The sequence below is a fragment of the Camellia sinensis genome, chromosome 15 (genome assembly GCF_055761805.1).
Source record: "Camellia sinensis isolate YWXY chromosome 15, ASM5576180v1, whole genome shotgun sequence".
NCBI classification, from domain to species: domain Eukaryota; kingdom Viridiplantae; phylum Streptophyta; class Magnoliopsida; order Ericales; family Theaceae; genus Camellia; species Camellia sinensis.
In genome coordinates this window covers 75,931,596-76,075,774 of record NC_138975.1, presented here as the reverse complement: position 1 = coordinate 76,075,774, position 144,179 = coordinate 75,931,596, and the positions used below count along the sequence as shown (strand labels likewise).

General features: G+C 36.0%; 5 protein-coding genes across 13 annotated transcripts; 4 read left to right on the top strand and 1 right to left on the bottom strand.

Annotated features, from left to right (window-relative positions):
- Window positions 1-25,065: 25,065 nt before the first annotated feature.
- On the top strand, window positions 25,066-25,966 carry LOC114308742 (protein FAR1-RELATED SEQUENCE 7-like). The gene is made up of 3 exons (XM_082908334.1): window positions 25,066-25,300; window positions 25,489-25,598; window positions 25,796-25,966. The coding sequence occupies exons 1-3, from the start codon at window positions 25,066-25,068 to the stop codon at window positions 25,964-25,966; spliced, it is 516 nt and encodes a 171-aa protein (XP_082764460.1).
- A 13,854-nt stretch (window positions 25,967-39,820) lies between these two features.
- On the top strand, window positions 39,821-56,921 carry LOC114260281 (GDSL-like Lipase/Acylhydrolase superfamily protein). Its single transcript, XM_028200359.2, has 2 exons — window positions 39,821-40,581; window positions 56,094-56,921. The coding sequence occupies exons 1-2, from the start codon at window positions 39,877-39,879 to the stop codon at window positions 56,613-56,615; spliced, it is 1,227 nt and encodes a 408-aa protein (XP_028056160.2). The 5' UTR covers window positions 39,821-39,876; the 3' UTR covers window positions 56,616-56,921.
- A 4,758-nt stretch (window positions 56,922-61,679) lies between these two features.
- On the bottom strand, window positions 61,680-71,560 carry LOC114260280 (ribonuclease TUDOR 1-like). Of its 9 annotated transcripts, none has more exons than XR_014356109.1 (7): window positions 70,726-71,560; window positions 70,464-70,570; window positions 70,292-70,366; window positions 70,088-70,188; window positions 69,890-69,994; window positions 62,299-62,446; window positions 61,680-62,188 (listed from the first exon to the last, which is right to left on the bottom strand). XR_014356109.1 is itself a non-coding variant. In XM_028200356.2 (4 exons), coding segments are annotated over exons 1-4 (252 nt in total). In that variant the 5' UTR covers window positions 70,727-71,549; the 3' UTR covers window positions 61,680-62,413. The 9 variants fall into 9 exon arrangements, 2 of the variants coding, with proteins under 2 accessions (XP_028056157.1, XP_028056158.1); XR_014356106.1 differs by having other exon boundaries at window positions 69,890-70,000; window positions 70,726-71,553; XR_014356108.1 differs by having other exon boundaries at window positions 61,680-62,446; window positions 69,890-70,000; window positions 70,726-71,227; window positions 71,317-71,553.
- Window positions 71,561-113,950: 42,390 nt separating this feature from the next.
- LOC114260277 (uncharacterized) lies at window positions 113,951-115,949 on the top strand. The gene is made up of 3 exons (XM_028200354.2): window positions 113,951-114,665; window positions 114,858-115,689; window positions 115,775-115,949. The coding sequence occupies exons 1-3, from the start codon at window positions 113,951-113,953 to the stop codon at window positions 115,947-115,949; spliced, it is 1,722 nt and encodes a 573-aa protein (XP_028056155.2).
- Window positions 115,950-130,741: 14,792 nt separating this feature from the next.
- On the top strand, window positions 130,742-131,134 carry LOC114260282 (mitogen-activated protein kinase kinase kinase 20-like). The gene has a single exon (XM_028200360.2). It carries the CDS (start codon window positions 130,742-130,744, stop codon window positions 131,132-131,134), a length of 393 nt encoding a protein of 130 aa, XP_028056161.2.
- Window positions 131,135-144,179: the final 13,045 nt, after the last annotated feature.

The window sequence follows — 144,179 nt, the reverse complement described above, 5'->3', positions numbered from 1 at the left end:
CCTAGCTCCGAAAATACCCTACCCACAACAACTTTAAACACTGAAAATCACTCTAAAGCTTAGAGAACTCATACACAATCATAGTATCATGTAGTTTATTCATTTTGTCTACTTTTTCTCCTTATTTCGCATGTTTCTTTCTATGTTATTAGAACAACATGTAACACCCTCAAAATAATACGTAAAATCCATCACTTTAGACATGCATTGACATAAAAGAAACCAACCATCTTTCCATTAATCAGAGTAGTTCTTACAAAAGTATTACATGTTAACAACAAAAGCAAGTGCCCTACGGGCTTACAGCTTTCCAAGTTAACACTTGGTTACAAAAAGAAGAGTGCTAACTCAATACATATTAAGCCCTTTGGCTTGAATTTACATGTAATACATCAAAAGAAAGCAAACAACAAAAGTAGTCTGTTTGCCTCTAGCCTCCCAAGCTATGTCCTTGGAGGTGGCATGCTGCCTGTACCTAAAAATGATGTCTCATACAGGGTGAACCACAACCCAGCAGAAATACACTAAACCAGCTATGAACAATGACTAAAAGATTAGCAGTTGATAGATGATCAACACCGATACACTCACTTATATCACATTTCAGTTTCATGACATTTAAGTCCATGTTACACTTCATTTCTCATTTCTTTTTCAACCTTGAGTTTGAAAACAAGGCTCAACACTTAGTCAAATAACTTAATGAGAATAAGACTCATCTTAAAAACACTTTCGAAATTCATGATGGATACACATTTTGATGCTGTATCAATAACACATAAACCACTCCCATACTATACGAACGATACACATTTTGGTGTTGTATCAACATAACATAGAAACACTTCTATACTTCACAATTGATAACGATATACATTTTAGTGCTATATCAAATCAATTTAAACACTTCCATAATCAACACTTGATACACATTGTAGTGCTGTATCAAGGTCACACGAAATCCGGTTTAGATGTCCATCCCCTATCTTCCCCTAAACCGTGAAGTACATTCCCTATCTCCTTCCACACACACACAATGCATATAAACATAGATCATATACATAAACGACTAATACATAAAGTCGATGTATTATTCCAACTGCTATATTCGATAGCATAATCAATCGATTAGTTTTAGTTTGCCTAATCATCATGCATTGTCTACAACAATCAAGACTATCCTCCACCGATAGCCCAAAACAGTTATTTCTAAGCAAAAAATAAATGCACCAAATGGATATATTATCAACATTCAACTTGGGTGAGCGATTAAATGAATCCAACTACACCCGTTAATCCCATAATCTTTTCAATTTGAATACTCTCAATTCAATTCCTCATTTCTCAAAATTAATTATACGAATTAATTTATCCAACTAATTAGGGTATTTTCCCATAATTAACATAACAACCCCAAGGTTCCACTTTCATCTATAGTTCATCATCTATATCATTTCTCTATGCCAAACATGCATATAGGTTTAATTATAAATAAAACCCATCTTTTGTAAAATTACACAAAGACCCAAATTTTCTCAAAATTACCCAACAACCCCCAACATAACAAAATGCTAAAATTCAAAGACAAAGCTCATAAGGAGGAGTAGGATATCCCTACCTCGAAGCTAGAGCTCGAACGGAGAAGGAGAAGAAAATGAAAATGCTCCAAACACCAAGATTCTCGGATCAAAATGAAGCCCTCGACGATCAACACACTCTTTACAAAGGCCGAAGGATAGGGACTCACTCTAACTAGATCAAACCCTAGAGAGAAGGGAGATCCTAGAGAGAGAAGCTCTCAAAAAGTGTTTTTAGAAAGTAAAAGAGAGAGAGAGAGAATGTAAGAAGTGATTATAAAACGAACAGCTGCCAACTGATATACGACATACCCGCTCGAGCGGATAACAGGACGCTCGAGCATCAAGAACAGAAAATTGGGTCCACTCGAGCGTAATAATTTCCGCTTGAGCTCCAAGACACAAAGACAAAGCACACCCGATCGAGGGCGAAAGACCAGTCCGCTCGAGCGTAGATTTTCATCTCCCAGAACTTTCACCAACGAGGTACTACCTGCTCGAGCGCCAACAAGCCCGCTCGAGCGCAAGAAACTCGCTCGAGCGTAGAAAACACACCTGCAGAAGTTTTGCAGGGACTCGAAATGCTGGAAGGGTGTAAACCCTGTTCGAGCGCAAAATGACCCGTTCGAGCGGACCACTCAAAAACTGTGCAATAACAATGGGAGCTAAAGCTCTACCAACTTGTAACAACCAAGCCCAACACATCCTAAAACTCAAACAAATGGATTTAAAGGACGACAACAAGATAGATACAACTACCAATTCCACGAAACTGAGTCCGGAATACAACTGAACAGTAAAGGGACAACCGGGATCGCTATAACCTCCCCCCCTTAAAGAATTTCGTTCCCGAAATTAAATACAAGTTTTCCTCAATTTCCAACAATGTTATAACACAACATTAAACAACCCGACTCATTACCGGTCGATCTCATCTCCTTTTCAAGAGGCAAAACACATTATACATATATCAACCTGTATTATCAACATGCATTCCCTTGAAATTTACTAATTTCAACACATTTTCCACAATTCAACCACATCTGCAACATTAATGTCATGTTTGCATTTCCACAATATATTTAACACACACGATGTTAAAACAAACTTCCATTTTTAAGGCAAGCTCTACAACATTTCCATAAACCAAAACATCACTATGTTTCACAACTTAAGACATATACAATGCTCTTAAGGCTCAATAATATTACAAAATCTCAATACATAATTATACATCAACAAACAAGTCCGGATAATTCTCACGGACATCCGCCTCACGTTCCCAAGTGGCTTCCTCCACTCCGTGATGTTTCCACAAAACCTTTACCAAGGAGATGGTCTTGCCTCGCAAGCCTTGATCCCTCCTATCCAAGACCCGAACCGGTCTCTCCTCATACGAGGCATCCTCATCAACCTCTAAGTCGGTCCAATCCAATACATGGGATGGATCTGGCTCGTACTTCCGAAGCATACTCACATGAAACACGTTATGAACTCCGAACAACTACGGCGGCAAAGCTAAACGATAGGCAACCTCGCCAATCCTTTCAAGGATCTCAAAAGGGCCAATAAACCGAGAGGACAACTTCCCACTCTTCCCATACCTCATCAATCCTCGCCTAGGTGATATCTTCAGAAAGACACGATCACCCACCTCAAATACCCATGGTCGCCTCCTACAGTCGGCATAAGATTTCTGGCGACTCTGGGCTATAACAAGCCTCCTACGGATAAACTCAACTTTCTCCGTCGTTTCCCTCACCAACTCCGGACCCAACAAAGGTGCATCACCCACCTCGGCCCAACAAACTGGAGACCTACACGGTCGGCCATACAAGGCCTCAAATGGTGCCATACCGATACTCAACTGAAAGCGGTTGTTGTAGGCAAACTCCACCAAGGACAAGTGCCTCTCCCACGTCCCACTAAAGTCAAGGACACAACCTCGGAGCATATCCTCAAGGATCTGAATAGTACGTTCGGACTGCCCGTCAGTTTGAGGATGATAAGCCGTACTAAAGGTCAACCTAGTACCCAAGGCACTCTGCAAACTCTGCCACAACCTAGCAGTAAAACGAGGATCTGTATCTGAGACGATCGTCACTGGGACCCCGTGCAACCTCACTATGTCCCGAATATACAAGTCGGCAAGATGATCTATCGAATCTCTCGCGCGCATAGGAATGAAGTGCGCTAACTTAGTCAATCGGTCTACAATCACCCAAATGGCATCACTACCCCGCTGAGTCCTCGGAAGACCTACAACGAAGTCCATAGTGACATGCTCCCACTTCCACTTGGCAATAGGCAAGGGTTGTAACAAACCTGCTGGCCTCTGATGTTCGGCCTTCACTTGTTGACAAGTAAGTCACTTAGATACGAAAACTGCCACATCTGTCTTCATACCCCGCCACCAAAACTGGCGACCCAAATCCCGATACATCTTAGTGCCTCCCGGATGCACCGCAAGGCTTAAATGGTGGAACTCTCAGAGTACCTCCTCTCGGCAAGACTCCGGTACAAACAAATGGTCTCGGTATCTCACACTCAGGTCGGGATACACCGTCAAACCCTTCTGAACATTCCCACTGGAGATCTTCTCTTGGAGGGACTCTACCTCAAGGTCACATCTCTGTGCCTCTAACACTCGTGTCACAAGTGTAGGCTGCGCAACAATAGAAAACAAGGCCGCAGCCTCAACGAATTTGCCCAGAAGCAAATCAAACTCGCCAATTGCACCCAACATCTCCCATTCCCGGATGGCTAAACAAGCTACATCACCAATGGATTTTCTGCTAAGGGCGTCGGCCACAACATTGGCCTTCCCCGGATTATAATGCAACTCGAAGTTATAATCCTCAATGAACTCCATCCACCTCCTCTACCTCAAGTTCAAGTCTTTCTGTGTAAACAGATATTTCAGACTCTTATGATCCGAGAACACCTCGAATCTCTCACCATAAAGGTAGTGCCTCCAGATTTTCAAGGCAAAGATTACTGCTGCTAGCTCTAGATCATATGTAGGGTAATTCTTCTCGTGTATTTTCAACTGACGTGAGCCATAGGCAACTACTTTCCCCTCTTGCATCAACACATAGCCCAAACCCTCTCGTGAGGCATCACAATAAACCGCATAACCCAACCCTCTCTCTGGAATAATCAAAACCGGAGCGGTGATCAATCTAACTTTCAATTCCTGGAACAACTTTTCACAAGTCTCACCCCATACGAACTTGACTCCCTTCCGAGTCAGTCTAGTCAACGGCGAAGCTAGCCTGGAGAAATCCTTCACAAACCAGCGGTAATACCCAGCTAATCCCAGAAAACTGCGAATCTCAAAAACGCTCTTAGGCTGTGCCCAATCCTGCACTGCCTCAATCTTGGATGTATCAATAGACACCCCTTCCCTAGATACCACATGCCCTAAGGACTTGACTTCCCCTAGCCAAAACTCACATTTCCCAAACTTGGCATACAGCCTATGGGCTCTAAGCAATTCAAGCACCACTCTCAAATGTTCCTCGTGCTCCTCCTCTAAAGGCGAATAAATCAGAATGTCGTCCACGAAAATGACTACAAAACGGTTTAAGAATTCCCGGAAGATCCGGTTCATCAAATCTATAAAGACTGCCGATGCATTGGTGAGCCCAAACGGCATCACTAGAAACTCATAGTGGCCATACTGCGTACGGAATGCCGTCTTCGGAATATCCTCCTCCCTGACCCCTCAACTGGTGGTAACCCGATCTCAAGTCTATCTTAGAGAAACAACGGGAACCCTTCAACTGGTCAAACAGATCATCTATACGGGGCATAGGGTACTTATTCTTGACCGTGGCCCGATTCAACTTCCGGTAATCGATACACAATCTCAAGGCACCATCTTTCTTTTTAGCAAAGAGGGCCGGTGCCCCCCACGGCGAAACACTAGGGTGAATAAAGCCCTTATCCAGCAACTCTTGGAGCTGAACCTTCAACTCAACTAACTCGGCTGGGGCAAAACGATAAGGTGCCATAGAAATCGGCATCGTGCCGGGCACTAAATCAATAGAGAACTCTATCTCTCGGTGAGGTGGCAAATGTAGACATCCCCGAACGCACCGGGAGGATGGGTCCCGTTCTGTTCATTTGGGGCTCACTACAGTTCAGACTCAAATTGTCACGGTTCTTAATCTGATCATGCAAAGTGCAATGCAAGACTGATAAATCACCAAAGAGTCCAAATCTGGCAAATCATTTTTGGAAAACAGATTTTTTAGAAAGAAGTGCCAAACATGGACTGCTTTGCCAGATACAGAGTCGCCACCTAAATATTTATTTGGGGGGAATTTAGGAAACCCTGATTCGTTGCCTAAGGCCACGTGTCCGTCATCACCAAAGTTGCCTCGGCTCGGTAACTTGGGTACGATTGGGGAAGGTCAGCTATGAGCACCCCCGCTCGCCTGATCAAAGATCGGCCTCTACTAACCATGATATCGATTTTTGAAAACATTATGTGCTCTTATTCCAGTTTATTAGCCTAGAATTACTACGTGATGCGCACAGCAAACAAGTATAGACCAAATCACCTAAATTGGAACAAAACATTACATGTTTGTTTTGAAAATGGTTTGTTACTCGCAAGTAGGCTAAAATGCAGGTTTTGCCACCCTCAAGTGGGCTTTAGAAAAAATGGTTTTGCCACTATCTAGTGGGCTTAAAACTCACAGTTTTAATGCATTATTCCAATTTAGGTAATTCAACCTCCATCCACAGGCATCCAAGCAGTTATATCACATAAGCAAATAGCCTCATGGTAAGCATGCTGTCATGGCAACACTCACACGTATGCAAGGATGCTAAAGCATAAGAACTTACCGAGTACTCCGAGCCAAAACAGAAACTAGTTAGTAATCATATGCATGATCCTAGTTCATGTTAAGGTGGCTAATGCAACACATGCAAAATGTGACTAAAATAGGCTCGACCAATCTATAATGACATGTGAGATGTTACAACTAACACGTATTCAATTTGGAATTGAAGTACAAATGGAGTTAGAATGATGCGCCGAGCCCGGTGCATGCAAAACGAATGAATGGATGCAAACATGCTATCATACTATATGCTAATTGAAACATGCCCTAGACTAACCATCGAAAGCTAGTAAATAAAAGGGAAGAAAGACGTGGGGTTGGAAGACAAGCACACACTCACGCACACTTATTACACAATTGCCCTCGCTCGGAGGGTCCGAAAGAATATACAAATTTACTAACCTACAAGCTAATTAAATATTGCAAACCCTTAACTAATTAACAAACTAATTAAGCTATTTAAAGCAATAAAATGGCCTCGGGAAGAGGGATGCATGCAAGCTTGGATTGGCTTCGCCCGGAAATCCATTGCCATGCACAAGCTGCCTCTGTTTACCATGCTCTGCTCCTCTGGAGACTGTACAAGTCCCAAGGTATGCTCTCTGCACACTGTGGAGTGCCACCGGCCAAGGTAAATGATCACCAGCTAAGGGGATATGGTCATCAACCACTGGTGTGGCTCTCGGCCAGCAATACATGGTCGGTCGGCACTGTATGTAGTCGACCGGCCAATTCTTCCTGCAGAACCTGTTTTGACAGCAGCAGAGGGCAAAACAAGGCATGGCAATGCATTTCAAGCAAATGTGTGCACCACCACACCCCTTATCATGTTTATGACTCAAAGGGGTATGGTACTCGATTCTAGGACCACCAATCGCGCATTTCAATGCGTGATGGCCCAAGAAACCAAGTTGTGCATTTTAATGTCAAATATAATGCACACAAACACACAATGAACTCAACCTCTATCGTACTCAATTCAAGAGGCAAAGCATGCATGCCAATGTAATGCAACCTAGGTATGTGAGCTAAGTGTGCAACATGATCATGCAAACAACAAAACCATGTGCAATAGGCACATGAACTAAACAAGTAAGCATGCAAGGCATATAACATCAATGTTAATGACACACATGCAACAACATGAAAGGCATAACACATGTAAATATGCAAAGCGACTTAACACAAGAAGCATGCCAAATGCAATGACACTTAAACATGCAACATGTTAATAGGCTAAGTGCCTAAAAAAAAACAAACATGTATAGCATGCAACAACATGCCAAAGGGATGGTCTTAAACTAATTTGGACAGCCCTCTACTAGGTCCAAAATAGTGGCCAACATGCTCAAGAATGGAAGCCAAAACACATACAAATAGGCATGCATGCAAGGTCCAACACTTAGGCACATAGAGACAACTTTTAAGCACACTTAAAAGAAGAACAACATGGGCGTATGGCATGCAATGTAAGCTCTGAAAATCATGTTAATGATGGTGCCAAAACAAGCAAACAAGACAAGCATAGCATACAACAAATGATCTAAAGCCTAAGGCTCACCAAAGAAGCATTGAACTACACTTAGTGCAACCACACATGGCATGAATTAAGTGACTGAAAATAGAGACGTGACGTGCTAAAATGAGCCTCAAAACCAACCTAAATGGCATCTACATGGCTTAAGTATGGAAGCATGCACAAGGGCCCAAACAAGGAGCATAAGACAACAACCTTTTAACACATTAAAGGGATATCAAATGCAAGCATATAGGCATGCCACAAGGACTGAAATAACATGACAAGTGGTTCCAAACCACTGAAATGATGCAAGGATGGCATGCTAGTGGGGTCAATGCTCAAGGCATACAAGAGAGTTTGCATGGTAGCTATACAAAGCAAAGCATGGATGACTCAAATGACCAAAAATAGTACCTTAGCATACTAAAACAAGCATAAAAGTTTCACAAAGCTAGGCCAAAACACATGAGCATGGTAGTCTAAATGCTAGGCACATGTTAAGGCAAATCATGGCATTACAAGACATGTATACAAGCTAAGCATGGTGTGTCTAAACCAAGCAAAAACAGTGCCATATCATGGCAAAATAAGCACAAATAGCACTTAAGACATGGCCAACATGAACTTAAAAATGGTGCTCACAAATGAGGCTAAAATGGCACATTTTGAAGACAACAAGGAGAGGGGATGGCCCTCTCCTTCTTAGGACCTTAAGACACCATCCTCGCCACTGAAATACCTCAAGATTTCAGTGGTGAGGAGGCCCAAACAAGGTGGTCCCGAAGCTCACCAAAAACAGCACAAGATGGGGCCAAACAAAGCCTAAGAGGGGGTAAACGACCCCAAATACAAAAGTGACTTTAATGAAGTAACTTAAAGACAAAAAAAATAGAACTTCTTTATGTTATACACAAATCTCAAATCAAAAGGAAAGATAGGCTAAAAGTGTGTGCAAAAACGGGGAATAAAGAGGGAAAATGAGTTACCTTTGTAGCCAAAAAGGGACAGGAGCCTGTTGGTCCAAAAAAAATAGTCCCTTAGCCTCTGAAAATGGCCTCCAAGCTCCTTAGGTTGATGATGGTGGTGTTGTGCTAGGAGGTGTAGTTCAAATGGCCAAGAGCTAGACCCTTTTGAACCCTCTAACACACCCAAATGTAGAGAGAGAGGGAGATATAGAGAGAGAGTGATATATATATCTTATATATCAGATTTTCTAACCCTTTAAATGAGAGGAGAGGCCCTCTATTTATAGAGCAAGGCAAAAGGCCTAAGCTTCTTGGAGAAGCTAAGGCAAAAGGGTCAAAGGGGGCAAGCTTCTAAGGGAAGCTAAGTCAAAAAGTGCAAGCTTCTCTTGGAAGCTTAGAAGGGTTGAAGCTTCTTGGAGAAGCTATAACAAAGGTTGAAGCTTCTTGGAGAAGCTAGACAAGGGTTCAAGCTTCTTGGAGAAGCTAGAGGAAAAGGTGCAAAAGGTGCAAGCTTCTCTTGGAAGCTTAGAAGGGTTCAAGCTTCTTGGAGATGCTAAAACAAAGGTTCAAGCTTCTTGGAGAAGATAAAACAAAGGTTCAAGCTTCCTCAAGAAGCTAAAACCAAGGGTTCAAAAGGTTCAAGCTTCTTGGAGAAGCTAGAACAAGGATTCAAAAGGTTCAAGCTTCCTCAAAAAGCTAGAACCAAGGGTTCAAAAGGTTCAAGCCCCTTCAAGAAAAGGTCTCGGCCAGAAAAAGTGGCTAATCGGCCAACAAAGTTGGCCGATCGACCACAAAAGGTGTTGACCAACCAAACATTTGGCCGATGACAGCAAAACACAGTAGGTCGCCTCAGGACATGGCCGGTTATGTGTGGGGATGGCCATCAAGCCACTCCTTGCCACTCAAAGCCAAAACACAAGTGTTTGGTGCAAAACCAAACATAAAATAGTCGAGTCAAGAGATCCTGAGGCAAGGCGCGTAGTCGAGACCTCCGGGAACTCAAGACAAACACAAACAAGGATGATCACCGAGTGTTCAAACGGTGACGCCCAAGTCTTGAGGGCGGTCAAAAATGGGGTGTCTACAGCAAACTAACGAGATCCTCGGGAAAGACGTTCGAGTACTCACAAACCACTCTCGGCAACACAGTTTGGGTCTCACCGCACTCACTACTCAAAAAGCTAACAAGTAGACCACTAAGCTCACACTTCCCTCGCGGATCATACACCGGTGGCAACACACTACCAACCCGTTCCCCCAAGAAATGGAAACACTCCCCGCTCAAGGTACAAACTATGACCCTCTGCCGGTAGCAATCAATAACAGCCCGGTATGACAATAGCCAGTCCATACCCAAAATAACATCAAAACCCTTCATGGACATGACAACAAAAGGAAAAGGGAGCCTATGGTCGGCGACCTCTATATCACAACCTCTAACACCTTGTTTCAAGATCAACTCACCACCAACAGGCGATACTACACATATATGAGAGGCTAACTGTGCCAACTCCAATTCCAAAACAGATGCAAATGCAGCAGATACAAAAGAATGAGATGCACCCGTATCAATCAATACACTAGCAACCGAGTTGCAAAACAAGAAGGTACCTCTCACAACTGACGGAGCAGGTACAAGATCCTGTGCGGTAACAGCATACACGCGCCCTGTAGGTCTCTGATCCAACTGCTCACCCCTCGGAGCAAACGACTGCTGCACTGGCTGGGATGACGAAGCTCCCGGATTGGCACTCGAGGCCTGCACAGACTGAGCTAGCTGATAACTCTGCGTCTACCTAGAACCAGACGCTCCTGAAGCGGCACTCAACTGAGGGCAATACCTCTTCAGGTGGCCAGGCTGACCACACTGATAGCAAGACAAAGGCTGGCCCCTGCCCTGACTCTGGCCCTGACTCTGGCCCTGAGGTCTAACTGAAGATGAAGCAGCTCTCTAACCTCCTCCCCTCTGTAGGCAAACTGAAGCCTTGTGGCCTAACTGACCACACTTGTAACAGGTGAAATCTCCCTGATTACCTCTCCCCGAGCCTGTACTCGGCACTGGAAAGGTCGATCTAGCAACACCCCCCTGAGACTGCTGAGGGTTAGCACTCCTCTGTCTCTTGCCATCACCCTGACCATCCTGGCTCCTCTTGGAGCCTCTCTATCCCTCGTCTTCCTGCATCATGATCCCCATATGGGCCGCAGCGTCAACCAAGCCCCCATAGTCTCGGATCATCGAACCTCCAACCCTTATCTTGAGGCCGCGTCTTAACCTCTTCTCGAACTCGATACAGCGGCGTTCCTCGGACGCCACAAGTTCAGGCGCGAACCTAGACAAGCTAGTAAAAGCAGCCTCATAGTCGGCTACTGAAGAACTCAACTGCAAAAGCTGACAGAACTGGTCTCTCAGCTTCTCCCTGACTACTGGAGATAAATACTTCTCCTGAAAAGCCTCCACAAAAGCCTCCCACATGCTAGTAATACGGCCCCTCATGTATTTCCACCACTGACCCGTACCCCCTTTAAGCTGGAAGGATACCAAGGTCACTTTCAACTCTCCGTCCTTGATGCCAAGCATATCGAATGTCTTACTTATTTGCTCTAACCACTCGTCAGCCTTCAGTGGCCCCTTTAGATCCCCAATAAACTCGTCCGGGTTAGACCGGAAGAACTCCCTTTTCAAGAAGGAAGGCCCTGCCTCAACAACCTGGGCCTGAACTGGAGCCTGAACTGGATTCTCAGCTCTGAGAATTCCTATAGACTCCCTCAAAGCATCGGCTATTCCTCGGGCTAAAGCGCCCATAGCCTCCTGACCTGCTGGCTCGGCCACATTGGCCTGGCCAACCCCCTCCTGCTGTGCCGGAATATCATCCGGTAAAGGCATCTCCTGCCTACCACGTCTGCCACGTCTACCACGTCTGCCACGTCTACCACGTCCTCGTCCTGACATCATAATAAAGGTAACCAAGACTATTAGCACATTCACATATGTGCCGAAACTATAACACTCACATCCTAATGCATGGACAACTGTAATTCACTCCATGTAAACACATAATCACATAAGCAATTACGAATTTCATTCCTGGATAATGATAGTCCCGAGGCATTAATAGAGTTCCGGTTAGAAACAGCATTGATCAAGCGCTTTTCCAACAAGACTCCTAGAAACCAAAGGATCCAATCAACATCCTAGAAACTACATTCCATACCCACATAGTCACATAAACATATTATCATATAAGAACATAACACTACATCTAAGTCTCTATCAAGCGAGACAAACCCATTGTGATCCTAATCACTTCCCGCGTACCCAAAGTATTCGAACCCGGTACGCTTTGATACCAAGTTGTAACGCCCTCAAAATAATATGTAAAACCCATCACTTTAGACATGCATTGACATAAAAGAAACCAACCATCTTTCCATTAATCAGAATAGTTCTTACAAAAGTATTCCATGTTAACAACAAAAGCAAGTGCCCTACAGGCTTATAGCTTTCCAAGTTAACACTTGGTTACAAAAAGAAGAGTGCTAACTCAATACATATTAAGCCCTTGGCTTGAATTTACATGTAATACATCAAAAGAAAGCAAACAACAAAAGTAGTCTGTTTGCCTCTAGCCTCCCAAGCTATGTCCTTGGAGGTGGCATGCTACCTGTACCTGAAAATGATGTCCCATAAAGGGTGAGCCACAGCCCAGCAGAAATACACTAAACCAGCTATGAACAATGACTAAAAGATTAGCAGTTGATAGATGGTCAACACCGATACACTCACTCATATCATATTTCAGTTTCATGACATTTAAGTCCATGTTACACTTCATTTCTCATTTCTTTTTCAACCTTGAGTTTGAAAACAAGGCTCAACACTTAGTCAAATAACTTAATGAGAATAAGACTCATCTTAAAAACACTTTTGAAACTCATGATGGATACACATTTTGATGCTGTATCAATAACACAAAACCACTCCCATACTATACGAAGATACACATTTTGGTGTTGTATCAACATAACATAGAAACACTTCTATACTTCACAATTGATAACGATATACATTTTAGTGCTATATCAAATCAATTTAAACACTTCCATAATCAACACTTGATACACATTGTAGCGTTGTATCAAGGTCACACGAAATCCGGTTTAGAGGTCCATTCCCTATCTTCCCCTAAACCGTGGAGTACATCCCCTATCTCCTCCCACACACACATAATGTATATAAACATAGATCATATACATAAACAACCAATACATAAAGTCAATGTATTATTCCAACCGCTATATTCGATAGTATACTCAATCGATTAGTTTTAGTTTGCCTAATCATCATGCATTGTCTACAACAATCAAGACTATCCTTCACCGATAGTCCAAAACAGTTATTTCTAAACAGAAAATAAATGCACCAAATGGATATATTATCAACATTCAACTTGGGTGAGCGATTAAATGAATCCAACTACACCCGTTAATCCCATAATCTTTTCAATTTGAATACTCTCAAATCAATTTCTCATTTCTCAAAATTAATTATACAAATTAATTTATCCAACGAATTAGGGTATTTTTCCATAATTAACATAACAACCCCAAGGTTCCACTTTCATTTATAGTTCATCATCTATATCATTTCTCTATGCCAAACATGCATATAGGTTTAGTTATAAATAAAACCCATCTTTTGTAAAATTATACAAAGACCCAAACTTTCTCAAAATTACCCAACGACCCCCAACATATCAAAATGCTAAAATTCAAAGACAAAGCTCATAAGGAGGAGTAGGATATCCCTACCTCGAAGTTAGAGCTCGAACGGAGAAGGAGAAGAAAACGAAAATGCTCCAAACACCAAGATTCTCGGATCAAAACGAAGCCCTCGACGATCAACACACTCTTTACAATGGCCGAAGGATAGGGAGACACTCTAACTAGATCAAACCCTAGAGAGAAGGGAGATCCTAGAGAGAGAAGCTCTCAAAAAGTGTTTTTAGAAAGTAAGAGAGAGATAGAGAGAATGTAAGAAGTGATTTTAAAACGCCCAGCTGCCAACTGATATACGACATACCCGCTCGAGCGGATAATAGGACACTCGAGCGTCAAGAACAGAAAACTGGGTCCGCTCGAGCGTAATAATTTCCGCTCGAGCTCCAAGACACAAAGACAAAGCACACCCGCTCGAGCGCGAAAGACCAGTCCGCTCGAGCGTAGATTTTCATCTCCCAGAACTTTCACCAACGAGGTACTACCCGCTCGAGCGCAACCCGCTCGAGCGCAAGAAACCCGCTCGAGCATAGAAAACACACCTGCAGAAGTTTTGCAGGGACTCGAAATGCTGGAAGGGTGGAAACCCTGCTCGAGCGCAAAATGACCCACTCGAGGGGACCACTCAAAAACTGGGCAACAACAATGGGGGCCAAAGCTCTGCCAACTTGTAACAACCAAGCCCAACACATCCTAAAACTCAAACAAATGGATTTAAAGGACGACAACAAGATAGATACAACTACCAATTCCACGGAACCGAGTCCGGAATACAACTGAATAGTAAAGGGACAACCGAGATCGCTATAACCTCCCCCCCTTAAAGAATTTCGTCCCCAAAATTAAATACAAGTTTTCAAAAACAAGTTTTCCTCAATTTCCAACAATGTTATAACACAACATTAAACAACCCGACTCATTACCGGTCGATCTCATCTCCTTTTCAAGAGGCAAAACACATTATACATATATCAACCTGCATTATGAACATGCATTCCCTTGAAATTTACTAATTTCAACACATTTTCCACAATTCTACCACATATGCAACATTAATGTCATGTTTGCATTTCCACAATATATTTAACACATACGATGTTAAAACAAACTTCCATTTTTAAGGCAAGTTCTACAACATTTCCATAAACCAAAACATCACTATGTTTCACAACTTAAGACATATACAATGCTCTTAAGGCTCAATAATATTACAAAATCTCAATACATAATTATACATCAACAAACAAGTCCGAATAATTCTCACGGACATCCGCCTCACGTTCCCAAGTGGCTTCCTCCACTCCGTGATGTTTCCACAAAACCTTTACCAAGGAGATGGTCTTGCCTCGCAAGACTTGATCCCTCCTAGCCAAGACCCGAACCGGTCTCTCCTCATACGAGGCATCCTCATCAACCTCTAAGTCGGTCCAATCCAATACATGGGATGGATCTGGCTCGTACTTCCGAAGCATACTCACATGAAACACGTCATGAACTCCGGACAACTGCAGCGGCAAAGCTAAACGATAGGCAATCTCGCCAATCCTCTCAAGGATCTCAAAACGGCCAATAAACCGAGGGGACAACTTCCCACTCTTCCCAAACCTCATCAATCCCCGCCTAGGTGATATCTTTAGAAAGACATGATCACCCACCTCAAATACCAAAGGTCGCCTCCTACGGTCGGCATAAGATTTCTGACGACTCTGGGCTGTAACAAGCCTCCTACGGATAAGCTCAACTTTCTCCGTCGTTTCCCTCACCAACTCCGGACCCAACAAAGGTGCATCACCCACCTCGGCCCAACAAATTGGAGACCTACACGGTCGGCCATACAAGGCCTCAAATGGTGCCATACCGATACTCGACTGAAAGCTGTTGTTGTAGGAAACTCCACCAAGGACAAATGCCTCTCCCACGTCCCACTAAAGTCAAGGACACAACCTCAGAGCATATCCTCAAGGATCTAAATAGTACGCTCGGACTGCCCGTCAGTCTGAGGATGATAAGCCGTACTAAAGGTCAACCTAGTACCCAAGGCACTCTGCAAACTCTGCCACAACCTAGCAGTAAAACGAGGATCTCTATCTGAGACGATTATCACTGGGACCCCGTGCAACCTCACTATGTCCCGAATATACAAATCGGCAAGATGATCTACCGAATCTCTCGCGCACATAGGAATGAAGTGCGCCGACTTAGTCAACCGGTCTACAATCACCCAAATGGCATAACTACCCTGCTGAGTCCTCGGAAGACCTACAACGAAGTCCATAGTGACATGCTCCCACTTCCACTCGGCAATAGGCAAGGGTTGTAACAAACCCGCTGGCCTCTGATGTTCGGCCTTCACTTGTTGACAAGTAAGGCACTTAGATACGAAAACTGCCACATCTCTCTTCATACCCCGTCACCAAAACTGGCGACCCAAATCCCGATACATCTTAGTGCCTCCCGGATGCACCGCAAGGCGTGAATGGTGGAACTCTCGGAGTACCTCCTCCCGGCAAGACTCCGGTACAAACAAATGGTCTCAGTATCTCACACTCAGGTCGAGATACACCGTCAAACCCTTCTCAACTTTTCCACTAGAGATCTTCTCTCGGAGGGACTCTACCTCAAGGTCACCTCTATGTGCCTCTAACACTCGTGTCACAAGTGTAGGCTGCGCAATAACAAAAAACAAGGCCGCAGCCTCAACGGATTCGCCCAGAAGCAAATCAAACTCACCAAGTGCACCCAACATCTCCCATTCCCGAATGGCTAAACAAGCTACATCACCAATGGATTTTCTGCTAAGGGCGTCGGCTACAACATTGGCCTTCCCCGAATGATAATTCAACTCGAAGTCATAATCCTCAATGAAATCCATCCACCTCCTCTGCCTCAAGTTCAAGTCTTTCTATGTAAACAGATATTTCAGACTCTTATGATCCGAGAACACCTCGAATCTCTCACCATAAAGGTAGTGCCTCCAGATTTTCAAGGCAAAGATCACTGCTGCTAGCTCTAGATCATGTGTAGGGTAATTCTTCTCTTGTATTTTCAACTGACGTGAGCCATAGGCAACTACTTTCCCCTCTTGCATCAACACATAGCCCAAACCCTCTCGTGAGGCATCACAATAAACCGCATAACCCAACCCTCTCTCTGGAATAATCAAAACCGGAGTGGTGGTCAATCTAACTTTCAATTCCTGGAACGACTTTTCACAAGTCTCACCCCATACAAACTTGACTCCCTTCTGAGTCAGTCTAGTCAACGGCGAAGCTAGCCTGGAGAAATCCTTCACAAACCGGCGGTAATACCCAGCTAATCCCAGAAAACTGCAGATCTCAAAAACACTCTTAGGCTGTGCCCAATCCTGCACTGCCTCAATCTTGGATGTATCAACGAACACCCCTTCCCTGGATACCACATGGCCTAAGAACTTGACTTTCCCTAGCCAGAACTCACATTTTCCAAACTTGGCATACAGCCTATGGGCTCTAAGCAATTCAAGCACCACTCTCAAGTGTTCCTCGTGCTCCTCCTCTGAAGGCGAACAAATCAGAATGTCATCCACGAAAACGACTACAAAATGGTCTAAGAATTCCCGGAAGATCCGGTTCATCAAATCCATAAAGACTGCCGGTGCATTGGTGAGCCCAAACGGCATCACCAGAAACTCATAGTGGCCATACCGCGTATGGAATGCCGTCTTCGGAATATCCTCCTCCCTGACCCTCAACTGGTGGTAACCCGATCTCAAGTCTATCTTAGAGAAACAGCGGGAACCCTGCAACTGGTCAAAAAGATCACCTATACGGGGCATAGGGTACTTATTCTTGACCGTGGCCTAATTCAACTTCCGGTAATCGATACACAATCTCAAGGCACGATCTTTCTTTTTAGCAAAGAGGGCCGGTGCTCCCCACGGTGAAACACTGGGGCGAATAAAGCCCTTATCCAGCAACTCTTGGAGCTGAACCTTCAATTCAACTAACTCGGCTGGGGCAAAATGATAAGGTGCCATAGAAATCGGCGTCGTGCCGGGCACTAAATCAATAGAGAACTCTATCTCTCGGTGAGGTGGCAAACTAACGAGATCCTCGGGAAAAACGTCTGAGTACTCAAAAACCACTCTCGGCAACACAGTATGGGTCTCACCGCACTCACTACTCAAAAAGCTAGCAAGTAGACCACTAAGCTCACTCCACCCTTGTGGATCATACACTGGTGGCACCACACTACCAACCAGATCCCCCATGAAATGGAAACACTCCCCGCTCAAGGTACAAACTGTGAACCTCTGGCGGTAGCAATCAATAACAGCCCGGTATGACGATAGCCAGTCCATACCCAAAATAACATCAAAACCCTTCATGGACATGACAACAAAAGGAAAAGGGAGCCAATGGTCGGCGACCTCTATATCACAACCTCTAACACCTTGTTTCAAGATCAACTCACCACCAACAGGCGATAATACACATATAGGAGAGGCTAACTGTGCCAACTCCAATTCCAAAACAGATGCAAATGCAGCAGATACAAAAGAATGAGATGCACCCGTATCAATCAATACACTAGCAACCGAGTTGCAAAACAAGAAGGTACCTCTCACAACTGACGGAGCAGGTACAAGATCCTGTGCGGTAACAGCATACACACGCCCTGTAGGCCCCTGATCCAACTGCTCACCCCTCGGAGCAAACGACTGCTGCACTGACTGGGATGACGAAGCTCCCAGATTGGTCCTCGAGGCCTGCACAGACTGAGCTGGCTGATAACTCTGCGTCTGCCTAGAACCAGACGCTCCTGAAATGGCACTCAACTGAGGGCAATACCTCTTCAGGTGGCCAGGCTGACCACACTGATAGCAAGACAAAGGCTGGCCCCTGCCCTGACTCTGGCCCTGAGGTCTAGCTGAAGATGAAACAGCTCTCTGACCTCCTCCCCTCTGTGGGCAAACTAAAGCCTTGTGGCCCAACTGACCACACTTGTAACAAGTGAAATCTCCCTGATTACCTCTCCCCAAGCATGCACTCGGCAGCGGAAAGGTCGATCTAGCAACACCCCCCTGAGACTGCTGAGGGTTAGCACTCCTCTGTCTCCTGCCATCACCCTGACCATCCGGGCTCCTCTTGGAGCCTCTCTATCCCTCCTCTTCCTGCATCATGATCTCCATATGGGCTGCAGCGTCAACCAAGCGCCCATAGTCTCGGATCATTGAACCTCCAACCCTCATCTTGAGGCCGCGCCTCAACCTCTTCTCGAACTCGATACAGCGGCGTTCCTCGGACGCCACAAGTTCAGGCGCGAACCTGGACAAGCTAGTAAAAGCAGCCTCATACTCGGCTACTGAAGAACTCAACTGCAAAAGCTGACAGAACTGGTCTCTCAACTTCTCCCTAACTGCTGGAGATAAATACTTCTCCTGAAAAGCCTCCACAAAAGCCTCCCACGTGCCAGTAATACGGCCCCTCATGTATTTCCACCACTGACCCGCACCCCCTTTAAGCTGGAAGGATGCCAAGGTCACTTTCAACGCTCCGTCCTCGATGCCAAGCATCTCGAACGTCTTACTCATTTGCTCTAACCATTCGTCAGCCTTCAGTGGCTCCTTCGGATCCCCAATAAAATCGTCCGGGTTAGACCGGAAGTACTCCCTTTTCAAGAAGGAAGCCCTACCTCAACAACCTACGCCTGAACTGGAGCCTGAACTGGATTCTCAGCTCTGAGAATTCCCATAGACTCCCTCAAAGCATCGGCTATTCCCCGGGCTAAAGCACCCATAGCCTCCTGACCTGCTGGCTCGGCCACATTGGCCTGGCCAACCCCCTCCTGCTGTGCCGGAATATCATCCGGTAAAGGCATCTCCTGCCTACCACGTCTACCACGTTTACCACGTCCCCGTCCTGACATCATAATAAAGGTAACCAAGACTATTAGCACATTCACATATGTGTCGAAGCTATAACACTCACGTCCTAATGCATGGACAATTGTAATTCACTCCATGTAAACACATAATCACATAAGCAATTACGAATTTCATTCCTGGATAATGATAGTCCCGAGGCATTAATAAAGTTCCGGTTAGAAACAGCATTGATCAAGTGCTTTTCCAACAAGACTCCCAGAAACCCAAGGATCCAATCAACATCCGAGAAACTACATTCCATACCCACATAGTCACATAAACATGTTATCATATAAGCACATAACACTACATCTAAGTCTCTATCAAGCGAGACAAACCCATTGTGATCCTAATCACTTCCCACGTACCCAAAGTATTCGAACCCGGTACGCTTTGATACCAAGTTGTAACGCCCTCAAAATAATATATAAAGCCCATCACTTTAGACATGCATTGACATAAAAGAAACAAACCATTTTTCCATTAATCAGAGTAGTTCTTACAAAAGTATTACATGTTAACAACAAAAGCAAGTGCCCTATGGGCTTACAGCTTTCCAAGTTAACACTTGGTTACAAAAAGAAGAGTGCTAACTCAATACATATTAAGCCCTTGGCTTGAATTTACATGTAATATATCAAAAGAAAGCAAACAACAAAAGCAGTCTGTCTGCCTCTAGCCTCCCAAGCTATGTCCTTAGAGGTGGCATGCTACCTGTACCTGAAAATGATGTCTCATAAAGGGTGAGCCACAGCCCAGCAGAAATACACTAAACTAGCTATGAACAATGACTAAAAGATTAGCAGTTGATAGATGGTCAACAATGATACACTCACTCATACCACATTTCAGTTTCATGACATTTAAGTCCATGTTACACTTCATTTCTCATTTCTTTTTCAACCTTGAGTTTGAAAACAAGGCTCAACACTTAGTCAAATAACTTAATGAGAATAAGATTCATCTTAAAAACACTTTTGAAATTCATGATGGATACACATTTTGATGCTGTATCAATAACACATAAACCACTCCCATACTATACGAACGATACACATTTTGGTGCTGTATCAACATAACATAGAAACACTTCTATACTTCACAATTGATAACGATATACATTTTGGTGCTATATCAAATCAATTTAAACACTTCCATAATCAACACTTGATACACATTGTAGTGCTGTATCAAGGTCACACGAAATCCGGTTTAGAGGTCCATCCCCTATCTTCCCCTAAACCGTGGAGTACATCCCCTATCTCCTCCCACACACACATAATGTATATAAACATAGATCATATACATAAACAACCAATACATAAAGTCGATGTATTATTCCAACCGCTATATTTGATAGCATACTCAATCGATTAATTTTAGTTTGCCTGATCATCATGCATTGTCTACAACAATCAAGACTATCCTCTACCGATAGCCCAAAATAATTATTTCTAAACAGAAAATAAATGCACCAAATGGATATATTATCAGCATTCAACTTGGGTGAGCGATTAAATGAATCCAACTACACCCGTTAATCCCATAATCTTTTCAATTTGAATACTCTCAATTCAATTCCTCATTTCTCAAAATTAATTATACGAATTAATTTATCCAACAAATTAGGGTATTTTCCCATAATTAACATAACAACCCCAAGGTTCCACTTTCATTTATAGTTCATCATCTATATCATTTCTCTATGCCAAACATGCATATAGGTTTAATTATAAATAAAACCCATCTTTTGTAAAATTACACAAAGACCCAAACTTTCTCAAAATTACCCAACGACCCCCAACATATCAAAATGCTAAAATTCAAAGACAAAGCTCATAAGGAGGAGTAGGATATCCCTACCTCGAAGTTAGAGCTCGAACGGAGAAGGAGAAGAAAACGAAAATGCTCCAAACACCAAGATTCTCGGATCAAAACGAAGCCCTCGACGATCAACACACTCTTTACAAAGGCCGAAGGATAGGGAGACACTCTAACTAGATCAAACCCTAGAGAGAAGGGAGATCCTAGAGAGAGAAGCTCTCAAAAAGTGTTTATAGAAAGTAAGAGAGAGAGAGAGAGAGAGAGAGAGAGAGAAAGAGAGAGAATGTAAGAAGTGATTTTAAAACGCCCAGCTGCGAACTGATATACGACATACCCGCTCGAGCGGATAACAGGACGCTCGAGCGTAATAATTTCTGCTCGAGATCCAAGACACAAAGACAAAGCACACCCGCTCGAGCGTAGATTTTCACCTCTCAGAACTTTCACCAACGAGGTACTACTCGCTCGAGCGCCAACAAGCCCGCTCGAGCGCAAGAAACCCGCTTTAGCGTAGAAAACACACCTGCAGAAGTTTTGCAGGGACTCGAAATGCTGGAAGGATGTAAACCCCGCTCGAGTGCAAAATGACCCGCTCGAGCGGACCACTCAAAAACTGGGAAACAACAATGGGAGCCAAAGCACTACCAACCTGTAACAACCAAGCCCAACACATCCTAAAACTCAAACAAATAGATTTAAAGGACGACAACAAGATAGATACAACTACCAATTCCACGGAACCGAGTCCGGAATACAACTGAACAGTAAAGGGACAATCGGGATCGCTATACAACATGTTTTAGCCTCATTTTAGTCATTTAGTAAGCATGCATGACCCGATTTGATCATCATATAAATAGTTAGTATTTTCACTTTTTGTTTGTTATAAATAGTTAGTATTTAGAAATGCAACTAACACATGCAAGGCATAAATAGTTAGTATTTTCATACCTTGCATGTGTTAGCTGCATTTAGGTCATATTTACTTTGCGCATGCTATGTAGGACACGAAAGTGGGCATCTGGGTAAGTTTTTGTCCTTCTCAACATCTGTGTGTTATTTGTATTGCCCTTTAAATAATATATGTTTCTATGCTCTTTATATGCAAAATTGTGTTTTGTATATTTTCATGGATATTGTGCAATTTAGTTTATGTTTAAAGTCATGGATTGTCAAAAATTCATTTTTAATGGAAAATCATTTTTTTATAAAAATACATATATATATATATATATAGCTTTATTTATTCAATTTTAAAATATATGATACTCAATTTTACTCCTATCACATAGTTTAAGGTTAGTTAAGGGATTTATGTCTAAAATGAATTTTTGTGAACAATTAACCATCAAAATCATAAAATAGAGAGTGAGTAAAGGTCAATCTTTAGATTGGACAAAAGGGAGTGCTTCCATGTAAATAGTTTTCCCCTTTTATTCCTAAACTCCCAAACGTTGAATGTTCTTAGTTATAATAGACTAGCACTACAAAAAAATTAAAGTTTTAGAGACTAAATTTTTTTTTTTTTTTGGACCAAATATTTTTATTACGAATAGTGTCATTATTATATTCTTAGCAATGAAAATTGGATATTAGTGATTAATTATTATCTTTTCCGGACCAAATTTTTTGTCTTAAAAAATAAACCTTTTTTAGACCAAATTATTTTGTCCCTGAAAGTGTATTTGTTAGTGACACTTTCAAAATTTTGTCGTGAAAAGCCTTTTTTTGACTTTTCGAGACGATTTTTTAGTGATTATCTTCACGACGATAGAAATTGATTCCTAAATGCCTTTTGCAATAAAATTTTCACTTTTAGGGACCAAAAAAATTAGTCTCTAACACCCTTTTATGTTGTAGTGTAGGCCTTAACTTAGTTTTCATTGTTAAAAGTTTCTTAATTCCCCTTTAAAAAATAAGTGTCAACTTTAATTCAATAAAATAAGTCGGTGCGGGATGCATGCCTTAGACTCGAAAAATGCACTGTGCCCACAAAAACACATTCAATTGTTAAAAAAAAGAAAAAAAAAAAAACTAGTCCATGAATTGAAAAACTTATCAGATTGAGGCGAAAACCTTAACTCCGAACTAAGATGACAATGAAGATGAACTGAGATCAATGATGAAAATGCGTCAAAAAAATTATGAAGCTAGATGAAGATTTTCTCTATCAATCATGGAGAATGGCAGGATTTAATCGGGATTAAGGAAAGATGGTTGGGAGAAGATGAACTCAATCGTGGAGAATGGAAGAGAAGACCAATCATCAGAGAAAATGACAATCATTTTTCTCTATCAATCGTGAAGAGAGAAGATGACGCTAGAGTATTTTAGTCTAATAAAATTAATATAAAGTCCACATTTTTATAAAGGACCTCAACTATTATGCAAAATTTTAAATATCATTTATCTTCTAAAATTTTAATATTAGAAATCTTGAAAAAAAATTCCAAATCTTACGCATACATAAATAGTTAATAAAATAATTCATAATATAATAAACCTGCCTATTTTAAGGACGCAGGGTCCCTGCTGTGTTTACTCCTTGTCGTGCTTGCTGTGTGGCTCGAAATGGCACCGTTTTATCATTTTTTTTTTTTTTTTTGAAATTTATATGTAAGGGTTTCATTGACTCTTTAGTACCCTTACCAATTACCGCCGTTTCTAACAATCCAAGCAAAAGTCTCTGTTGTGTTGGAGTAGAAAAGTTAGTTTTATTTATTTATTTATTTATTTTTATACATTTTTGTCTTCTCTTAAACATATTAGATAGTGTTCTCTGTCTTTGCTCTACCATCCTTGTATTAGATTTACAGATCATTATTGTTCAACAAACTGGTATGTGTATCTATATATATGTATATATATGTTTTGTATTTTACTTTGTATAGTGTGTTAGTGGATTCAACAAGTATAATGGTTTGTTTGTTTTCTGTGAATAGATTGAGAAACACAATTGTATATTATAAGAAAATTTCTTTATTATGTAATTTGTTTTGTACATGTTATGTATTTTTGTATAAATATTATATAATTTTTTTAAGGAGTTACGATAATTTGTAATTCATAATTTTTAATTTTTAATTTTTTATTTTATACAATGTTATGTATTTTTGTGAAAATATTACACATTTTTATAACAATGTTATGTATTTTTGTAATAATATTATGCATTTTATGGTCTAAAAAAAGTTTCAATAAAAAAAATCTATAACCTTACTACAAAATGCAAATTTAATTTTTTAATCATAAATTGTCATAGCTCAATAAAAAAAATGACAACATTTGTGAGAAAAATACGAAACATATATCAAAAATTTATATAATAAGAGGGCATATGATTCACATCTTTAAGCGTGTCAGCCAAAAGATTCCCTATATTATATAATATACTAATTATAATATAATTTTGCAATTGTATATTATAATCTACTTAGGCACAATAAATTTCCAATATTACTGTACAAATTACACATCTTTTTTTTCCTCTCCCCTATCCTTTTAATTAATTTACATCATTAATTGATTTATTAGATTTCATTGAATTGTTTAATTACTCAGCATTTAAAATTAATTAATAACTTTTTTGCTCAGATTCTTGTTTTGTTTAATTTTTTTTTTCTTCATATTTGTTAGTGTTGAAATGGAGGATGGTATAATGGAGGATGGTGGACATGAGGGATACATCGAAGAAATGGGAGAGTTGGCCAAGGATAAATCACCATATCTTGGTATGGAGTTTCCTTCAGAAAAAGTTGCATATGAGTTTTATAATGAATACGGAAGAATTGTGGGGTTTAGTATTAGAAGAGATTATTGTAACAAAAGCAAGAAAGATGGTGTTCTGACTAGTAGAAAGTTTGTTTGTTGTAAGGAAGGTGAGAGGAAAAAGATAAACGGTACACGATGATAAAAAATCCTCGAAGTGAGACAAGAACAAATTGTAATGCACTCATGCATATATCTTTTAAGCGGGACTTGTCGAAGTGGATTGTGTCAAAGTTTGATAACAACCACAACCACCCTTTGTATCTTCCTCAATGTACTCATTTGATGCCATCTCAAGGAAAGGTATGTGATACTCAGGGTATAAATATTGATATAGCTGATAAGATTGGAATATCTCTTAAGGCTTCGCATGATCTTATTAGTGCTATAGCAAGAGGGAAGGAATTTGTAGGGTTCACGCGGGAGGATTAGAAAACCTATGTATGTGCAAAAAGACAACGAAACTTGCAATATGGTGAAACAGGGAGCTTATTAAGATATTTCCACCAGCAAGTGGCAGAAAATCCATATTTTTACTATGCCTTTCAGTTGGATAACAATTATCAGATGAGATGATTACTAATATTTTTTGTGCTGATCATCAGATGATAACAGATTATGGGCTTTTCGGTGATGCGGTGTCATTCGACACAACTTTTAGAACAAATAACGAGTACCGTCCACTTGCTTTATTTTCTGGCTTTAACCACTTTAGAATGACAGTGATTTTTGGTGCAACATTATTGTATGATGAAACTGCAGAGTCATTTGAATAGTTTTTTGAAACTTTTTTGGATGCAATGTCGGGAAAAAATCCTATTAGTTTTTTCACAGACCAAGATCAAGCAATGGCTAAGACAATTTCACAAATCATGCCTGAGGTTTTTCATGTGTTGTGCACTTTTCACCTAATGCAAAATGTTTTAAGGCATTTAGGTTACTTATTCAAGAGTGGTTAAAAATTTAGTGGCGATTTAAAAGCTTGCATTTATGACTACAAGAATGAGCATGAATTAATTGAAGCTTGGAATTCTTTGATTGATAAATACAACTTGCAAGAGAATGAGTGGATGAAAAGAACTTGGAGAAAAATAGAGCAATGGGCGCATGTGTATATGAAGTGGGTATTTACTGGAGGAATGCGAAGCACACAACTTAGTGAAAGTCTAAATGAAGCATTAAAGAGATATTTGAAAGGTGATCATAACATTGTTCAATTCTTTACTCACTTCAATCGAATTGTTGTAGATAAGCTGTATGAGGAAATTTCAGCAATATATGATTCTAGACAAAAGTTGCCAAGTATGAAACTAAAAAAGTCTCCCATTTTAATCCAGGTTATGAGTTTGTGCACCCCTCCTATCTTTGATTTATTTCATTATGAGTTGAATACGTCCCTTTGTTATCAAGCGAAGCAATTTCATGAGTTAGAAGGAGAAGTTAAGTGCGTGATTGGCTTGTATGGTAATAATGAAGAGTATATTGTGGAGGGTAGGGTGGAAGTTACTAGACTAAGAGGAGAAAAAAGCTGTCGAGAAATACATTGTACTTGTAAGAAATTTGAGAACTTTGGAATTTTATGTAGTCATGTAATCAAAGCACCTGATAGAATGAATGTTATGGAAATTCCTGAAAGGTATTATATTAGGCCGATGAAGATTGGATGCAAAAGATTGTGAAATTGAAGATAAAATGTTATAGTAGATGAGGATGATCCGAAGTTGTTGATATTAGCACGTTATAAAGATCTTTGTCCAAAAATGGTGAAACTAGCAACTCAAGCATCTATGCACAAACCTGCCTATCAATTGGTTGATTAAGGGATTAAGGAATTGTGTGTAAAAGTAAATAATATGATAAAGGGAGTTGGAAATTTTGGTACCAAAGAATTAGATGCGGATGACCCCAAGTTAAGGGCATAAAGAAGAAAGATGTTGGACACAAAGGGAGGGGTAGATTCAAACCTTGGCATGAGATGATGAATAAGAAGGCAAAAGTTATTTCACAACCAACCCGCCTTAGTAAAGTATTACTTACGTACTTTTGAAATTTCAAATGACATGCATTTATTTTTATAAATTGTGTAAAGTATTGAAAACTTTTTAAACTTCTTTAGACTATTGGTCAATCAAGCAACACTACAAATGTTCAAAATTCATCTTCAAGCCAACTACAGTTTAGCTATTGTTTTATGTTATTTATTTATTATTATTATTATTATTTTTATAAATTGTGTAATGTATTGATAAATTTTACAACTTATTTAGACTATTGGTCAATCAAGCAATATCACAAATATTCAAAATTCATCTTTAAGCCAACCACTAGGGGTGAAATCGATGCGGTTCGGCCAATTTTTTCGTAGTTTTTGCACCAAACCGAATTAATCGGTTTTATTTTTTTGGAAACCGAACAGACTGCAATACATCTATAAACCGAACCAAACCCTTTTATGCGGTTTCGGTACGGTGCAGTGCGGTGTTACGGTTTTGGGCCTCACGTTTTGGGCCTACTTTTATCCATTAACAAAAGCAAGATCAATTATCCCCAACCAAGCAAGCAACAGAGAAAAAAAAGATTTATTTCAAGTCCAGAGAATATATATACAGAGTGAAAAAGAGGAAAAAGAAAGAAAAATAAAATTTGAAAAATAGAGGGGAAGAATATCATAAGCAAAAGACCATGCGATCAAGTTGTTTGGCAAAACGATTCCATTGCTTCTCAACGAGCAAGTCTCAGTTTTTACAACACCACTAAAAACAACAAAAACCCATGTTGATTCTGATGAAGATCAAGATGATAATCATCAACGACACCACTCTACTTCCCATCAAAATCTTCTTTTTTCAACCTCTTGTTCGACCCAAAATCAAAACAGAGTTGGAGATGTGCAAGAAAACAACCAGGTACTGATTTGACTTTGTGTATTTCGATAATTTTTCATAACTAAAAAACAAAAAGGATTTGTTCAAAAAGTAAAACAATAAAAAATAGGGTTTTCAACATAAAAAATTAGGGATGAAATTTACCTGGTACCAAGATTTTGCTTCAAGATTCTGAGTAATGGATGATGGTGGTGGTGAATCTAAGAGTGCCTTAGTAAAAACCCTAATTTGTTTCTCACCCTTGGTAAAAAAACCCTAATTTGTTTGAACTTTGAAGTGAAGACAAAGAGTAAGAAAGAGACAGAGAAAGAATCTGTGAAAGAGAAGCCCAAAAGTTCCCAACTTTTTCACCGTGGTCAACTTGGAAGGAAAAGTGCTGCCTTATGTTATATATATATATATATATATATATATTATTCAATGGACTGTTGGGATTAAAACACATGGATGGCTAAGATGGAGTCTTATTTGGTGCGGTTCAGTTCGGTTTGGTGCAGTGTAAAACTCACATACCAAACTAAAAACCGAAAAAATGGAAAAATTCTACCGACGGACTGAAATACAAAAAAAAAAAAAAAAAAAAAAAAAAAAAAAAAAAAACAGACCGTTAACCGGTAGTTCAATTCGGTACGGTCGGTCGGTTCGGTTTCAATGATTATTCTTTCACCCCTACCAACCACAGGTTAGCTCTTGTTTTATGTTATTTGTTTATTTTTTTAGACTACGTTGTATAGTGTATTTACTTTCATGGTGTTTTATGGAGTAGGATGTTGGGAGTCTCTATTGGCCACAATTGATAAATTATGAGTATAATCTTTTCACATGTGATACTAATTCATACTCACCACGGTATCCACAATGACCGCCTCTGTCTTTCTAAGCATCACATAGTCCACAAAGTTCTCAAGTAATATATATATATATATATATATGTTTGTAATGTAATTTAGTCCATAAAATTTATTCTGATGAATTTTCTTTTTCTTTTTTTTTTATAGAGAATATCACTGAATCTAGCGGGGCACAATCCAATGGAGACCGAATTTAGAAATGAGAGTTCTTTTGATTTTTCTATTTATTCCAAACCACCCCCACAAAATTGACATGGAGATCCACTTTGTAGTTTTTGTTTTTGAGAATTGAAATTGGAGGTTTTTAGAATTTTGTTTGAATGATTTAAAATGGTTGAGAAAGATTTTAGGATATTTGACAGGAGATTTTGAAGTTTGAATTGTAAGATTATAGGATCTATATACTAGAAATCAAAACACTATGAATATAATTAATTACTAAAATATAAACTTAAATACATACCGTTTAATTCCATGATTGTCTTGAGTTTTACTTCTTTGAAAGAAGATGGTATTCACAATCGGAAAACCTTAGCACCAGCTCTTCCCCTCCTTCTCCTAATCTTTATGTTGTCTTTCAATGGGGCTGACAACCTTTTGATCTACATATATATAGATATATGTAAACCCTAATAAGGATAGGAGAGGGGACTGGGCCTAAATAAAACAATTACTGGGCCCTCCCATTAAGGAACCCAAAAAACTTAAAACAGGCCTTACACCTCCATATCACATATCCACATATAAAATAATATATACACTAAGATGACCATGGCCCAAACTTTATGGATCGCAATAATAATTTTGGGCTCATACCAGTCAATCTATCTGAATCACGTTCAACCCGTTTTTCACAAACCAAACAAAATATAGCCAATGACAGCCTAATTAAGAATAAATTCTTACATTCTCCCACTTAGGCAACATTGACTACTTCTTTAAAAAAAATATTTTATTTAAGAAAAAATGACTCTCGGGTTAAACAACTTTAGTGGCCACATAAACATGATTCAGAATAGAAATATCTCAGCACAGAATCCCGTTGAATGAGAAATATTATTATCGAACTGTAGCGGTAATTATGCTATTGACCAACATAACACCTTCCACAATTACAAACACTAATATCTCACCAACATGGATTCCTATATGTGATAAAGTGTAGTGTGAAATTTCAGCATAATTGATCCAAAAATTATATAACATGCTAATTCCACATTCAGTCCTCTGTATGGTCTTGACAAGACCCTGCAAGGAATTTTATTCCGTTTTACACTTCCAAAAGAATCCTTTATTCCTCTAAACCGAGGTCTTTCATGCTTTAAACCAAGCATCATTCTTTATAGATCCATATACACTTCTAAACCAAAGTGTTAATCTTTACATCTCAAAATAAAAATATAACTATAAGAGCTCATATAAGAGGTATACATATATGACAATTACCATTTATGTGTACACACACATAACTATAAACAAAATGTGAATAAACACATTAAACTTTATTAACTAAAATATACCATAGATAATATTCATGGGTAAAAAATTTCTTTAACCAAGCACATAAAAAACTGTAAAGTACCCATATGCTCAATATATTTAGCAAACTAAAATTTGGCCTAAGCCCTATATTTAGAAGATCAACTAGTATGTATTCTATAACATGTGCTCATAAAGAATATCATCTTCAACAACTCTCTAATTCAGAAGTATTTTAAATTTATGTATTTAACACCAGCAGAGTTTTTGTTGTTCTTCATAGAGAAAATTAAAATAATATATCATAATACATCTTTGTAGGTTTGGAGATGAAATTAACAATTCCAAGCTCTAAAATAAAATTCTTTAATCGTATAACTCAAGTCAAGCTCTAAAACATGTTGCATAGTGAAAAATTATAAGAGATTTTATGAAACTCTTTCATGAAACAACACCACATGCAAACATAAAAAATATAACCAATAATAGATACTGTATCGTTTGAGCAACTACCAAAGTCGACATAGTACAACCAATAATATTAACATAATTAATTCTTTTATAGACAATCGTATAATCTTTAATTCTCTATAAATATCATAACACTTTATATGTTCCAATCCAATGGTCAAGACTTAAATTAAAATAATAATTGTCTAACAAACTAATTACATATGCACCAAGTTTAATCCAAACTTCATAATTCATTAAACTCTCACAACATTAGCATACAAGACATTCCTCATGAACTTTTCTCAAAATCATTTTATGAATACTGAATGTTACTTAATCAGTCTCGATCACTAAGAAGAGCAACGTAAAGCTTTCAATTCTGCATATTAAATTCAGTAAAAATGTGATCTAGGTATGCTCTTTTAGATGAGACAAATAATCCTCTAAGTTATTTTCAAGTACCTTAATGCCAAACACATAAAATAATTTATCAAGATATTTCATATCAAAAATTTATTAACAACAATATCTTCACATCAAGTATTAATTCAAAATTATTACTAGGAAGTAAAATTCCATCAGTATAAAGGATCAAGTAAAAATAAATTGCTCCCACTGACCTTGAGATATATGCATAAAGTAACAGTATTATCCATAAAGACAAGTAATAATATTTGGTGAACCTTTAAATATCATTACTCAGAAATTCGTTTAAAACCATAGATAAAGTTGTTTAACTTACAAATCAAATTTATTTTGTTTGGTGAAGCAAGAGATAAAAATGTCATAATACCACTATGATCATTGTAAACCTATATTTATGACATTGGTAAGAACAATACTCTTTTCAAATCACAACCTCTTACAATAGCTTTGTATTTATTTATTTATCTTTAAAATACTCATTAGATTTCAAAATTTTTTTTTAAAAAAAGTATACTATGGTCTCATGTCCAATTAATAATTTCTACCAATTCATTTACCATATTACAAATCGCCAATATCTTCATCATACGTAACAATCATCTCTTCAATCTCTTGATATTGCTCATTTAGAAAAATAATATAATCGCAAGGATTTTTTAATTGTATGAGAATGTCTAGAAAGTTGCATGTGTTATACATCTTCAACTTTTATCAATAGACTGAATAGACACTTCAGATTCTACTTGCACTCTCACTTTCTCTATATGAGAATGAACGGACCAATTTATTATAATAGGCACGAGTGTATAGGAAGATTTATATATTTAAACTGTTTACCAATCTAATAACTTCACATTTTAAAAGCTTAAAAGATTCTTATGTCAGAATCAAGATAATAGAACCATTAACAACTTACAAAGTAACAGCAAATAGCTATAGGTCCCATTTTGATTTCAAAAATATATCATAAAATTTTTTACTTCTTTACAATCCCAAACTCAAAAGTTATTCTAAATTTTCTACTAGTTCACAATTCAAAAGTGTTTTTATTTTATTTTATTTTATTTTTAACTTAGTATTATATGTAAAGTATACACAAGTATATATAATAATTAAAAATATTCTATCACAAAAACACTCGTATAATTTAAACATGTTAACATACACATCATCATTTTATTAGAGTCCAATTACGACTCTCAAGTACTCAATTTTATTCTGAAGTTACAAGCATGATATATTTAAATTGATTCCACAATTTTGTAAAAAATTAATAAGAGGTTACTACATTAACCAAAATTATCATGTTCACTTTAATATCCATCTTCAATTAGTAATTTAAAAAACTTCACCAATATGTTTTTCAACATAAATGAGATAGACAAATGCATAACATCAAAACTCATTTATAAAATTGATAGAATAATTTCTCCCACACACTTTATGATAATTATCATCCAAGTCAAAATAAAATCTATTTCAATTATTATTATTATTTTATTTATTACCAAAATTAAAAATAATAACAATGCTTATTTTGTTGACATTAAAATTGAATTGTATTTCATGGATAATATAAAAATAACATTCTTTAAAATAAGATCAGTACTAAACTATAACTTAAATAACTTGACCAGAAAATAAAATTTTGATTAACACAAGCTTTTTTTTTTTTAAGCAATTTAAAAAATAGATAAGGAGATTCCGAAGGTGGGAAGAGCGTCATAGCTCACAAAAAATTCTAAAGAATTTTTCTTACTGGAGTTAACAATATATAAAGAGATTTGCAGAATATTCTGAAAAGGAAAACATAAAGCACTGAAGAGAGATAACAATTTATAAAATTGAAGGTATTATATAGAGCATTGTAGAATATAATTTATATTTTCTTATAAGAATCACCTAGTGGAATTCTAAAACTCTGCTTTGTTAAATAGTTAATATTGAATATAATTTCAATCTTTCACACTATATTGAGGTATTAATATAAATGGTTAAGAAGGTGCATTATCAAATATTTCAACATCTAAATTAGTTAGATTTAAAACTAAGTCAATATCCATTTACGGATTCACAACCAAAACTTTAATGGAGTAAATTTGATTTTCATAAAAATATCTCATTTCATTGCTTTCAATTCAATATAATATCATTCAATTATATATGGACAATAATAATTTCATAATCACAATTAATATTCTCAAATATTTAAAATGTATCACGCTTAAACTGAATATATAGAAAGTATTTTCACAACTCCAACTTTTAATTATACATAGACAATTAGTATAATCTCACAAGAATATGCTGCGAATAAACTTTAGCAATATTCTCAGATGTGCCAGAATGTATCACTATATAAACACCTTTGGGTTGAATATATAGAATACAATCAACATCTTTAAACTTCAATAAAATCTTAATTAATTATACATGGGCAATAATTATAATCTCACAACAATGGGCTGCAAATAAACTTTAACAATCTTATTAGATGTTTCAGAATGTATCATCATATAAATATCTTTGGGCTAAATATATAAGACACATTCTAATACCTATAAACAAGTCAACTAGCAAGAATGATTTATTAAGAAATTATCTCCTTTGGGTAGATAAATTCTTTGAAAAACAATAAAATTTCCCTTACTAGTGGCTCACAGTACCTCTAAAATTAATACACTCAATTAACCCCCTTTGGGTAGGTAATTGAGTGATATAATATTAGAAGAGCTTCCCAGAATCCTTATTGGTAAATCAGTTTAAATCTCAATAAGTTAACCACTTCGGCAGTATCACCCATATTGATTAAAAAATCTTCCAACTGGGACTACAAAAATAAATATTTGTCCACCTTCAAAACTTTATTTATTTATTAATAATAATACAATCTATAACCCATCATGCAATATATTATTTAATTATAAAAATAAAAAACAATAACATTTTTTTTGGGGGGTAAGAAATCAAACGCATAATTTATAAATTATACAAATTAATTTTAAAATGGAAAGTGGGTGACACACAACAATTAGGTCATATGACTTTTATTAAATTTTCGACATATCCAAGTGCCCATCAAATCATATATACTAAAAATCATACTATGAATCACCACTAAACAGTTACTTAAGAATAATATCTCGCATATGAATTTACAAAAATTACACCAAAGTGATATGCATGATATAGAACTCTTAAACAATCTTAATATTTATGTAAAAGTCATAAAAACGAATATGTTTCATATCTTTTGCAAATATTTGATTAGGTGAGATTTGAGATATATATATATATATATATATCAATACAAATTCAATATACACACGTCCATATTTCACAATTTTCATAAAACTACCAGATCCAAATTACTATTTTTTTATTTTATAAAACACAATTGGAAGCAAACTATCAATACACAAACAGTATATATTTGTTACATTGAAAAAGTTTTCTTGAAATTACTAAAGCACGATTTTGAGATGCAAAAGCATCATTCAGTAAAAGAAATATTAATTTATTCCTTATTATTATATAAAATAATTTTACTGAAATAATCTGTCATGATTTTGATTTTAGTATAAACTTGCTCTGATACCACATGTAAGATTATAGGATCTATATACTAGAAATCAAAACACTATGAATATAATTAATTACTAAAATATAAACTTAAATACATACCGTTTAATTCCATGATTGTCTTGAGTTTTACTTCTTTGAAAGAAGATGGCATTCACAATCGGAAAACTTTAGCACCAGCTCTTCCCCTCCTTCTCCTAATCTTTATGTTGTCTTTCAATGGGGCTGACAACCCTTTGATCTACATATATATATATAGATATATATAAACCCTAATAAGGATAGGAGAGGGGACTGAGTCTAAATAAAACAATTACTGGGCCCTCCCATTAAGGAACCCAAAAAACTTAAAACAGGCCTTACACCTCCATATCACATATCCACATATAAAATAATATATACACTAAGATGACCATGGCCCAAACTTTATGGATCATAATAATAATTTTGGGCTCATACCAGTCAATCTATCTGAATCACGTTCAACCCGTTTTCCACAAACCAAACAAAATATAGTCAATGACAGCCTAATTAAGGATAAATTCTTACATGAATGCCTCAGAATTATATATATATATATATAGATATAGATGTTGGATGTGAATTGAATATATCTTAGCCTTAAGTAGGTTTTTTTTTTATTTATTTTTTTTGTATACAACTTTTTTTTTTTTTTTACAGTTAAATTTTTTTTACTTATGGTTTGATAAATTGATCTGTTCAATTACAATTTTTTTTTTCCTTTCCATTTTACTTTTGATGCATTTAAGTCAATTTTGAAAAAGTCAGAGCATGTATGATTTGTTTGATTTTAATTTTAAAATTAATCTTTTAAAAAAAAATACAATTTATTTTGATAAATTGATTATTTTATTATAATAAAATAAGAATTAATGAGACACTTACATATATATAAAAAAAAAAAAAATTAACTTTTGTACTCCAACACAGATACCTTTTGCTTGGAGTATAGAAAACTAAAAAATAAAAAAAAACAAAACTAAGGCTCTGTTTGGTTGTGAATTCAAAATGTAATTCCACATGTGTATTTCAGTATGATGTTTGGTTGTGTGTTTGGAATCAACTTTCCAAACTTCTGCAGAGAGCTCTGTATTACAACCGCATTTTTTGTTCAAATTTTGGCCAGGGGAAGACCACGCGGACGTCCTTGGGGACTACCGCCCGGACGTCCATGGGGACATCCACCTGGATGTCCTCTGCTGTACAGGAAATTTTTTTTTTTTTTTTTTTTTTTTTGCAATTGATTTATATAATTGGAAAAAAAAATTTCTGAAATTTTTTTAATTTTTAATGTGCTTTAAAATAATTTTGAGTTGTATATTTAGTTATGAGTTGTAAATTTTTGTATCACATATCAAATATCACATCAACAATTCCCCACTCAAATCAAACATCTTTTCCAAAACTATTTTCAAAACTCTTTACCAAACAAATTTTCTACACTCAAATCATAATTTTACAACACACAAATTCAAAATACAATTCATACTCTCAAATCACATTTACAAAACACAACCAAACGCAACCTAACTCTTTTACTCTAACACAGCAGAGACTTTTGCATGGAGTGTAGAAACGGCGGCAGCTGGTAAAGTAAAGGTGTCAAAGACTCGATAAAATCCTTACATATAAATTGAAAAAAAAACAAAACTAAAAACAAAAACAAGTGATAAAACAGTACGATTTCGAGTCACACAGCAGGCACGGGAGTAAACACGGGGACCCTGCATCCCTATTATAAACCTTGTGCCCAAATCAAATCACCGACGGAACAGCTGGGTGTGAGTTTCAACATTAATTAAGGTGGCCATCAAATCCCCTCAACTACTTCTTCAATCTTTTCTGGCACATTCATTGCTCTCACCTCCCTTATTTACACCACTCTTACTGGTATTTTGTCTTTACTCTAACAATATCAATACGGTAATGTTAGGGACATCAAATTTTCTACCAAACAAATAATTAAATATTTTACATGGGTGTGGGGTCCGCAATTTTGTGGACCCCACACCCACATGAGAGATTTGATCATTTATTTAATAGAAAATTTGAGACCTCTAGTATTTTTCATATCAATATGACCCTCCTCCTCAGCCTTGTCAGCGGTAATTGAATTAATTTTGTTATTTTAAGAATGATGGTAGCGCTTTTCTCCAACTAGGGGATCAAAAAGAGAAGGTGTGCTAAATGGTTCGCAATATCATTGGCATGTTGAAATCTTAAATTAATAAAAGTGAAAGAATATATGGTATAGGGTCATATTAACATTTGTGGTTAAGATAAATGTTAATAAACATGTTCTTATTACCCAAAAATAAAATAAAATATTTAATGTAAAAGGGTATTTTGATCTTTATCTAAAAAAAGAAGAAAAAAAAAATTCTTTAATTTTGCCAGCTTAAGTTTTTACAATTTTTTATGCAAGTGACAATAATTATACTTATTTAATATTTTTTTTAACATATATTTTAAGGGCACATTAACAAAAAGAAAATAATATATAAATACACTTTCTAGACTTATTTTCTTGACCTAATACTGTGATGTGATTGATTAAGAGAAATGTTAGGGAGCATGAAATTTTTTCATGAAAATGATCATAAAAGATTTTTGACCCTTAAATTAACTTGATTAGTGTGTGGTGTTTTATTTTAAGTGTAATTCAAAAGTTACAAATATTTCATGATCATTTTCGTGAAAGACTTTTCATGATACTTAGCATTACTGATTGATTAATAATTAGAGAAAATATGAAAAAGAGTTTTACCTTTAATATCTTAATTAATTGTCATATCTATGAACTTAAAAAGTGGATCTAATTTTGATTTTGAATAGAAATGCTCTTAACAAAAACCTATAAAATAATAGGAATTATGATTAATAACGGTTGAAAATTAAAAGATATAAGGAGATATTTAATAATAATAATAATAATAATAATAATAATAATAAATGAGTATTAGGCATAATATTTTAAGAATAAAGATTGGAACCCCCTTTCCCCCACTCCCTTTGACCCCCTTTCTTTTTTTGATTGGTCACTTTTTTTTTTTCTTCTCCTCCAATCACCACCCGCCACGTGTGTGTGGGAGTGGTGGGGGTAGAAGTTTGAGGGAGTCTAAATCACTGTTGATATTTTAATATTTTAATTTATGACATTTAAGAAAATTAGAGATTGATTGCATCATGTTTAGAGAAAATACATAAAAAAAACTCTACTAATTTGGTATAATTATACTGACCTCATTTTTAATAACTTTAAAGTAATTGAAACTAATACATAAGATATGTAAATTCAAAAATAAACAAGTTTAAAATATAAATTTAATGTAAGATGAGCATATCATTTTGCATTCACATGATTAACAAATTATTCATGAAAAATATTACTAAGTATTTTATGAATTAAATATTAATGAAATGAAACCTAATATAATTTCGTCAAACTTATAGAGTTTGATTTATTTTATCTAAACGTCAAACATTAAGACAGTGTCTGATTCATTAGAATAAAATGAAATTAAATGAAATTATCATTTGTTATTTTAATATAATAGTCATTTCGTAATAAAGCCTAAAGAATCACTATTCTATTATATTCCATCTCATTCCAATCACTCAAGTAAAATATTATAAGTAAAATCTTTTTTTAGTACAAACTGTACCAAAATAATAATTTGGCCTTGTTTGGGAAGTTGGGTTTTAAGTTTCTTTTTTTCTGTTTTTTTTTCCACTAAAAGACAAATTATTTACAAAACCAAAAAAAATAAATTCAAACAAAATATCACATCAAACCCCCATAATCATTTTTTCTCTCACAAACATTACATCTAATCACAAAAAAATCTAACTATCTTTCCGAAAAAAAAAAAAAAAAAAAATTTCTAATAATATCTTACAGCTAAAAAAACCTACAAAAAAAAACTTACTTTCCAAACACCCATTTTGTGGTATACAAAAAATAAAATTATTTTTTCAAACTAGAATGCAATTTCTCCAAAGTGCATCCTAGACTAGAGGGGATTTTGGTCCTATGTTTATATCTGCTTGAGATTCGATTTTTATCTTTATTTTTTTTTTCAATTTTATCTTTTTATTTTGAATAATTTATTAATAATGGTCTATATGTTGAGTGAAATTTTTTGTAATTATACAAACATTCTTAATCAATTATGAAATATAAATATTTTATTTTTTAACAAATTACAAATACACCCATAAGATTTGTTTAAATTATGAATCGATCATATAATACTAGAAATTACAATTATTGTTTGTTATAAATTTTGATTTAACACAATAATCAGGAAAAAAAAAACTATTCTCCTATGTAATAATAAATTATCAAAGTTATTTATTAAAAAATATTTCTCATATAATTAAAAATTGTTAATTGACTTAATACTTTATTTATTAACAAAATAATTAATTGAAAAATATTTTTCATATTATTAAAAATTGTTAATGGTTATTTTTCATTTATTATGCGTGTATGATTGACGAATTAATAAAATGTATATATATATATTTTTTATTTTGTTTCTTTATTAGTTTAGTGAATTATTTTCGTAGTTTTTTTTTAGATTGATGAACTATCTTAGTATTTATTTTATATTTATCTGTTGAGGAAAGATACACACCATATTTTTTTTCTTTATAGATTCGGAAGAAATGTTAAAGACTCATAAATTCACCAAAAATGATATGGTAATAAAATTAGAGGGTATATAACAAATCAAAAAAATGATACATAGTATACCATATAATCGTATCATATATCTAATGATTTATTCTATTCAATTTTATAAAATAATATTCTAATTTTTTTAAAAATTATGAAAATATAAAATTTAAACCTACTATAATAATATAATAATAACTGTGAGCCTTTTAAACTAGTGTGTGTGTGTATATATATAGATATAACGCCCACAAAGAGCATGCAAGTCTAGGTGAACCCGAAGGCCTTGTTGAGCTCGATAGAATACAATGGGTCCTCCCCCGTTGACAACTTTGTCTCCCCAAATAGCCATGACCATGACCATGACCATCACCTCCATCTTCATCCTCTCCTTCTGTTGTGGTTGTGCTTCTGCTGCTACCTTTCAACCACAACCACAGGCAGGCCCCTTTAAGAAGATGTACGCGTTCGGAGACTCGTACACCGACACGGGCAACACAGGCTCCGCCACCGGCCCAAGTGGCTTCAACTATGTATCAAACCTCCCTTACGGCCGCACATTCTTCCACCACTCCACCAACCGCTACTCCGATGGCCGCCTCGTCATCGACTTCGTAGCACAATCCCTGTCCCTCCCATACTTGCCTCCTTACCTCCGTCATATTAACAGCAACCAAAAGTCATCGTCAATGGGTGTCAACTTCGCTGTTGCTGGTTCTACTGCAATAATACACAGTTTCTTTGTGAAGAACAACCTCACACTCAACATCACTCCTCAGTCCCTTCAAAACCAGCTCACTTGGTTCAACAACTTCTTGGAGTCTCAGGGGTGTAAAGGAGGAGGCCCCACAACAACAACTACCACAACCACCCAATGCAATGCAGCAATCAATGATGCTCTCTTCTGGGTTGGCGAAATTGGAGCCAATGACTATGCTTATACCATTGGATCTACTGTTTCCGGCACCACCATCCAACAGCTTGCAATCAAGAGTGTCACAGGGTTTCTACAGGTAATTAATCTCCCTCTCCCTCTCTCTATCTCTCTCTCTAAGCAACCAACAAACCTAGGGGTGTTGGTTGGTTAGTTTGATTGGGTTTGACACTAATTTTGGAATTAAACCAGTCATAATCAATTTCAATTTTTTTTGACTCAACCAAATCAATCATACATCAGAATCAATCCAAACTAACCCAATACCGCTCGGGTTAGTTTAGTTTGAAACCCCGTCCATTATATTAAAAATAATTGAATCAATTTTTTTTTTTAATTTATCTACCTCTATTTTGCATCAACATTTTCTTCCAAGTATTTGTCTATCTCTTATTTTGTATCAACATTTTCTTCTTCTTCCAAGTATTTAAAAATTCAAATTGAAGAGATTTCACAGGTTCACCACAATTACTATTAATGGGCTTATCAATTTGCATTTCATTTTAATTTTGACTCATCTTATTTAAAGAACAATTTTAAGCAGAGTCCAACATTTTATAATGCACATACATACGGTTCATGAGTTCTCTTATTTTTCACATTAAATTATTTACCTTATTAGTAAGCTAAATCATTTAACTTGAAGCAATTCTTAGACCAATCCTTCAAAATTTATTCAATTGTACAAACATCATGAAAATAGAAATTTGAAGTAACATACAAGACCATTGTAATATAAAGGCATGTGAATATAAATAAATATATATATATATATATACATATGTAAGTTCGGTTTTCAGGTCTGTTCGGTTTAAATAAATCTTAAACTAAGAACTAACTCAATCTTTTCGGTTTTGACAATTTGAATATTCGAAACCAAACCAATCCACTAAAAAAACCAACCAAACCGACTCAAAGAGATCAATTTAGTTTGATTCGCTCGATATTTTCAACACCCCTAAAACAACCAATCAACCAACCATTCAATTTTCCTTTCTCTCCCCTCCCCTGCCTGCCTTTTTGCTCTTGCGGAGCTTCAGTTTTACCAAAATTTGTATGCTCAAAACAAGCACTTCACCTTCATGATTGATTAATACAAGTGGTCGAAGTTAGGGTGTGTTCTTGATTTGAGTCGGTTCCCATCGTGTTAAATATTTTTTATGTCAAAGAAGAACCAGAAGCATGTCCTTCTTTCCTTATCATTGTTGCTAATCAAAGACAATCTTCTGGTCCGATTCATAAAGTCATTTAATTTTTCATTGGCAAATCATATGGATAATCTCTCAATTTTGCCCATGGTATCATTTTAGTCATTATCATTTCAATTAATTCAATTTTTATTCTTATTTTTAATTTTTTTTTTTCAATCTAGTCAATTAATAATGTCGATTAAGGCCTCCTTTGGAAACATGTTTTTTTAGTAATTTTTTGACTTTTTCACTAAAATATGATGTAAAAAAATTAGTATAATTGAAATGATTTTTTTAATTTTTTACGAAAAAGATGTGCAAAAGGTAGAGAGAAAGTGGAATCTTTGACTTTTTGACATAGGTTGTTAGCTTTTTGAATTTTTTAGTGACATTTTGACTTTTTTGCTAAAATCACCACTTGTCAAACGAGGTCTAAGATTTGTGAAAGAAAATATGGCGAATTACACTAACGGTCCCTATAGTTTGGACCTTGTGTCACTTCAATCCCTGACTTTTTAATTGTGACACATTTGATCCTAAATTTTGAATCTTGTTCCAAATAAGGAGAATTGACGATACCATTACTGAATTTCAAGGACAAAGTCGTCAATTTGATAAAATATAAACTAATTTGATAAAAATAAATGTCAAGAAAATATTTTAAAATTTTTAAAAATGATTTCTACCCACTAAAGATAAAATTATGTAAAATTGATAAAAAATTTTAGGCATTTTTTTTTACGAAGTTAATTTTTATTAAATGTGTTTGGATGATAATCATGTAATGAGTGGTTGCTTTTATTTTCATTAAATTAGTTCCTATTTTTCTAAAAATCAAATATGACGACAACTTTGATATTATTAAACTAATCCATTAAATTAAAAAATCCAAAACTAAAAATATTTCATATATTAAATATATCGATTGCACATAAAAAGTTTAGCAACATGATCATCATCAAAACACATAATAATAATTAATTTCGTAAAAAAATAAATAAACAAATGTCTAAAAGATTTATCAATTTTACATAATTTTATTTTTGGTAGATATATTTTTAAAAATTCAAAAATATTTTTTTTAACATTTATTTTTGTCAAATTAATATTTTATCAAATTGACAACTTTGCCTTTGAAATTGAGTAATGATATCTTCAATTGTCTTTATTTGAAATAAGATTAAAAATTGATGGTCAAATGTGTCATAATTAAAAAATCAGAAACCAAATTGACACGAGTCCCAAACTATATGGACTGTTAGTGTAATTCGCCCAAGAAAATAATTCACTAAAAGTTTTAGTTGAGGTTATCTCACTAAATTAAAAAAAATTTATAATTTCGACTATAAAAGAATGACACGTTACTTATGTAAATATTTTTTTATCAAAAAATATTATAAATTATAATCAATTAAATCAAATTAAAATAAAATCATACATTAATTGTCAAAATCGAACAAATTAAAATTACACAAACCAAAATAACATAAGAATCAAAATATAGAGACTATTAATACAATTTACTCTTTTTATTTTCTTAAATTCATGAACGATTCATAAAATCATTTGATTTTTTATTTTCTTAATTTCATGATTGATTAATCATTTTTTATTTTTATATCAAATAGAAAACAAAAGGACCGATTGGTCCCAATTTTTTTTTTTTAATTTTTAAAAAAGATAATTTTTAAGTGTGCAGTGTATACCATATGTACTTGTATAAATTCTCACAAATATATACAAGTTATCTTATAAAATTATGTAAATTTTCACAAACATACGTAAGTTAACCCATAAAATTTTAAAAAATCACAACTTATATATATATATATATATATATGAGAACTTATGTAATTTTGTAAAATAACTTATGTATATTTGTGAAAACTTACATAAATATATAATATACACCTTAACCGCCCAAACACTTTCCTTTCATCAAACATGTCGTGATTACTCGTAGGTGAAAAAACGTTAAAATGTGTGTATTTATTTATTCATGGCGTAGATCATTTGTGTCAAATCCAGATTATTCAGGTTATCTTATTTATTTCGGTAATGCTACTCAAGCATAAAACCGAATAATCAAATCAAATTACAGGGCTAATCCAATCGGGCCAGTCACGCGGGTCTTCACAGCAGTAGCATCTAAAAAAAAGGGGATTGAGGATGTTACTGCGTAGGCTATACGGTAAAATTGGCTCATTATGAAATTTATTTTCATAATTCGAACCGTGTACATTTTAAAATATATCAATTAAAACATGTCTATAAAATTTTAAGTTAATCAGATATTGTTTGTTCATTTATCTACTTAATATTGTATCTATAAAAATAAATAACAATTGTGATTTAAAATATTAAAATGAATACAAATATGAGTGGATGAATGGATAAATGATATTCGATTAACTAATTTTTTACAAACATATTTTACTTGATATATTTTAAAATATAAACAATTTAAATTATCAAAATAAACCCACAAATTTCACCGCACAACTTTCCTGCTGCATCCCCATTCCCTAAAAACCTCTTTCAAAGTAGAAGTTGAAATATTGGCTCCTAGTCTTTCTCAATATTAATACTATCAACTCAGACTTAGTTATTCAAATATTATTTAAAATTATCATTTTTAATTCATATTTATTCTACATATAAATATTATACTATATAAATTTAACCTCCATCACAAAATTACTCACTCAAAAAAATCTAAATAATTTTGTCTGAGTTCTATAGACTTTTTCCTTCCCCAAACGAAAACAAAATATAATAAATAAAAAATAAAACACCTAACGTTGTGTTTAATTGAGATTTGAAAAAAAGAAAAAAAAATAAAGTAGTGTGTAAAACTAGGTGAAATATATACATATTTTATTCACATTTCACATATATTTTCCTCTTTTTTTTTTTTCCCCCTTTTAAGGGATTGTTTGATATAAACTATATAAGTGTATTTTTTGACTTTTTGACAAAAAAAAGTAGAGGAAAAAAATATATGCTTAGGATAACTTTTTAACTTTTTACGAAAAAATGTGTATTAAAATATTGTATCAACTAGTAAAATTACCTTTTTACCCTTTTGAGCACTGGCATGCTTTCTGTGCATGTCAGTGACCATCCCACACTGTGCTGCACTGTTTTTTTTTTTTTTTTTTTACCAAAAAGTGCACTATTGGAAGGAAACAAAACCAATGGCATTTTTGTCTTTTTACCGTCTGTCTATTCAGCCTTTTTTTTTTTTGCCCAAACATGTGAATAGTATTAACTTTTTAACTTTTTCAGTGATTTTTTGACTTTTTGTCTTTTTTAGGAGATGCCAAATACTTACTAAATCTCTACTCAAATCTTTTAACCAAACACAACATAAATAATACAGTTATCAACATAGTTTATACCAGAAAAAACAAAGCAAATGAATTCGCTTAATCTCTTGCATCATTTAATCTATGGTCTGTGTCTCTAGTCTCAAATCAAATTGGTAGTCTAATTTGGTTTATTGAGGCCAATTTTGGATCATGTTTCGATAATTTAAATCGTTTACATTTTAAGATTTCTCAAGTATATCATTTTTGTAAAAATCAGGTCAATTGGATAATGGAAACCTTGTGTTCGGATCACTTTCGTATGAACTGTTTATTTTTTCACCGTCTATTTTTTTCATATAAGACTTATTCAAAAATGTGATTTTTGTTATCCGATTGACTTGATTTGTTATAGGAATAATATACTCGATGAACCCTAAAATATAAATAATTCAAATTATCAAAACGACACCTAAAAATGAGCCCAATGGGTCAGACACCACCTCTCCGGTCCGATTTGGGATTGGAGAAAAGTCAGTCCCTTAATCTATATATATGGAGAAGGCTTTTTACTAGTTCACAAAATGGATTGAACAGTGCTGTTGGGACTATGTGACTTATTACAAGTCTCATTTCGATAATTCAAATCGTTTAATATGTAAAACTTGTTAAGTATTTTATTCTTACAAACAATTATTATGATCCAATAACAATGTTCAATCTACAAGCATGGTCCTATATCTATACACTATATATAAAAGGCAATTGAGGCCATTCTAACAATGAAAACACTGCTCACAAAATGGCATCTATTTTGTCAGTTTTTGCAAATTATACCCTTTTAACTTTTCAGATTCTATTGCCATTGGGTGAGATATTTTGGACAATTAACATGTTTAACATGAAATTACTTTTCAGCCCCTCTATTTTGTATGCAAAGTTTTGTTTTATTTGTCATTTATAGATCCCTTTTGTACTTTGGTCACTCTATGAGGCCTACATTGACTATTTCGTTGGAGAAGTTATTGGTTAGTGTTGAGTTATCGTTACGTGATATTTTAATAGTGTTGTAATTAGTAAAAGAAGAGTTCACAAATTCATGTTGAGTGATTAAAGAATATGAAGAATATAATAAATTATGATTCATAAGAAATATAACTATGTAAGAGCATCTCCAACGGTTCAGTAAAATTTGCACCAAATCTGAATAAAAAAAAGGTAATTTTCTCAATATGATACGAGCTGCTCCAACTGTTCCACTGTAGAGTGCATCAAAACAAAGAGGACGTCCGGTGGGATGATCGGTCGGTCGACCGGGCTAGCCAACTCACAAAAAAAAAAAAATTCCCTCCTTTTCTGTTCCCATTTCGTTTCTTATTTCTTTTTCCCTCCATTACATATTTTCTATTTTAGTTTGCCTCGAATAATGATTTCCTTCCAAAACCTGATATAAACACATTATCCATGTACCATATACCAAATACTAGACAAGTGATACGTTATATCTGAAAGGCACCATAACTGAAACTAGAGCATAATGAGTATCTTAAATTCCATGATGTTCACTTCATGTTTATTCTCTTCCTCTTCTTCTTCCTCATCCTCTGATGATGAAAAAATGGTTACACTTTTGGGGGCTTATGAGATGAATAATGCTAGTGTGATTCGGATTCTGCAATCAACTGATGGATCAAAGAAAATAGATAGTTCTGTTGTAGGCCAAAAGTACGTACGTCATGATAGAATGAAGGGTCATGAGCGATTGTTTGCAGATTATTTTGCGACAAATCTAGTTTATTTACCTACAACATTTCGGAGACATTTTCGAATGCGTCATCCTTTATATCTGCGAATTTCGAATGCCATCGAAGCACACAATCCATATTTTGTTCAAAAACAAGATGCAACTCATATTCTTGGATTGTCTCCCCTACAAAAGATGACTTCAGCAATGAGAATATTGTCATATGGTGTGGCAGTAGATACAATTGATGATTATATACGTATTGGGTAAAGCGCTGTAATTCAAAGTTTGCAACATTTTTGTAATTCAGTAATTGAAATCTTTGGACCGGAATACCTAAGATCTCCAACAACAACTGATATTGCTAGATTACTTGTTATTGGGGAGGTTTGGGGGTTTCCTGGTATGTTAGGAAGTTTAGATTGCATACATTGAAAGTGGAAAAATTGTCCAAAGGCATGGCAAGGTCAATACGTAGGCCATCAAAAAAAGTCAACCATCATTCTTGAAGCAGTAGCTTCTTATGACTTGTGGATTTAGCATGCATTTTTTGAAATGCCTGGATCACACAATGACTTGAATGTGTTGGATCGATTGCCCTTATTTTCTGATCTTGCTCAAGCAAAAGCTCTCCCTGTCCATTACACTATTAATGGACACAATTATAATATGGGTTATTACCTTGCGGATGGTATATACCCTCAATGGGCAACACTGGTTCAAACAATCTCTTCTCTCCAAGGAGCAAAGAAGCAACCTTTTACAATGATGCAAGAGTCAGCAAGGAAGGATGTAGAACGTGGCATTCGGAGTGTTCTAATCTCAATTTGCAATTATAGGTGGTGTCGTACGTTTTTGGGATCCAAAAATGCTTGGGAACATAAGGAAGAGTTGCGTTATATTACATAATATGATTGTCGAAGATGAGAGAGAGGAGTACATTGATTTCGATTATGTACTTTTATCAACCAACGCACCAGTACAACTTTCGTGTATTACTAACAATGACTTCCAATCATTTATGTCTCGTCATTTAGGTATTAGAGATAAAAATGCATATCATGCCCTCCGTAATGATTTAATAAAACATATGTGGCATCTTCACGATGAAAACTAATTCACCATGTCAACGTGAACATGCAATTTTGCTTATTTTTTGGAATGAGAGGTTGTCAGCTACTGTTTGGTGTTAGTTCTCTTCATAATTTTGTCAATATTATCCAAGTACCTGACAAGTTCTGTTCTGATGTTCTGTTTTGATAATTCAATCTATAAATTTGACAATTGATAAATGTTCTCTGCTGATTATCCAAGATTATCCAATACATAATTTATTAATGTTGTCTTCTTACATATATCCACATATATTAAATTACCAAAGAATTACAGTTTTTAATAACCATGCCTTAATCAGTTAAAAAATAATTACCAAAGGCTTACTGATGTTGGAAGTCTTATATTTAAAAATTCATTCATAAATTTGCAAATTCATTTATTCAATACATCATGAATATTCAATACCTCATTAATTTGACAAATCAATGAGGCTGTACAATACAAATTAAACAACTCAATTTGTTTTCAGATGTGGCATACGAGCCTCATTTGATGAGTCAATGCCTCATGACACACACCACCATCTAACTAATTCATTAAACCAATTTACCAACCACATTAATTCCCTCCACCATCTACCTCATTTATTGACCCTCTATATAAACTCAACATTGGACAGAAATGGCTACACAAAATCTGCTCCACAAACCCTAAGCTAAAGCAGTAACCAAGACCAGCAAGCCAAATTCTGTTCCCAAAACACTATATATTCACTCTATACAAACTCAATATTGGAAGTGTGCATCGACAGAATCAGCAAGCCGAAGCAACTGAAGCAACAAGCCAAACAACAGCAGAAACTAAATTTTGTGAGTGTACAACACCGGTTAACTGATGGGTTGACTGGCCGATCAACTAGCCTTGCTTAATTTATTTATTTTTTTCAGTGTGCACTTCCTTATCTGTTGCACTTCTACACACCACACTTCACACCATTTAAGCTCCTCACACTCAATGTCAGCTCTAATTCACCTTTGATATTTAACACATTTCCATTTTAATTTGAGCTCCTCTGTAATTTACCATTGATATTTAACACATTTCCGTTAAAACTGAACATATATTTACATCATGCCTAGAACAAAACGAGCCAGACCAGAACATGGTGAAAGCTCCAATCCTTCACCACGCCAACAATAGCAACCTAAAAATGAGGCTTATCCTACATCTAATTTTCTCAGTGAAAGTCATGAACAAGCCTTTGAAAGCTTTTCTAGGCAACCTATTGTAACCGAGAGGAGGGTTAATCTGCCACCTCAATATGATCCACTATTAGTTAGCAAACTTGAGGCAATGTGGTGGGTAAATTTAATTAATTTACCGCAAAAGGTATATCCACGGCTGGTGTCTTTATTTTATGTTCACCTAAGAGGTACTAACGAAGAATATGGAAACTTTACTCTTATGTCATATGTGAAAGGAAAGGGTATTCAGTTTGATATCCCTACTTTAGCAGGAATTATTGGAGTTGAGGAAGGGGATATGCATATCTATTTTCAAAGTGAGGCTGACCTAGCTGATATTGTTAGTAATATCAATGATGTATATACTACTATTTGTGAGAACAGATTTATCGGGAGTAATCTACAAACAAAACATTTGAAATGCCATCTTCGAATTCTCTACCGGTGGATTGTAGAAAATGTCACATTGAAAAGAGTACATTTTGACGTTGTCCCATATTTTAATGCTTATTTGCTATACTGTTTTGAAGTTGACCATAAATTAGATTTGTGCTACATAATAATGAAAGAAGTGATGTATGCAAATCTTGGTCAATTCATGGGGCGGTCATTACGTTTTGGGGCATTGCTGACTAAAATTTTCAAACATTTTAGGGTTCGCCTTGTAGGTGAAACAGGGACCAAAATCTCTTCAGCCATTTCGGAGTATACACTAACCGGTACAGGTGGAGCCGACAATTTAATGGAAAGTCTTAATGCACATGTCCCACCAGATGATATTCCAGAAGATCCTCATGCCAATGCGATGCCATCCACTGAACAACCTCAATATTAGACTGAGTTTTTGGCCATGGAAGAAGAACGACATAATCAACGCGTTCAATGGAAACAACAAATGGCTAATCAGGTCAGTTCGTTGGGTACTCAGTTTAATGCATTTACCACTGCACATAACTCATTAATTCAACAATTTGGTGTGATCCATTTAGACATTGAAAGACGTAATGAAGTGGCAAGCAATCGCAGGTTGTTCAGTGGATGGCATCGCATTGGCATGAGGATCTTCTGGAGCATCATCTGGTGGGACATGTGCATTAAGACTTGCCATTAAATTGTCGGCTCCACCTGCACGGGTTAGTGTATGCTCCGAAATGGCTGAAGAGATTTTGGTCTCTGTTTCACCTACAAGGCGAACCCTAAAATGTTTGAAAATTTTAGTCAGCAATGCCCCAAAACGTAATAATCGCCCCATGAATTGACCAAGATTTGCATACATCATTTCTTTCATTATTATGTAGCACAAATCTAATTTATGGTCAACTTCAAAATAGTGTAACAAATAAGCATTAAAATATGGGACAGCATCAAAATGTCCTCTTTTCAGTGTGACATTTTCTACAATCCACCGGTGGAGAATTCAAAGATGGCGTTTCAAATGTTTTGCTTGTAGATTACTCCCGGTAAATCTATTCTCACAAATAATAGTATACACGTCATTGATATTACCAACAATATCAACTAGGTCAGCCTCACTTTGAAAATGGATATGCATATCCCCTTCCTCAACTCCAATAATTCCAGCTAAAGTAGGGATATCAAACTGAATACCCTTTCTTTTCACATAAGACAGAAGAGTAAAGTTTCCATCTTCTTCGTTAGTACCTCTTAGGTGAACATAAAATAAAGACACCAGTCGTGGATATACCTTTTGCGTTAAATTAATTAAATTTACCCACCCCATTACCTTAAGTTTGCTAACTAATAGTGGATCATATTGAGGTGGCAGATTAACCCTCCTCTCGGTTACAATAGGTTGCCTAGAAAAGCTTTCAAAGGCTTGTTCATGCCTTTCACTGAGAAAATCAGACGTAGGATAAGCCTTATTTTTAGGTTGTTGTTGTTGGCGTGGTAGAGGATTTGAGCTTTCACCATGTTCTAGTCTGGCTCATTTTGTTCTAGGCATGATGTGAATATATGTTCAATTTTAATTGAAACGTGTTAAATATCAATGGTAAATTACAGAGGAGCTCAAATTAAAATGGAAATGTGTTAAATATTAAAGGTGAATTAGAGTTGACATTGAGTGTGAGGAGCTCAAATGGTGTGAAGTGTGGTGTGCAGAAGTGCAACAGATAAGGAAGTGCACACTGAAAAAAATAAACAAATTAAGCAGGGCCGGTTGACCGGCCGGTCAACCGGTGTTGTACACTCACAAAATTTATTTTCTGCTGCTGTTTGGCTTGTTGCTTCAGTTGCTTCGGCTTGCTGATTCTGTCAATGCACACTTCCAATATTGAGTTTGTATAGAGTGAATATATAGTGTTTTGGGAACAGAATTTGGCTTGCTAATCTTGGTTGTTGCTTTAGCTTAGGGTTTGTGGAGCAGATTTTGTGTAGCCATTTTTGTCCAATGTTGAGTTTATATAGAGGGTCAATAAATGAGGTAGGTGGTGGAGGGAATTAATGCAGTTGGTAAATTGGTTTAATGAATTAGTTGGATGGTGGTGTATGTCATGAGGCATTGACTCATCAAATAAGGCGCGTATGCCACATGTGAAATCAAATTGAGTTGTTAAATTTGTATTGTACAACATTATTGATTTGTCAAATTAATGAGGTATTGAATATTCATGATGTACTGAATAAATGAATTTCCAAATTTATGAATGAATTTTTAAATATAAGACTTCCAACATTAGTAAGCCTTTGGTAATTATTTTCTAACTGATTAAGACATGGTTATTAAAAACTGTAATTCTTTGGTAATTTAATATATGTGGATATATATAAGAAGACAACATCAATAAATTATGAATTGGATAATCTTGGATAATCAGCAGAGAACGTTTATCAACTGTCAAATTTATAGATTGGATTATTAGAACAGAACTTGTCAAGTACTTGGATAATATTGACAAAATTATGAAAAGCACTAACAACAAACAGTAGCTAACAACCTCCTATTCCAAAAAATAAGCAAAATTACATGTTCGCGTCGACATGGTGAATTTAGTTTTCACCGTGAAGATGCCACATATGTTCTATTGAATCATTACGGAGGGCATGATATCTATTTTTATCTCTAATACCTAAATGACAAGACAGAAATGATTGGAAGTCATTGTTAGTAGTACAAGAAAGTTGTACCGGTGCGTTGGTTGATGAAAATTCATAATCGAAATCAAGGTGCTCCTCTCTCTCATCTTCGACAATCATATTATGTAATATAACGCAACTCTTTATTATGTTCCCAAGCATTTTCAAATCCCAAAAATATGCGGCATCATCTATAATTGCAAATCGAGATTGGAGCACTCCGAATGCCCGCACTACATCCTTCCTTGCTGATTCTTGCATCATTGCAAAATGTTGCTTTTTTGCTCCTTGGGGAGAAGAGATTGCTTGAACCAGTGTTGCCCATTGAGGGTGTATACCATCAGCAAGGTAATAACCCATATTTTATAACTGTGTCCATTAATAGTGTAATGGACAGAGTGAGCTTTACCTTAAGCAAGATTAGAAAATAAGGGCGATCGATCCAACACATTCAAGTTATTGTGTGATCCAGGCATTCCAAAAAATACATGCCAAATCCATAAGTCATAAGAAGCTACTGCTTCAAGAATGATGCTTGACTTTTTTTGATGGCCTACGTATTGACATTGCCATGCCTTTGGACAATTTTTCCACTCCCAATGCATGCAATCTAAACTTCCCAACATACCCAGAAACCCCCGAACCTCCCCAATAGCAAATAATCTAGCAATATCAGTTGATATTGGAGATCTCAGGTATTCTGGTCCGAAGATTTCAATTACTGAATTACAAAAGTGTTGCAAACTTTTAATTGCAGTGATTTCCCCAATACGTTTATAATCATCAACTGCATTTACTGCCACTCCATATGGCAATATTCTCATTGCTGATGTTATCTTTTGTAGGGGAGACAATCCAAGAATATAAGTTGCATCTTGTTTTTGAACAAAATATGGATTGTGTGCTTCGATGGCATTCAAAATTCGTAGATACAAAGAACGACATATTCAAAAACGTCTCCGAAATGTTGCAAGTGAATACACTGGATTTGCCGCACAATGATCCCCAAACAATCGCTCATGACCCTTCATTCTATCGCGACGTATGTACTTATGGCCTACAACAAAACCATCTCTTTTCTTTGATCCATCAGTTGATCGCAGAATCTGAATTATACTAGCATTATTCATCTCATAAGCCCCCAAAAGTGGAACCATTTTTTCATCATCAGACTCATCATCAGAGGATGAGGAAGAAGAAGAGGATGAAAATGAAGTGAATATCATGGAATTTAAGATACTCATTATGCTCTACTTTCAGTTATGGTGCGTTTCAGATATGGTGCCTTTCAGATATATCGTACCACTTGTCTGGTATATGGTACATGGATAATGTGTTTATATTAGGTTTTGGAAGGAAATCATTATTGGAGGCAACCAAAAATGAAAAATATGTAATGGTGGGAAAAAGAAATAAGAAACGAATTGGGAACAGAAAAGGAGGGGGGGAAAATTGAGTTGGCTAGCCTGGTCGACCAGCCGGACATCCCATTTATTTTGATGCACGCTACAGTGGAATGGTTGGAGCTGCTCGTATTAGATTGAGAAAATTACCTTTTTTTTACTCAGATTTGGTGGAAATTTTACTGAATCGTTGGAGATGCTCTCAGTTTGGTGAAACTTATGCTCCGTTCTCAATTGGATATCAATTTGGTGAAACCATTGGAAAGAGAAAAAATAACTTTTTTATCAAATTTAAATATGACACTAAATCTAATGCAACGTTAGAGATGGCCTAACATCTCTGAAACAATCAATAATTTTTCATTTGGTTACCTAAATGCTACTAGCCATCACCATCACACTTCATTTACCAGACAAAACAAGCTTTTTCTGTATCAAGTCACAACTCATGATCATTTGTATTTAAAAAATAATACTAAAATAAAAAATAATATGGTAATATGATTTTTTTTTAATAACAAAAAGAATTTTTAAGAGAATTTTACTTTAAAATAAAATTTATATTGAGTGCATTACGCAGAAAAGTTTTATATCAATTTTTTATATAATTACTCTTATATTATTAATAATGCAAAGTATATTGTAACACAAAAAATATTAAAAAAACTAAATTGAAGTTCATCTTGGGTGTAATATATCATCACTCTTTGTATTATTTATAAGGTCAAGTGCAATGAATTCAAATAATAATAAATAAATAAATATGCAATGAATTAAAGGAAAATTATTAAAACATAAAAAGTGCAAAAAAAAATTACATTTATGAGTTTAAGATTTATTTTAAGAGTGACCCACGTCACTATGAAGAAAATTTTTAATTATATAATGTTTTTCTATTTTTATTTATATACCTTCATTCAATTTTATTTTTTTTTGCAGCTTTCATAATTAGACCCAGCTCCTCTCTAATAACTAGAGGGTGTTGTTTGGCATTGGTGGGTCCTCATCTGGGCCCATGACGATAATCTAAACAATTCAATATGTAAAACACGTTGAATACATCATCCTTGCAGAAAATCACATTAATTAGATATCGATAATCACTTGATCAAATCACATTTCAATATAATTTTCAAATAGAATTTTCAAAATAAGTTATGATAAAAATGTGATTTGATCAAATGGTTATAGATATCCAATCAACGTGATTTTTTGCAGAGATAATATGCTCGATGAGTTCTACAAATTGAACGGTTTGGATCATCGTCTTTGGCCCAGATCAGGGCCTAACAATGCCAAACAACACCCTCTAGTTACTGCAGAGAAGTTATATCCTTCATAATTTATGAATCTCTCCACAAAATTTAAGGTTGCGTTTGGTAGAGTTTTAGAATTATAATTTGATAATAGAGTTGTATTTTGAGTTTGTGAGTTTTGAAATTATGATTTGAGTGTAAAAATTGTGTTTGGTTATAAGTTTTAAAAATAGTTCGAATTGAGAAATCTGACATATAATATTGAAAGATTAGTGTTTTGAAAAGTGGGTGTGAAATTGATTTTCTAAAATTGTAACCAAACAACACACTCAAACTAAAGAGTAGAATTAAACTTCAAAAGTTCTACCAAACAGAGTCTAAAATCTTTTCATAATCATCATTAAATACCGTTGTTACATTTTTTACTTTTATTTACACAAGCATTTGTTAACAATATTTTAAAATAATTGTATTGTTGTCAATATAATATTTTATGCAATGAGAATTTCACAAATATTATACTTATAATTTGTATAACTTTCGCAAATAAAATATTTTTTTTTTTATCATGATAATTGTGCGAAGCACCATGCCCATTGCCCTCACCCTAGTATATATATATATATATATATGCGCTTTGGCTTTTGCTTTTACGTTTTATTTTATTTCTATCACCCACATTCTAGTGCGTTTCTTTCCATGGTTCCTCTTAAACTTTCAGAGCAAAAGCAAACCCATTAAGCATTTTTTGTTTGATTAATAGTTTGGATTTTACCTATTCCGTCTTCTTTCTTGGTATTGTTGATCGTGTGGATTGATTTCTTGACTGAAGAAGACTCACAGAGAAGACACTGAGATTAGTCGATTTCTTGACTGAAGGCAAACGAAGTGATAATTCAGAGAGAACGACGAGGACAATGAGAGAGGACATGGGTTTAACGCCCAACAGGCCTAGAAGCTCTTCTCAACACAGATTTCAATTAGGATTGGTATTCTTTATAATAAATAAAATAAAAATGAAGTAACTAACAAACGACATATCATTTTCCTATTTGAGTTATTTTTCGTGTCATCTTACGGTGTCACTTTTGTGTTGTGTTATAGAGAACTAACCCACCTTAACTAACTAACTAACAGCTGCTTGTCTGATCTGAAAGCCTTTTAACTGTAGTAGAGATGGAATTCACAGTCGTGTTAATTGACATGGTACTATGGTAGTGTCAAAAGTTTTGACCTAAACTTGAATCATTTCATGTGTTATATTATAGTGTCTGTGTTTGTGTTGTGTTCACAGGCATTGTTGACAAAGGGAGCAAAGTACATTGTGGTACAAGGTCTGCCCACAACAGGTTGCTTGCCCCTGGCATTGGCACTGGCTCCAGAAAATGACAGAGACGACATGGGGTGTGTGGCAAGTGTAAACAAGCAAAGCTACAGCCACAACGCTGTTCTCCAGTCCAAGTTGAAAGATCTGAGAGCCCGGTTTCCTCATGCGGTCATTGTCTATGCCGATTACTGGAACGCCTGCCGCAATGTCATGAAGAATTCAGCCAAGTACGGCTTCAAGGAGCCCTTCAAGGCCTGCTGTGGAGCTGGGGGCGGTCCCTACAACTTTCAAGCGTTCAGTGCCTGTGGTTCACCCTCCTCTACCTCCTGCCCTGACCCATCTCACTACATCAATTGGGATGGAGTTCACCTCACTGAAGCCATGTATAAGGTGCTCGCTGACTCATTCCTCAATGGATCATTCTCTCATCCTCCATTCCAATCTCTGCTAACCAGGAATAAGCATGCAGCTCCTGGTCTGTACTACTGATCACCTACCTCAAAGTGTTGTTCAGTTCAAACAATGGATGAGGCTCAGAGGATTCACTCTCTCTGAAATTTCTGGTTGCTTATGCAGGAGAATGAGTCTGGAATATATTAATTTTTATATATTTTAAATAATAATATTATTGAGTTGTATTACATAGATACTATGGTTACCAGAAGCCAATTTGCTACGGAGTTTCAATTCAATAACTTGTCATGGATTCAGAGTTTGATCCAAACCAACAACATTGATCAATCATTTTATCACTCAAATTCAGTGAGCAAATAAATAAGAGCTCTCTTATCATAATATTACGATTAATGACCAATTCACGATTCGATTCGTAACTTATACAGAGTTGATACGAAACTATTGGAGAATCTATTTTGAGAGTGAATTTATGGTGAATCGCACGATTCACAATTGATTCACAATTTGATTCATTTTTTATAATTCATGTAATTTTCAAATTAATGTGTCCAACATATTCTGTCATTTTTTTTTTTTTATCTTTTTATTTAGAGCATTGCTATTCAGTCTCAAAAATTAGACCCATTTTTTAAATCTAATGATGTGTCGAGAACATAATTTGTTATCGATAGGTCTAGAAAACCAGAAGGGATGAGGAAGCTTTATCAAAGCGCAACGCTTTACCGCCCCACCTAGAGGGAAATAGACCCCTAAACAATAACACAATAATAACACAACATGCTAAACTACATAATACTGTACAAGTGTAATACATACACATCATCTACTCAACAACAACAATATCATTATCCACTGATGACCAATGACAAAACCACTAAACAAATAAATAAATACACGACTGATACAATATAAATCCATAACTAATTCCACCTTTTTAAATTAACCATTTCTCATTCGAATTCATAAAAAAGTTACACACTATTTTATTTCCAAAACCAAATCCGTTATTTCAAAACCATCAATTACGTCCACCCTTGGCCAAAACTCCACATTTTTCCTTAAACCAATCCAATTCATAAAACGCAACTACAATACAAAGTTAATCAAAACCACTACTAAACCTAATTAAGTTTCATTTTAATAACTAAACCACTATTCCAATTCTTTAACACATAACTCAGTTATTACACAACTTCACCCATTTAAGATTAATTAAGCCCATAATGATAAATTAGAGTTTTTTCCCACCCTCAACACGAACTTGCCTAGCTACCTCTCAGTTAACCAAAACGCCCATAACTCATCCAATTCCAATTCCCAAAATCCAAACCACAAACCTCTATCATACTTTTTGTAAAATTTCTTAACAAACATATTTTCAAATGCTATAAAAACTACCACATGTGTATCTATAATAAAGTATTGAAAATAAACAAAGAAATCTCTATATCTTAAAGAAAAGATGAGACAATCCAAAAATCACCGACGATAAAACGACGATCTGCTCAGATTGAATATAAGCCCTTGTCGAGCTCTTTGTTTTACTCCAAAGCACTATGGTGGTGAAATCAATGGATTAAGGTGTATGTGAGGGTTTTAAGGAAGAACTAGAGAGAGAATAAATTAGATTCAAAAATATTTTAGAGAGAATGAGGAGATGAAAAAAGTGACAAAAAAAAAACCCTTCTCCCCGATCTGATATACGCACAGACCGCTTGAGCAACCAAAACACCACTTGAACATCCAACAAGAAAAAAAAATTTAAAAAATTGAGACCGCTCGTGCGACCAAAACATAGCTCAAGCACAATATGATCCATTGTAACGCCCCAACCTTTCACACGTCATCGATATTGTCTGCTTTAGGCCACGCCCACACGAATTTATTCTTCGTAATCAGTCACCCATCCCAGAACTACTCCAACCTAAGCACGCTTAACTGGAAAGTTTTGTTAGGGATCTCACCACCCGGGAAAAGGCCTCGATGCTATATAAGGGTCTAGATTTTTACTTTTATAGCCCAGAAACTCCCATTTCATTCTCAGAACTACACCGGGACCTTACAATTTACCCCCCTTAAGGCTACACGTTCCCGTGCAGTTGCCTGTCAGTTCGCTAGCCCGCTCACATGCATCGAGATACGCCAAGGGCCCACACTCGATACTCCGAAGAGTTGGCTCTGATACCATTTGTAACGGCCCAACCCTTCACACGTCATCGATATTGTTCGGTTTAGGCCACGCCCGCACGGATTTGTTCTTCCTAGTGGGTTACCCATCCCAGAACTACTCCAGCCTAAGCACGCTTAACTGGGGAGTTCTGCTAGGGATCTCACCACCCGGGAAAAGGCCTCGATGCTATATAAGGGTCTAAGTTTTTACTTTTATAGCCAAGGAACTCTCCCTTCATTCCCGATGTGGGACACCGGGACCTTACACTCATTTCTAGAATTTTTGCAGACTGCAGAAGACGACTCGAGCACAGGAAATACTGCTCGAGCGAACCTAAAGAAAAACATACATGATTTCCTTTAAAAAAATGAACTACAAAGCTGTTCACAACACGACCAACAACTCTAAATTCAACAACAAGATAAGGAGTATAGACAACGATAAAGAGTATCGAATCACGAATCCAAGAACATGAAAGGGTCGGGTCTAACCCAAGTCGTTATAATCTCCCCGCTTTAAGAAATTTCGTCCTCGAAATTTAAGAATACTCCGCAACACAAGGCAAACCAAACCCAAAAAATAAATACAACCACCAATCCAAGCCTAGATGCATACCTATGATAATTTTTCAAATCCCGCTCCAACACCTCGGGGCCCCAAAGACACTTGAACAACAAGAATACAAGAAAGAGGTCAACCACCACTAAGCACTCAACACCCGAGCACTAAAGAAAAGAAAACCACCATCACAACAAAACTCTCGATTAAGTCTCACAGAAGAAGAAGACTTACCACAAAAACATGGCCCAAAAGGCAATGCACACAATAAGCCCCAACAACACTAAACCCTCTTCAAAACAAAACACCTAAACACACGACCCCCAATCCAAGCTAAGTCACTACACAACAAACCATGAAAGGTGACATAATTCACAACACATCCATGTAACAAAAAAAAAAAATTCTCATTTTTCTCATTTTCTTTGAAAATCTTACTGTTGTATATAATTTGTTTTTTCCTTTCTAAAAAGATGCTGAAACTTGCACAGCTCATAACCAAAATACGTTTTCGATTTCTACGTAAAACTTAAAATTTTGCAACTGTCCTCCGAAAACAAAATAAAGTATTATTCAGAACACATGATCGTTCACATTCTCATATTTGTTGGATTCAGCTTTTATTAAATCAAATATGCTACGCATCAAAATCCTTTATTACTACTTAGATTAAATGCACAACATTACAGTTCAACAATGCCATCCGAGGCTACAACAAAAGGAAAAATTCATTTTCCGAATTCATTTCTCAACATAAAACAATTGGTGAACCTCATTCGTCACCCAACAACACCCATCACTCTTATAGTGAAGCCATAACATACCAACAAATTAATAACTGTGCTAATAATATAGTGAAACACAAATAAAGTTTACAAATTCTTGGGAGCCTTATCCCATCACCATCTATCAATCACACAATGGCGCAAAAGCGCTCATAACACAAAGGCCTCAACATGTAACCCTAACCCGGTTACCCTCAACTCACACTAACTTCAAATTTGGCTACACGAGACTTAACACTCACAAGTCCACACTATAGCGCTATTCAACCAGACAAACCTTATGTTTAATTCCAAGCTACTCTCGAGGTGACTATATGTCAACCCACTGCCGAAAACAACCAACCAACTAACTAACTCAACAATCCTTAACACTCGGTACCCAACACCGACATGCTACCTAGCACTTTTTGCTCCAAGACGGAGTTTCACACACAAACCCACATACCCACATATTTCTTGAATCACACTAGATTCCTTAAGATTGGACCACACCACTCTTGCTCTCCAATCAAACCACCATTCATATACCTATATGGCAAATACACTTATCACATCACGCGCAAACAACCGATAAGGTCAACTGTAATTCACATAACCCCACATACACAAAACACTCATCACCAACACTATACTCATCTTCTGGAATTATAACTGTGCCTTTCCCCAAGGAATATTCCCAATAGCCAACCAAGAATTTCTCATTCCTCTCACAAACCCTACACAATTACTAGCAATACCACCCAGCATTTAAGTGTCATCACTGAATTACATCCACTCACAACTACTAAGTCTCAACGAATCACAAAACGAATACTACCCTCTTCATTAAGAGACACCAGTCTCACACTCTCCCCCAAACACTTTCACAATCCACCAGGTAACTCTTACCCATCTCACATAAGCATATGGTATCACACCACCCTAAAACAAACACACTTAAAACCATACAATGCATCATCACTACATTCAAGACTAGTCAAAATGATAAATAAATATTTGCTTCTCAACAAACAACTCTAAATCAATCCAAGACAGCATAAGCCAACACATGCTTAACTCTAGAAAATAAGACATCATAATAAAACTAGGATTCTAATCCGTACAACACTTTTCAACACAATACAAGCAAGTTCAAGATTAATTACATGCCCATACCATTTGGGTTCACAACAACACATCACTACAACAAAAAATGATTTTACGGCACCAAATGCACGTCGTGAAAATGATTCTATGATGCGCAAAGTAAAGCCGTGTTACGACCAATCATAGAAAGTCATTCACTTCAACGGCATGTCGTAGTACACCGTTAAAAACCCTTTAACAGCGGATTTTGTGCATCGTGTTTGACTTTTCTACAACTACTTTTGCGTTGTTAATTCAAGGGACAAACCACGACGTTCATTACTAGTCGTTGAATATTTAATACAATGACCTATTTTGCCTGCCGTAGGTAGCCCAAGTTTCACAACATTATTTGCATGTCGTAGAATATGTATATTTTTTTTTAAATATATATATATATATATATTCAACAAGTTTTATTTCACATGTTCTGTATAATCTAAGAAAACATTACAAACAAGCTTCACAAATGTATATATATATATATATATATAAGCATTAATCAAACACCAAAATATACATTTTTTTTTGGGTGAATAAGTCATAAAATAAAATAGGAAAATATATTCCAAGGGGCATACCCCAGGCCCTACCATAGCTATACAATAAAACCAAACTAACAAAAACTACAACCAAGCTAAAGACCTAGAAGACAGAAAAAGCAAAGGGGCCAAACAACCTGTTCAACATCCATATCTAAAAGAAAATATGGAGGTAGAACAAGAACAAAAGGGCCCATATCAGCAAACAGAGAAAACCAGGAAAGCAAAACCCACTAATTCCAAACAACTGAGCCAAGGCATTACTTCATCATAACCAATAAGCAGTGGCGACACAAAGACCTGTAGACAAACTAAAAAGCCTCCATATGTATGAGTAGCTGCAATAGCTTTGTACCAAGGCCTTCAGGATCATAACATATATCACTATCTGGTTACAGCAGAACAACAAGCTTCATGGGGACACCATAACCGACAACTACCCAAAGAACAGATCTCCTACACAACCTGTAGAAGAAGGGACAGTAACACTGATACACAATTGAAATAAAAAGAAAATTTCCAAAATCACAAAACATTGAGAGGAGGAAACAAAATAAATAGAACAACGGATTGACCCAAGGCACAAAGAACTAGAATTGGAACTGGTGCAGAGTTGCAGCCTGGCTTCCATACAGCACCATCACTCTCTGATAAAACCAAGAAGAATTTGCTGAAAATTGACTGGGCTACCTAGATCATACCCAGCCAAACCATCTGCACAACCTGGAATATCCAAACACAGTAAGCAAAATGAAATGAACTAGCAGCAACCACACTTAGTATATAGTTAGATCACTCGACCCACGAACTCAGACCCTCAGCAGGAAAATAAATAATAGTGAAACACAAAAAACAAAAATTTATCCTCATAGACACTAGGCTCACAAAACAAAGAATTCCCTAGCAATAGCACCAGCGATGAAGAAGTTGCAAAACCAACAAAGTAAAGACACAATTTATAACTTACCTTCTCTCAACCCACAACTCACAGCCAACTCCACACCCTAAGTATGTGCTCACAAACTCAACTCTCTTGTCCTAAATGAAGGACATCTTTGCAACTTGCATAGCAAACAATTAGGAAAAACACAGTACATACAAAACTCATTTTGAACTCATAGCCACTCAACCCAGAATATGGAATCTCACATCACAACCCTTAAAACTCCTATCTTCTACATTTTTTAATTCAACAACAGCCATACACCAGCACACATGGGTGGAAAAAAAAAAACGACCTGCAACAAAAAGGTTACAAAACACAGCCAACTCCTAAAGTTGAAGCCTCTTTAAGGATAGAGGTTGGAAGTCTCCATTTGTACAAAAACCATTCATCGTTTGAATTTCTCTTCAAGTTTTTGAGAGATAGAACTCTAAACCTGATCATGTTAACAATTTTTACAACAACAATATCTTCAGGAACTTTCTCTTTTGTAAAAAACCTTGTTATTCAAGTATCTTACAGGTGCAAGGAAGAAGAAGAGGAAAGTTTGGATATAGAGAGAGGAAAATGAGAACCAGCAGTAAACCACATTTTCTGGAGGCCGGATCCACCCCACCCATTTCTCTCCAAAACCGAAGTTTTTCATCATTGAGTACAAGAACTCCCAATTTACGGAATCATACGCCTTTTCAAAATCCAGCTTTAGGATGAGACCTTTTTTCTTTGACCTTTTCCACCAGTCCACCACTTCATTGGCAATTAAAACCCCATCTATAATGTGCCTTCCACTCAAAAATGCAGTTTGAACTTCACTAATGATCTTAGGCAGCACTTTCCTCAGCCTTCTTGATAAGACTTTAGCTAAGATTTTGTATACGGAGGTATGGCAAGGAGGAGTCAGCGTTGTGGAAACAAGTGATTTGTAGTAAGTATGGAGGTTTAGGTGGTGGTTGGTGCCCATTTTTTTCTAGTTCAGTGTGGCTATCACATACGTGGAAAGATATATTGTCAGTGGCTGTAGTTAACACTGCCCTGCGTGATTTCTTCTTGCGAAACTACAGGTTAGTTGTTGGAAATGGTAGAAGGTTGCATTTTTGGAAGGAGGTATGGAAGGAGATATGCAGGTCTTCATCCACCCCACCCATTTCTCTCCAAAACCGAAGTTTTTCATCATTGAGTACAAGAACTCCCAATTTACGGAATCATACGCCTTTTCAAAATCCAGCTTTAGGATGAGACCTTTTTTCTTTGACCTTTTCCACCAGTCCACCACTTCATTGGCAATTAAAACCCCATCTATAATGTGCCTTCCACTCAAAAATGCAATTTGAACTTCACTAATGATCTTAGGCAGCACTTTCCTCAGCCTTCTTGATAAGACTTTAGCTAAGATTTTGTATACGGAGGTAATCAAGCTGATTGGCCTGTAATCCCCCAACCCCACAGGATTTTCTTTCTTGGGAATTAAGGTAATAAATGAACTATTTATTCCTTGGACTAACTTTCCATTAGAATGGAACTCATTCATCAACTGCACAAACTCCCCTTTCATGATGGCCCAGCACTTTTGAATACATTTCAAGTTAACTGGAAGGAGGTATGCCTAAGTAAAACTAAAGGTGGGCTAGGTGTGAGAAATCTTAGCCAGGTTAATGAATGCCTACTAGTTAAATGGTGGTGGAGGTATGGCAAGGAGGAGTCAGCGTTGTGGAAACAAGTGATTTGTAGTAAGTATGGAGGTTTAGGTGGTGGTTGGTGCCCATTTTTTTCTAGTTCAGTGTGGCTATCACATACGTGGAAAGATATATTGTCAGTGGCTGTAGTTAACACTGCCCTGCGTGATTTCTTCTTGCGAAACTACAGGTTAGTTGTTGGAAATGGTAGAAGGTTGCATTTTTGGACTGATAGGTGGTGCCACAACCAAAATCTGAGTGTGTCTTTTCCCAGATTATTCACACTATCAGTTGATAAAGATGGAAAGTTGTTTGATTTTTTTCACCGAAGAATGGCCGACCCCGATTGGAATCTGGTTTTCAGAAGACCACTTTTAGCATGGGAAGAGGAGGAAGTGCAAAAACTTAATGACCTTCTGCAGAGTGCGCCTAGGCTCAATGAAGGGGTGGTAGATTCTTGTGCTTGGCTAGGCCATCCGTCTGAAGAGTTCACCGTGGCATCAATTTGGAAGTGGATGGAAGCAAGTCAAGGGGTGGACTGCACAGTCACTAGGTGCATTTGGAATAATATAGCCCCCCCCCCAAAGTTCAATTCTTGAGTTGGTTAGCGTGGAAAGGAAGGATAAAATGCTCTGAATTCTTGCAAAGAATAGGAGTGTTGAGCCCAAACGCCTCGGCTGTCTGTGTGTTCTGCAGATCTGGGGTGGAGTCCGTAAATCATGTTTTTCTGCACTGTCCTATCATTTGGAAATTGTGGGCCATGTTAGTGAACTGGTGGAATTATGAGTGGGTTATCCCTGGATCAGTGGAGGGACTACTCCTGTCATGGTCAGGCATAAAAGTGAAGAAGAAGTTGCAAGCAGTTTGGAAGATTATACCTCTAACAGTCATGTGGTCTGTGTGGAAAAGCAGAAATGATTGTTTATTTAATAAGGTACAACCGGATTGGAATGCATTGGTAGAACTGATAAAGGCTAGAGTCGCGTTGTGGGTTTCTACATCATTAAAGGGGTTTAACTATTCGGTGCAAGATGTTATCTTTAACCTGAGTCAAGTGTGTCACTATGTGTAATTACGTGCTGAATTGCTTCTGGTTTTGTGGATGGTTAGTTGGTCTGCTCTGAAGTCTATTTTGAGTTTGTCATAAATTGGTTCAGTTGGCTATGGAGTGTACCTTTAAGGCTTAATGCTGTGCGATTCAGTTGTCAAGCCAGAGGAGTGTCCATCTGCATCTTTGGTATGCACTCAGAATTTGCAGAGGTGGCTAGCTACAGAGGAGGTTGAATCAGAATTTGCATTCAGAGAGGCGGGTGGTCTGTTTTGCATGTGGTCTGTTTTGTAATCAAGTGGCTCTTATTTTTGATCAAGCTGCTCTTACTCAAGGAAAGGTGTCTGGTTTGTTTGTTTGGGCTGTTGCAAGGCAATGTAGCTTAAGGCAAATCTGCTCCATTTGAATGCTCCAGCATTGGTGACTTCTGCAATTCTGTTGCAAGGAAAGGTGTCTGGTTTGTTTGTTTGTGTGCTATACTTCAGTCCCACAGTTCTGCCATGACTTTAGGCTGCAGGTGGTAGTTCTTCAGGTTAGGTGCTGTAGCTCTATTGGCTCAGTCAGAATTAATCTACAGGTTGCAGGTTGCTGTTTTGTTCTGGTTTGGACTGTTTTGGATTGGTTAGCTCTGTCTGCTCTGGACTGTTATGCATATCTGTGGACTGCTATGTGGTTAGCCGGTGGGAGGTGTAATGCTAGTGCTTAGGCTTCCACAACATCAATTGTTTTGTTCAGTTCTGTTTTGTTTTCTTCTTGTTTTTTTTGTTGGTTTCTCACCAACTGGAGGTTGGAGCTTCATTTAGCTCTAAGCTCCTCTTTATTGATGTTCTGTATCTCTTTTCATACTTACATCAATAAAGATTTTCTTTGCCGATCAAAAAAAAAAAAAAAAAAAAGGAAGAAGAAGAGGAAGAAAAAGAAGAACTATCTTCCACACACCTTTCCCTTTTCCTAGAAGTTCACATATCTTATGTTTACTATTAAACAAAAAGAAATAAACAACAAGGTCCTGGGCCCTACTTATAAAGTGCTTTCTTGCTGGCAAAGAAGTTCATTATTGTCCATCACTAGTGAGCTTTCTTGTTTGACCGATAAATTACTTAAACCATAGTTCTTCTCTATATCATATGAACACTACCTCAATACCAGTAATAAGATAAAACATAAGAGACAAAAAGAGTTAGCAACAGTCATCCTAACATAGATGAATCAGACAATTCAAGAACCACGGAGGAAAGAGAAGAGAACTTATGGCATATGTGGTCCCATTTCCGAATACACTTTTTTTTCCAATTTTTAGTCCCTTAAAAAAGAAAAAAAAATAGTTTAAAAATCCATTTTGCTTAGTGTTGCTCAGGCAATTGTTTCACAGACTTAAAATAATAATAATTATTAAACAACAGCCAACGAAAGTGTAATAACCTGACCCTCGCACATGTTCCTTGTTATATTTTCGGATCCTATTTTGTGATTTTGGATGCTTACTGTGTAATTCCATGAGAAATTAGGGATAAGAAAGTTAACTCCATGTTTAAAGCTTATGTTTAAGAATGTCTATCTGTTCAACAAGAAACGCATCTGTCACATTAGAAGGTTTGAATCGAAATTGGAGGCCTTCAAGGCTTAATTATCTGAAATTGATTTTAAATATGTAATCAGCATAATTTTTAGGTAATATTAAGCATGTTTGGAAAATTTCAATTTCGGATGTTTAAACGATTGACTTTTGTCTTATTAGCTCTTATATATATATGTGTGTTCTTGGAGCCTTGGACCTAGTTCAACACATTTTCATGGAAAAGAATAGAGAGGGTAAGAATAGAGAGAGATGAGAAGGGAGTTTCACTAAAGGCTAGAGATTGAACAACTTAGAGAGACTTTGGGAGATCTCAACTCATGGTAAGTTTGTCTAACTTTTATAATTCCTCTCTTGAATTTGAGGGTGATACAATCATGATAATTGAACCCAAGGTGTAATTGGATCATGTTTAATCCATTGGGTGAGTTTGAACTAAGTTGTTTATGTATGTATGTGGAGCAATTAGCTTTGATTTCTTACTTTCTCATGAAAGATCATGAAGAACTTACCTTATATATATATGTGATGGTATATGATGTTGATGAAAAAGGAAATTTGATTATAGTTATGGATTCAAGAATTAGTGTTTGCCTAGTTTAATGTATGTATTTGAAGCCTTTGTAACATGAATTTTAGGCTATGAATTGTCAACTAAAAATGTTAAAATGAGCCTTGTGAGGATGTACCAAAAGATTGGGATTTTGTAAGAATTTCGGACAATTTTGAGCAGAATCGCCGCACGTGCGGGGGTCATGGCCGCACGTGCGGGAGGTGCTGCCGCACGTGCGGGAGTCATGGCCGCACGTGCGGGAAATGGTGAAAAACAGGGGCTCGGCCACTGTCTAAAAGGCACGTGCGGGGCATTTTGCCGCACGTGCGGGAGAGCTTGCCGCACGTGCGGGGCTCACAGCCGCACGTGAGGCCCATGCTGAAAAACATGGATCGCTCCGTTTTGCGTGTAGAACCCTCTAATGTTGTCGGGATATGTCTTTGATGCCTTTTAATATGTATAAATTCCTTCGAAGTGAAACGAAACAGAAAGTGAATTGTTATGAAAAGGAAACTAAATTGTAAAGGTTGAATGTGTGCAGGGCACATTCCGGGAGGAACAAGCACATCATCGCAACACTGTGAGTAGTAATATCATTATCTACTTTACATAGGACTAATGCTCTTCCTTAGCACTTCGTTTACGCAACTATGTTAATGTTGCAAGTATAAATGTCAATATTCAAGTATGTTGTTCCAAATATGTAAGAAAGAAATGGGTGAGATAAAATACCTTCATGCTATAAGACTTTGGGCCTATGGCCATCCAATATAAGTTATTACGATACGAAACAAAGTGCTACACGGAACTAAGTGCTACGACGTGAGCCACCTCTAGAATCCGTGTGAGACACCTCTTGAGTTCGTATAAGCATGTTTAAGGGCCATGTGCCACCATGTTTAAGGGCCATGTGCCACCATGTTTAAGGGCACCTTGCCACCATGTTCAAGGGCATTATGCCACCATGCTCAAGGGCTTCAAGCCATCATGAATTAAGAATGTGATATGTCAAGTTGTTATGTTCAAGATTGGGCCTAAGGCCATTGTAAGATGAATACAGAATCAGGCTAACTTTGTAATCTCTGCACTTCCATATGTATTGATATATGTCATGTTTCAAGTTGAGCATTGTTTCATTCATGTATTACTATTCACTGAGCCCGGCTCACTATTTGTTATGTCTGTTTCTGTAGGCAATCAACCAAGTGGTCAATCCTAAACCATGACGCCCGGTTTCTTTTGTCAACCTTCCTGTACCCAAGCACTTTTGAGGCCACTTATTTTGTGAAGTTTATTGAGATGATTGACTTACTTTTGGTTATCCTCCCAAGGTTGTGTGTATAAAACTTCAACAGTTTTTGTTACATGCTCGATGCTAGGGCTAGGTCTGTATATGTGTTTGTGTATATGTACTGCAAAGAAATATTTATTTTGGACTCTATTGACCTATTATGATACATGTGATGTATGAGATCCTGGCATGTTAGAAATAGCTCAATGGAGTTTGTTGGTTAGTGTTCTTTTAATGTTTGTGCTTCCGACAAGGCCCCATATGCTATATATATATACCAGGTTTTATATTTGTTTTTGAATGGGTCATGCCCGAACTTTTAGGGGCAAGTTAGGGGCTTGACAGAAAGGGATAAGCATACACTCCTCCCAACAAAATAAAAGGGAGAAGGTAGTATTAAAATCATTAATAATCTCTTTCCGATAATATATGATGCTCTCTCTCAACCAATTACTGTCAGTTTCCTATTGAAAATGTTCCTCATTTAATCTCTTCATCATTGCTAAAGCATTTATTAAAACTTGAAAACAGGACACCTAAAGCAAATGACTTGCAATCTATGGCTAGGTGTGGTCTTTTCAAAGTAAAAGGACCAAAGTTTAACTCCTCATGGATTACTATAATAATGCAGTTTTCTTTTTTACTTTCAAAGGATATGGTTTCCCCAACATTTGCAGCAGGAAAATGTCAAGAGAGTATTTCAATGATTTTATTAAGAAAAAATCTGTCACTCAAATCCACCTTATAGTGACCTATTATGTAGACACAACTTACACACCTAAATAAATTAAGTTATCCATAGCAATCAACAAATCTGGTAACGTCTAAGACCGAAACTATTAGCCTGTCAAAACAAGAGTCATTTTTCCTTAATGTTCAATATTATAGATGACTGCTCCATAACTTCACTTGTTAAAGAATTGAAAGGAAACTTATATAGGGTGTGCAAGTGCACTATGTTGCTATTATGGCATGGACAAAATAAAAGGGAAAGGTACAAAACTTATACTATAGGTGCTCCATTGTACTAGGAAAATGGGAAGAGTATGGGGAGAAAACGGAAGTAAAGAACTTAGACTAACCCTGGTCCAACGTCCTAGCCCTTGTTGCTTGGCTGGCTCTTCAAGACGTAGCAGTTCTGCTAAGAAAGGACTAGCATCTCCTTTCTGTTGACCCTGCTCCTTAACCTGCACCTAGCAAATTCAACAATTGTCCACCCATTGACAACCAAAATTAGATATTAAAATAAAAAATGTATGCACAAATCAAGAGTAATATACCTTTACCCAACCATCAATGCAACATTCTTATCACCAAGGAAAACAAAGCCAAACTCTTGCCCAATAGATGGTACAATATAATCCACTTTGAATGTGACATCCTATTCAAAAGTAGATTGGTTCAAATCTAAAAATGTCCTACTCATTCATTAGGAAAATGATAGATTGCAATCATAGCTATAGCTAAAGCATTTAAATGAGCACCTTTCCTATACACAGTTTCCTTAAATGCTCTCTACTTTCCCATGCAAATGGCTTATCAACACCACATCTACGGGCCTAGAAATGTAAATGGGAAAGGGTTAAATAAAGAAAAATATAAGATGCACATAAGGTACAAAATATGAAACAAATATTGCAAATTGAATAAACTTACCAATCTTGGAGCAATAAGGGATGACAACGTGATTGTCTTCTCAGGGGGGATTTCTGCCTTGGTGCTCCCTATTGCCACCAAACTATCCCCAGAAGGAACATCTTTCACTTTTCCTCTCAACCATTTTTAACAGATAAAAAAAAAGAGAGTACAAATTAGGCTAAAAATTGTAACATACAATCAACCAGAGTAATCAAATGAGGAAAATACTCTATTTGGTTAGTCAGAAAAGAGAATCAAAGCAAAAGGAATCTCATCTCACTTGGGACTTTTGTCAAACACGTTATCTACAGCAACCAAGCACCATATATGCACATGAAATTGAACACATTAATTAGGGATTGGGGGCAAGACCAGTATCAATTCTAACCAACTCAATCAAACATATGTGAGTATACATATATAAATAGATGAAATAGAACACTCTAGAAAGTAGAACACTAAATAGATGAAATCGATAGTTTAAAGGCTAAAAATGATCAACTAAACTCTAGAAAAAAACATTAATCAAATCAAATTTTGCTTCAGAAAACAAAAATTTACTTCAAAAATTTACTTCAAAAATGACAACAAGCAATGTTAGAACTCACAGTTTTGATAGTATTCTCCAAGTTCTAAGCAACACCATGACCCAAGAAAATCAACAAGAAGGCTCTTGGTTAGGGTTTCAAAATCCAAGTGTTCAGCAACGAGTGGTGTCTCTTCGTCCATGGCTTCTCAGAACTCTCAATTGGGTCGATTTACCACAACGAGATATATAAACCCTAGAAATTGGTGGTGTGGTAGGGCATATAAGAGAGAGTATGAGAGTGGGGTGAAGAGAGAGAGAGAGAACATCATTTGAAACCCTTACCGTTCGAAGCCTCTCTCTTCTCCCTCTTTTCTCGATTTTCCTCCTTCAATAGTATTATATGTTCAGCCATTAGAAGCCAAGGAGTGAATGTTTTTAACAGTATTCGGTGCTCAAACCCTTCTCTTCCCCTGCGATTTTGCTTCTTCGAACCCTTCTCTTCTCTTCTCTTCTCTTTTGTGCCTAACCTGCTCTTTGCTCAGACCCCTCTCTTCTCTTTATTTTTTTAAATATATTTTTTTGGTGTTTTGGCGCTAGAGTTTTCGATTTTGGCAACTACTTTTTTTTCGGTCATAACATTCACAATATGCATTATGCATCGTAAAAATGCAATACTTTTAACGACAGGCGTTGGGTGTGTCATAAAAAGTGCAATATTTTTAACGACAAGCATTGTGTGCTCTGTGAAAAGTGCAATACATTTCACGACTGATGTATGTATAGTTGATGTATTAACCGCATGTTATATGCATATCATAGAAAGTTTTATTATTTACGGCAAACATTGCAAGCCGTAAAAAAATCATCATTACTACCATTCACGGCCTAGGCAATAGACAATCCATAGTTGGAAAATTATTTACGACGTGCAAAAAAAGTAAGTCGTAAAAGTGAGAAACCATGGCTTGCATTTACTGTATGTCGTTGATGTGAAACCGTAAAAACCCAGTTTTGTTGTAGTGCATATACATACATATGCAACATCTGTAGGCATAAAGCCCTAAATAAAATAACATCACATTACATTACAAAAAAATAACACTCCACTACACTATAACATCACCATCGCCCCCATTTGGACTACTAAAACTAGCTCTACCCACTCAGAGGGCTACGACGCTGAATATGGCCTAACTAACCATACATAGAACAAGTAGGTGGTCCTTTATTCTACGATTGAGTCAAAGAAGCCTAAGTCTGATTGGACCTCCCAAAGGACGAGTCCAAAGAAAAAAAAATAGGTTGAGGCAATAACTGTGCCTGTGCCTAAGATCTAGCCCATCTTCAATTCTTACTAGGTCTACTACTACCCCGAACAGTCGGATTTGTTGACATGCTCTCTTCTTCCTTATCTTGACCAATACTAAGATTCACTGCTTCCACGTGAGCCACCGCCTCTACCAAGGTGTGATAATCATCACACAACCTTCCCTCAAACTCAAGACAATGACGCTCCTCTATTGCGACTAACTCTGGAGCGAACCTCGCCTCAAAAATTGTGCCAAAGGAGTATCATCCTAGTGCAACTCAACAAACTGCTTCCTCAATCTTTCTCGAGCAGAAGGAGGAAAATACTTCGCCCAAAACTAGCGTCTCCTTTCAGTTGGAAACCAGCCAAAACAACAATCAACTCCTCATCCTCGACTCTGAGCATATCAAGAGTCATGGTAATCTACTATAACCAATCATCAGCATCAAATGGCTTAGGCTCCCCCAAAAACACAAGTGGATTGGAGCGAAGAAACTCCTTGGTTAACTTAAGTATACGCCCATGGTCCCCTTCAGTGCGAATGGAGGCTTTAACTTCCTTTGACCTAAAATCTCTTGATTAATGAAAAAGAAAAGAAGGCACCACTTGTCAACACCAAATCCCATAGATCACCAAATTAATCTCATAGAACAACCCCTAACACTCATGGTTATTGAGTGAAGAGTTGAAACACATAGATTGACACACTTGAGAGATAGGATAGGTGAAGATAAGGGGTGCAATAAAAAAAAAAAAAAAAAAAAAAGCTACTTTGCTTATTGAACTTGTGGATGGATACGTAAAACTACTCCCCATCACATCCACAAGGATCCAAAATACATAATAACTAGGAATTTAAAGCTAAGGAAAGTGATAAGGTAAAGAAATGACTATCAACTCAATAGATGGGTGGCTAAGGCTACTCGCTCCACATCCATGAGGACTTACAACAATCACATTATTGAAAATAGAGTTGGAACTAACAAAAAAGTAGGAAGATGATGATCAAAGAAGCAAAGGATTCACCTCTTAATGAGGGTGAGTTCTTTTGTTCACAAACACCCTTTAAAGTCCCTCAAGAACTTTTAAGTGTGTTTTTTAATGTCCAAAGTCCTTTGTCCAGAGCTTAGGATCAAGCTTTAAGGAAGGATTTAGTATTAAAAGGTAAAGGTGGTAGGTAGAAAGCAAAGAAAGAATGAGAGGGGGCTCCCAAACTTTGTTATTCCTTAGGAAAGTTTTTCAACCCCTTGAAATGAGCTGGCAAGCTCTATATATAGAACTCAGGTCATAAATATCATAGACATTTGTGGTAGGTAAGCAAAACAAGCTGAAATGTACAAAAATGCTTTGTACTCGGAACATTTAGCTGGCCGAGCTTCTTAGCGATCGGCCGAGTGCTTTTGTAACCAGCCATTATATAGTCTCGGCTAGCTAGTGGGCACATTATCAGATAAACAAGAGCAGGTTAGCCTGAATTAAAAGAAGAAACATGTATTTCAGAGGATTTCATCCCTCTCATTCACTTCTACTATATTCATTGCTCAGTTCGTTGGAAAGAATACCACGTTTTGATTTTAAAAATACGAGCTGCAGAACATTGTGATAACGTCTGGAGTTGCACCACTAAAATTCGTTTTGGAAGAGGTTTCCATTTTGGTCAAAAAACATTTTGTCCAAAACAAGCACTGGATTGTTTTAAAGCTTGATCCTTAGGCTTCTTGTTGCAAAACTTGTAAAGATTAACACACCTCATCTTCATCATCGGGAACTCAAAAAGGAGCGCTCAAGTCTCAAGGATAGTAAAAAATAGAGTGTCTACACACCCTCTCTAACCGAATTTTCCACTGTATTTATCCCAAAACATTTCAAGAGTAATATTTTTTTTCCTCAAACAACATATCAATTTCCAAGGCATAGCAACAATAAACCATTTTCAAGCTATGCAAGATGAATGGAATGAAATGCAATTATAAAGTTTCAATATATATGATTCCTTCAAAATTATTAACATTTGCTCAAAGGGAAACTATGATATTCAATACATATATATCCCCCAAAATTCATATCAAATCCATATCCATGTGACATATGACACCCTCTCATATTCACAATCAACATTCATTTTCATTTCCATTTTTCAAACATATATGCACATCATGTTATCCATAATTTAACAACAACCACCCTCATCCATTTCATAGGTATCCAAACAACACCACAATGTAAGGAAGATTCTATCAATTTCTTAAGGGATTTAACAACAATTTTATGGATATTTCAAAAAATCCACTTTTTTCTAATTTGTCCCAAAACGTAAGGTTTGATCAAAGAGGGTTTTCCTTCATTTCAAAATATTTTTGTTACATGCACTTCCAAGTGGTTCATAAGTTCACAAAATAATTTATCTTGAACCAAAATCATAAGAAAAACCATTTCTCTGACATTTTCTAGACCCAACACTTCAAGCCTCAAAACTCCGTACTCAAAATCATATATATAACTCAAAGAAACTCCCCACCTCAAGTTTTGGGACGAAAAAATGAGAAAAGCTTCAAAATCAACGGTGTCAAAATCTGATCTCTACCATACACAACGTAGCTCTTGATGAACTCTCCAATATTAAAGAAAACACTTGGGCCAAAATCTCAAAGCATATGGAAAGATCAAAGAAATAAATGAGGTGAATGAAGGGTTTCTAGAGACAGATGAAAGAAAAAAGAGAAAGTAAAATGTAGAGAGAGAAAGTGAAGTGAAAAGTGGATGAGAAATGTGTAAGGGCTCAACTTTTAAGTGATTGGACACATTTTTTGGAGCAGATTGCGGACAAACCGCTTGAGCGAACAAACTTGTGCTCGAGCGAACAATTTAAATTTCTAAGACTGCTCAAGCGAATAATCCTACGCATGAGCGAAAAAATACCAACTCCCAGAATCTATCTCCTCCTTGTGAAAAAATCACTCGAGCGATGAAACCTTCGCTCGAGTAAAGAATACACACTCTTAATAATTCAAACTGCAAAACAAGATATTGGAAGTATAATGTCACCGTTCGAGCAATGAAAGTACCGCTCGAGCGGTCCCAACTCAAAACAGAGACATTAGCCACCTTAATGCATTCTCATCATTACCGGACTCACTCTAACACCCAAGAATGAAAAACGACACCCCAAAACACACTAGGATGTACTTGAATAACTATAAAGAAAGAATAGACAACAAAATGAGACTTATAAAGTTCCAAAGTAACAAGGATGATTAAAAGAAGTGGAAATTCTAGATTGAAATACTAAATTTGTTTTAAAAAGAACTTGGGACATCACAACAACACCTTTTTCTTGCAAGCGGTTTCACTAGGGATGAGCATTAATGTCACGACCCAAACTTGCCCCTATAGGTTCAACGTCGTAATCGGCCAGTAATCCTTAGATTACCAAAGGCCTTTGAATAGATCAGCAAGTAATAAGGGGCTATGGAAGCAAATATAAAAACATACATAGTCCATAGAGCTGTGCAAACAAACATGGAACAGAAATTTCAAAATTGAGACATATACATACATAAGTGACGTCAAACTTCCTTAAGTATTGCATTACTATACAGGTAGTATCATAAGGGACATAGCCCAGTGTACAGATAAACCAAAACAAAATAACAAAACATTCTTGGCATAGTTCACAAAACTTGACTTCTCAAATGGGAACCTCCCTGGGAGGCATAGTGGCTAGCTAACCCAAAACTCTCCAGGCAGCAAGTTAGCCCTGGTCACGCACCTGTTCACCTACATATATAATATAAATAGTGAGCGAAAGCATGGTAAATAATAATAGAGCAAAGGATTAAATGAATGATGCCCCATATCAGATTCAGAAAGTAGAAACAGATTCATATTCTTATTTATAATTCATGTTCAATTTCACAGAGGATCATATGTGGTACACCCATTAGTGCTAATAAATCATGTATAGAGCATCAAAGGTCATACTTAAAGGAACCTCTGGTACCAAGAACTTATAACATACTTGAGCCACGATATTGTTACCCCCAGCCGAGGGCCATGAGACCACGATATTATTACACTCGGGCAAGGGCCATGAGACCACGATATTATTACCCTCAGGCAAGGGCATTGTGCTCATAGACCACGATATTGTTACCTCCGGGCTAAGGCCTTGTGCTAAGGATGCCACGAATACTTTTAAATATATGGACAACATTCATTGATTCAGAACATAACATGTCAGAAAACAAAGCGTTTCTTGTCATATCATATCATATGAGAAATTACTTAAACGTAAACATAGTTTTACAAAGTTATTACACATAGATAGCTCCAAAGCAGCCAAATCAGATAACTTGTGGCGCGTGACCTACAGAGACATAGAATAAATACGTAGGAATCATTAACTTAGTCATTTCTTATCTTGGTGTGTTTTTACTTCTTATCCTCAATATTATGTCTTAACCATGACCTAAGAATGCCTAGGATGCAATGTGGATGCCAAAATACACTTTGAAACACTTAACAAAATTTGCTAAAAATAGGGCCTTCACTCGAGTGAAGGCTAAAAAATATGAGTGCTCGCTCGAGTGCAACTTCGGTCACTCGAGCAGTCTATAAACTCTGCAAAAGTACTGGTGTAGACACCCCATTTTTGACCGTCCTCAAGACTTAGACGTCATCGTTTAAACACTCGATGATTATCCATGTTCGTATTCGTTTTGAGTTCTCGAAGGTCTCGGCCGCGTGCCTTGCCTCAAGATCTCTCAACTTGTCTATTTTGTGCTTGGTTATGGACCAAGGACATGGTTTTTGCTCCTTAGGGAAGAGGGTGGCTTGTTGGCCATCCCCTTAACCCATCGGCCAATGAATGAATCCATCGGCCTTGTTTTCTTGCCATCAGCCAAAAGTATTGGCTGATCGACACTCTTTTTAGTCGATCGGCCCTTGTGTTGGTCGATCAGCCATGTTTTCTGGCCAAACCCTGTTCATCTGCTTTATGCAGATATTTTGTGCCAGCTGTCACAGCTGGCATGCACAATTCACCCGTATGGAGGGATTTGCCCCTTGGCTTAGCTTCTCCTAGAAGCTTTGAATTTGGTTCTCTATAAGAGAGAACCATCTCCTCCCTCCTCAAGGGTTCTGATTTTTAGGGTAAGGGAAGTTGTATCTATCTATCTCTATATTTCCCTCTCTTTGCATCTTTGTGTGTGTTTTTGTGCTCTAAAGGGTGTTTTGTTCTCACTATTGCACACAAACACCTAGCAATACACCATCCTTGGTTACTGAGGTCCTAAGTAGTTGGTGTTAGGGTTCTTGAGGTGATTTTGATTAGAGAAAGTTGTTGGAGTGGTGTTCTTGAAGAGGTTCTTCAAGGGTGAGCCAACTTACTTTTAATACTCCATTCTTGCTTAAGCTTTTAGCCCTTCTTGCTTATTAGTTTAAGCTTGGCTCTTAACTAATAAAATTTCTATTTTTACTTACTTTAGACCTTTCTTTAAGGTCACTTTTTGGTTTGGGGTTGTTTCCCCCCTCTTAGGCCTTGTTTTAGGCCATCCCTTTTGGCCCTTGTTCTTAGCTTTGCATGACCTTCCTACCACTAAAAATCCGGATTTTCAGTGGTGGGAAGGTGGTTTTGGAGTCCTAAATAGGAGAGGGTCATCTCCTCTCCTTGTTGTCTTGTATGCTTGCATAAATGACTTATGTTGGTAGCATGTTTGTTAAGCTTGTCTTAGCTTCATTTCAGTAAGTATTTGGTGTTACTTTGCCATGCTTTACCTTTGTCTATGGTTGGTTTAGTGCATTTTGCATGTACCATACACTTGTAGTGTAAATCACACACACTAGCTTTATATGCTTCATGTTTGAGCATGTCTTTCTAGCCTATGTTATGTCCATTTCAACATGTTTTTGGTCTTGTTTTACCATGTCATACCTCTGTTAGGGTTTGGTTTAATAGGTCCTTGCATGCCCTATGCACTTGTAGTGTATTTCCATGAAACAGCCTAATGTGTCTCAAGCTTTAACATATCATTTTAGCATGCTTTTGGCTTAGCTCTGAGAAGACTTTGTTCATGTTTTACCATGTTTAAGGTCTGATTTGTGTTGTTTTGGTCATATATGCCATGTTTTGTATAGCCATAAGGCATTCTTGCTTGTTAGCTTTGAGTGTCCAAGTCACTAACATGCTATACTTGGGCCATTTCAGTGATTTGGCATCACTTGTTATGTTATTTCAGTCCATATAGTATGCTCATATACTTGCACTTATCACTCATTTAATGCTTTAAAGAGTTTATGTTTCATGCCTCTTGAATGGACCATTGTGTATGCCTCCATACTTAGGTCTTTTGGGATGCCATCTAAGTGGGTTTTGGGGCTTATTTTGATATGCCATAACTCTATTTTTATTGGGTTAAGTCATTTCATGCTTGGCTTTGGTAGGTGTAGTGTAAACCTCCTTATTGGCCTTGCATACTCCGTGTTTTGACCCTTCATGCTAGCTTGTTTTGGCTTTGCTCTATGCATGTTTTGTCATTGTTTTGGCATGCTCTAGGACTGTTTTGGGTTGTATTGGCCATATGTTTCATGCATTGCATAGTTGTGGTGTTAGTCCCTTTTGCTAGCTTCAAGCTTTAAGCCTCTTGCATGCCATACTTGTATCGTTTGGTTGGTTTGTCACCTTTCCATGCATGATTTCAGAGCTTACAATATATGTTACATGTCCATATTTGTCCACTTTTAAGTGCTCTTGAAAGTTGCCCTCTTATGCCTAGGTGATAGGCCATCACATGTGCATGTTTGTATGTGTTTTTGTCCATCATTTCTTAGCACTTTGGCCACTGATTTGGGCACGTTTAAGAGTTGTCCACTTTAGTTTAAGTCCATGTTTGCATGTTGTTGCATGCTTGTCTTGCATGTTGTTGCATGTAGTTGCATGCCATGTATCTTCACATGTTTAGGTAGTATGCCTATTACACATTAGTTGCATTACATGATCTTGTTGCATACTTGTTGCATGCTTGAGTTGTTCGCATCATGCTTGTATGTTTGCATTGCATTGTGTGTGCATCCCTTGCCTCTCGATCAAGCATGATAGAGGTTGGGGCTCCTTATGTGTTTTGTGCATTTCATTTGATATTAAATTGCACACTTGGCTCCTTTGGCCATCATGCATCGAAATGCGTGATTGATTGCCCGAGGGTCGAGAACTACACTCCTTTGAGTCTTAAACATGATAAGGGGTGTAGTTGTGCAGACATTGTCTTGTAAATGTATTGCCATGCCCTGTTTGTCCTCTGCTGCAGTAACTGGAGCTTTTCACAGGAAGACATGGTCGATCGACCATATTAAGTGCCGATCGGCAACAAACATTTGGCCGAGATCCTTATATTTGGTCGATGACCAATTTCTCATGGCTGATGACCCTATTTCTTGGTCGATGACCTCTCAGAATGTCCAAAAGTTGGTTCAGAAGTGTCACAGAAGATGGGGCAGTTTTCAGAGGTACAGAGCAGTGCAAACAGAGGCAACATGAAGCATGGCAACGGATTTCTGAGCGAAACCGACTGAGCATGCATTCGTCCCTCTTCCCGAGGCTATTTTACTTTTTTTCATAGCTTAATTAATTTGTTTAATTAGTTAAGTGTTGTGTAATAATTAATTAGCTTGTAAGTTAGTTAATTAGTTAATTTGTATTATTCTTTCGGACCCTCCGTCGAGAGGGCACAATTGTTGTAATAAGTGTGCGTGCATGTGTGAATATCTTCCAACCCCACGTCTTTTTCCCTTTTACTTACCTGCTTTCAGTGGTTAGTTTTAGGGCATATTTCAATTAGCATCCTTATGCTATGCATGTTTGCATTCATTCATCTGTATTGCATGCACTAGGCTCGACGCATCATACTAATTGCATTGTATTTCACTTCCTACTTGAATACATGTATCGAGTTGTTGCATCTCACATGCCATTCTTAGGATAGCCGAGCCTATTTCTAATTGCATTTTGCATGTGCTGCATTAGCCATTTTAAACATGAACTAGGGTCATGCATTGATTTCTAACTAGTTCTCTATTTTGGCTCGGAGTATACTGTGAGTGTTTACGCTTTAGCATCTTGCATGTGTGTGAGTGTTAGCATGACAACATGCTTGCCATGAGGCTAATTTGCTTATTTGATATAACTGCCTGAATACCTGTGGGTGAAGGTGAATTACTTGAATTGGAACAATTCATGAAATCCGCATTTTAGCCTACTTGCGAGTAGCAAACTTCAAACCATTTCCAAACAAACGGATATGCGATACTTTGTTCCAAATTAGGCGATCTAGTCTATACTTGTGTGTGGTGCGCATCACATAGTAATTCTAGCTAATTAACCGGAATAAGAACGCGTGTGTTTTCAAAAACAAGATATCATGCTTAGTACAGGCCGATCTTTGATCGGACGAGTGGGGGTTCTCATTGATGACCTTCCCCAATCGTACCCAAGTTCCCGAGCTGAGACAACTTTGGTGATGATGGACACGTGGCCTTAGGCACGAGTCAGGGTTTCCTAAATTTCCCCCAAAATAAAATATTTAGGTGGCGACTTTGTATCTGGCAAAGCAGTCCATGTTTGGCACTTCTTTGTTAAAAATCAGTTTTCCAAAACGATTTTCCGGATTTGGACTCTTTGGTGATTTATCAATCTCACATCGCACATTGTGAGATCAGATTAAGAACCGTGACATTTGAGTCCGAACTGTAGCATGAAGCCCAAGGGCGTGTCTACAATTTCTGGCGACTCTGCTGGGGAGTTTGAGAACTTGACTCGAACTCATGATATCTTGTTTTGATTACACTTATGTGTCTCCTTGCATTGCATTTGCATCGATGTATCTAGGACACTGTGTTTGCCGTATGCTATTCCTGAACGGTTTGTCGGAGGCATGCTTTGAGAAGCGTGCCATAAGGCTGACCGGTTGTGGGCTCTGCCACGACGGGAACACAAACCTCGGTTTTCACCGAGGTACCCTCTTTGACCATTTGACTTAGTGCATATTCAGAATCCATAGTGACTATTCCAAACTAGGATAGGTTGCTTACCCGATTATAGGTTGTTTGAAACCGCTGCGTGCGTAGTGAAACCCTAGCTCCTGACAAAATTGGACAGGGAAACCCTACCCCAACATAGGGGTGTTTTGGCTCTTATTTGCTTGCTATGTGTTTTTAGAGTATGCCTCTACAGGGAATGCATGTAACAATGTGCAAGTTTGGGTGTCAGGCCTACAGGCATCAGTATTTTGGGGGAATCAGTTTTACCTTAGGGTATCAGTTTATAGGCAGAATTCAGTAAAAAGCACAGTCATTCAGCTATGCTTATATCTGTTCTGGTGAAATTGGGCTGAGATGCTACCTGTTTTCTCTTTTGCTATGGTGGTCTTGGAACCATTGCTTTAGAAGGCTCCAATATCCCCCCAGTACACCTGACTTGTGTTGATAGACTTTGTCAGGTCAGATATTCAATTCAAGGGCAACCAGTGTTTCCTTCACCAATGGTAAGGCAAAGAAAGGCCAGTCAGGCACAGATCACCAGTTCAACAATCCTCAGATCAGTGGTCAGTATCCATCTCACCTGTGCGCAGTTGGGTTAAGATATCTGCTTTTACATGAGGGAGATATACCGATTGTTCAGTTAGATCAGCATAATATGGCATCTATGGAGGATATGATACGTCAGCTCCAGGAGAGTATGCAAGCCATGCAGCAAGATGCTGCCCGTCAAGTAGATTTTGCCGCACGCCAGGCCAAGGTTATGGCCCAACAGGCAGAAATGATTGCTAGATTTCAGGAACAGCAACAACCACAGCAAGCCGGAGCATCTGCTTTGCACCCACCTCCTCCACTACCTAGAGCTCCAATACTCTGGGAGACTGCAAATGTCTAGGAAAATACGGACATTCCAATGGGGCCAGCTCTGCCCCCAATCCTACCCCAGTTATCCGAAGCGCCCACCAATCTAGTGGATTCACCGTTTGAGTTCGAGGTGGATCCAACAGCGCTAAAAGTGAGCAAGCTTGAAAAGCTGTTCAAGAAGTCTCAGGGCGTGAAATCCATTCTGAACATAGTGGATGGATACACCGATTCGGCCGTGACTCTACCAGACCGGTTCAAGATGCCACATATCGACCGCTTCGATGGCTCTGGAGACCCAATGGTGCACCTCCACCTATTTTCTGATGTCCTGAGGCCAATGGGCCTGACCGCAGCCCAGAAGCTGTCACTATTCGGCCGAACCATGTCTGGGATAGCCACAATCTGGTATGCAAAATTAGAGAACTTTGTGAAACAGAATTGGGAAGAGATGGCTGAGGCCTTCATTGCTCAATACTCCTATAACACATAGATAGAGGTTACAACTCGTAATCTTGAAGTCACCTGCCAAAAGCCAAAGGAGGGTTTTTCAGAGTTTGTGACGAGATGGAGAGCAAAGGCCTCGATGGTGACTACAAGACCTTCAGACAAAGACCAGATAATGATGGTTGTGCGCAACCTCCAACCTAGATTGATGCAAAAAATGATAGTCTTACAGTCAGGCACAGATCGAGGATGCTATGAAGCAGGGCCTTATTGACCAGGAGAATGAGCGGCCCAGGAGGGCATTTCCCCGCAGTTTGAATGCGGCCACCAGTGGTGATGCAGCTGCAAGATCTTCTGAAGTGGGCATGGTCGCCACCACCACATCAAAAACAGCTACCCCATTCACCGGTGCATCCGGAAGTAGGTCACAAAAAACCAAATATCCACCTCGAGTCAAGAGGGTTTTTTCCCCACTTTATATGCCTTTGTCAAATGCTCTAGGGGTCTTACTCAAGAAAGGACATCTGAAATCGTTAGAACAACGGCCTTTACCCGATCTTATCCCTCCAAAGCATGACCAGACTAAGTACTGTGCCTACCGTCAACAAATCGGTCATGACACTGACAGTTGCTTTCCTCTACGCCACGATGTACAAGACCTGTTTGACAACAAGGTCATCGCCGCACCAGGTCAGCAAAGTCTAGCGTCACTAGATCAGTGAACTTGGGAGATAATGTGATTATGTGATCGGGGGATGAACCACCTGCGATGGCACCCAGTTTACTCCAGATGTGGCGGATGGCCCGCACTGTTTTGAGCATTATGCAAATGCTAGTTTTTGTACTTTCTGACTTGGGTATTGAGTCAGTTTTGTTATGTTGATTAGAGTCTGTCTTGTTGTTTTGAGTCAGTCTTTTTGTACTGAGTCAGTCGGGTCTGTCTTGTTGTATCGAGTCAGTCCTGTTTTGTTAGAGTTGGGTGATTTCAGGGGTGTTACCTCGGACATCACTTGCTTGTTTTTGTGTTTGTCTTTTCACTTTCTTTTGAGTCTGTTTCTGCCACGGAGCCAGTTGCACTAGACGTTATGAATAAAATAGCAGTAATTTTCACACTCTTGTGTTTGCTTCTGCCTCACACCTGTTGTGCCAGCAAGTTTGAATGAAACGGCAGTACATTTCACCTACTCTTCTGTGCCTTGAAATCATTGCATTGACCTAAGTTTTTCAAAACTTTTTAAACATTGTGATTGAAAACAAAGAGGAAGGAATTCCTCGGGATTTGCAAAAATTTGATCAATTGAGAGAAAGAGAGGCGTGCTAAGCCCTTAATGATTGAGTTCATGCTTGTTAGTGTGAGTACTGAGAAGGATCCTGGCTTAATCCAGATTGGTTCCTCACTGTCTTCAGTGCGAGCGATTTGTCATTTTCTTAAAAGATTTCAAAAAATGTTTTGTGTGGTTCTGCGAAGACCTGTGTGGAATCGCTCTTGAGATTGTGCAGCCTAGGATCGCTCTTAGCCTCGAGACCCGACCCCTTGCTTTCAAACCTTGAACTTGAATTCAGAATGTTCAACAGTCAACCACAATGTGAGGCCTGTATGGCCAGATTTGAAGCAGCCCATGAACTAGGGGCAAGAAGGTCAGATATGATCAAAGGAAGCTTGCGAAGCTAGATCAGAAGCACCCCTCGAACTAGGGACAAAAATGTCAAGCCTGCTCAAAGAGTCAAAATTGGGATATTTCTCAAGCTAACGAAGATCGGCAAGAATGCCAAATCCTAGAATGGAGGAAAGAAGAAAGTACTGCTGAAGGACAACTGAGTTCCTATCCACAACACTAAGGCAAATTCAGCCCCCATTGGATGGACTTCTACATCATCAGTAAACAGCAGCCATTCTCCTAGATGCAAATGGCTTCGAGATCCCAAAACCATTTGACATGGACAAAGCTATACTTTTACCCTTGAGAGGCTCGCTGGGCCGAAAACCTGGAAGGGCGACCCAGGCAAAAGTTAGAGCAAGAAAAAAAAAAAAAAAAAAAAAAAAAATGCAAAGAATAAGAAAAGAAAAGAACACAAAAAAAAAATAAATGAGAAAAAATAAATGAAAAATTCCAAAAAAAATGAAAAGAAAAGAAAAACAAAGCTCGCATGGTTGAAAACCCGGAAGGGCAGCCTTGGCAAAAGTTAGAGCGTAAAAGGAGAGGTTAATACACGAGTGTACCTTAACACCGGAACTACGTAAGGCTTGATTCCCATGTTTGGGATATGTAGGCAACTTCATTCTGAAGTCTAGCCATAAACACTTCTAAATCAATTGTGTCCACGTAATGGCTCTGATTATCTTTGTCTTCTCTGTATCCGAGAGTTCAGTTGTGATTGCCACCTTAAGAACTAGTTACAGTGTGCAGTGGTACTATTCAAACAAGGGGCAACTTTCCATTGCCATTCAGTGTGCTACGGTACTATTCAAACAAGGGGCAACTTTCCGTTGCCATACAGTGTTGTTCAAACAAGGGGTAATTTTTCATTGCTTCCGATTCCAGGTTGTGCATCTCAAGAGTAGGTTCCGTGCTTGTTGAGCAGTGGCCGTTTGTAAAAACAGTTTTTGAGAATTTTTACTAAGGTTGTCTGATTTTCTCAAAAATTATTCTATTTTTCCAAAAACTGGGCCATATCTTGGACCCAAAAGGGAAAATTTTCAGTGCTCATAATCTAACTTGCATGATTTCAAATCAGAAAGTAGAACAAGTATGTTAATCTTACTCTCATCTTGGTCAAAATTGTTTTAGTAGAAAGCCAAAACAAAAAATGATCAAAATGATGAACTAGGGGCACAGTCGAGTCAGGTGTTCTGTCTTTTCCCCATTGTCAACATACTTGCCAAGAAGGGCATTCTACCTGCCAGAAAGGGCACAGCTGAAGCTGTTAGTAAAGGGCTGAAAGCTCTCTCATCCTCCAAGCAGCGAGGTATCAAGCCAAGTGCGAGGCATGAACTGGATTGGATCAAGATACTCCACTTCTTTGTTTGGACACATCTGATCATGTCCAAACTCCCCAGGAGCGCATCATCAACCGATGCCAACTGTAGATTGGCTACACACTCAGTTGTAGCGCAATCCCTCTGTGAGAAAATTCACTGTTATGAGCAGAAGAAGAATCTAGCGGAACTTTACTGACAATCCCTCTAGGGGCAAGAACCCATAACTTTCTATTTATCCATCAACCATCCAAGGGAGGGATAAAAAAAATGATGAGAGATTGAAGAATAGAGAGATGTGCGTGGAGAGAAAAAGTAAAGAAAAGGGCTTTTTCAGAAAAACAAAGCCTGAGGGCCGAGTGATGTGAGAATCACAAATGAGAAAGGGTGGGAAACAATACCCGGAAAAACTGGCTCCTCGTGATTGAGAGGTCTCTCGTCTTTGTAACACATCTGAGTGTTGTGTGCGTGTTTTGTTTGTTTCGATTATTGTTTTGAGTCGTTTCGAGTGTTTCTCGATGTGTTTAGGTTGTTTACCTTTTGTTTTCCTTTGTTGAGTCGTTTTGGCTGCAGTCGGTCGTAGGCTCAATACCCAGTTGAGAACTCATTTCTCGATTTCAAAAAATTATTTTGTGCTCGGAGTGCTGTGCCATTCTCCACATTTGTACAAAACAGGATTTGTTCTTCTGTAAAATCGCAGGGTTCAACCCAGGTCATGTCAGAACAGTAAAACCAAGACCTATTTGAAGCTATATGGGTTCCGAACTGCGAAGCAAAAGAAAAGAGGAAAAATTCGGAGCATCTGAGTATGTTTCAACTTCTATACATCCCGTATGTTTAGTATGAGCTGCGTGCAGAATAAATTGAGCACTGTGTTATGAGCTATGGGTTCAGAGTGAGCAGTGTGCTGTATGTGCTGTATGTTCAGAATACGCCGTGTGCAGAATAAAACGAGTACTGTGTTATGAGCCGTGGGTTCAGAGTGATCAGTGCTTAGAATACGCAGTGTGTAGAATAAACTGAGTACTATGTTATGAGCCGTGGGTTCAGAGTGAGCAGTGCTCAGAATACGCTGTGTGTAGAATAAACCGAGTATTGTGTTATGAGCTATGTGTTTAGAGTGAACAGTGCGTTGTATGAGCTGTGTGCCAAATAAACCGAGTATTGTGTTATGAGCTGTGTGTTCAGAGTGAGCAGTGTGCTGTTATGAGCTGTGTGTTTGAAGTGAACAGAATACTGTGTTATGAGCTGTGTGTCGTGCGAGCTGTGTGTTCAAAGTAAACAAAATATTGTGTTGACTGTTTCGAGCCAGAATGGTGATCAAAAGTGCTCTCCCTGAGTACCAATCCCTGCCAGAGGCATATTGGCTGTATTTGCAATGAGTTCCTAGGAGATCAACTGAGACGGTGGAAACTAGAGTTCGAATGGCCGATGTCTAGAACGCAAAGGTTCGAGATTTCCGAGACTAAATTCTAGTTTGAATACCCAGGGGTGTATCCTCAACTTGAAATCTGTATGGAAGCCCCATAGGTCAAGGTAACGGGTATGCGCCTCGATTCTGGATACTGAACCAACCTAGTTTATCACCCCGTTGAAGAATAGGAAAAGTTGTGAATGTGATCAGGAAGGAAAATGGCATCCGTGGTTTCCCTAGTAGATGTTGCTCCTTGTCAGCATTTCAGGACCTTTGTACTGCGAGTTGAAGGTTTCTTTCGTGAACGGTATTGTATGTACTGTTCATTCAGAGAAGTTTCGGTTCAGTTTGACTGATACCTTTCTCCTCTCGCATGAGATGCGCTTGGACGTATTCGCATCCCTCTCTGGTCTAGGAGACCTTAAATCCTCTGAAGGTGCAATTCATTTGGTGTTTGTCGTGCCCGAACGACTTCCGGTGGTTTGGTATAGCCACCTCCCTGTGTTTGTTGTGAGTTCCTAAGAGATCAACTAAGACGGTGGAATCTAGAGTTCGAATGGCTCATGCCTAGAATGCAAAGGTTTGGGATTTCTGAGACTAAAGTCTGGTTTGAATATCCAGGGGCGCATCCCCGGCTTGAAATCTGTATGGAAGCCCCATAGGTTGAGGTAGTGGTTATGCGCCTCAATTTTGGATACTGAACCAACCTAGCCTGTCACCCTGTTAGAGAATAGGGAAAGCTACGACCATAGCCAGGGAGAAAAGTAGTACTTGCGGTTCAACCGAGAAGAAGGGGAAGATTCCCACATCAGCATGAGGTAGGACATTGCTGAGGTAGGTCATTGCCAATTGCCCCTGTAAGGTACCTTCACTTCCTAACTACTACATCATCTAGTATGTCTATTACATTGCATTGTACATAGCATTTATCGTATGTATTCACTGCATATCCATTGTATCGCTTTGCGCCTTTCCATGTTAAGCTTAGTCTGGCATGTGCCCATACTTTTCGCATTAAAGTATGGTTATGTGATTATGTGTACGCGCCTATTCCACTAAGGGAATTGTGGTTTGAGGGTGACGACACCATTTCTGTGTTAGACATGGTTTGTTTGTGTCCATGCCTTTTCTAGGCAAGATATGATTTGGTCGCGCGCCTTATCCACTCTATCCATTACATTTTAGCTATTACATTGCATTGTACATAGCATTTATCGCATGCATTCACTGCATATCCATTGTATCACTTGCATCATTTCCATGTTAAGCTTAGTCTGGCATGTGCCCATACTTTTCGCGTTAAAGCATGGTTATGTGATTATGTGTACGCGCCTATTGTTTGAGGGTGTCGGCATCATTTCTATGTTAGACGTGGTTTGTTTTGTGTCTATGCCTTTTCTAGGCAAAATGTGGTTTGGCCGCACGCCTATTTTTTTTTTTTTTTTTTGCATCCAGTGCATCGTATTTTAGTTTGTTGCATTCAGCATGTAGGATCACGATCTTTTCTCAGTAGATCATTCCTTACTTGTATCATACCACCCAATTACTTGTACTTTGTGGTCTCTCTGCGAAACACATAGTTTTGCATGTGCTCGCACCCCTTTCACGTTGAAACACGGTTCTGTTATGTGTAAGCATCCATGCTGGGTTGAGGCCAGTACTGAGGATGTAGGTACTTAACCTGTGTTAGGCATCGTTCGGCTCATGCCCACTGCCTTTTCTATGTTAAAAGTAGTCTGATGTTGCATCTCCATCCCTTTATGATATTTGTGTGGTTTTGTACTGCTTATGGCTTGATCATCTCAAATACATTGGATATCATTTGTATTGCTTCGTTACACTGTATATCATTTACACTATTTTGTTATATTATGCATGCATTTCATTCGCGCTATTTTGCGAATCGCGCTGTCTTGTGCATTGTCTTGCACCCCTTCACTAACTTGTGCATTGTCTTGCACCCCCTACTAACTTGTGCATTGTCTTGCATCCCCTCACTAACTTGTGCATTGTCTTGCACCCCGTACTAACTTGTGCATTGTCTTGCACTCCCTACTAACTTGTGCATTGTCTTGCACTCCCTACTAACTTGTGCATTGTCTTGCACCCCCCTCACTAACTTGTACATTGTCTTGCACTCCCATTAACTTGTGCATTGTCTTGCACTCCCCTTATCTAACTTGTGCATTGTCTTACACACCTATCTAACTTGTGCATTGTTTTGCACCCCTATCTAACTTGCATTGTTTTGCAACCTATCTAACTTGCATTATTTTGCAACCTATCTAAGTTGCATTGTTTTGCAAATTATCTAACTTGCATTGTTTTGCAAACCTATCTAACTTGCATTGTTTTGCAAATCCATCTAACTTGCGTTGTTTCACACTTCTCTTACTTACATTGTTATGTACATCTTTAACTTACGTTGTCTCGCACATTACTTGCATTGTTATGCACACCTCACTCGCGTTGTCGCCCACTTTTTACTTGCATTGCTATGCATGTTTCTAACGATATTGTATCTGTTAAGTTTCTTTCTTTTGCAGGCACGATATTGTATGTACGGTTCATTTGAGGCTAGCGCAACCACACGAACCGAACAGGTATTGTACATTCTCCGCGTGAGACGTAACGAGAATTGAATAATTCTCTTATATCCTTTCTGCATATAATGTAGTTTAGTTTTTATCTGCTTGCTTAAAACTGTTGCATGTTATGCTTCGTTACAGCTCCCTTTGCATGATCATAAGTTATGTTCGACACCGTACATGTCATTTGCATTTTTCCCCTGCCTTTGGGCACATATCTTGCTATCTTGTATGCTTGTCTAAGTCTTCGGCCTTGTCAAAAATGGGTCATCTCTGGACTTTGACATTCACTCCCGTCATTGTTATGACTTTCGAGTTCTGTCAAAGAAGGGCAACTGTAGACACCCCATTTTTGACCATCCTCAAGACTTGGACGTCATCATTTGAATAATCGATGATCATCCATGTTCGTGTTCATTTTGAGTTCCCGGAGGTCTAGGCCGCGCGCCTTGCCTCAAGATCTCTCAACTTGTCTGTTTTGTTCTTGGTTGTGGACCAAGGACTTGGTTTTTGCTCCTTAGGGAAAAAGGGTGGCTTGTTGGCCATCTGTCACGACCCAAACCCGGCCCTATGGGTTTAGCACCGTAACCGGCCAGTAATCCGAGATTACCGAAGGCCTGCAGAACAGTAATACAGTAAAACAGAGTACAGGGCCTGGCGGAAGCCAATACAGTAATTAAATAGTGTCCATTGAGCTGTGACAGTCTGTATGCCAAAAAGGTTTTTCATACATTTATACATAAACAGTACAGAACAGTATACACAATATCTACAGTCATTCAGACTAGGGACTCGACCCTAGATAACAGTACAGTAACACTCGGTCTGTACAGAACAGTAAAACAGTACAGAAGGGGGAAAAACAAACAAGACACCCCCAACTCGGAACCTCAGAGTGAGGCACAAAGGCTGGCTTGACAAAACTGGAGTTACCCTGACGCTCCTAGCTCCGATCTGGTGCCTGTACACCTACATATATATATGAGCAGTGAGCTAAAGCCCAGTGAATAACATAAAGCGTAAAGAGGTTTAGAATGAATGTCCTTACAGTAGTGAAAACAGTTCAATTCAATCAGTATTTCAGTCGTTCAGTACAGTAAACAGTCATATGTGGTACATCCATTAGCATAACAGTAACAGTAGGTCTTGAAAGACCGAACAGTAATGATGGCCATCAGTCAGTAAACAGTAGTGGTTCCACGGGGGAACCGACAGAGAATTCTGTCACAGTAACAGTAAACAGTAGGTGCTAAGGATGCCACAATACAGTTCAGAATATAGGACATACATTCATTCAATTAACAGTAATCAGTTTAGAAAACAGTACAGTTCAGTTGTTCAGAAGATAATCATTTGTGAACATATCTTTACACAATCGTTACTCACAGAGTTCGGGCTACAGTATGCTAGAGCGTGCCTCCCCAGTCGCCAACCCTACACAGTTCACAGGTTGAACACACTAAGCTACACAGTTGGGAAAACTCATAACTTAATCCCTAATTTGCCTCGGTGTGTTCTACATCTATATCCTCAATAAGATGCCTTAAACTAAGCCTAAGAATGCCTAGAATGGAGTGAGGATGCAAAGATGTACATTTAAAAGCATTTTCAGAAAAACAGAGTCCCGCTCGAGCGCAGGTTTCCCCCGCTCGAGCGTACAGGAAAACAAGGTACACGCTCGAGCGTAAACTTTCCCGCTCGAGCGTACTGTAAAAGTACTGGATGGGTGAAATCTCCGCTCGACGCCCGCTCGAGCTTGAGACAAGACTCCGCTCGAGCGCCCAATACTCCGCTCGAGCGGACTGCAAAACAGTGCAGAGAGATGCTGGTTGCTCGAATTATACGCTCGAGCGGCACTTCCTCCGCTCGAGCGGAAGTGCAGAATCTGGAAAACCCAGATTGCACCTCCAAGCTCAAAACCAAGTTGTTAACAACTCAAAACCGATCCCCTTGGGCTCATTTTCTGGAAAACTCTTATAAACACATAGAATATCATGTTTCAAAGCTCAATTTTAAGAAATCAAAGCCCAAGGTGAGTCAATTAAAACCATAATCAAACCCATTTTCAAGAACAACATTCAAACATGCGTGGATGAGTTTTAAACCAAATTAAAGCTCTAAAGCTTGCTCAAATGAGCTCATTTCTTTTCAAAACCAGATGAAAACATGGTCTATAACAACAATATGAGCATGCATGCACTAATGTCCATGTAATCAACCTCAAAATGCAACAATACCAACATGCATGCAAGAAATGATCTTCAATCCATCATTAATGAACCAAATCATGACTTAGCTCTACAAATTAACATGAACCATGCATGAATCAACTTAAAGACAAAATCAAAAGATGAAATTCATACCTAGGTTCCTTGAATGCAAGTTTAGAGGTTCAAATATGCACTCAACCTTCAAGTTCTTCAATTAGCAAGCAATTTTTCAAGTTGAATTCCAATTTCTCTCACTCTCTCCCTCTCTTCTCTCTAAGTCGGCAAAGCAAGGAGAAAGGCTGATGAAATTTTTGGTTTGCTCACATACGTGGAGTGTAATGGAGTGTAAAAGGCTCAAGAGGTGTGATGTGGTGGCCACTAAGTGGCAGAACGGTAATTAAGTCCAACTCTTCAATTAGCTTATTTAATCTAATTTAATCATACCTAATCAATTTTCAGATAATTATACCATAAAATCACATTAAATATGAGGGTCGCGGAACATCAATCAATTTCTAATTCGGCCGCCGATAAGGCCTTCAATTAGCAGTTTAAACATATAAACATGAACAGATAATCAGACAATCAAACAGATAGAATGCAATTAACTAACATATACTCAGTCAATTCAGTTTCAATTTCAGTCAGTCAGTTCAGTACTTTAATCAGTTCAATTATCAGTCAAAATCAGTCTCGGTTAACAGTAATTAGCGGTTAATCAGTCATTAATCGGTAAACAGTATGAGGGTTGTTACAGTCTCCCCTCCTTATAAAGAGTTTAGTCCTCTAAACTCGAGTTACCTTCATTCTGGAAGAAAACAGGATTCAGTGGGAATAGTTCAGGATATCTTTTAGCCATGTCATCTTCCCTTTCCCAAGTGGCATACATACCACCATGGTTCTGCCAGTCAACTTTCACTAGCGGGATCTCTTTGTTTCTCAGTTTCTTGATCCGTCTGTTAACAATCTGTATAGGACGTTCCTCGTAAGTGTAGTCATCACTCAGCACTATACGAGTAGGCTCAATTACATGGAAGGGATCCCGGAGATAATCTCTTAACATAGAAATGTGGAAGACGTTATGCATATACTCCATTTCAGGAGGGAGCGCAACTTGATACGCCACCGGATTGATTTTCTCAATAATCTCATACGGTCCGACATATCTCGGCGCTAACTTGCCTTTGACTCCAAAACGAGTCTGGCCTTTCATTGGTGTCACTTTCACAAAAACGTGATCACCCACTTCATACTCTCTGTCCCGTCTTCTGACATCTGCATAACTTTTCTGTCTACTCTGTGCAGTTTTCAGTCTTTGCTGTATCAGTTTCACTTTTTCAGTTGTTTCATACACAATCTCGGGCCCAAGCAACGGCCCATCTCCAACTTCTGCCCAGCAAATCGGAGATCTACATTTTCTGCCATACAATGCCTCGAAAGGCGCCATACCAATACTCGAATGGTAGCTGTTATTGTAGGCGAATTCAACTAATGGCAGATGACTTTCCCAGTCTCCCTGAAAATCAAGGATACAGATTCTCAGTAAATCCTCCAGAGTTTGGATGGTCCTTTCTGACTGTCCATCTGTCTGAGGATGATAGGCACTACTCAGCCTTAATTCAGTACCCAATGCAGTCTGTAGACTTTGCCAAAACCTCGATGTAAACTTCGAATCCCTGTCAGAAACAATAGACACAGGCACTCCATGCAGTCTTACAATCTCATCAATATAGATAACAGCCAATTTGTCCGCATTATAGATTGTCTTGACAGGTAAGAAGTGAGCAGATTTGGTTAGTCTATCAACAATAACCCAAATGGAATCCATACCTTTTCTGGAGCGAGGTAATCCGATGATAAAATCCATCGTGATATGCTCCCATTTCCACTCTGGTATGGGTAGGGGTTGCAATAATCCGGCAGGTCGCTGATGTTCAGCTTTGACCTGTTGGCAATGAAGACATTTGGATACAAAATCAGCAATTTCTTTCTTCATTCCCGGCCACCAGAAATTCTGTTTCAGATCTTGGTACATTTTCGTATTCCCGGGATGGATAGACAATTTCGAATTGTGGCCTTCTTGCAGAACTCTTCTTTTCAGTTCAGTATCATTTGGTACACACAGTCTTTCTTGAAATTTCAGTACATTATTCTCAAATTTGAATCCCGGTCTCGGTTTAGATTCTCTTTCTTCGATGATCTTCTTCAAGAAGTCATCCAGTTGCTGTTTCTCTTTAATTTCTTCAATCAGTGCCGGTCGGGCAGAAATAGCAGCTAAGGTTCCACCTTGGTCTCTCAAAACAATTTCAATTTCAGATTTTTCAAGGTCACATAGCAACTCTTTCTGTCCTATAAGCAAACAGGCTAAGTTTCCAATCGATTTCCGGCTCAATGCATCGGCAACGGTATTGGCTTTTCCCGGATGGTACAGTATCTGTAGGTCATAGTCTTTAATCAGTTCCAGCCATCTCCGCTGTCTCATGTTCAGTTCTTTCTGTGTGAAGAAATACTTTAAACTCTTGTGGTCGGTGTATACTTCACATGTCACCCCGTACAGATAGTGACGCCAGATTTTCAGTGCAAATACTACTGCAGCAAGTTCCAGATCATGGGTCGGGTAGTTCTTTTCATGCGGTCTCAGTTGTCGGGAAGCATAGGCAATTACTCTCCCATTCTGCATTAAAACACATCCCAAACCCTTATGAGAAGCATCACTAAATACAGTATAACCATCCGTACCTGAAGGTAAGGTAAGAACTGGTGTAGTCACTAATCGAGTTTTTAACTCCTGGAAGGCAGATTCTCTTTGGTCAGTCCAGTCAAATGATGTCCCCTTCTGAGTTAACTGAGTCAATGGTAGAGCAATTTTGGAGAAATCTTTGACAAATCTTCTGTAATATCCAGCCAATCCCAAAAAGCTTCGGACTTCAGTCACATTTGTTGGTCTAGGCCAGTTCACTACAGCTTCAATTTTCTGCGGATCAACAGAAATTCCATCTTTGCTAACAACATGCCCCAAAAACATAACATGGTCAAGCCAAAATTCACATTTAGACAGTTTAGCATACAGTTTCTGTTCTCTTAAGGTTTGTAGGGCAAGTCTCAGATGATGCTCATGTTCTTCTATACTCTTGGAGTAAATCAATATGTCATCAATAAATACAACAATAAAGTTGTCAAGGTATGGTTTAAAGATTCTGTTCATGAGGTCCATAAATGCAGCTGGTGCATTCGTGACTCCAAAAGGCATAACTAAAAATTCGTAATGTCCATACCTCGTTCTAAAAGCAGTTTTATCAATGTCTTCCGGCTTAACCTTCAGTTGATGATATCCGGATCTAAGATCAATCTTGGAAAATACTTTAGCACCCTGTAACTGATCAAACAGGTCATCAATACGCGGTAACGGGTATTTATTCTTTACAGTTACCTTGTTCAGCTCACGGTAGTCTATACACAGTCTCAGTGAGCCATCTTTCTTCTTGACGAACAAAACAGGAGCACCCCATGGCGAAGTGCTAGGTCTGATAAACTTCTTATCCAGCAGTTCCTGCAGTTGTACTTTCAATTCTTTCAGTTCAGTTGGGGCCATTCTGTAAGGAGCTTTCGAAACTGGTTGTGTTCCGGGGATCACATCCACGGTGAATTCGATCTCCCGGTCAATCAAATCCCCTGGCAAATTTTCCGGAAAAACATCTGGGAATTCTCTGACTATAGGAATACAATCCACATTAGTATTATCATCAATAGGCACAGTCAGTACAGAACACAGATACCCTTTACATCCCTTCCTAATCAGTTTAACAGCCTTCACAGATGAAATCAAATACGGAGGAGGTACTACTCCACTCCCATTAAACACAAATTCAGGCAGACCAGGTGGACGGAAAACAACTTGCTTGGTCACACAGTCAATAGTGGCATGATATTTTTGTAACCAATCCATCCCCAATATTACGTCAAAATGATCAATGTTCAATTGCAGTAAATCAATAAACAGATGCATATCCCCAACAATGATTTCACATGCGGGGTACATATAAGCACATGTCATGGATCCCCCTACGGGTGATGATACGGCTAGCAGATAGTTCATAGGTTCTAAGGGTCTATTCAATTTTCGTGAGAAAGCATGCGATACATATGAATGCGTAGACCCCGAATCAATCAATACATATGCATTTTGAGTACAGATAGAGAGAATACCTGACACAACGGTCTCGGTATTCTGCACATCTCCCGGTACTAGTGCGAACACTCGGCCTTGCCTCACAGGCTCTTTCCCGGTAGCTCTGGGGTTAGGCTTTGGTGCTACAGTTGATGCTGCTGCGCTCGGTGCAGCTTTACCACTGGCTTGTGGAGCAGAGGGGCAGTCTTTAACCATGTGGCCCACCTTGCCACACCTGTAACAGGCTCCAGATATTCTGTAGCAAACCCCTTTGTGCTTCTTGCCACATTCAGAACAGGGTGGTATGAATCCACTCCCTTGGCTGGGGCTAATCATCGTCCCCGTATTCTGTTTCTTGTTGGCTGGGTTGTGCTTGCCTTTCTTAAATTTGAAACCCTGCCTTTTTCCATGCCATTCAGTTGTTGGTGTTTCAGATTGTTTCACTGCTGCAATGTTCGACTCGGCCATCAACGCCCGGTCGAGAACACCCACAAAAGTCGGTAATTTCAAAACATTTATCCGGTCAAGTATTGCCACATTAAGGCCGCCTTCAAATTTTCTGGCCTTCTTATACTCAGTGTCCACCATGTGTGGTGCATAACGGGCAAGCTCAGTAAATTTTGTTTCATACTCTGCAACAGACATTGTGCCCTGCTTCAGCTGTTCAAATTCAGTCACTTTCCTATCCCTGACACACTGAGGGAAATACTTTTCAAAGAAGGACTCCTTGAACTGAGCCCAAGTCATGACAGTATTCGTATCACGGATCAACATCCACCACCTTCTAGCTTCTTCTTGTAGGGTGAAGGTAGCTAGCAATACCTTATTCGCTTCCGAGCACGGAAACACTTCAAACAATTTTTCTGTTTCAAGAACCCAAGCTTCAGCTTTTAACGGTTCAAGGCCTCCCTGAAAGGATGGCGGTTTCATTTTGCTGAACTTCTGGGTCAAAGCAATTATGTCCCCATCATTCACATTCACATTGGGTTCCGGCTGTACCGGAGGAGGAGGAGGTGGGGGCGGTTGGTTCTGTTGTTGTTCAAGTCTAGCAGTTATCAGTTCTATCATTCTTTCCATTCTTTCCATTCTTGCCTCGGTAGACGAGGACTCAGGTTCATTTGCATTGTCCATTTCACTATAAGCAGTTATAACAGTTTTAAACATAAGCAGTCACTTGTTTAACAGTTTACCACATTAGCACGTATTCAGTCATAACATAATCACACACTTATCATGCTCAGGCGATGCCCTAATCACTTTTCTAGGACACCCTCTAGCTCATTTGGACACGTGTGTGCGGTATAACTCGTGGTCAAGTATCGCTCTGATACCACTCTGTCACGACCCAAACCCGGCCCTATGGGTTTAGCACCGTAACCGGCCAGTAATCCGAGATTACCGAAGGCCTGCAGAACAGTAATACAGTAAAACAGAGTACAGGGCCTGGCGGAAGCCAATACAGTAATTAAATAGTGTCCATTGAGCTGTGACAGTCTGTATGCCAAAAAGGTTTTTCATACATTTATACATAAACAGTACAGAACAGTATACACAATATCTACAGTCATTCAGACTAGGGACTCGACCCTAGATAACAGTACAGTAACACTCGGTCTGTACAGAACAGTAAAACAGTACAGAAGGGGGAAAAACAAACAAGACACCCCCAACTCGGAACCTCAGAGTGAGGCACAAAGGCTGGCTTGACAAAACTGGAGTTACCCTGACGCTCCTAGCTCCGATCTGGTGCCTGTACACCTACATATATATATGAGCAGTGAGCTAAAGCCCAGTGAATAACATAAAGCATAAAGAGGTTTAGAATGAATGTCCTTACAGTAGTGAAAACAGTTCAATTCAATCAGTATTTCAGTCGTTCAGTACAGTAAACAGTCATATGTGGTACATCCATTAGCATAACAGTAACAGTAGGTCTTGAAAGACCGAACAGTAATGATGGCCATCAGTCAGTAAACAGTAGTGGTTCCACGGGGGAACCGACAGAGAATTCTGTCACAGTAACAGTAAACAGTAGGTGCTAAGGATGCCACAATACAGTTCAGAATATAGGACATACATTCATTCAATTAACAGTAATCAGTTCAGAAAATAGTACAGTTCAATTGTTCAGAAGATAATCATTTGTGAACATATCTTTACACAATCGTTACTCACAGAGTTCGGGCTACAGTATGCTAGAGCGTGCCTCCCCAGTCGCCAACCCTACACAGTTCACAGGTTGAACACACTAAGCTACACAGTTGGGAAAACTCATAACTTAATCCCTAATTTGCCTCGGTGTGTTCTACATCTATATCCTCAATAAGATGCCTTAAACTAGGCCTAAGAATGCCTAGAATGGAGTGAGGATGCAAAGATGTACATTTAAAAGCATTTTCAGAAAAACAGAGTCCCGCTCGAGCGCAGGTTTCCCCCGCTCGAGCGTACAGGAAAACAAGGTACACGCTCGAGCGTAAACTTTCCCGCTCGAGCGTACTGTAAAAGTACTGGATGGGTGAAATCTCCGCTCGACGCCCGCTCGAGCTTGAGACAAGACTCCGCTCGAGCGCCCAATACTCCGCTCGAGCGGACTGCAAAACAGTGCAGAGAGATGCTGGTTGCTCGAATTATACGCTCGAGCGGCACTTCCTCCGCTCGAGCGGAAGTGCAGAATCTGGAAAACCCAGATTGCACCTCCAAGCTCAAAACCAAGTTGTTAACAACTCAAAACCGATCCCCTTGGGCTCATTTTCTGGAAAACTCTTATAAACACATAGAATATCATGTTTCAAAGCTCAATTTTAAGAAATCAAAGCCCAAGGTGAGTCAATTAAAACCATAATCAAACCCATTTTCAAGAACAACATTCAAACATGCGTGGATGAGTTTTAAACCAAATTAAAGCTCTAAAGCTTGCTCAAATGAGCTCATTTCTTTTCAAAACCAGATGAAAACATGGTCTATAACAACAATATGAGCATGCATGCACTAATGTCCATGTAATCAACCTCAAAATGCAACAATACCAACATGCATGCAAGAAATGATCTTCAATCCATCATTAATGAACCAAATCATGACTTAGCTCTACAAATTAACATGAACCATGCATGAATCAACTTAAAGACAAAATCAAAAGATGAAATTCATACCTAGGTTCCTTGAATGCAAGTTTAGAGGTTCAAATATGCACTCAACCTTCAAGTTCTTCAATTAGCAAGCAATTTTTCAAGTTGAATTCCAATTTCTCTCACTCTCTCCCTCTCTTCTCTCTAAGTCGGCAAAGCAAGGAGAAAGGCTGATGAAATGTTTGGTTTGCTCACATACGTGGAGTGTAATGGAGTGTAAAAGGCTCAAGAGGTGTGATGTGGTGGCCACTAAGTGGCAGAACGGTAATTAAGTCCAACTCTTCAATTAGCTTATTTAATCTAATTTAATCATACCTAATCAATTTTCAGATAATTATACCATAAAATCACATTAAATATGAGGGTCGCGGAACATCAATCAATTTCTAATTCGGCCGCCGATAAGGCCTTCAATTAGCAGTTTAAACATATAAACATGAACAGATAATCAGACAATCAAACAGATAGAATGCAATTAACTAACATATACTCAGTCAATTCAGTTTCAATTTCAGTCAGTCAGTTCAGTACTTTAATCAGTTCAATTATCAGTCAAAATCAGTCTCGGTTAACAGTAATTAGCGGTTAATCAGTCATTAATCGGTAAACAGTATGAGGGTTGTTACACCATCCCCTCAACCCATTGGCCAAAGAATGAATCCATCGGCCTTGTTTTTAGTTTTGGCCGATCAGCACTCTTTTTAGTCGTTCGGCCGTTGTGTTGGTCGATCGGCCATGTTTTTTCGCCGAACCCTATTCATCTGCTTTATGCAGATATTCTATGCCAGCTGTCACAGCTGGCATGAACAATTCACCCCCTCCATACACGTGTATGGAGGGATTTGCCCCTTGGCTTAGCTTCTCCTAGAAGCTTTGAATTTGGTTCTCTATAAGAGAGAACCATCTCCTCCCTCCTCAAGGGTTCTAATTTTTAGGGTTAGAGAAGTTGTATCTATTTATCTATCTATATATTTCCCTCTCTTTGCATCTTTGTGTGTGCTTTTGTGCTCTAAAGGGTGTTTTGTTCTCACTATTGCACACAAACACCTAGCAATACACCACCCTTGGCTACAGAGGTCCTAAGTAGTTGGTGTTAGGGTTCTTGAGGTGATTTTGATCAGAGAAAGTTGTTGGAGTGGTGTTCTTAAAGAGGTTCTTCAAGGGTGAGCAAACTTGCTTTTAATACCCCATTCTTGCTTAAGCTTTTAGCCCTTCTTGCTTATTGTTTTAAGCTTGGCTCTTAACAGATAAAAGTTCTATTTTTACTTGCTTTAGACCTTTGTTTAAGGTCACTTTTTGGTTTGGGGTTGTTTCCCCCCTCTTAGGCCTTGTTTTAGGCCATCCCTTTTGGCCCTTGTTCTTAGCTTTGCATGACCTTCCAACCACTGAAATCCAGAGGATTTTCAGTGGTGGGAAGGTGGTTTTGGAGTCCTAAATAGGAGAGGGTCATCCCCTGTCCTTGTTGTCTTGTATGCTTGCATAAATGGCTTATGTTGGTAGCATGTTTGTTAAGCTTGTCTTAGCTTCATTTCAACAAGTATTTGGTGTTACTTTGCCATGCTTTACCTCTATCTAAAGTTGGTTTAGTGGCATTTTGCATGTACCATACACTTGTAGTCTAAATCACACACACTAGCTTTATATGCTTCATGTTTGAGCATGTCTTTCTAGCCTATGTTGTGTCCATTTCAGCATGATTTTGGTCTTCTTTTACTATTTCATACATCTGTTAGGGTTTGGTTTAATAGCTCCTTTCATGCTTCATGCACTTGTAGTGCATTTCCATGAAATAGCCTAATGTGTCTCACGCTTTAACATATCATTTTAGCATGCTTTTGTCTTAGCTCTGAGAAGACTTTGTTCATGTTTTACCATGTTTAAGGTCTGATTTGTGTTGTTTTGGTCATATATGCCATGCTTTGTATAGCCATAAGGCATTCTTGCTTGTTAGCTTTGAGTGTCCAAGTCACTAACATGCTATACTTGGGCCATTTCAGTGATTTGGCATCACTTGTTATGTTATTTCAGTCCATATAGTATGCTCATATACTTGCACTTATCACTCATTTAATGCTTTAAAGAGTTTATGTTTCATGCCTCTTGAGTGGGCCACTGTGTATGCCTCCATGCTTAAGTGGGTTTTTGAGCTTATTTTGATATGCCATAACTCTGTTTTTATTGGGTTAAGTCATCTCATGCTTGGCTTTGGTAGGTGTAGTGTAAACCTCCTTATTGGCCTTGCATACTCCGTGTTTTGACCCTTCATGCTAGCTTGTTTTGGCTTTGCTCCATGCATGTTTTGTCATTGTTTTGGCATGCTCTAGGACTGTTTTGGGTTGTATTGGCCATATGCTTCATGCATTGCATAGTTGTGGTGTAAGTCCCTTTTGCTAGCTTCAAGCTTTAAGCCTCTTGCATGCCATATTTGTATCGTTTGGTTGGTTTGGCACCTTTCCATGCATGATTTCAGAGCTTACAATATATGTTACATGTCCATATTTGTCCACTTTTAAGTGCTCTTGAAAGTTGCCCTCTTCTGCCTAGGTGATAGGCCATCACATGTGCATGTTTGTATGTGTGTTTGTCCATCATTTCTTAGCACTTTGGCCACTGATTTGGGCACGTTTAAGAGTTGTCCACTTTAGTTTAAGTCCATCTTTTCATGTTGTTGCATGCTTGTCTTGCATGTTGTTGCATGCTTGCTTCATTTTGCATGTTGTTGCGTGCCATGTATCTTCACATGTTTAGGTAGTATGCTTATTACACATTAGTTGCATTGCATGATCTTGTTGCATACTTGTTGCATGCTTGAGTTGTTCGCATCATGCTTGCATGATTGCATTGCATTGTGTGTGCATCCCTTGCCTCTCGATCAAGCATGATAGAGGTTGGGGCCCCTTATGTGTTTTGTGCATTTCATTTGATATTAAATTGCACACTTGGCTCCTTTGGCCATCATGCATCGAAATGCGTGATTGATGGCCCGACGGTCGAGAACTACACTCCTTTGAGTCTTAAACATGATAAGGGGTGTAGTTGTGCAGACATTGTCTTGTAAATGTATTGTCATGCTCTGTTTGTCCTCTGCTGCAGCAACAGGAGCTTTTCATAGGAGGATATGGTTGATCGACCATATTAAGTGCCGATCGGCAACAAACATTTGGCCGAGATCTTTATATTTGGTTGATGACTAATTTCTCATGGCCGATGGCCCTATTTCTTGGTCGATGACCTCTCAGAATGTCCAAAAGTTGGTTCAGAAGTGTCATAGAAGCTGGCACAATTTTCAGAGGTATAAAGCAGTGCAAACAGAGGCAACATGAAGCATGGCAGCGGATTTCCGAGTGAAGCTGACCGAGCATGCATTCGTCCCTCTTCCCGAGGCTATTTTACTTTTTTTCATAGCTTAATTAATTTGTTTAATTAGTTCAGTGTTGTGTAATAATTAATTAGCTTGCTAGTTAGTTAATTAGTTGATTTGTATTATTCTTTCGGACCCTCCGTTGAGAGGGCATAGTTGTTGTAATAAGTGTGCGTGCGTGTGTGAATGTCTTCCAACCCCATGTCTTTCTCCCTTTTACTTACCTGCTTTCAGTGGTTAGTTCTAGGGCATATTTCAATTAGCATCCTTATGCTATGCATGTTTGCACTCATTCATCTGTATTGCATGCACCAGGCTCGGCGCATCATACTAACTGCATTGTATTTCAATTCCTACTTGAATACATGTATCGAGTTGTTGCATCTCACATGCCATTCTTAGGATAGCCGAGCCTATTTCTAATTGCATTTTGCATGTGCTGCATTAGCCATTTTAAACATGAACTAGGGTCATGCATTGATTTCTAACTAGTTCTCTATTTTGGCTCGGAGTACACTGTGAGTGTTTACGCTTTAGCATCTTGCATGTGTGTGAGTGTTAACATGACAACATGCTTACCATGAGGCTAATTGCTTATGTGATATAACTGCCTGATTGCATGTGGGTGAAGGTTGGATTACTTGAATTGGAACAATTCATGAAATCCGCATTTTAGCCTACTTGCGAGTAGCAAACTTCAAACCATTTCCAAACAAACGGATATGCGATGCTTTGTTCCAAATTAGGCGATCTAGTCTATACTTGTGTGTTGTGCGCATCACATAGTAATTCTAGCTAATTAACCGGAATAAGAACACATGTGTTTTCAAAAACAAGATATCATGCTTACTACATGCCAATCTTTGATCAGGCGAGCGGGCATAGATGACCTTCCCCAATCATACCCAAGTTCCCAAGCCGAGGCAACTTTGGTGATGACGGATACGTGGCCTTAGGCACAAGTCAGGGTTTCCTAAATTCCCCCCAAAATAAAATATTTAGGTGTCGACTCTGTATCTGGAAAAGCAGTCCATGTTTGGCACTTCTTTCTTAAAAATCAATTTTCCAAAACAATTTGCCAGATTTGGACTCTTTGGTGATTTATCAATCTCACAACGCACATTGTGAGATCAGATTAAGAACCATGACATTTGAGTCCGAACTGTAGCATGAAGCCTAAGGGTGCGTCTACAATTGGTTGCTTGATTTTTCGCTTGATGATCGCTTGAGCATGAGACTGAGGTCTTCGCTTGAGCGCAACTCTTGTCGCTCAAGCGGTCAGCAAAAATTGTAAACTTCTGGAAGCATGCATTTTACACTCGAGCCAACTTTTGATCGCTCGAGTAGAGGTGCAAAACACAGGATGGTCACTCGAACGCAAGTTCTGTCGCTCAAGCGGATAGGCAAAATTCTGAAATTTCTAGATTGCACTCCCAAGCTCAAAACGTGAATTAAACACTTCAAAACTCATCCTTTTGAGCCAAAACTCAAGAAAACATTTAGAAACTTGTAGAATATCATGAATTGAAGATCATTTCGCAAAATCAAGGCCCAAAAGCATGTCAATTGAGTAAGATCAAACTTGAAATGTTGAAAATAAATCATGTATATAATTTCTTAGCTTCAAAGCTTCCAAATCATAATCAAATGAGACAAATTGATGGAAAACAAGATGAATTCTCAAAACTATGGTAGACTTGGTACATGCATGTGAAAATTACTTGTCATTCAAACTTAAAAATGTGATGAAAGTGCATGCATGCATGATACGCTCCTAAAACCATTTATCTAATCTTGGTTCTTGCATTACACAACTTAATTATTTGAATTCAAGTGTTAAGTGACTCAATTCCAAAGCTCAAAGGTTGAATTCTTACCTTAGATGATCAATGATGCTCTAAATGATCAATTGTTTGAAGTTCCAAGCCAAATCCTCCAAATTCTCTAGCAATCCCCTTAATTTGAGCTCAAACTCCTCTTCTTTCTCTCTCTCTCTCCCACGTTTTAAGTATGAAGATGAGAAAATGGAGGTGTAAACTAAAGGCCTAAGTCTACAATGTGCCTTATACAGGCTTGATTAGTGATATCTAATTAAAGCCTAATCATTGGATATTTTTAACTTTAATTATTTGGTTCCGAATCGAATTCCAATTGAACCTACCATAATGTTCTAAAAATTCCAAACAACTCATAAATCAAGTCAATTTCGTAATCGGATGCCAATAAGGCCTTCAATTCGCAGGACAAACAGAAATACAAACAGATATTTCTACCATGGACAGATACAATGCAAATCACACCCATAACATATAATTAATCGCATAATTTCATCTTAGATGCTTATTAGGCATTCTTAATAATGGATGATACGTTAATCATGGGTCGAGGTTGTTACAATTTAGCCCAGTAGAGAAATCTTAACAAAGTATATATATATATATATTAAGCAATCTTAAGAGATAGTTGCACATGTTATGCCATGCCATGCTCAAAAATATAAGTTTTCTCATTTGAAAATCTCATGCATGATGCTCATTCAAAAACATAATCAATCAAATGATTTTAATATACAAATATATTTCATCAACTGATGGTAAATACGACTCAGGTAATCCCTAAGCTGGTGTCTACAGGTAGGCTTCCAAAGCACTACCACAACCAATTTATTTCTCAAAACAATTCTCTTTCCGATAATAATCCTCTTCAAAACATAATTCCAACAATGACAATTTGAAAGTATGCAATATGAGATGAGATGATAATGCAATTTGTCAATGCTTTATTCATTTTCTACAATTCTCAAAACAAATTACAGTTGCAACAACACAATTCTCAATTGTGATACAACATAGCATTTCTATCCAACATGTATACCTATACAAGATATACATTCGAAGAATTAACAACAATTCATCATTTCCATTCTCTCAACATTAGCATATCCATGTGATATGCTCATCAATTTCTCAACAACAAACTTCCACTTCATGGATATTCAACAATAATGATGGACATTTCATCATTCCATGACGATGAATCTCTACATTTCATGATTTCACATTTTCTGAACTTTTTCCCAAATTTCCAAAAAAAAAAAAATAAAATCTATGATTTTCACAGATGCTAGGGTTCATCCTTTTTGAAAATATTTTTACACAAATAGAACCCCCACTATCACATAAATCTTACTTTTCATCCATACAACATTTCCCTAAACTTTCTCAAGTCTAGAGCTTTTCCAAAAATGTGGGTTTTTCATTTATTTTAAAAGAATTTGCTCATGAAACTTCCAAAACATTCCCATAGTTCATCCATTGAAAGATTTGAAGAAAAATTGAGAAAACCCTCTTCGAATCATGTAACAACGTTATAAATCAAATCCCTACTCAATATACACAAAACATTATCAAAACAACCATAGATTTGCTAATATATATATATATAACTCAAAGAATATCCCTACCTCAAACTTTAGGATGACGAAGAGAAGAAAATCCCCAAATTAGATGGCACCTAAAATCGATCTCCACTACACAAGATGAAGCTCTTAATGAGCTCTCCAAAATTACCTCAACAACAAGGGTCAAAATCTTAATGGATTGGAAGAAATTAGGAAAAGAGTGAGTTTTGGTGAGGTTGGGTATAGAGAATGAGGAGGAAAAGAGTATATATATTTTAGAGAGAGAGAGAGAGAGAGAGAGAGAGAGAGAGAAATAACTTAGAATAAAGAGAAAAAGGGAAGAAAGTCAGCTCAAAAAGTGAGAGAAAGAAAAAAAAATCAGACTGATGTAAACATTCCCGCACGCGCGTGTCTTTTGCCACACGTGTGACCTCTCCCTTCTGCATGTGCGGGTCCCTTGGCCGCACGTGTGGTGCCCTCCCTGCACGTGCTTTTATTTCAGAATGCAACATAGAAGTGTAACAAAAGATGACATATGCATGTGGTGCCCTACCTCCGCATCCGAAGCAAGAAAATTTTAAACCCAGAGTAGTTTAGGGTTGCCACATAAGAAGTGTAACAACCCAAAATAAGAACAATAACTCATAGCATGATATTCAATAGAAAAGTATAAACTTGCGAAATATTTACCGTTTCATTGATATTGTTTGACCGTACAAAAGATGACATATGCATGTATACATTCATAAATCCTAGATCCTAAATTGGAACAAAAGGAAGTACAGATAAGTTTATGTCTTAATGGCCACATCTTTCCAAGTCAATACATGGGTATAACAAAAGTGAGTTAAACTCAATAAATATAAAGCTCAAGGCTTGTACAAAAGAAATAAAAAGAAGCTCTCGACTGCAAGTCCTCCCAAGCTACGCCCTCGGTGGAGACATACCATCAACACCTGAAAGTTGTTTACCACGTAAGGTGAGCTAAAGCCCATTAGAGATACTTGAACACAACGTATAAAGTTTAACAAAATCATATATTGAATGCAATGCATGCCATTTTCCAAAACATTATGCTTTCTCTTCCAAAACAATGCATTGTCTCAGTTTCATGTATATCAATTCAGTGAAAAATACTTTTCAAATTAGAAAAACAGGATAATGGATACAAAGCACGGAGAATCTCTAAGTGCATGGCTGTCAGTAGATTATACAAGCACTACCAAAGCCATTTTACTTGTACTAACCGGAAGGATTGACACCTAAACACACAAGTTTCTAAACTTTTACCAAGCACACATAGGCCAACAATATAAACCATAACCACACCCCCTAACTAGATTCACCCAGGTATAAACCAATTTTTCTCAAAATAATACATTTTTCAATGTTTAAGTATGAAATAATGCTCGATACAAAATGTATGAGTAATTAGTTTCAATTAACCTAATCCTCATATAATTTGTACAACAACCAAAGGTATCTTCCACTGATAGCCCAAAACAAATATCTCTACTCAACAGATAATTTCCAATAACAAGTATAAATGTCAAAATCTCAAAATGGGAGTAATAATACATATTTAATTTTACCCTTATCATCAACAGATATATTCATTTTACCTTTTCAAAATCCAACATCATTCTTTTTTTCTTTCATAAATCAAACATCAATGATTTTTAAATCACACATCCTTTACTTTCAAAAACAAGTTTAAAGAAGGAATTTTCATCATTTCAATATAACTCAACAATATTGAGATCTACACAACCTTTCTCAAGAACCCATTTGAAAACTCATCTTTTACATTTCAAAACCCAAACCCAAAATCAAAACCCCTATCTCCCAAATCACAATACTGGACAAGGAGCACATAACTAAGTTAAGAATCATGTTAAAAGGTTAAAGAAATCTTTACCTCAAGCTTAGAAGAAGAAAAGAACAAGAGTACAAGTTTGATGAAGCCGAAAATAAAATCTTCTCCGATTAAAACGAATCCCTTGACGAGCTCTACCCTTTTCTCCAAGGAACTATGGTGGATAAATCAATGGATTTGGGTGTATGGAGATGCTTAGGTAAGAACTAGAGAGAGAGAGAGAGAGAGAGAGGGAGGGAGAGAGAGAGAGAGAGAAGAAATTAGGGTTCTGAGTGTTTTAGAGAGAAAAAGAAATGAAAAAGTGACAAAAAATGCCTTTCCTTAATCTGATATACACACAGACCACTTGATCGACCAAAACACCGCTTGAGCGCGTAAAACACAACTAACTGACACCTCACCAGCGACAAAAACACCGTTCGAGTGCATAATGACTCCCTCCCAAAAGTTTTGTAGACAGTAGAAGACCGCTCGACCGAAGGTCACTCTACTTCCAGAAATTTTGCAGACTTGTAAAAAATACTAGAAGATCTCAAAGATCGCTCAAGTGACCAAAGTACCGCTTGAGTGAACAAGAAAGGAAATAGGAAGCAACTCTTTTGAAAAACTAACTCCCAACCTGTTTTAAACACAACCAATAACTCCAAACAATCAAACTCAACTAACAACAAGATTAAAAGGATATAAACAACAATTAAATATATGAAATTCCAAATCTAAGAACATGAAAAGGATCGGGTCTAAACCAGAACCGTCATAACAAGATTTTTGGAAAGTAATGAACTCACATGGCCGACAAGGCCTTGCATTGAAATTAAAACTCTAGATTTAGAGATTAAACGAGAATAAGATAGGGAGGAAATCGGATTAAGTACCCGGGACATCACAAACATAAGCAACATAATATTTACTTAGAGTAAAAGATAACGTTTTTTGTCTACTTAGAGAAAGACTTGAAAAGTATTCCACTACAACAAAAGTAACCTATGGTGACGAAAACTAGTGAAGAAAATAAAATTCATCACTAAATAAAAATAATTCGTGACAAGTTTATAAGTTTTGTCACATATAATAAAAAAAATGAAAATGATAGGTGACAAAATTTATTTTCGTCAATAAATACTTCATTTTAAGTGAGGAAAAATTAAGTTTCGTCACTAAAAATTTTCCCACTATTTTTTTTGGATGGCACCAAAATTTTGGGACTTTTGGTGAGAAAAAAATTTGTCACTAATTATAAAATTATTTGTGAGAAATATATTTTCGTCACCAAAACATTTTAATATTTTTGATATCTTTTGGTGAGGAAATAATATTGTCACCAATTTTGGTGGGAAATTTTTGATATATTGAGCGGCAATAAAAAAAATAGGGTATTAATTTTTTTTAACCCTTTTTCTGTTTATCATCTCTCTCTCTCTCTCTCTCTCTCTCTCTCTCTCTCTCTCTCTCTCAAAATACGGTATTAATTTGTCTTACCTCTTGCTCCTCCACCACGCCGATTGCCATTGCCGCCTCTATTAGCCTTGCCGATCATCGCCACCACTAGTAGCCTTGCCGGTAACCGCCACATCTTCTTTGCTCGGTGATTTGGTACGTGATTTCTCTTTGCTATTTTTCTAGTGTCTCTTTCTCTTATTCTCTATTTGGTATGGTGACGAAAATTAGTGAAGAAAACAAATTTCGTCACTAAATAAGAATAATCCATGAGGAATTATAAATTTTGTCACGTATAATAAAAAAATAAAAAAAATAGGTGACAAAATTTATTTCCGTCAATAAATACTTACTTTTAGGTGAGAAAAAAAATAAGTTTCGTCACCTAAATTTTTCCCACTAATTTTTTTTTATGGTGCCAAAATTTTGACAATTTTGGTGAGAATTTTTTTTTTCAACAATTAAAAAATTATTAATGAGGAATATATTCGCGTCACCAATAATCTAATTTTTTTTATTTAAAAAACTTGATTTTAAATATTTTAAGACCATTTGGTGAGAAATATATTTTCATCACTAATAATTTTTAATATTTTTAGGCCTTTTAGTGAGAAAATTATTTTGTCACTAATTTTAAAAGAAGAATTTTGACATATTAGGCGATAATGAAAAAGATAGTCTATTATTTTTCCCTCCCTTCCTTCTTTTTTTTTTTCTTTTTTTTGGGATCAGTTTTCCTAGATTATTTTTCCCTCCTTTTTTTTTTTGGATCAGTCTTCGTATCAGTCTATATCTCTATCTGTCTCTCCCTCTTAAAACAAAACACAAGTGCTGTGTGTTTTGTTTATTGACGAATTAGTTTTCCTATCAATCTCTATCTCTCCCCCTCTCCCTCTCTCTCATCCTCTCAAAACACAAGTGCTGTGTGTTCTTCTCCAGTGCCCGTTCAGTGTGTTCTTCTCCAGTGCTACTGCCAACGTCCCTATTCTCCTCCTTCAGTGTCGCCACAGACGTCGTATCTCCTTTACTGCTGTGTGTTCTCTTCCATCAGGTATGGGTTCTCTTTTTCTCTCTCTTTCTCTCTCTCACACATACACACACACACACACACACTCAATTTCTCTATTTTTCTATCTTTGTTTTCCCTAATTTTTGAAATTAATTTTTCAGAATTAATGTTGTATTTTATTCTTTCTAGCAAGGTTTCTCTTCAATAAATTGTGAATGTGTAAATTGTAAACTTGGCCATCCTCAATGTGTTTTGCTTGTTTCTGCTATAAACTTGAGAATGAGTGTCCTATTGATTATAATTAACAGTTTGAATTTAGTAAAAGCCCTTGACTAAATGTGAATATTTTATAAAATTTGGATTGTTTGTCTGTATTTTTAATAATATTAGGGTTCAACTCCTCTCTATATTTGAATGTTTGTTTAATATCTGAAATTGGTGACCATTGTTTTTTTCTGGGGTTAGGAAAATAGACGTTTTGATACCCATTTATTTTTGCTAACTCTATTGGTTCAAATTTTCCTTAAAAAAGAATGAATTTTCTCATCTTCACATGTGCCACGCAGGAGTTTTGTGGATTGCAGCCAAAAATTGTTTTTTAATATTTCAAATTATATGAATATTTGAAACATGACCAATATTCATTTTTTCACTGACCTAAATGATTTAAGATAAATATGGTGGAGCTATTCAGAGTTAGTAGTGCATCTGCATGGTTTCTATGGACTTGATAGCTGATAATAATTCAGAGTTATGTATTAAATGGTTGTATAAGGGCTTAAAAATCATTGATAGTACCATATGAGTTGATCCTATGTTGCATTAGATGTGCTCACAGTAAACAGCCTCCATTTGAATTTCTTGATGTAGCCAATATGTCATGTAACATAGACAAAAACTTCATATATGAAGCCAGCATTTGAAGTTATAATGAAGCATCTCTGCAGACAAACACTTGTTACACCAGAGTAGACGATCTGGGTTGTATTTTACTTAAAAAAGATTGCATGCTTATGCATGCAACGTTCATTAGCTGGTGTAAATTACAGGTCTATCAGTGTGGGAAGTTTGGTGTCTTTTACATGATATATACATTTTGTGATAACCTTGTGAATTATTTTTGCAATTATTCTGATCGTTCTTCCCCTTTTTCTATGTGATAAACACCAGAGTAGACGATCTGGGTTGTATTTTGTGATAACCTTGAGGCATTATGATGAAATCCTCTGCTTTAGACCCCCATTCTAAGCAGTTTGCTTTCTGATTAAATGTGGTGACTATGTACTTCATTTTATCATGTTTGATTTCTTCCTCCTCCTCCATCATATAACAGAGTACTCATTTTGATTTTGATTTTTGTTTTTCTAAACCTTAAATTGATTTGTTAATTAGGTATTCTCTGGATATCACCACCACCACAACCACCGTCATCGTTTTTGCTTCGAACCCCCCCCAGTACCTCTCTCCTTCTCTCTCAAACCCTGTGTCTCTGAGGTTTAAATTGATGTTCTTTGTGGCTGTGTCTGTTCAAACCAGTGAGAAAGAATGTCTTTGCTATAGTTCTCTCTCAAACCCTGTGTCTCTGAGGTTTAAATTGATGTTCTTTGTGGCTATGTCTGTTCAAACCAGTGAGAAAGAATGTCTTTGCTATAGTCACAAATCTCTTTGATCCATGTTTAAGAATTTCAATATTTATTGGATCTTAAAGTATACGTGGTGACTAAAAAAGAAGATTTTACCCATACTCAAAATAATGAACACCTACATGACAGTGGCTAACCAACCTAACTGGGGAAAAACTTAAAAAAGGAAAAGAAAAAAGAAAAAGGAAAAGGCAACATATAATAATTCTTGCAAAATAAAATTATGAAAGGGTTGGATAGTGCATGAAAAAGAAATAAGTTTAGTACCAAGCAAGAAACACATTTACATAACTTTGAGAACATTTCAAGAGAATTCAGAGGTTAAGGAAATAATAAAATAAAGCCAAACCAAAACTAATTTTACCTTTGCAATACTGGAGGCTCATATCGCATCTATTCTGTAATTGGTGGTATAAGAGATTCCGGAATCCATTCATCACATAGCTCATCTATTTGCTACAAAAACCAAGCAAACACTTGAAAAATGTTAGGTTGTCAAATTGTTTATGGTACAAGAGCTACTATCTTGAAACAACGGCACATAAAAGACTCATAATAGTTGTTTGGGCCCTTCAATCTTAGTTTTACAACCATTCATGTATATATAGTTTTAGCCTCATTTAGAAGTCAGCAAGTTCTCCTAAACTTCAACTCAGTATGTATTTTCAATAATTTACGAATATAACTCCACCATTATTAACACTCTCAAATCCAAGGCAGAGTTGTTCTGTAATTTTCAAATTGGACAGACCCTATGTGAATGGATCAATAATTATCAATTTATCATCATACTTGCATTTGCAAGCAAGTAAACCTCGAACAGCTGCAAATCTATCTATATATGCCTTCCAAAGGCACCTCAATTGAGAACATCTAGTTTTCTTTCTATTCTGAGGTGGAAATAATAGGTCCTACATTTTGTGTCTGCATATACAGTGTGTTACTTGGTGGTGGTGGTGGTGGTTTTTATTTTCCTTTTCTTTTTATGATCTTTCCATTACTGGGGACTATTAGTGTGATTTAGGCTAAGATAACATTGAATGCATGGCATGTAATACCTTATGTTTAGTGTGATGTATGAAATTTTTAGTGGTATCTATTTCACCTTTGTTGATGTTCTTTTGCATAGTAAAATCATATTCACTTTCTGCCGATCCAAAACATACCAGTTGGCGGTATATGTTCTTTTACTTCTATTTTTTTTTTTCTAGCTAGTTATTCATACTCAAAGTATAGTCTTTATATGTCAATAAATTGATTTACATGGGTACTTCACACAATGAACATGCTCTTATTGACTAAGAAGCAGAGACTAATGAGCCATTTTAATATTACTTTTATTTCTTTGAGCCCATATGGCACATTACCTTGACATCATAGATTATGTTATTGCAGAGCACTGGCTGGTGTGCATTATTTGACATTTAAATTTTTTTTTATATTTGATTTGTTTGGAATTGTAGAGTATAGTCTATTAAATATATTTTTATAATTGCATTTTAATCTTAAATTTAAATAGTGTTGCGATTACAATTATATTATAATCCTAACATTATTTACGTCGTACCTTCAGGCACGGGCATACGCTAGTATTTTTGTATCTAAAATTTGTCCTATTCACCTACCTTTAATTAACTCGGCATAGTCTGACATGGACAAGAGTTGGATTGCACTAGGTAGCACAGTTGATGGAAGGATAAGTCAAGCATATTATGATGGGGTAATATCATTTTTCGTTTTGCAATGGTGGTTATCAATCGAGATGGTAAAATTTTGTGCCCTTGTTGAAAGTGTGTGAATGTTGTTCGTCAAAATTTTCAAATTGTTTAAATTCATTTGCTGAAACATGGGATTATTTCAACTTACACTATCTGGCACGTGCATGGGGAACCCCGTGAATCAAATGAGGCCCATCATCATGATATACCCGTTGAGGGAAATGAGGTTTTGGGAGGTATTGATGCCTTAGTGGAAGATCGAATAAGAGGGGAATCAACTAATACAACCCAGAAGGAGGAGGTTCGCACTTTTGATAAATTGTTGAATGATGCCAAACGTGAGGTGTACCCAGGTTGCACAAATTACACTTTGTTATAGTTTGTCATCGAGATACTTAATATGAAGGTGACAATCCATTGGAGTAATAAATCAGTTGACATGATGCTAGAGTTTTTAACTAAACTTTTACCGAAGGATAATTTGGTTCCAAAGTCAACTTATGAAGCTAAAAAAATACTACATGAATTGGGTTTGTCATACGAGCTCATTGATGCTTGTGTAAATGACTGTGTGCTCTTTTGGAAGGCGAATACAACATTGGATAAATGTCCAAATTGTAATGCTTCTAGATACAAGACAAATCATGGTAGAGGTAAGAAGATCTCTCGTAAGGTTCTTCGATACTTCCCGTTAACACCGAGATTGAAAAGGTTGTACATGTCGAGAAAGAGAGCCGAGGATATGAAATGGTTCAATGAAAAACGTCTAGATGACGATGTATTGAGGCATCCTGCAGATAGTGATGAGTGGAAGGAATTCGATTCACAACATCCTGAATTTGCCTTGGAGCCTCGAAATGTGATGCTAGGGTTGGTAACTGATGGGTTCAACCCTTTCGGAAATATGAATAACTCATATAGTTTGTGGCCTGTTGTACTCATTCCGTACAACTTGCCACCGTGGTTGGCTATGAAGGACCCATTTTTCATGCTATCATTACTTATTCCTAGTGAATCACAACTAGGAATTGATTTTGATGTCTACATGAGACCTTTAGTGGATGAATTGAATGAATTATGGAAAAATGGTACATTGACCTATGATGCCTCTACTAGTAAGACTTTTTGCATACGTGCAGCTTTGTTATGGACGATACATGATTGGCCCGCATTTGGTGACATGTCTGGATGAAGAACAAAGGGTCATTACTCTTGTTACACTTGCAATGATGAACCATATTTTGAATCTTTAAGAAGTAAGACTGCGTACAGTAACCATTGATGCTACTTGCCTGATGACCACCTAGAAAGGGGAAAGAGTAGAGCATATAATGGCAAGCATGAGAAACGGAAGAGATCTTTGCTGATACCGATAGAAAAGATTGAAGAACAATTGGGCAGCGTGACGGGTGTCACAAATGGAAAACGTCTAAGCAATAGGAAAAGACCTCGTCAGAGCCCAAATTGGACGAAGGTAAGCATCTTGTATGAGCTACCATATTGGAAGAAAAAGAGGCTTCGACACAACATTGATGTCATGCACGTGGAGAAGAACTTTAGTGAAAATGTTGTTGGAACTATGTTGGGAATTGATGGGAAGAATAAGGATACAGATAAGGTACGAATGGATTTAGAAGATATGAATATGAGGAAAGAATTGTGGCTAACAAAAAATCCCGATGGATCATATGTCAAACCTCGAGCCAGCTTCTCACTAACCCCTAAAGATAGAGAGGGTTTCTTTGAATTCTTGAAATCAATCAAGTATCCAGATAGGTATGCGACAAACATTTCGAGATCAGTGAATGCAAAAAATGATAGATTAACAGGATTGAAAATCCATGACTGCCATATACTTATACAACGGATTCTTCCTATTGGGATGCGTGGTTATGTAGATAAAGAGATCAATACAACACTTTTTGAGTTAGTTAGCTTTTTCCAAGATCTATGCTCAAGGACACTCAAACAAAGCGAAATGGAGAAATTAGAGGAACACATAGTACTCATACTATGTAAGTTTGAAAAGATCTTTCCTCCATCCTTCTTCAATGTGATGGTTCATTTGGCCATTCACTTGCCACGTGAGACTATTCTCGGAGGACCTATGCAATATCGGTGGATGTACCCCATTGAAAGGTAATTTGTAAAATTGTAGTTTCAAATGAAAGGTGTAGATTATGTTGTGTGCCTAACCAATATCCTAATTGGTTATCTCTTTAAGGTTTCTCGGAGCTTTAAAAAAGTTTGTCAACAACCAAGCTCGACCAGAAGGTTCTATTGCAGAGGCTTATATTGCCAAGGAGTGCATTACTTTTTGCTCAATACATCTTGAAGGGATTAAAACCGTACATAATCGAGATGCACGAAATGAAGATTATGGAGTCCGGAAGGTTTGACAATATTCACCAAAACTGCTCGTCCTATCGGCCAAATCAGAAAGCACGTTGAGATGTCACAGGAACTTCGTGATATTGCTCATTGGTTCTTATTATACAATAGCCCTGAGATAGAGAAGTATCATCAGTACGTGTTTCTTATAATTATATATATTTTAACATTTTTCATGTTATTAGTCATTAATAATAGTAGTATTTCACTCATTAACCAAAACTATTTGAGTAGGGAACACAAGAATTTGTTACAAATTTCCACTGGACAAGATATAACTCAGATACAACAGAAGGAATTTCTGAAGTGGTTCAAAGAATATGTAAGTCATTTTTAATATTCACAATTGCCCAATTACTATTAGGTTTGTTTAAAATACAAACATTACTAACATAATTCAAGTGTTGCACATTGCATGTGGATGTAGATAAATAGATTGAGAGTTGATGAGGCACCAGAAGCAACCGAAGAATTGTGGTCATTAGCGCATGGTCCTAATTTGCTAGTGAAAGAGTACTCGGGTTGTATAATCAATGGTGTAAGATTCCATAAGAAGGAATTAGGCAATCGTCATAATAGTCAAAATAGTGGTGTGCTTACCAAAGGGGACTACAAGGGAGAGATGCATGAATTCTATGGTCACTTGTGCAATATTTGGGAATTTGAGTACATGTTTAAAAATAAAGTTATTTTTTTTCAATGTGAATGGTACAACACCAGTAACACTGGTAGAAGTAGAACAGTACGACCTGATACATATTGCACAAACATCGATGTCACAAGTCGATGGTATCAATCTAACCCTTTTATCTTGCCTAGTAAAGCTAAACTAGTGTTCTACCTGAATGACACCAAATGGGGGCAACCTTGGCAAGTCGTGTAATAGGTCCAACATTGGGGTGTGTTTGATGTACCAGAGGTTGGTGATGGAGAACCACCAGATCAACCAGAATTTAATGATGCATTCCAACAAGAAAACATTAACTCAGTTGTCCCGATCAACATTGAAGATATTATTTGATTTCATAGGGATGATATTGAAGTTGAGGTTATTCCGAATAAAATAAAAAGAGATGGTAGAGATGACGAAGAAGATGAAGAACTTGGCATACTTGATGATGATATGGATCCTGATATGGATTATGATATTTAGTTTTTGTTTTTTTTTAGGTTTCTATATGGACATATGTTTTTAATGCATTACATAGTTATGCTATATTTTGTTGTGTCTCTTCAAGTAAATATTATGCTTTATATTTTATGTTTTATATCAATTTATGCTTTTTAGTTACCAAAATGGCCAAAGGGGAGACCCAATGGATCAAACTAGGTTTTCTAGCAAAACAGAAGCGAACACAGTACGAAATGGAAAGATATAAGACAATCAAGAAGAATAAAAAGAAAATGGATGCTCTACAATTGAAGCGCTTAGCAACTTCTTTGATGGGTTCTACTCAGCCCAATCGTGTTAATCAGAAGGGAAAGAACATTAGGGTTGAGGTAGATGATGATGACTACATACCGTCAGATCATGAAGATGACACTGATGATGCTGAGTCCTTTGAAAGTGTTGACGATGAGGTACTATATGTATGGCCATTCATTTTTGTTCTCATGTCTCATAGCTATATATTCATTAATGATGCTTTGTTAATACCATCTTTATATTTCCATATACTTTTTTGGGTAAATAAGTCATAAAATAAAACTAGAAAATATACATCCTACATACAACCTCCATAACATCAACTTTAGTGTTCAAACTAGGAATATAGAAACCAATCCAAAAAAGTAACCTCACATCACTAGGCCCTCAACAACAAATTCCCTAACAAGGCACCAGCACAGATAGAAACCTGCAAAAGCAACCAGTTAGGAAAAAATGTTGTACTACATGTTGCATCGTTTTGCCATGTTTCAAAGAATGAATAATACAGATTTCGCAAAGACTTGAACCCTAGATCAATGTTCTTCCATAATTATTGATAAGTCATATTTACAATCTACAACACTTCTAACAATTCAATATTTATGAAAGTATAAACAATTTTGAGATTAGCATCTAAATCTTCTTAACAAAAATTATAAAAAAGCTGGCATGTAATGAAAAATTAAATTTGAAATATAGATGAATCAATTTTGTAGCATTAGTACCATCTGCAAGGAAAAACTGATCTTAAGAAGCTCTGCCCTCTTTACACCATCCGTAGAAGTTGACAGAGCAGCTGGATTGATTACAACTCCTGTGACCAATCAAAAGAAATAGCCAGCTACAGGGACTATAATGCATTCCCCATCCATAATGATCAACATCCTGGTAAAAGATATCAGGAAAATCAAACTGTTCTTGGTCTTTTTCTTATATAACCTGTGTGTAAACATCAAAGAAGAAAATCCTTAGAGGAAGTCCTTTATATATGCCCATTGTTCAGAAGTTTTTATAAATATTTGGGATAACTTGTCTCATGTTGACCAATTTCTTGTGATAGGGCAAGTGATTTCATGGACGACAGGCGGGAAAAGTATTGTGATCTAAAGATAACTGTTATTTATCAGTTTTGTTTTATAATAGAATGGTGTTCATAATTTGCACTGCAGTTTCAAGAGTTTTGAAGTCCTTTCCTCTCAAGAGGCAGACCAGTGACATAATTCAACCCTCTACAAGGGAATAAAGCCTCCAATAACATCCTACCATCCTATGGTAACAACGTGGGAATAAAAGGAAAAAAAACATCCTACCATCCTATGGTAATAACGTTAAAACATCAATGCCAAAAGATGTATATGGACAGCAAAAAATTAAATAATCCAGAAGGTTGAACATGCAACTCTGGGGAATAAAAGAAAAGAAAAGAAAAAAAGAGAAAGGACAAGAAAAGACACGTACCACTGCAACTGTTGTTTTGAGGGACAAACCATGAACACGGGGCAAGATTGATTGCTTAACTAACTGCAAAAAATTTAAAATTGATAAGCACAAGAAGGTTAGAATTATCAACTAAAGTGAGTTTAGAATTGTATTACTGGCTAATATTTCGTTATGCTTTTGTATATAGTTTTTGTTCCTAGTGTGAGTTCGGTAACATTTGCCTAGATGTGGGTATCCTAATTCTTTTAGCTATTCTATAACAATGCATCAAGGGATAACTTTCTATCATTACCTATTTGCCTTAATTATGGATGAATTGACTCAACGCATTTAGGATGATGTTGCATGGTGTATGTAGTTCGTAGATTATTGTTCTAGTGGATGAAACTAATTGAGGAATCAACCTTAAAATAGAAATCTGGAGTGAAGCAGATTTTATAGAGAATAAACCATTAGGAGAAGCAGTCCAAATAAGCTTATCAGGACTAGTCTTGGGAAGAAAAGGAGTTGACTGGATCAGACTACAAATATCAACAGTGGCCTTGATGAGTTTCCATATACATATCTTTACTTATCCATTTTTATGTATTTATTGTTTATGCTTTTGTATTATGTTTTTTAGGGCTTACCAATGCCACCAAAACGATTGGCGCAGTCATCTCCTCAACCTTCGCACGAGGAAATTGTTGTTTCGAATGGGGATTTATATGACAATGTGGAGATCCAACAGTCACAACCACTTGATCTCGATATAGAGGCACCGAGGGAGGCAGCCCCCCAATCTAGTGTCGGTAAGATGCTGAATTTTACTTTTAAAATGAAATCATCTGTTTTAATATAATTCTATGGTGCAAAAGAACAGACTCTGATGAATGTTCTAGACCTTGAGTGCCTAACAGTTAAAGAAAACTTGAGTGCCTTACTGAAAACAGAGTTTTACTCTAATAAATTGCAGAGAAAGTTTTCAGTAAAAAAGTTTTACTAACCTTGAGTGCCTAACAGTTAAAGAATACTTTGTTCTCTAAAAACTTTCTTGGTGCAAAATTCCTTTATTACTGAAAACTTTTTCTGAAATTGAACTTTAAGATGAACAAAAGAACAAACTCTAATGAATGTTCATTTCTCAGCTCTAAGCTAGACACACACACACACACACATAACAGTTAAAGAAAGAGAAGAGTAACTAACTAATAACCAACATCTAGAACCAAGAAACATGTAAAGGCTTGGTAAATATATCAGCAACTTGGTCCAAAGAAGCAACATAAGAAACCACAATCCGTTCTGTGCAAACAAGAAAATTCAGGATTATGAGAAGAACGAAGAAGCTGCAGAGGTAGGAAAGAGTGAAGAAATAAGAAAATGGAAGAGCAAATATAACTGTGAGAAAGATAAAACAACTTGAGAAAGGAAAAGCATCAACTTGAGAGTAGGGAACAAAGCTGTAGCTGTATCTGTGTGGCTGCTGGTAGTGCTGTTCGTGCAAGGCTCTTAATGGCAACAAATGTGTTCCAGTCACAATCATCCCAATTTATACCTTATGTTCCATGTATGAATCTCTAAATGCTTAGTTTAAAGCTAATGGCTAACCAATATTTGGACCTTTCCCAAAAACTGTAATGTTTATGGCCCACTTGTAGGTCGGTTTAAGGGGCAAGCGATCATCATAAATCATAGCAAGTTGCAAAAACTATCGTGTGTCTAGTCTGCAAATTAGTGCTCTTACTATGGTTACTGTCATTTTAGAACTATATTGTTTTTTTTTCCTTTATTTTTCTTGTATTGTTTCATTCTTTTGTGAAGATAGGTCGGGTTCTAGCCAATGAAACGACAAACATGACATGGAACACCATTTAATCAACCATGAGCTGAACCACATTTCCCTTTTGATGTTCTGATTAGTTAATTCTGTTTCAAAGTTTCAGCTTCTATGCAATGTTAATTTTAAGGTATTTTTCACAACTTGTGCAACGTTTTACTAGTACCTTTTCCTTTTGTGTGGGTTGAAAGGAAAATGTTCTGAGTGGTCATTCCAAAATAGTTTGTTTTGGATTTGCTCTTGAAACCTCTTGAGTGCAGGGTTTGAAGTAGTTACTGGAAGGCAATTGACTTTGATATAATAGAGACTTTGATATGACAGAGAACACCATTTTAGATAAGGGAGTAGTTACAGTAACATTAGATAAGAGTGTTCCATTACAATAGCACAGTTTACATAGAGAACACATTTTACTTTAGCAATTGACTTTGAAGTAGTTACAGTAACATTAGATAAGGGTGTGCCATTGACTTTGATATAACAAAGAACATAGTTTACTTTACCATTTTTATTGGCTTCAAATTATTCTCTTCATCAATTGAACCTTTGTAGACAATATTTCTTATTTTGTGACTTATGATTTCATTTCGGAACCATCATTGGCATTTAGATACCCATTAAGTCAAGCGTGTTCTGAGTACTTCTCTTGTTGTCAGACTGAAGAGTTTTAATCCACACAGCTTAATCTCTATTTTTGCTTGCTTTTTCTCTCTTGAGGGTTGTGCAATTGTATTTTGTATTGTTTTGGCTAGTCTATTGAGTATTCATAGCCTTTGTTTCCTCATGTGGCGAATGAACATTACTTTGTGTGGTTTATTTTAGGATGATTCTCTTTGTAGTTTATTTAGTTTAGTTTATCTGTTTGGTTTTGTTTCTCTTGTATAGCTCTAGTTTTTTTGTTTGGTATTGTAAGGCATGGGGAATACCCCTTGTATATCTCTATATGTTATCATTTTATTTTATGACTTATTCAACTACAACAAAAAAAAAGTTGGTTATATTGCATTTATGATTTCACTTTAATCAATTACTAACCAGTCAATGTTATGTCTTTACAATAGCGCCTAGTAGACACCCTCGTGGCTTGACACGCGGGTTTAAGGTTCAAGCAATGGTTGAGAAGATGGAAAGCTCAAAGTTCCCATACCACAGGAGTATCATGCGCCAGTGGGGGATCATGCCACTCAATTAGTCTCCAAAATTGGTGTTGAGGTCCGAACACGCTTGCCAAACTTTAGCATTCGCAGGTGGAAACATATCAACGAAGAAGTTACGGCACCTATGTTTCAGCGTCTAATGGTAAAAGTTTTACATAATTGATTGAATTCATGTAATATAATTAATTATGACTCACAATATTTTTGGCTGCTGCTAGGATCAATTTGACATACAAGGTGAATACACGGATGTTAGCAAAGCGGTGGCAACAAAGTGTGGACGGAGCTTGAGCACCCACACCTACCGACTAAGAATAAAATACCTGATCCTTAAAAGTGCTAAGGGAGAGGAGTATGCTAGAAGCCACCCACTGCCTGAATGTGACCTCGAGAAATGGAAAAACTTGATTGACAAGAAGTGGAATGATAACAATTGGCTGGTAAACTTTTCTTATGTTAATTTATTGTTGACAATTACCTTGTCTTCCTAATATATATATTTTACTATTGGAACTTGCTCCTTGTAGAAGCAATCAATAGCTAACATTGACAATAGAAATCAAGTGAAGATGAAGCATAGATGTGGGTCAAAATCTCTCCCAATTAGGGTACACGAGGCGGTGCGTCTTCTTTAATTTTTTTTCCGTTTTATGATTCTACTACCATCATTCTTTTTTAACTTACTAGTTAAAGAACAAAAAAAATCAGACAATCGCAAATGGGGGCCAACTGCCAGAGTTGCCATGTGTTTACAAATCTACACACTTTAATGATGTCACAAAGCGGTGGATTTCTCCAGAGTGCGAAAAGAATTATGTATGTATACTTACCCTTTGTATGAGGATGATTGCAATTTTTATTGTCTCTTTATTCATTTTTTTATTAAATGACAGGATAATATGATAAAGATCTAAGCTGAACATTACTCCCAACCTGGTGTGGTTCCAATTACTCCGGAGGAGCTATCTGTGAAGGTGCTCAAGCCGAGGTCGGGATATGTTAAAGGACTTGGGTTGAGGCGTTCCTTCTCTGTTAGGACTACCAGTGCTTCGACTGACAGTGACTATGTGAGGCGTCTAGAGATGGAAATACAAGAGCAAGAGGAGGAAATTCAATCACAAAAAGAGGAAATTTAAGCACAAAATAAAGAGATAGGGAAAATGAATGGGTCGATTGACGAGAATTTTGAGATGACACCAAGCATCATGGAGTTTCTTAAGAAGCAAGGTTTCAAAGGACAATTTAGAGGAGGAGGTATCCCATGAACTCGTACATCGCCTTTTCGGTAAGTCTCACTTGTTTTATCTTTTTATTTTTCTCATGTTGGTTAGTATATACTAGTTAAAGTATAGTAGTTTAACTACTTATTAACTAAGATGTAACAAGTTTGAAGATGTATTTAACGAATATAGATTTATTATCAAAATTCTTACTTAGCATGACCCTAGTTAAAATACACACTAACTAAAGTAGAGACAAGACTATGTGTTTATTTTTTTGTGTATTTTTGCTAGGCAGTGTTGGAGTTGCTCTAAGTTAGTGATGTGATTAATAATGGGTGTGTCTTCGATTGAGTTTTTCACAGTAGAAGAAATGAAGGAACATTTATTGAGTCTTAGGCAGTGGGTTGGTCAAGTTTGTATATCACTTTATGATTGCTGTTGTTTTGTATATATCATTAGGATGGTTTAGCATAATAAGGACTTTTAATAGATGGTGGCACACATGATGTATATGCATACTGATTGGATTTAAAATCTGAGAAGCGTAACAGTTTTTCAATTGTAGAAATAGTATGGTTAATGTAAAATTTTAGTTTCCATGTTTGGCTCCAAAGTTTGTGAAACCGAATCTGGGTGCAAATGTGATGCGAAAGATAAAAGGAATACTTACATTTTAATTTCAGAAATCCAGTGCATAATGGAGCATTTGTACTTTCTTCATTTGTCCTGCTTTCTATATGGTTGAATGTTTTCTTCTGTGTGTTAAGAATTGGAAAAATCATATCAAATTATATCTCTCAAATCCGTCAATAGCTATAGCAATGTGCAATTTGGAAGGCCAGATGAAACTTGAAAGCAGCGAAAATGGAAAATACTTCGCTCAACAAAGCCACCATAATTAATGTCTTCTTTTTCTAGCGAAAAATGGAACAGTAAAAAGGAGAACGTGGCCTTCTCAGGAATGTAACTGTCATGAGAACGTGGCCTTTGGAAAGTGGTTTGTTAAGTTCACTGCTTTATAAGGTTTTGTATATTACATGTTTAACCCTATGGGTAAAATGCCAAAGTCATCAAATAGTATGGTTTTTTGGTCAACAAAACTACCATGACACAACTTCCAGAAAATGTGGACACCAAGTTGAGGCTTCCCATTATGTATTAGTATAGATTGATCCATTTGAAGGTTTTCCCTATACTCAACCTAGTGAAGCCAAATTTCAACCACTTTGTCCTGGCTAAAGAAGTCTTTTCTTGAGATCATGTGCTTTCTCACAAATTACATTCATATCTGTTGGTCTATCTCTTGTTCTTGAGGCTTCAACTTCTCCCTCTTAGTGGTGCTATCCTTGTTATTTGACACAAACATTCAATTCGTGTTAGCCAACCAATCATATATTGTCTTCATTGTGCTCAATTGGACTATATAAGAAGCAAAGGAGGAATATTTAGCAAATTTTATTTTTAGCTGGTGTTAGCTTGAGTTGCATATCCTGACACTCACAAAAGGGAGGTGCAGAATTCAAGTCCCTGTTAGGACCCACTCTATCAGAAAAGAACTAATCTTTGTAATTCAGTTTCCAGGACTTGTTGTTGTCATTTTGCCTCAGATAAATTTATTTGCACCTCATTTGTGTAAGATTCCTGTTCTTTATAATGTATACAAAGAAATATATAAATAATATTAGCCAAAAGCAGCCAAAATTAAAAACCAAAGAGTCAAAAAAATCATGAGCATGTTTATAAATAACAAATAAAAAATCACAATGATTCCTTACCAAAGACGATTTGATCAAGGCTTTTGTTGGGTACAAATTCATAAACAAGAAGGCATTGTGGGGCTTCAATGGTACAACCCAAAAGTCTTACAAGGTTCTTGTGTTGAATTCCACTGGTCAAATTTACCTTATTGAAGAAGTCATCGGTCCATTGTCGTGAATCAAATGTACCTCAATGCTACGTTATATTTTGGAGCTATTATATATATATATACATATTCTGCCATTAGTGATAGTGATATATGGTATTCTTGCAATCTTTTGGCATCTTATGTTATCCGTGTTGCTTTATCATCAAGGATCACCTCAACTCTTTGAAGTTTTGATTTGTTGGATGCATTTCTACTAAATTGGTTTATAAAATAAAATTATTTATATATGAGTTTAGATGTAATTGATAATATATTAATGTTTTCTTTGTTTATTTTCTTTACAGATTGGTTTTTGATGACGTTTGGAAGTATACTTGCAAATGAAGATCAACTGTTGAATTTTGTTTCCTGAACTGATACTTAGTTGTAGTTGCAAATCAAGATTGAGTGTTGATTTTTTTTTTTGTGGATTCCACGTTAGTTCATTTTGGGATTTGCTTTGATGGTTTTTTTGTTATACTTAATGGTTTATATTATTAAAGTTGTTTGATGGATATATTTTGATTTATAATATAAAGTGTTTACTGAATTTTTTTTGGAGCGATGTATAATAGCTAGTGGATTTCTTAGTACAATTAAAAGGCTATTGAGATATGAGCAGGGATATTTGTGAAATAATAATTGAAATTGAAATATAAAATATGGAACAGGTTTAGTGACGAATTTATTTCGTCATTTGTACTTGTTATTATGACAAAGTGATTATTCGTCGTTAATAAACATTTTTTGTAACAAAATTTATTGCAGCGCGTATATGAAAGTTTTTATTGATTTTGTTGTTTGATAACGAAAGTCACCTATGTATGACTTTTGGAGACGAAAAATTCCGTCACCTTTACATCTTACTATGGCGAAATTATTTCCTCATCAATGATCACCATTTGTGACAAATTTATTCGTCAACTAAAATTATAAGTATGGTACTGAATAATTATTTGGTGACGAAAATGAGAATTTTTGGCGACAAAATCTTATTTTATTGGTATCAAAAAATTTTGTCACTGAACTAATTTCATTGGTGACGAAATAATTTTTCATCACGGTGATTTTTAGTGACAAACATTCAATGACGAAACTGGTGACGAAAATATTTCGTCACAAATATTTATAGTGACGAAATTAACTCTTTTGAGACAAAAAAATTCCGTCATTGAAGACCCCAACTTATTGTAGTGTTCGCAGAAGATAAAGCAAAGAGGGCATGAAAAAGCATGACCTTAAAGTTAGTGTGCGGTAATTTTATAAATAATTATCAATACTTATCTTAATTGCAAATAGTATAATTGTGATTATATATATATATATATATATAATTATTATTTTATTTATCACACAAAAAAAATATTATTTTATTTTATATAATCGCCACATAACTGTATCTAGTCATTTGATGCACCATTCGGGGAGTTTTTTTGGATCGATGTTGCATCCCCTATGATTAAGTTGCAAACGTGTTTGCCTAGCTTTATAAATAATCGTAATCATAAAAATAAAAAATAAAAATATTCTATTTATATTCACTCATGAAAAATTTGAAAGTTATTTATAATTATAAAAAATAAAAAATAAAAAAAAAAGTCATTGCCTATATGAATAATATTTTTCTTATAACAATTAAAGAATTTATTAACATGTTTAATTACAAAAATATCACCACCATGTCATCTATACTTCTATACTATATATATATATATATATATACTATATATTATATACTTTATATACTATATATATCTATCTATACTATATATATAACCAAATGTACTTATTTTGTCAAAAGCCTCCAAATATTTATTCCTAAATTCTCATAATTTTAAAACACCCTCTTTCCTACATGGCAACCTTCTTTGATTGCCTTTTATGTTTTCTATTTTTCTTCATTTTTTATTTGTTTGATTAATTAAAATTAAAATTAATTTCATTATTTATGGATAAAGATTTGAATTTCAAAATTCGTCCATATAGATAAACATATAAAAACTGAAAATTAATTTTATAATCTATAGATAAAGATAAAAAATAAACAATTAATTAAAAAAAAATTAATTTCATAACTTATAGATAATTTAAAATTTCTTCCCATAAATAAACAAATAAAAAGTTGATAAATAACTTATAAAAATTAATTTCATAGCTTACAAATAAAGATAAAGATTAAATAATTGATTTTTTTTAAAAAAAAAAACAAAATAACTCTCTTTTTTTTTCCCCTCATTTCATACTTTAATTAATTTCATTATAGATAAACATACAAAAATTCATAAATAATTTATAAAAATTTATTTCATGACCTATAGATAAAGATAAAAATTTTAAAAATTGTTTAAAAAAAATAATTTCATGACTTATAGATAAATAAACATATAAAAATTGATAAATAATTTATAAAGATTAATTTCATGACCTACAGATAAAAATAAAGATTAAATAATTTATTTTCAAAAAATTAAAATAATAAAATTTACATAAAGATATGATTTGTTAATCTATATATCTATCAAAAACATATATATCTAAATCTTTATTTTGATTTACTTATTTTTTTTCTCCTATCACATATTATCTTTTTTTATTTTAAATTTTTTATCTTATGAAATGCTCTTATCTATAACTTCTTATCTCCTATTAAATTCTTAACATTCTCTTAATAATTTTTATTATTCGTTATTATCTACCAAATGATAAAGATTATAAAATAAAAATAAAAATAAATTTATCGCTCTGAATGAGAATAGTATTAATAATGAAATTATAAAGGTTACATAGGAGAAGGTAGCACAAAAATCTCACAAAATTAATTTTCTTCACTATATTTATAAAATGTAATAATTTGAGATTCTTTCTATTAGTTATTAAAAATAATTTGCATTAGATCATTTTTTTTTTTTAATTTTTTTATAAGGCTGTCATTCGTTATAGTATTTCTTCAATCTCATCTCTAAATTCTCTCTTTGAAATTTTTTCTTTTTCAATAATTAAGTTTAGAATCAATTTCTTATCAAATTTGTTTTCTTGATTCTTATTTTATTGAAGGATCGAAACGAATAAAACTTTCATATAATATATGAAATTAATGAATATAATATAAAAATGATAGGGAAGTACTACATATTTGTCAATATCTCTATGTTATTATTAGTTGATTTGCTAGATTATATTGTCAATTTAGAGCCCATATGATTTAATTTAATGTTCATAACTCTATTTGTATTTGACCATTTTTTCGTTGAGTAACCGAAATAATTTTTTTTTTTTTGGGTATAAGCTATCATTTGTTATATTTTTTCAAGTACAAACTATGGAGAATGATTTATACTTTGATATGATATGAGTGTGTCATTGATAGAGGAAATCAAAGATAGAGAGTTGCTAATATAATCAATTAATGATTTGTTTGAGAAGTTCTTTTTATAAGCAAGGCAACAAACTTAGATTAAAATTTTTTAAAAACTACTTATAAATTATAATTAAAAGTTGAAATTTATTCATAATTTGATCCAACAATGATAATACACACCACTAATTTAAAAGTCCAAATAAATTTATAATAACTTTTTTGAGCTTATAGAATTTCTCTCTTTTAATGTTTTGCTTAGTTTGATACAAGTTATTTATGTTATCAAGTGATTGTGATACTATTATTCTCAACAATTTTTATAATTAATAATTTCTTATGCATATCAAATTTTATTGTAAAATTTTGTGGGTCAATTATTGTTAACATCTACCTAGATGGCTTAATATTATGGCTTGTCGCTATTAAGATATAATTTAAGATTAAGATGATTTATTTATCACACAAAATATATATAGTCTATTTTTTTGTGCATCGCACAGGTTACCGCTAGTAAACAAATATAGTGGAGTATGAAAATTCTCCAAGCTCTTAATACTAAATTCTTATGGATTCTCTCTCCTATGTGTCACTTTTCAAGTCTCCCCTCCTACTTTTCTTCATTTTTAATCATTTGTCAATTATCTAAATCTCAAAAGCAAAAAGGATTATATATATTTAAATAAAATGATAAATATTTAAATATGAGCAACAAAGAGGTAGAAATAAAAATATAAAATAAATAAAATAAAAAGATAACTATTCAAATTTCAACTACAAAATAATATAAAGAGTCAAATAAAAGATAAAATAAATAAATAAATAAAATTATGAGTCAATTAATTATAAAAATAAAAAAGTTAACTATTTATATATGAACAATTAAAAAAATTTAAATAAAAAAATATTACGCGTCAAATGATTTTTAAAATAAAAAGGTAATTATGTATATATGAATAACAAATAAATATAGATGAAAAAATATACAAAAATAAAAATATAACTATTAATGAAAATCCAAAAAAAAGATAACAAAATATTTAAATAAAAAAAATAAGATTGGGATATAAATATCCCAAAAAGATGGTAATTTTTTTAACGATCTATATTTATCTTTTGTTAGTTTGTTACAGAATTTCTATATATTTCAACTTAATCTTTTTAAAGTTTATCTTTAAGTGGAATTTAATATTTTATCTTTTAAAATCATCAATTACTTATCCATACAAATTTTAAACATGATAGAATTCTATATATATCTTTTGTTTAAACATAATCTAAAATAAATAAAATAAAAAAATAACTATTCAAATTTCAACTACAAAATAATATAAAGAGTCAAATAAAAGATAAAAAAAATAAATAAATAAAAAATATTACGAGTCAATTAATTATAAAAATAAAAAAGTTAACTATTTATATATGAACAATTAAAAAAAATTAAATAAAAAAATATCACGAGTCAAATGATTTTTAAAATAAAAAGATAATTATGTATATATGAATAACAAATAAATATAGATGAAAAAATGTACAAAAATAAAAATATAACTATTTAATGAAAATTCAAATAAAAGATAAAAAAAATATTTAAATAAAAAAAAGAATAAGATTGGGATATAAATATTCCAAAAATATGATAATATTTATCTTTTGTTAGTTTGTTATAGAATTTCTATATATTTCAACTTAATCTTTTTAAAGTTTATCTTTAAGTGGAATTTAATATTTTATCTTTTAAAATCATCAATTACTTATCCATACAAATTTTAAACATGATAAAATTCCATATATATCTTTTGTTCAAACATAATCTAAAATAAATAAAATAAAAAGATAACTATTCAAATTTCAACTACAAAATAATATAAATAGTCAAATAAAGGATAAAAATAAATAAATAAATAAAAAATATTACGAGTCAATTAATTATAAAAATAAAAAAGTTAACTATTTATATATGAACAATTAAAAAAATTAAATAAAAAAATATTACGAGTCAAATGATTTTTAAAATAAAAAGATAATTACGTATATATGAATAACAAATAAATATAGATGAAAAAATATACAAAAATAAAAATATAACTATTTAATGAAAATTCAAATAAAAGATAACAAAATATTTAAATAAAAAAAAGAATAAGATTGGGATATAAATATGAAAAATTTACCAATAAATCTCATTTCACAAACTATTAAACCAATTAGCCCCAACTTTATTCTTTTGTTCGGATAAGTCCTATCAGTGGGGAAGTTTGTTTTTTGCTGATCCTATTTTCCATATTTAGTGTAACTGTGTGGACGACTTTACCCATATTTGTTATGTTTTTCGCCACCAATATCAAGATCTTATATATATATATATATATACCAATCCCCAAAACAGAGTTAGTTGTGACAGAGTGAGACCACAAGCAAGGCAAGGCAAGGCAAGGCAAAACCCAGAATTCAATCTGATTTTCGCTCCCATGGAGTGGGTTCGAGGCGATTTACTCGGCCATGGAAGCTTCGGAACAGTGAATTTAGAAATATCCAAGAGTCAGAGCCTTCAATGTATTCACGAGAATGGGTTTGTTCACTGTGATCTCAAGCTTCAAAACGTTCTTCTATGTCAAAACGATGTCGCGAAGATCGCCGATTTTGGTTTGGCGAAGAAATCGGGAGAGAAGATCGTGGGTTTTGAGTTGAGAGGTACGCCGATGTATATGCCGTCGGAGACAGTGGTGGCCGGACAGCAGGAGGCGGCTGCGGACGTATGGGCTTTAGGGTGTTTGGTGGCGGAGATGGTGGCCGGAACGCCGCCGTGGCTATGTGACACTGTTAAAGCCAACAGTGTGTGTGTGTGTGTGCACGCGTGTTGAAGCCATTAGTGTGTGTGTGTGTGTGTGTGTGCGCGTGTGTATCAGTGTGAGTGTGTGCTTGTAGATGCACGTGTGTTGATGTCCTAGTCTGTGCCGTGTGTACTGTGTGCATTGTGTCTGTTGTGTGTGTGTATCAGTGTGTGTGGGTGTGGTTGTGTGTTGAAGCCATCAGTGTGTGTGTGTGCGTGTATCAGTGTGTGTGTGTGTTATGCGCTGGGTGTGTCTTAGAGAGAGAAGAGAGAGCTGGGTTTGGTGTGTGCTATGTGTGTGTGTGTGTTGTGTGTATGGTGTGTATGAGTGTGGCTGCTGGGTGTGTGTGTTAATGGTGTTTTGTGTGCATGGTGTCTTGTGTCTGCTAGAGAGAGAAGATATGTGTGTGGCTGGGTCTCCATGTAAGAGAGAGAATGCTGAGAGAGATGAGTGGTGTCTAAATGAGAGTAATTACGTCTCTCAGAATTTTTCAGGACTAAACGGTTTACTAGAATAAAAATGGGACCAATTGGTTCCTAAGTTTACATTTTGGGATTTATTGGTAAATCTCCCTATAAATATTCCAAAAATATGATAATTTTTTTAACAATCTATATTTATCTTTTGTTAGTTTGTTATAAAATTTCTATATATTTCAACTTAATCTTTTTAATGTTTATCTTTAAGTGGAATTTAATATTTTATCTTTTAAAATCATCAATTACTTATCCATACAAATTTTAAACATGATAAAATTCCATATATATCTTTTGTTCAAACATAATCTAAAATAAATAAAATAAAAAGATAACTATTCAAATTTCAACTACAAAATAATATAAATAGTCAAATAAAGGATAAAAATAAATAAATAAATAAAAAATATTACGAGTCAATTAATTATAAAAATAAAAAAGTTAACTATTTATATATGAACAATTAAAAAAATTAAATAAAAAAATATTACGAGTCAAATGATTTTTAAAATAAAAAGATAATTACGTATATATGAATAACAAATAAATATAGATGAAAAAATATACAAAAATAAAAATATAACTATTTAATGAAAATTCAAATAAAAGATAACAAAATATTTAAATAAAAAAAAGAATAAGATTGGGATATAAATATGAAAAATTTACCAATAAATCCCATTTCACAAACTATTAAACCAATTAGCCCCAACTTTATTCTTTTGTTCGGATAAGTCCTATCAGTGGGGAAGTTTGTTTTTTGCTGATCCTATTTTCCATATTTAGTGTAACTGTGTGGACGACTTTACCCATATTTGTTATGTTTTTCGCCACCAATATCAAGATCTTATATATATATATATATACCAATCCCCAAAACAGAGTTAGTTGTGACAGAGTGAGACCACAAGCAAGGCAAGGCAAGGCAAGGCAAAACCCAGAATTCAATCTGATTTTCGCTCCCATGGAGTGGGTTCGAGGCGATTTACTCGGCCATGGAAGCTTCGGAACAGTGAATTTAGAAATATCCAAGAGTCAGAGCCTTCAATGTATTCACGAGAATGGGTTTGTTCACTGTGATCTCAAGCTTCAAAACGTTCTTCTATGTCAAAACGATGTCGCGAAGATCGCCGATTTTGGTTTGGCGAAGAAATCGGGAGAGAAGATCGTGGGTTTTGAGTTGAGAGGTACGCCGATGTATATGCCGTCGGAGACAGTGGTGGCCGGACAGCAGGAGGCGGCTGCGGACGTATGGGCTTTAGGATGTTTGGTGGCGGAGATGGTGGCCGGAACGCCGCCGTGGCTATGTGACACTGTTAAAGCCAACAGTGTGTGTGTGTGTGCACGCGTGTTGAAGCCATTAGTGTGTGTGTGTGTGTGCGCGTGTGTATCAGTGTGAGTGTGTGCTTGTAGATGCACGTGTGTTGATGTCCTAGTCTGTGCCGTGTGTACTGTGTGCGTTGTGTCTGTTGTGTGTGTGTATCAGTGTGTGTGGGTGTGGTTGTGTGTTGAAGCCATCAGTGTGTGTGTGTGCGTGTATCAGTGTGTGTGTGTGTTATGCGCTGGGTGTGTCTTAGAGAGAGAAGAGAGAGCTGGGTTTGGTGTGTGCTATGTGTGTGTGTGTGTTGTGTGTATGGTGTGTATGAGTGTGGCTGCTGGGTGTGTGTGTTAATGGTGTTTTGTGTGCATGGTGTCTTGTGTCTGCTAGAGAGAGAAGATATGTGTGTGGCTGGGTCTCCATGTAAGAGAGAGAATGCTGAGAGAGATGAGTGGTGTCTAAATGAGGGTAATTACGTCTCTCAGAATTTTTCAGGACTAAACGGTTTACTAGAATAAAAATGGGACCAATTGGTTCCTAAGTTTACATTTTGGGATTTATTGGTAAATCTCCCTATAAATATTCCAAAAATATGATAATTTTTTTAACAATCTATATTTATCTTTTGTTAGTTTGTTATAGAATTTCTATATATTTCAACTTAATCTTTTTAATGTTTATCTTTAAGTGGAACTTAATATTTTATCTTTTAAAATCATCAATTACTTATCCATACTAATTTTAAACATGATAAGATTCCATATATATCTTTTGTTTAAACATAATCTAAAATAAATAAAATAAAAAGATAACTATTCAAATTTCAACTACAAAATAATATAAAGAGTCAAATAAAAGATAAAATAAATAAATAAATAAATAAATAATATTACGAGTCAATTAATTATAAAAATAAAAAAGTTAACTATTTATATATGAACAATTAAAAAAATTAAATAAAAAAATATTACAAGTCAAATGATTTTTAAAATAAAAAGATAATTACCTATATATGAATAACAAATAAATATAGATGAAAAAATATACAAAAATAAAAATATAACTATTTAATGAAAATTCAAATAAAAGATAACAAAATATTTAAATAAAAAAAAGAATAAGATTGGGATATAAATATGGAAAATTTACCAATAAATCCCATTTCACAAACTATTAAACCAATTAGTCCTAACTTTATTCTTTTGTTCGGATAAGTCCTATCAGTGGGGAAGTTTGTTTTTTGCTGATCCTATTTTCCATATTTAGTGTAACTGTGTGGACGATTTTACCCATATTTGTTATGTTTTTCGCCACCAATATCAAGATCTTATATATATATATATATATATATACCAATCCCCAAAACAGAGTTAGTTGTGACAGAGTGAGACCACAAGCAAGGCAAGGCAAGGCAAGGCAAAACCCAGAATTCAATCTGATTTTCGCTCCCATGGAGTGGGTTCGAGGCGATTTACTCGGCCATGGAAGCTTCGGAACAGTGCATTTAGAAATATCCAAGAGTCAGAGCCTTCAATGTATTCACGAGAATGGGTTTGTTCACTGTGATCTCAAGCTTCAAAACGTTCTTCTATGTCAAAACGATGTCGCGAAGATCGCCGATTTTGGTTTGGCGAAGAAATCGGGAGAGAAGATCGTGGGTTTTGAGTTGAGAGGTACGCCGATGTATATGCCGCCGGAGACAGTGGTGGCCGGACAGCAGGAGGCGGCTGCGGACGTATGGGCTTTAGGGTGTTTGGTGGCGGAGATGGTGGCCGGAACGCCGCCGTGGCTATGTGACACTGTTAAAGCCAACAGTGTGTGTGTGTGTGCGCGCGTGTTGAAGCCATTAGTGTGTGTGTGTGTGTGTGTGTGCGCGTGTGTATCAGTGTGGGTGTGTGCTTGTAGATGCATGTGTGTTGATGTCCTAGTCTGTGCCGTGTGTACTGTGTGCGTTGTGTCTGTTGTGTGTGTGTATCAGTGTGTGTGGGTGTGGTTGTGTGTTGAAGCCATCAGTGTGTGTGTGTGCGTGTATCAGTGTGTGTGTGTTATGCGCTGGGTGTGTCTTAGAGAGAGAAGAGAGAGCTGGGTTTGGTGTGTGCTGTGTGTGTGTGTGTGTGTGTTGTGTGTATGGTGTGTATGAGTGTGGCTGCTGGGTGTGTGTGTTAATGGTGTTTTGTGTGCATGGTGTCTTGTGTCTGCTAGAGAGAGAAGATATGTGTGTGGCTGGGTCTCCATGTAAGAGAGAGAATGCTGAGAGAGATGAGTGGTGTCTAAATGAGGGTAATTACGTCTCTCAGAATTTTTCAGGACTAAACGGTTTACTAGAATAAAAATGGGACCAATTGGTTCCTAAGTTTACATTTTGGGATTTATTGGTAAATCTCCCTATAAATATTCCAAAAATATGATAATTTTTTTAACAATCTATATTTATCTTTTGTTAGTTTGTTATAGAATTTCTATATATTTCAACTTAATCTTTTTAATGTTTATCTTTAAGTGGAACTTAATATTTTATCTTTTAAAATCATCAATTACTTATCCATACTAATTTTAAACATGATAAAATTCCATATATATCTTTTGTTTAAACATAATCTAAAATAAATAAAATAAAAAGATAACTATTCAAATTTCAACTACAAAATAATATAAAGAGTCAAATAAAAGATAAAATAAATAAATAAATAAATAATATTACGAGTCAATTAATTATAAAAATAAAAAAGTTAACTATTTATATATGAACAATTAAAAAAATTAAATAAAAAAATATTACAAGTCAAATGATTTTTAAAATAAAAAGATAATTACCTATATATGAATAACAAATAAATATAGATGAAAAAATATACAAAAATAAAAATATAACTATTTAATGAAAATTCAAATAAAAGATAACAAAATATTTAAATAAAAAAAAGAATAAGATTGGGATATAAATATCCCAAAAAGATGATAATTTTTTTAACGAATTATATTTATCTTTTGTTAGTTTGTTATAGAATTTCTATATATTTCAACTTAATCTTTTCAAAGTTTATCTTTAAGTGAAACTTAATATTTTATCTTTTAAAATCATCAATTACTTATTCATACAAATTTTAAACATGATAGAATTCTATATATATATCTTTTGTTTAAACATAATCTAAAATAAATAAAATAAAAAGATAACTATTCAAATTTCAACTACAAAATAATATAAAGAGTCAAATAAAAGATAAAAAATAAATAAATAAATAAAAAATATTACAAGTTAATTAATTATAAAAATAAAAAAGTTAACTATTTATATATAAACAATTAAAAAAAATTAAATAAAAAAATATTACGAGCCAAATGATTTTTAAAATAAAAAAAATAATTATGTATATATGAATAACAAATAAATATAAATGAAAAAATATACAAAAATAAAAATATAACTATTTAATGAAAATTCAAATAAAAGATAAAAAAATATTAAAATAAAAAAAAGAATAAGATTGGGATATAAATATCCCAAAAAGATGATAATTTTTTTAACGATCTATATTTATCTTTTGTTAGTTTGTTATAGAATTTCTATATATTTCAACTTAATCTTTTCAAAGTTTATCTTTTAAGTGGAACTTAATATTTTATCTTTTAAAATCATCAATTACTTATCCATACAAATTTTAAACATGATAGAATTCCATATATATCTTTTGTTTAAACATAATCTTTTTAATATAAAAACAACTTCCTACAAAAGAAACCATGAACAGAAAATTATGGGGAAAACAATCAACGTTGAGCCATTTCTAATCCCTTTTTGGTGCCTAAAAATCTTAAATATTTGCTTTACATTTGAAATGTGTACTTGCATGAGTTTTTGCATTTGTAAGAAAGTGAGTTCATATAAATGAACATTATTATTTTTTAATTTTTTTTTTTTGATACAATCTGTATTTTTCCTTATTTCTTTCTTTTTGTTAATGATTTGTCATTTAATTGAGATTTTATTCTTTTTTTATATTTGTAAAAGCACTGCTATTATCAATTTGTAACTTTATCACTTATTGATTATCTGTGTTTAAATTTTTTTTTTTTTTTTGGTGTAGATGTTATATTGAAAATGAAGAATCAAAATTTATTGGATATGGGTTATACTTTAAATGTATTCATCAGTTGATTTTTTATTGTTGACTATCCTATTGAAATAATTCATGATTAAATTTATTTTTAGTAACTCATTTCCTTTGAGAACCAAATCACAAATTTCTTCTTTGTTTAAATTATTTATTTATTTATTTAGATTCAGAGTTTGAGCAAATGGAAGATATTTCATATTTAAAATGTTAATTTTTTTTGAATAATTTAAATATTTATATTCTTTATGTTTGTCAATTCAAGTTTAATGCATTTTCAAACATTTTTTTTTTAATTTTTTTATAATTATTCCAAACCTATTTGTGTTTAATGAATCAATATAACGAAAAAACAAATAGCATGTAAAAAATTTTAACCACCCACTAACTAAATATAATGGGAATTAAAATTAATTTTATTTTAATTTATTGTATTATATGAGATGATTACTGTAATATCTACTATTGATTAAGCAAAATTAGCGTTACTTTTATTTAATATATTAGTCATTTTAATTAATTATAATATGTCTTTGTTACTCTACTTTTGGTTTTCTGAAGTAATTCTTAGATAAATTAGCTATTATATATGTGATGATTTACTAATGTATGATACTTTTTTAAAATTTTCAATAATGTGAAATATTAAATATTTTTAATGATATGAAGTAAGATTTATATACACAAACCAAATAAAAATATTAAGAAATATAAACAAATAACAAATTTTTTTTTAGTAATTATTGACTTTCTAAAATCTTGTATATCGCACGGGTGACCACTAGTTTATTCATTATGCAAAAGAACTCAAATCTCATTTCGATCCTTAAAGATATGTTTTGCATTTATTCATGGTTGAAAAAAAGCCCATATCACATTTTGATCCCTAAGGATATATTTTCGATCCTTAAAGATATGTTTTGCATTTATTCATGGTTGAAAAGAACCCAAATCTCATTTTGATCCTTAAGGATATGCTTTGCATTTGTTGCTTTCGGTTGATGATATTGTGTAGGTTTAATTAGGGGCTATTTGTAAATGTTGCGGTTGGATTTATTTATATTTGGGTTTGCTCGAGTGGTTGCTGCTTGTTTGGCGTTGCTGGGTGGTTTGGTTGACTCTATTAGTTAGCTTTCCATTGATAGGGATAGTGTGTTGCTATCGCTCTGTTTTTCATTTTTGTTTCTTTTCCTTTTCTTTTTCTTTTTGTTTTTGTTTTTGTGCCTTTGTGTAGCTTTGGGGGTGCTGCTTCTGCATGTTGTATCCAACATTTACACTGTGTTTCGATCGCGAGGGGAGATGAGAAAAGAAATAATTATAAATTTCTCACTTAAGTAGAAAAAAAAAAAAAGAAGAAGAAGAAAGAAATGATTATACTTTCTCACAATCATATTTAGATGAATAAAAGAGGATATAATGTGATTTCTTACTTATATTGTTTGGGTAGAATAAAATAAGAGAAAAGAAAGGAAAGAGTTTTATTTCATTTTACTAATTTCTATGTTAAAAGCTATATTAAAAAAGTTTTATTAAATCCAATTCTTTTCTCACCATCTTTTGTGATAGACAAAACTCAAGTTTGGTGGAAGTCTTTTCCTCACTATCTCTCGTCATTTCTCACTTTATCTAACCATTCAAACAAGTGAGGGGCTTTTCATTCTCACCATTTCTTTTCTTTTCTCACCAAACCTCTCTATCTAAACGGAGTGTTATGCACCTCCGTTTTCTCTTTTTCAATGCATCTCTCTTTGACTACATCAATAAAGAGCACCTCTCTTTTGCTGATAAAAAAAAATTTTATATGTTCTTTTCATTTTTTTATTATTATTATTTTTTTTTTTTTTGTGCACATACACAAGCAAGTTGGTTTTTTTTTTTTTTTTTTAAAGGGATTTTTACACATGAATTTCATAACTTGAACTTGTTTTTCATTTTTATTCATAATTAACAATTCCATTTCTCATAACTTTCAAAAGTATGAAAAAAAAATTCATTTTTAATGTATCTTCAAATTTGGCAATGCCAATCAGCAACTTGATTGTAGGAGAAAACTTTATTAAAGAAATATCACTTTGATCTCTTAAACTATTGAGAAATATGACTTTAACGTTCTAAACTATAAAATCATACAAATAGACCCTCTAAATTGTCAACATGTTTCACTTTGACTCATTATGTTACTGCATTGACATTTTTTAGACAAAAATATTAGTCGACACTCTATAACACACCCAAAAACACTTCTTCTCAATTTCCCTCATTTTTTTGTCTTATTTTTTTAAATATTCTTTCTGCAAAAATATATTTACAAGGAATATTTAAAATAATAATAATAATAATAATAAAACAATAATAATGGATGAACTTATATTTTTTTAAAAAAAATTAGGACGTAATAATAATGAAATTGTAAATATCTCAAGGGTATTTTCGTTTAAAAATGTTTAAAAGTTTGGTTTAATTCACAGTGCAATAACAAAATGAGTCAAAGTGAAATATGTCAATAGTTTATGGGGTCCATTTGTATGTTTTTATAGTTTAGAAGGGTCAGAATGATACTTCTTAATAGTTTAGAATCCAATTGTACGTTTTTATAATTTAGCAGGTCAAACTAATATTCCTTAATAGTTTAGGGGCTCTGTATAAATATCCCTTGAAGTATCTAATCTAATTTATCTTTGACTATATGATTTATTTTGTATAGTATATAGATATACATATAATCAAATCTATATTTTCGAGATAAAGAATCACCATTGTTAAATAATAATGTAAATCTCTTCAATGTGATTTTTAAGAAATTTAATAATTATAAATGTAAATATTCATATTTTCTATAAATAAAATATTTAAAATTTTTTAAAACAGTAAAAACTGGTGTAAAACTTCACACTTTTCAAAAAATATATTCACATGTTTGGTTTGAGTTTTTTAAATTAAGTTTTTTGAAAATTAAGTTTTTTGGTTTTCGTATTTTTTTGTTTTTAGTGAATATTTTTTAAATTTTAAACATTTTTTTTTACTTTTTAGATGCACCTTACTTAGATATATCTAAAAAGTAAAAAAAAAATTGTGAAAAAATATTTTAAAAAATTAAAAAATATATAAAAATACAAAAATGTACTGAATTCTCGTTTTTTTTTATATATATATTTTGGGTATTTAGTGAATTTTTAAAAGGTTTTCTTCACAAATTTTTTACTTTTTAGATACGTCTAGGTTAGGTATGTCTAAAAATTTTAAAAATTGCTTAAAATATTAAAAAAAATCAGTAAAAACAAAAAAATACAAAAAATAAAAAAGTAGAATTTTCTGAAAAGTGTTTTTTGAAAAGTGAAACCAAGCATTCTTCATTCACATTGCTGTTATTCGAAGCAAATGTGAACATTTATATATTTTATTTTATAAAATTACAAAAATCATTTAACAAAAAATTATGAATTTTATAAAATATCTTTAGGACTATATGGTACTATGAAATTTATTTTATTTTACTTTCTTATATTTCAAATATGTGAAATTTCACAATATATTAGGAAATGAATTTTAAAAAATTTCAATTCAAAAACTATGTGAAATTTTAAAAATATTTCTCAAAAATGTGAAATTTCAAAGTATCAAGTCTAAAAAAGTGTGAACTTTTTATAATTTTTTCTCATTTTATATAATTTCATATTCAATTAAGATTTTATTTGATAGATCTCTTCTTCTTTTTTTTATGATAAATCACAAAACTTAATACATTCACATCCGACAATAACTTATCCAATAAAGTATATTAGAGTGCAAGATAGATCTCGAAAGAGATTTAAAAATAAAAATAAAAAAAGAACCTCTACCCAGGGAGGATACAAGTCTTCACATAGAAAGAAAAATAAACATCCACGAAATGAGAAAACCTTTACATAGAGAAATATTATTGCAACACCAAAAAAATAAAAAATAGAAAATAAAAAAAAATAAAAAATCAAATCAATCACCACTAAACAAATATTACCAATCACCTTCACGATCAGTTTATCATTGCGATCGGTAGTTGTGGTACCTTAATCACCGCCTCTATATTACTGTTGGCTATATATTTTGTACAGACTTATCGCAACTTGACACGTGGATCATAAGGGGCAATTTGGAGAATAAGTAACAATCCGCAATCATCAACAAACACGTGGTAACTCATAGCAGTGGCAATGGATCCGCAACACATGAGAACAATCAGGATACCCAAGGTGACGTGGCCAAACGGTTGCATACAGTTTAAATTCAAATTCAAAAGGGAAGCACAACAATGAGAGTGGAAGAGTGGAAGTAAACTGTTCAAGGCCACACTCAGTGATCATGGTGATCATTTCGACAGTTATCACCTACTTCAACGGTTATCAATCACTTCGACAGTTATCTTCAGAGCCTATAAATAAAGGAGAGTGCTGATAATACAAGGGCCTAGAACCAAATCTAGAAACCAATTCATTTACTTTATATTTTCTAGTCCTTTAAATTCCAGTCTTTACATTCTTGTACTGCACTTCAAATTTCTAGGAGTAATTCTATGCTAGTTTGTTGCTTTAATCCCCTTCAAAGCTGTGAAAGTGTGAAGGTACAATTGTAAACTTTTGTTTACTTAATGAAAGATGACACTGTTGTTCACTCTTTCCTTTATTTTACTTAGTCTTCTTAATTTTCTCCTAAAAACTAAGTCACCAGTAAAGTTTTCTACATTAAGACTAAAAGAATTTCGAAGCAATAGTCTGACTAATCGGTTGGCATTTATTAATCTTTGTAAGGACCTATTGATCCTTGCTGGCATGCTCGAATTACATTTCTAACCTTTAAAAGTCAAAAAAACCAACAATTACAAAATAAAACATGATAGATCTAAGGTGGTCCCCTAGCATAAAAAAGTTCATTTGGTAGCGTCGGATATCAATCATGAATCAAACTTGTGTCTAACTTTGAAAGCTTGCTGTAGACGTGCCCGAACGTCCCAGGAAAATTTCGTTCTGTTCATTTGGGCTTACTACTGTTCGGACTCAAATGTCATGGTTCTGAATCTGATCTCGCAAAGTGCAATGCAAGACCGATAAATCACCAAAGAGTCCAAATCTGGCAAATCGTTTTGGAAAACTGATTTTTATAAAGAAGTGCCAAATATGGACTATTTTGCCAGATACAGAGTCGCCACCTAAATATTTTGTTTTGGGGGGGAATTTAGGAAACCCTGACTCGTGCCTAAGGCCACGTGTCCGTCATCACCAAAGTTGCCTCGGCTTGGGAACTTGGGTACGAGAGGGGAAGGTCATGCAATGAGCACCCCCGTTTGCCCGATCAAAGGATCGGCTTGTACTAATCATGATATCTTGTTTTTGAAAATACATGTGTTCTTATTCCAGCTATTAAACCTAGAATTACTATGTGATGCGCACTGCAAACAAGTATAGACTAGATCGCCTAAGTTGGAACAAAACATTGCATATTTGTTTGTTTGAAAACAGTTTGAAGTTTACTACTCGCAAGTAGGCTAAATCGAGTATTTCAATGAATTGTTCCAATTCAAGTAACCCAACCTTCACCCACAGGCATTCAGGCAGTTATAGTAAACAAGCTATTAGCCTCATGGCAAGCATGCTTTCATGGCAGCACTCACACTCATGCAAGATGCTAAAGCATAAAAGTTTACCTAGTACTCCGAGCCAAAACAATAGCTAGTTAGAAATCATTCATGATCCTAGCTATGTTAAAATGACTAATGCAACACATGCAAAATGCAACTAGAAATAGGCTCGACTATTCTAAAATAGCATGTGAATGCTACACTTGATACATGTATTTAAATTGGAATTGAAATACAATGCGGTTAGTATAATGCGCCGAGCCCGGTGTATACAAGACAAATAAATGAATGCAAACATGCATAGCATAAGGATGCTAATTTGAAAATAACCCCAAACTAACCATTGAAAGCGGGTAAGTAAAAGGGAGAAAGAAATAGGGGTTGGAAGACATGCACACACACACGCACCCTTATTACAACATATGCCCTCTCGACGGAGGGTCCGAATGAATAATACAGACCAACTAATTAACTAACTAACATGCTAATTAATTATTACATAACCGAATGAATAACTAGCTACAACTAATTATTACAAAACTTAATTAATTAACTAATTAAATTACAAAACCAAATGCTAATTAGTAGGTAAGGAAAACAGTAACAATGTTGTTCCAGCTCTGGTTGGGGGAGAAGAGGATGCATGCTCGGTTGCCGCCCCCGAAAAACTCTCCGGTTGCTCTTTAGAGGCTCTGTTTGCAAGGTGTCCTCAAGGAATTCCTGCTGAACCTTACCAAAACCAATCTGGGGAATACACCAATGGCCTACCGGCCATGGGGAGCCACTGCTGACCCCCCTGCCGACCAAGAGTGGGCACTGCCGACCAAGAATGAAGGACTGTCGGCCATTTGCAAGGCACTGCCGGCCACTGATGTGTTGTGACACCAAGCTACAGCAGAGCACAAAATAGAGAAAATGGAGGGTCTTCCAAGGATATGTACGCACTATGCCACCCCATATCGCCTCAAAACATTAAGGGAGAGGCATAATCGGATCCAAGACCATCAATCACGCATCCCAATGCATGATGGCCAAAGATCCAACTTGTGCTATTCAATGTAAAATGAATGCACAAAATAAACATAAATGCCTAGAACTCTATCATGGATAATCAATAGCGTCGATGATTGAGAATTGAGACACGTTTCATCACTTGAAGTATGAAACGTCCCTCGTTTCTCGTGTTCAGATTTAAGACCTAATCCAAACAACAATGGAATACAACCATGGCATACACAATGCGACTCAAGCATGCAAACATGTAATGCAATATGAACAACCTAACAAGGCTAATGGCATGCACAATGCACAATGCTAAGAACAACTAGCACACACAATGCAAATGGACAAAGCAGCATACACAATGCGATGTAACCTAAGCATGCAAACACATGGCATACACAATGCTATGAACTACATGGAAACAATCATGGCATACTCAATGCTATGAACTACATGGCATGCTCAATGCTTAATGTAAGATAGCATTCTCAATGCAAGGTGACATGGCATACATAATGCTAAGTAAGATAAGCATTCAAGTGAATATGCTAAA

Excerpts from the sequence above, each read along its gene's own strand:
- LOC114308742 (XM_082908334.1), top strand. The coding sequence starts at position 25,066 with ATGGAGGATGGTATAATGGAGGATGGTGGACATGAGGGATACATCGAA. Across the intron at positions 25,301-25,488 it reads GTTTGTTTGTTGTAAGGAAG|GAAAGGTATGTGATACTCAG; the intron begins GTGAGAGGAAAA and ends TGCCATCTCAAG. Across the intron at positions 25,599-25,795 it reads TAGCAAGAGGGAAGGAATTT|ATGATAACAGATTATGGGCT; the intron begins GTAGGGTTCACG and ends GCTGATCATCAG.
- LOC114260281 (XM_028200359.2), top strand. The coding sequence starts at position 39,877 with ATGGGTCCTCCCCCGTTGACAACTTTGTCTCCCCAAATAGCCATGACC. Across the intron at positions 40,582-56,093 it reads GTGTCACAGGGTTTCTACAG|GCATTGTTGACAAAGGGAGC; the intron begins GTAATTAATCTC and ends TTGTGTTCACAG.
- LOC114260280 (XM_028200356.2), bottom strand. Across the intron at positions 70,001-70,463 it reads CCCTTATTGCTCCAAGATTG|GTGCAGGTTAAGGAGCAGGG; the intron begins GTAAGTTTATTC and ends TGAATTTGCTAG. Across the intron at positions 62,447-69,889 it reads GGCTAGGACGTTGGACCAGG|GTTGTGCAGATGGTTTGGCT; the intron begins GTTAGTCTAAGT and ends TGGATATTCCAG.
- LOC114260277 (XM_028200354.2), top strand. The coding sequence starts at position 113,951 with ATGAAGGTGACAATCCATTGGAGTAATAAATCAGTTGACATGATGCTA. Across the intron at positions 114,666-114,857 it reads GACCTATGATGCCTCTACTA|AAAGGGGAAAGAGTAGAGCA; the intron begins GTAAGACTTTTT and ends ATGACCACCTAG. Across the intron at positions 115,690-115,774 it reads TGGATGTACCCCATTGAAAG|GTTTCTCGGAGCTTTAAAAA; the intron begins GTAATTTGTAAA and ends TATCTCTTTAAG.
- LOC114260282 (XM_028200360.2), top strand. The coding sequence starts at position 130,742 with ATGGAGTGGGTTCGAGGCGATTTACTCGGCCATGGAAGCTTCGGAACA.